Source organism: Vulpes lagopus, chromosome 2 (genome assembly GCF_018345385.1).
Source record: "Vulpes lagopus strain Blue_001 chromosome 2, ASM1834538v1, whole genome shotgun sequence".
Classification (NCBI taxonomy): Eukaryota; Metazoa; Chordata; class Mammalia; order Carnivora; family Canidae; genus Vulpes; species Vulpes lagopus.
This window is the reverse complement of record NC_054825.1, coordinates 7695731-7827839: the sequence shown is the minus strand read 5'-3', so window position 1 is coordinate 7827839 and position 132109 is coordinate 7695731. Positions and strand designations below refer to the sequence as shown.

Sequence of the window (132109 nt, the reverse complement as noted above, 5' to 3'; positions counted from 1 at the left end):
CCGGAAGCTCCAGTGTTCCAGAGACGGCGGCCCCAGCTGGCGAGGGAGAAGCCTCGGAGCCCCTGGGATTGTGTGAAAGCCCGAGAGCCCAGAGCCCGAGGAGCCACAGGGAAGCGTCTCAGCAGATGCGAGCAAACTGGGATCACTTCCTGTGCTGCTTTCACTGCTTCTCTGAAAGTCCTGGCGATGTGGGGCACGGGGGTTTCTCTGGGTTGTGATCTGCCCTTCAGAACCCGAGCTCAGCCCAGCCCAGCCGTGCCCAGTCCAGCCTAGCCATGCCCAGTCCAGCCCAGCCGTGCCCAGTCCAGCCCAGCCGTGCCCAGTCCAGCCCAGCCATGCCCAGTCCAGCCAGCCATGCCCAGTCCAGCCCAGCCATGCCCAGTCCAGCCCAGCCATGCCCAGTCCAGCCCAGCTGTACCCAGTCCAGCCCAGCCATTCCCAGTCTAGCCCAGCCATACCCAGTCCAGCTAGCCATGCCCAGTCCAGCCCAGCCATGCCCAGTCCAGCCCAGCCGTGCCCAGTCCAGCCCAGCCATGCCCAGTCCAGCCAGCCATACCCAGTCCAGCCCAGCCATGCCCAGTCCAGCCCAGCTGTACCCAGTCCAGCCCAGCCGTTCCCAGTCTAGCCCAGCCATACCCAGTCCAGCTAGCCATGCCCAGTCCAGCCCAGCCATGCCCAGTCCAGCCAGCTATGCCCAGTGAAGCCCAGCCATGCCCAGTCGCGCCCAATCCAGCTCAGCCTAGCCATGCCCAGTCCAGCTAGCCATGCCCAGTCCAGCCCAGCCATGCCCAGTCGTGCCCAGTCTAGCCCAGCCATGCCCAGTCCAGCCAGCTATGCCCAGTGCAGCCCAGCCGTGCCCAGTCCAGCCCAGCCATGCCCAGTCCAGCCCAGCTGTACCCAGTCCAGCCCAGCCATTCCCAGTCTAGCCCAGCTGTACCCAGTCCAGCTAGCCATGCCCAGTCCAGCCCAGCCATGCCCAGTCCAGCCCAGCCGTGCCCAGTCCAGCCCAGCCATGCCCAGTCCAGCCAGCCATACCCAGTCCAGCCCAGCCATGCCCAGTCCAGCCCAGCTGTACCCAGTCCAGCCCAGCCGTTCCCAGTCTAGCCCAGCCATACCCAGTCCAGCTAGCCATGCCCAGTCCAGCCCAGCCATGCCCAGTCCAGCCAGCTATGCCCAGTGAAGCCCAGCCATGCCCAGTCGTGCCCAATCCAGCTCAGCCTAGCCATGCCCAGTCCAGCTAGCCATGCCCAGTCCAGCCCAGCCATGCCCAGTCGTGCCCAGTCTAGCCCAGCCATGCCCAGTCCAGCCAGCTATGCCCAGTGCAGCCCAGCCGTGCCCAGTCCAGCCCAGCCATGCCCAGTCCAGCCCAGCTGTACCCAGTCCAGCCCAGCCGTTCCCAGTCTAGCCCAGCTGTACCCAGTCCAGCTAGCCATGCCCAGTCCAGCCCAGCCATGCCCAGTCCAGCCAGCTATGCCCAGTGCAGCCCAGCCATGCCCAGTCGTGCCCAGTCCAGCTCAGCCTAGCCATGCCCAGCTCAGCCTAGCCATGCCCAGTCCAGCCCAACCATGCCCAGTCCAGCCCAACCATGCCCAGTCCAGCAAACTCCTGCTGGAAGGATAGCAATTGAGGAGGGAGAAGAGAGGAAGTGGGAGGAAGGAGCAGAAAGTCAAAGGCAAAGGGGACAGAGGGAGGTCAGGTCTGTCCTGTTAGATGGGTCAAGCAGGATGAGTTCCCGCTGCCCGTGGAGGTCCCAGACCCCAGGGTGTCTAAACTAAGGCAGGACAGATGCTCCGTTAGCACAGGGAGGCCCCGGGAATGGAAGCCGGGGTGGGAGCCCAGCAGCCCCCGGGACCCCCGGAGCTCCTCCCTCCCCACCTAGGGAAGATTGGCCTGAGGCCAGGGGGACCCCAGAGGTCACAGACCAAGGCCCGCGGAGGTGGGGCCTGCAGCCAGGCAGGCCTTTTGCAGGGAGCAGAGAGCACAGCAGGGAGAGGATGCAGGGGAGGAGCGCGATGGTGGAAGCGGGACAAGGACGCGCAGGGAGGGAGTGCTGAGGTCTGCGGGCAGAGGCCACAAGCCAGGCCCTCCCACCACCCACAGCCCCACCTTGGAGGCCTGCTGGGTAGGTGATGGCTCCCTCAGGGGCCCTCCTTGGCCACCCACAGGCTGGCTCAGGACTGGGTGCTTGGAAGGGGGGGTTGGAAGTGAGGGTTGGGAAGGGGAGGCATCCCAGGTGGAAGGACCAAGGTGGGGAGGAGGTGTCTGTACCGCTGCCAGGTACAAAGAGGCTGGAGGAGCCTCAGCTCAGCCCATCGGGAGCCACATCCTGGAGGCGCCAGGTGGAGTGGAGGGAGCACTGGAGGGCGAGTCAGGCCAGTTCCCAAGGAGCCTCGGCTCTGCCCCTGGCCTTTGCCCAGCCTCCCTTTCCCTATGGACACTTTGGGTGTATCCATGCCTAGAGCCTGGAGGCCAAGAGGCAGGCAGGGTGCACCCCGGGAACACCCAGGACCATACTCCTCCTACATCCAGGAGCCTTCAGAGGGAGGCTCCGAACTGGCTGGAGGGAGACTTTGAGTCCTTCCGCCCTTGAACGCCCCGTGACTGGGCTTCCCCTTGGTTCCAGGGAGCTCCCTGGCCTAGGTGAGAGGCGGGTGGGGGGCCGCAGGGGTCCAGGTGGGTGATGGACGTCGATCATCCATCATTGATGGATCATCGATGCCCTGGTCGGCCTCCCGGCTGCAGGGCCCGCGCCGGCCACACGGGGGCAGCGCGGGGCTGTGTTTCCGTCCCTCCTGCTCCCCGTCAGCTGCCCCCCTGCACCCCAGAAGGCTGGGGACCCGGCTGCCAGTCCCCGCCTCGCCCCTTTCCCCACCCCCTCTCCACACCCCGCCTCTGCAAAAACGCCTTAGGAAGTCAAGAGTCATGGGGCGAGCGGCAGGTTTTTAAAATGCAACCCAGAGACCAGCAGATCTGAAGGGCCCCCTGAAATCCTCCAGGCCCTGAGCCTGGTCAGCAGCTAGGGAAACTGAGGCTCAGAGCAGTTACGCCGCTTGCCCAATATCATCCCGCTCCCTAGCTCCCCGTCCAGCCTTCTCTCCAGGCACCCACTGCCTCCCTCTCCCGGCTGCTGGTTATGGGGTGGGGGGTCCCCCAGGCTTCGCTGTCTGGATGGCCGGGGGGCACACAAACGACTGCGGAGCCAGGTAGAAAGCCATGAATGCCACACTGGGTGGGAGAGGGACTATGAGGGGGGCCTCCTCATGCAGGCGGGAGGGAGGGTGGAATCCGGAGGCCGTCATGGAGGAGGCGCCGCCCGAGCTTGTCCCTGGGGTGGAGCAAGAGGCTGACTCAGCTGAGCAGGGGGCAGGCGGGCAGTCTGACGGGGTAACCCCTTGGGCGCAGGCAGGGAGGCAGGACAGAGCATCGGTGGGGGGGACCCGGGCCTCGAGGGGGAGGAGGAGGTTAGAGGCCGGACAGGGACGTCACCGAGCCTGGCGTCCACGCGGGCTGCCTCGGTCTCTGTCTGTAGCACCCGGCTGGGGGGGCGGGGGGGGGGTGCTGGCTTGGCTTTGGGAATTTCCTGAATTCCATTATGTTGAAAGTACAGAAAATGGCAGTTCTCCAGATTATCTCATGTGGAGGTAGGAGTCAACAAATGGTCTCCGCGGCGACCGTGGGGCCTAAGAGGAGATGTCTGGCGCCCGCGAGCTCTGGAGGCCAGCCCCGAGGTGGGGGGGGCGGCCTCTCCCCATTCCTCAGTCGTGACTCGAACTCGCAGCGGAAGGAGCGGGAACTGGGACGCTGAGCTCCGCCAAGGCCTCGGGCCGGGCGTCAGGGCCCAGGGAGCGGGCAGGCCCGAGACGTCAGGGGCTCCTCTGGAGGCCCAGCAGCCCGCTCGGGACACAGGGGATGCAGGGAGCGGGGCAGGAGGCCAGGGTGGAGGCCAGGGTGGATTCTCGGCCTCAACGTCCCCGGCAAGGCTGGGCACCGGGGCCGGGGCGGGGGGCGGAGAGAGAAGGGGCGCTGTCGTCTGGATCCGTTCAGCTGTGTCCACAAGGCAATGCCCTTGAAGATGCCACCCGGGCCTGGCGGCAGCCCCAGGACCTTCATCAGCCTCCCCACCCAGGCGGGAAGGCAATGCGACCGCCCAGCCCCACCCACCTCTTTGCACACTCAGACTCCAGGGACCCAGACCTGAGGTGTGCAGGGTAAGACCCGGGTCCTGGAGACCAGCAGGCCTGACACCAAGGACCACCCCTGCCGCGTAGGAGCCGGTAGGGGCCCTGTCCTGCCTGTTCCCCATCCGTACCATGGTCGGCCCCAATAATGATAGGACCCCCCCTCTGGGCTGGAGGGGAGGATCCAGGGGACCGCGAAGGTGCGCTTGGCACAGCAGGTGCTCAGTAAACAGCTGGCGCCGTGATTACTGTCGCCACCGCCACTGACCCGGCCTCCCCGGTCGGCAGATGTCCCTGAGTCTCCTCCGCTCCTGGCTGATGCTCGGGGCCCGCTCGGTGCTCTTGGCCATTCTGCAAAGTGCCCTCCGGTGGATTCTGTTTCCCACGAGTCAGTCATGTCTGTTCCCAAATCCATCCTATGCCACTTGCGCCTGACCTTATAAACGCGCGATTTAATTAAACACACAAAGCCGCGGTTCTCAGACTGTTTCGGATTAAGACTCCTTTCTCTGCTTAAAAATTATCCAAGGTCTCAGAGATTCTGGTTATGTGGTTTCCATCCCTCAGCGCTCACCCGGTTGGAAGCGACCGCCCAGGGATTTGTGGAGCACCTGCACAGACCCCAACAGCTGGGCGACGTCGCTTCTACGCCCGAGAAGGACGGATGGGGACTGTGTGAGGGCAAACGACCTCTGGGTATGATCGTGAAACCAGTTTGGGTGGGGGCATCTCCCCAAAAGATTTCAGCACCCGGACCCCGTGGGAGCCACTGCTGTGGACTCACGACCCGGGAGGGCGAACAGGAACTGCTCGCTGCCAACCAGCCTGGAAGCTTTGAGGATGTCCTAGCACAGATGAGGGAGATGCGGTGGGAAAATGCCACAAAGGAGGAAGGACTCTGCCTTCAGACTGCGAGGCTGCTGCCTTGGGGTCCCCGTGCCCTACAGGGAGCCCAAACCAGAGCCCGGCACTGATTTATCAGGACGCTGCCTCTGCGAGTCACGGCCCAGGGCTCCTCTCTGCGCGCCCACCTACGGAGGAAAGGCTCTGGCCCTGATACTACAGGATGGACAAACTAATGCCCTTTAAATATTGTATGTAAAAATAAAATGTTAAAAACCATATATATGGTTCAGTAGGATTTCCCCTTAACCAAGTTCCTAGATGAATTCCAGAGTTCCAGAGGCCGCCAGCACAGTGACTACCCCCCTCCCCGCCCCAGCCAGCCCATCGCCTCCCACCACAAATTTCCAGAAGGTCAGGTCGCCAGCCTTGCCAAGGCCTGGGAGGGTGTGTCCGGGCTGGGGACAGCGAGGGCTGGGTGGGCACGAGGGATGGCTGCCAGGTCGGCGCTGGAGTCGAGGGGGGCCGGGTGAGTGGGTGGGGGGAGCTGGGGGTCAGGGGTCAGTCAGCAGGGCGAGTCAGGGAGGACCGGGCAGGGGCTCCGCATTTCATCCTGAGCGAGCTGGGGGGTTGAGGAGGGTTTCGGGGCACAGAGGGACGTGGTTTGAGGGATGTGATAACAGGTTGCCTTGGCTGCAGGTTGCAGGAAAGAGCTTGGGGGGTGGGGGGCAGGGGTGCTTGGCAGGGGTCCCACCATCGGGGGTCGGATGGTTTTACATGTAGGTGTTTTGTGTTTCTTTTAAGATTTATTTATTTATTTATTTGAGAGAGAGAGAGAGAGAGGGAGAGAGAGAGAGAGCAGGGAGGGGCAGAGGGAGAGGGAGGCAGAAACCTCAGCAGACTCTGGCCAGATCCCATGACCTTGAGATCATGACCTGAGCCGAAACCAGGAGTCGGATGTTGTGCCAGATGCGCCACCCGGGCGCCCCTACATGGAGGTTTTATTATTATTCAGGCCCAGTGAGGCCCACAGACCAGGAGACAAGTGCCACTGAAGACACAACGTGTCACTCACAGCTCCCAAGAGGAGGGGGCCCGCCAGGCCGCACGGGGCCACCCCGGGGGCCAACCAGGGTGGGCCAGCACGCAAGAGCCTCTACGGTGGTTTCCAGGGGAGAAGTGGGTGAAGAGGGTGGTCACGCTAAGCAGGGTTAGGACGGCCGGTGGGAGTGACTTGGAAAATCCCACCAGGAAATCCCGGGGGCAATGTGTTTTTCCTCCCGTTAAACAGGAGCCTGCGTATCTTCTATTTTGCTCGCTCCCAGGAGGATCCGGGCGCAGGGGCGCCGAGCAGGAGCCCCGGCCTGGTCTGAGGCATGCTGGCTCTGCTGCCCGGGCCATTTGGGGGAAGCCGGGCCGCCAATCCCTACTCGGTTTCTGCCACAGACGGGGAGGGGAGGTCGCACGTAGGATGCAGTGGCCTCGGGAGGGGTGGGGGTCAGAGCAGGAACGGGCCACTGCCCTCAGCCCCTCCCCAGGGCCACCCAGGGGTGCTGCAGTTCTGCACTGCTTGGGTGATGCTCCGGTCTGTATCTAAGTGCTGCACGAGATCCCAGGTCCACACGGACAGGGACCGGGTCTGCTCTCCCGGGAGCCTCCGGCGCCGGGCACCCAGGCAGCACTCCGAAAACACCTGGTGAAGGAAGCGGCGAGTGAGCAGATGAGCAGCGCCCACCCCGGCCCACCCCAACGTCTGGCCCACTGCCTCCTGCCAAGTAGATGTTCAGAAAATCTTTGCTAAGAAATTAAATTTTGAGTCTTTGTGCACTTTCTAGCTGCAGGGTGTCCCTTGGTGCCTCTGAGGTGGCGGGGTGGGGCTGGGCCCAGGGGTGGGCAGCCCACTTCTGAGGACACTGCTGGCCCCTATGGGGGGAGCCGGTAGGTGGGAGGCCCAGGGGATTCTACTGCCCGTTCCATTGGGCAGAACAGAGTTCATTTCCTTTTGTTTTCCCCTAGAAGCTCCAGTCACCACCCAGAGCCCTGGGACAGATGTCTGCGGAAACCGCTGCCCCATCCCCGAGGGCCTTCCAAATGGGGGTTGGTCGAGGGAGGAGGAGTTCTGGTACCTGAAAGGCTGGGGTACCGGCTGGGGAGCCCTGCAGGGGGCACGGTGCCTATACAGGGTGGCACAGCGGGTAAAAGCATCGGCTTTGAAATTAGTAAGTAGAAAACTAGTTGCCCTTCTGCTGCAGTCGACTGGGGATCAGGCCGTGCGACCTCAGGCAGGTGGGCAGCCTCTCTGATCCTGTTTGTCCTTTTGTAGGCCGTGGTCTTATTAACTGTCCCACTCGCTCGCGAGGCCCCCAGACCTGGGGATGTGGGAAAGGCCAATGGTGTTCTCAAGGTGATGGGGTGGGCGCCTCTCAGGCCTCCACTGGGGAACCTGGGCCTTGAACCCAGGCCTGGGGCTTATCTTCCTCCCATACCGTCCCTCTTTGGGCGCAGTTTGGTGGGTGCAAGTCAAACCATCCCTCTCGGTGGAAGAACGGTGAAGAATGGCTCTTGACTTGCGGGGAAGCTGGACACGGTCCCGTCAGGACTCCCCGGGCTCGGCCTTTCTCTGCTCCACTGGGTCCCTGCTCTTATGTCACCATGTGGCCTTGGGAAAGCCATGCAACTCCGGGAGGCCCAGGTGCCAGCCTTGCAGAGACCTCCCTGCTTCTAAATCCTACTGCGAAGGGGCTCTCGGGGCCGGCAGAGCCAGGGTGCATGCCGGAAACCCACGAGAGCCCCAGTGGCCTCCCTGGTCTCCCCATGCCGTGCCCCAAGTAAGGAATCCCCACCGTGGGAGGGGGGGGGCCCCTTTCTATACCCCCCGCACCCCACCCACAGGGCGGCCAGCAGATAATGGGCCCATCTGGCTCCTTGCCTAGTCCTCAGCGCAACAGTGAAGGGCGTGCGGGCAGCCTGCGTCCGGTCTCAGGAGCCCGTGGCAGGAGCATGGGCAGCCGCGCTCGGGAGGTCATGCTGTTGTCCCTCACAGGCCGGCTGCAGGTGCCCAGGGCGCCACCGTGTCCGCCCGGGCGTTCAGCCCCAGCCCGTGTCAGCTCTGGGGGAGCAGACCACGCAGCCCCGAGACACCCTGGGCTGCCTCCAGTCCTCCCCCCTTCTGCCCAAGACCTAGGCTGGAGCAAGTGAGCAGAGGGGGAGGCGGAGGGGGCCAGGGGATGGCCGGGCGGGAGGGCTGGGGACGTGGTCAGGCCTGCCAGGGCTCCAGGAGCAGGGACAGAATGGACTGCAGCCCAGCCGTCCCCAGGCCGCCCCCAGACGTGAGCCCGTGGAGGTCACGGCCCCGGGCCTCTCTCGGGGACCAGAAACCATGCGAACTATTTTGGTGGCTTTCAGAAGCTGCTCCCCTTGAAGCATGACTAACCCGGAAACAGCTGAACTTCAGAAACTCTCAACTGCCCTTGTGGCTGAGGCGGGTCTCCTGGGGAACCGAGAAAATGACTTTAAAGGAAAAAACAGAACTTCTAAGCACTCAGCAATCTATCTGGGGTGGGGGGCCCTTGGGCTCACCTGGAGAAACACCCAGAATGGCTTGCAAGGTGACTTTGGGAGAAAAGTGGGTCTGTGGCCCTGCCTGGCCTCCCCCCGTCCCGCTCACCCCAGCCACAGGACCTGCTGGACAGGAAGACGCACCACCTCGGGACGGATGGGTCGGGAGGGAAGCTTGGTCCTCTGCTAGGCAGCCGCCTGCCCCCTCAGATCTGCTTGGGCCCCACAGGGCGAAGATGCAAAGGCTGGGCCGGGGGCGTCCACTCCCTTGGCTGCCCGGCTGCCCCCCGGGGCTGCCCTCCTGGGGGTGGCTGAACAATGACCCCCAAAGACGTCCACATCCTAATCCCTGGAGCCTCTAAGTCACCTTATGTGGCAAAAGGGCCTTTACTCAGATGTGACCCTGAGACGGGGAGAGGACCCTGCATTACCTGGGGGGCCCAGAGTCATCCCTGGAGTCTTTCCGAGGGCAGGGAGGGGGGACAGTCAGAGAAGGCCGATGTGACCCCAGAACTAGTCAGAGATTCGAGGATGCTACACTGAGGACCAGGGCAGGGGCCACGAGCCATGGAAAGGGGAGGCTTCCAGAAGCTGGAGATGCCGAGGGAGCGGGTCCTCCCCCAGCATCTCCAGAAGGCACGGAGCCCACACCTTGGCCTTCGCCCCAGGAGACTGATTCTGGATTTCTCATCTCCGGAGCTGCCAGATAATCAACTCGTGTTGTTTTAAGTCTGGCATAATTAGCGCCAGCAGCCGAGGGATCCTGGTCCGGTTCCCCAGGGCCACCCGCCCACAGGCCTGCCCGCTCCCGGCTGCTCAGCGGGAGCCCTGGCCGGGGAGGTTCTGGGAAGGTGCCTCTTCCTGCAAGTCTTAACAGGATCTGCCTCGCCCACAAGGAGAGCGGCTCCCCCAGGGTGAGATTTCGGGAGCAACAGGGAAACACCCGCCCACACCCAAGGCCTCTCTCCCTCCCTGCTGGCTGAGGCCAGAAATTCCTCCAGAGCAGGCCTTTGCTTGTTCCCAAATAGGGGCAAGGGGAAGAGGTCATTCCAAAGGGAGGTCAACATTAAGATGTAGATGAGCGTTCCCTGTGAACTGGATCCCGAAGAGGGGGGCGCCCACACAGGGGAGAGGGTTTCCCAGGACAGGGAATCAAGGGACCTCAAGGCTCACCCGTCCATCCTGCCCCTCGTGTCCCACCCACCCCTCTCCTCTCAGGCTGTCTTTCTCTGCTGAGCCAAACTGGTCATCAGGAGATGGGGTCCTCCTCTTTCCGGGTCTGGACTTGCTGGCCCCCCTCCCACAATACACAACTAGGGGGGAGGGTGCTGGGGGAGAGACTCTCCCAAGGTGGTCTTTTCAGAAAAGGGGGAACCAACCCGTGGTCCACACTGGCCTCCTGAAAGCCTAGGCCTCTGGAACCCCAAATGTGGGTCAACCCCATCTCCTCCACCCGGCTGGCCCATCCCCCTGCAGCCAGAGGACCCTGAAGTGTCTAGTGACAGTGACACACACTCACTGCCCACGGGTATGAGGGAAGCAGCCATCCTGGGAGCAGCCCGTGGGCACAGCAGGGCCTGTGGTCAGTCACCCCACCTTCCAACCCACACGGCCAACGATCACGTGAGGCTGGTCTGTGGCACAGCGGGCCCTGGCACCCGCACACCCATGGCAGGCCACCCGTGGGTTGTCCCTGGTGATGTCAGAGCTCTTCCCTCTCCCGTCCCCATATGCAGGGGGTCCCCTCCCCCGGTGTGCGCAGAGAGCACACAGGTGAGACCCTGAACGATCTCGACGACTCATCTGTACGCAGCAGGTGCGGTGGAGGACCTACCCCGGGCGCGCAGGGGGGCGAGGCACCGCATGCACTCCCGGGCCGGGTCACGGGGGCCACATTTAATTATGTTAAATATTAATAAAAGTACAGAGTAACTGTGGTTCACTTAGCATACCTTCCACTACCGGGGGTGTACAACTGAATACAGTCCGATACGCGGCTTTGGGGACACAAAGTATCTTCAATACCAGGTCATGAGAAACGCTCCCATTCACTTTGGTTTTGGACGACAGGCTCTAGGACCGCCGTCCGGAACGACACCCGGGCCGTCAGCAAGAACCGGGCTGCCTGTGAGAAAGCAGGGGCGCCAGGGGCGCCCTCCGGAGAAAGGCCCCTCGAGAGGAACTGTCTGGATGGCACTGATGGGCACCGAAGGGCTGCGCCTGCGTCTATAAAAAGATTTGTATCATAAACCAAATAATATTGGAAATAATACCTCCGGGAATACTTCTGTAAGAAGCAGAATCACACTACATGTTATTCACATGCATCCGAGTGCGTAGGAAAAATCCTCTGTCGTAGTCGTGGGTGGGGCGGGAGAGCGAAATGTGTCCTCAAGTGACAAGTTCGTTGGCAGAGAAATCAATCCATGAAAAGGTGGTGTCCAGAGCGGAGGTGCCTCATCAGCAACAGAAGTGGAAGGTGCCCACGCACGCATGCGCGTGCACATCCGGGACTGTAAATAAACACACACGCACGCACGCTGCCGTGACATCTCCCTGCAGCCCCTGGTGCTCAGGCCAGATCCCCTGCTGGCTGCCTGTGAGGGACTTGGGGCCGGGGGACTGTCCCACAAAGCAGGTCTTCGGGACACACAGCTCCTTCAGTAGCAGGAACAGCTCGGCTATGGCCATACTGATGGCCCTTGCACGCCTTCACCCGGGCGGCGCATCCCACCTCTTGCCGGCAGAAAGATGAGGACGCCAGGGCTGGGCAGCTGAGCAAATCCTCACGTCTGCACACACGGCTGGACACAAAGGCATCCGCATGTTCTGACTTTGGCGTATGGGACTTGTCCAGAGAGCTCTGGTTCCCAGGAAGCTTCCCTTGGAAACACTCCAGTGCAAAACTCCATCGAGGTCCCACCTGGGGCTGCGTGCCAAGTGGGCTCCAGTGTTCTCTTCACTCTCTCCCCATCACCTCCAAGAAATGACGAGACCTTTAGCCCACCCACTGGTAAACCAAGCTGCCGGGCAGCCCAGTAAGTTCCATTAAGAATCCCAGCATACCATGCGCGGCCCATACATAGCTCACTCATTGTGTTTCTGAATCAGAACAAGCATCTTGTAGTCTGTGAACACAGGAAGGGCCTCTGGCCACGCGTGGTGGAGAATGTGCGTAATGAGCTCATGGGGGGGGGGGGAGGCAGAGCAACTGAGAGCGTCCTTGGCCGGAACTAAAACTTGAAACACCTTCCAGGCCTGGTGGTGACCTTGAGCGTGCAAGGAGAGTCCAAGAGGCCCAGATTTCCCAGGAAGAGTTCAACCCCTGGAAGGTGCTCAGTCTGGCATTAACTGCAACAACTTCCCTTCCAGTTAGAAACGGACTTTGTATTCTGATTATAAACGGAGTAAACTCTTGAGGAAACATCTAAAGAGGCAGAAAAGGGAGCTACGGCTAACGAGATACAGAAAGTGGTTTCAAACATTCATTTTCTAGTTAAACGTAAGTAATGCACAAGGACAGAATGGGAGATGGTCCGAGAAACGAATGTGCTACTAAAAATTGATGATTTTTTTCTTCTCTCTCATGAAAGTGAAGTTAAGAGGGTTTACATCTGAAGAGAAAAAGGGTGGACTTTGGAGTAAAAGGGAGAAAAGGAAAGAGGCTCCATTCTCTGCCCAAATGAAGGTATTGGCCTGAACAGTGCTTCCAAACTGAATGGAAGTGTAAGCTCTGCAATGCCATGGTGTGACCTCCGGCATGGTGGCGTGACCTCCAGTGTGGTGGTGTGACCTCTAGTGTGGTGACATGACCCCTAACATGGTGGCATAACCTCAGTGTGGTGGCATGACCTCCGGCGTGGTGACATGACCTCCAGCGTGGCGGCGTGACCTCTGGCGTGCTCAATTGGATCCCAGCATCATCAGCCCCCAGCTATGCCCATCCCCCAGCGTCCCCACCAGCACCGCCCGCCTCACTCCCGCAGCCTGGCCACGCTGCTGCAGGAGGGAACAGTTTCCCAAGTGGATTTCCAATGGCCTCGGCTGGAGAGGCCCTGCGAAGGGTCAGTTGCCAGATTATTTCACACCACAAATGGTTATGCTAAACACGTGCCTCGGGAGGGGAAGAATCTCAGGGTTTTCTCCACACTGTGAGTAAAAGGGCCCCCCCACAAAGAGAGACTTTTCAAATGTGGTACAGTGGAAACCACAGCGGGAACGCAGCCCTCAGGTCTTCCTCCAGGCAAACGCCTCGTCGGCGAGCACCTGCGCCAGCCTGGTGTTGAAAGGCCCGTAGAAGTCCTGCAGGATCCTCTGGGTGACAGGCCACATGGGCCCCAGGTTCCGGTCCTCAGGACGCCGCGCATTGGACGCGGGGCTCTTTGTCATCAGGGTCTCTTGTTTCTCACCTAAGGGCCCTGAACAGAGAGAAAAGGCTCCCATGAGGCCAGAGGCACGGCAGGATGGAACCCCACAAAGCTCCCAGCCATGCTTCGTGTCGAGACAGGAGTTCCCCCTTCAGTGTGCGGAGATTAAAATGCTTCAGCTGGACCCACTCTGGAGTCGTTGAGGGTGGAAAGCAGAAGTGTCATCATGAAATAGCAGGGACTCTCGGGCCTGGGGTTGCACACTTGCCCTCGGAAGTGTGGCTGGAACTGTGAGATGCAGCTCACCTGGGCCTCACCTCGGCCTCACCTCCTGGCTTCCTGGCCAGATACCCCTCAAGGGCAGGCACTCACGGCCGCCAGCCTGTCCTTCGATAACTGTCCAACCTGCACATCCATGTGCTTAGATCCTCCTGCTAACCAGCCTGCCAGAATTTTTGTCCCTGTTCTTTCCACTTCAGGCTGCTGATGCAAAGGGCCTGTGGCTGGGCCATACTTCACTCTGTGTGTTGTGCTATGCAGGGCCCACGGGGGCAGGGGGAGGCCACCTATGCCCAGAGACCCCATGAGCTGAACTTCCTCCTGCAGCAAGGTCAGTAGGGAGCGAGGCCCAGGAACAAGCCAGCCACCTCCACCCCCAGCCCTCTACACCACAGGCCTCTCACGGGCTTAACCAACCGGATCAACGCTCAGGCCCTCGGGATGGTGGCAAGGCCAAGGTCCTAAGCCTTTACACAGAAAACCCTATTCCAGTGTCCTTGGGTTGCATGTAATAGAAGGAACAGAGCTGCCTCACTGTCCGTCTCAGGGACTAAAGGCAAGCTCATCAAGGCAAGAGAATCTACCAGTGGCCAAATCAAAGAAAAATGGTTCTGGGCCTTCAAAGGGAAGAGTAATCACACTCCCTCATATCACCAGCTCACCTATGACAAAAGGGTCCCAAGGCCAGTGGTGGGCACACATACTTCAGGAAATATTCCCTCAACAAAATTCCCAGGCCGGATAATTAGACGGGGCTGCGGGAGACGAATGATGAGCTCTGCTCTAGACTTCAAGCAATCCTTGGGGGCACATCCACATGGGCAGCACGCCATGTCCACATGGCCACCCCTACCAGCCATCGCCATGGCCAGGAGCAGTGGGCCTTCCCAGACGTACCACCAGCCATGTGGCCCTGACGTCAGGGGTCACCAGAAATCTGGGACGAGGCAACGACCTGTCCATGCCCTCCTCCAAGCCTTGCGGCCTCTGCAACACTATTCCAGGCACACACTGACATCTCACCCATCCTCAGGGCTCAGCCCACTGACCATTCCTTCCATGAAGCCTTCCATTCTGTCCTTCAGAAGCTGGGACCCCAGGTCACATGTACAAACCTAAGGTTAGCGAGGACACTAACCTTCCCCATCGTTCTATCAGTGCCTTGGGTTCCTTGAGCTGAGGTTTTCCTTCTCCTCTCTGTCTGCTACCCTGAAAGCTTCCAGATGAGGGGCCATCCCCTCACTACCCCAGCACAAGGCTCGGCGCCTGACAAACAGCTACTGAACTAGCCACCCAGCTCGGCCCACCCCTGCCAGGTGCACGGAGTCCAGATGTGACTCAGCGAGCACCGCGGCCAGCCAGTGTCCACGGAGCTCATGCCAGCTCCACGGTCTCCAGCGGGACATTCATACCGAGGTTGAGGAACTGGAAGACCCTGTGCATGGTGTACTTGACGTTGGATGCGTGGTCTTCCAGGCGAAGAATGAGGAATTGGTCTTTGTTAAAAACAGTGAGCCAGTCCAGAAGGTACACGGCATACAGACCGACCTGGAGCCTCACCTAGAGCCAAAGAAGAAGGCAGGCGTTACCTCAGGAGTGATTCCCCCAACACTTTTCCCCAAGTATGATGGCATGCGTACAAGCCAACCCCAAAAGACTTATCCAAGCAAACAACTGCCTTCAAAGGATGGATTTTAAATGCCATGCATGCTCGAGGCCTCATGGAGGGTTCTGAGCTACCCACGCAAGGGGTTCCTACTTGGCGTCACGTTTAACCCTCACGATGACCCTCTAGGTAGCCCCGTGACACATTTAGTAATAAAGACTGTGGTGAAGGAAGTGCCCCAGACCGTTTGCATGAACAGTGTCGACATTCTTTGCACAACGTCCTGGCTGTTTCTGCTCCTACACCCAGCACATGACGACCATGAGAAACACCAGTCAACGCCTCAGAGACAAGCCAGGTGAGGGAACTGCCATGTGCCCGGTGCCACCCAAACACCCGTGACCAGACGGCTGTGTGTACGTCCCGGTACAGCAGTGTTACATGTAGCCACTGCACGTTCCGGGGTCCTCGTCCTTCTCTGCCTTCTCTCACGCCCAACTGCAAGCTTGCACAATGAATAACCTTGCCCAAGGGAAGTCTGACCCCTTGTCCCTGGATCCTAGGAGGTGACCTCTAGGTCACCTGGATGCCCTACCTCATAAGCATCTTTGCTCACCTGGGGCATCTGGCCACCGGAGAGTACAGAGCATGAGTCACCCCGGGAGCTTTGGGCCACACAGGCTCAGTCTGTCCTGCAGCAGGGGCTGGGCAGTAAGGCCAGCCACGCGGAGGTATGTGACTGAGCCCAGGCAAGAGCCTGGACACCAGGACTTCAGTGGGCTTCCCTGTAGGCAATGCTCGGCACGTACCGTCACGCGTGCTTCTTCCCCGCACAGGCTGATGGGTGATGGGTGTCCCTTCCCTGCTGTAAATCGTAACCACGAATACCACTGTCTTCAGTGCGCCCTGGGATTCCTTCCAATTACTGAGCCCCAAAACCACTTTTGGGGACTCCCGACTTACAAACACGTCACGACTCAGAGTGGTCCTGGCATGTTCCCATTAACCTCGCAGCTGCTATTAAGCTCCTCAAAGCTTCAGGAAAGAACAGTCCTCTCCCCTTCCACCAAGGCCCCTTGTCCTGCACTCCTACTCCTGCGCCCTGGCCTCCCCACGTCCTCGGGACCCCACTCCTCTTCCTGTCTGCTGCTCTGTCTCTGCCACCTTCCCAGATGTTTCCATCCGCTGCCCCTCCGGTCAGGCCCCACTGCACAGCCTCCTCACTGCTGCTCCTGTCTAGTCTCCAGCAGCCAGCCCTCGCCTGCCACTACCATAAACGGTCCCCACTCCCAACCCGCGCCCCCCCCCCACAGTGTCCAAGTGTGGAGAGCCCTTGGTCTGGTTTGTGCTCAGCCCCCAGGTGCCCCCTCCAAGCCTCGGCCCCTTTGGGCTCCTCCTGTCTTCCCCTAGCAGGGCTCTGGAGGCCCTGGCGGCCGTGCCCACTGCTGTGGGAGCAGACGACGATGGTGAGACAGTTGACCAGACGCACAACTTGTTTCCTCTCCCGCTATTCTTTTCTCATTCTGTTATTTTTCTTATCGTGTGGGAGGACACAAAGGAAGAAAAACAGGGAGGGGGATCAGCTGTCTCCAAAATTCATCAGCTGCCTCCAGCCCCCAGGTGGTTGCCTCTTTGTGTGCCAACCTGTACAGAAGACCCCAAGCTGGGCCAAAGCCACAGGGAAATGAGTATGTGCCAGCCTCAGAAATCACGTGTACGTCGCCTCTAACACAGACAAACCATTACAAGAACGTCTGCTTGAGTCATCAGCCTCACAGAACATTTCATTCTCTGTCAGGCTCACGGCTGGCCCCTCTCAGGGAGGCCCTGCCTCACAAGGGCCATATCTTCCAGAGAGCCTGCTTTTGGGACTGGGGAACTTTCTAGAATCAAAGAAGCTGGTGTTTGCAACGCAATGGGGCACTGTATAATAGCCGGGAACCCACTCCTGACCTGGCCACAGGTGACAGACTATTTCTGGGCAGCCCTGCTATGTCCATCATGGGCAGAGCCCCCACCACTGCTCCCAGGGGGACAGGACCTGCTGGCTGAGGTCCTGCTGCAGCCGGAAACAGACTCAGGAGTGCTCTGCAGAAGGGAGGCGGGCTGGCTCCCATAGCAGCAGGCTCCCTGGTCCCCTGAACACCCCTCTCCCAGCCCGCCGCCCCTGTACCACTCCAGGAAAGCTCTGGTCACCCCGACTGACACTTTCTCTGGTGAGAGCAGCATCGCTGCTACAACTATGCACCATTAAGACCAACCTAGGACAGGCCCACTCAGAATTCTTCACCTCTCCCCCGGCAGAGTTGGAGAATCAAAATGGAATGAAGATAAAAAGAGTATTCAGGGGAAGTGTCCGATTGATATAAAATTACAAAACATCAGAGCTGAGAGAAGCCTTTGAGGTGATCTGCCCCAGCCAACTCTTGATGGAAAAATAGAAGCCCAGGGAGGGGTGGGAGGGCCGGCTCAGGGTCAGCTGGGAGCACCCACCAGTTCTCAGTTCCCGATCGGGGCTTAGGTGGAACTCCCCACCCAGCCTATCTGCTGTCTGCTAGTGCCAAAAACTCCTTGTTCATTCATTCACTTGTTCTGCAAATAATCGAGGGCATGCTACACGCCAAGTGCCCCACTAGCCAGTGGAGATGTGCTGCTACGTAACAGACAGGGCCCCTGGCCTCCGGGAGCCTGGAACCTAGTGGGGGACCCAAGAAACCAACACCTGTAACCAGCAGCTGCAGTCCACGCTATTGGGACACACACAGGGTGGGGACAGGGAGCAGACGGTAGATGAAAGCAAGACCGGGAGAATGAGAAGCCCTCCAACACCCAGGAGAGGCCTGTCCCCCGGAAAGGAAAGTGGGAAAAGGCGCTGGAACCTGTCTCTTCAACTTCAGGGGACAACGCTCTGTCTGGAGGGCTGCTAGACGGATTCCCGGGCCCACCCCCAAGGCGCTCGATTCTGGGGTCTGGGGCTCAGCCCGGCAGTCTGCGTTTCTGACAAGTTCCCAGGGGGCATTGATGCTGCCGGTCCAGGGACCCGCTCTGCAAACCCCTGCTCCAAGGCAAGAGGCTGGCCTGAGGACTGAACAGGAGAGCGTGTGGCTGCAGAGCAGTGGACGAAGAGGGGGTGGCGGGGAGGAGGTGGGGGTGGCGGCCGGGCCGGCTCGCGCCTTCTGGTGCTGCAGGAGGGCAGTGAATGTCTTCAGAAGGGTCGTACCAAGGTCCACCCTGGGCTGTGGCTGAGCTGGGATTCAGCTGGAGGGAAATCTGCTTCCCTCATCCCAGAATTAAAGATTCAATCTCCTTTGCCTGGCTCTCCCTGCTGAGCAGGAGCTGGCCAGGGGCTGAAGAGTAACGGCCAATCTGCAATCTGTGACACCCGCCCCCGTCTGTCCTGTGTACAGATGCTGCCCCTGGGCTTCTCTCTCTGACCAGAGGTGTCTGCTAAGCCACCGCCTTGTGGTGGCTTCTTCTCCCACCACCTCATCCTCATCCAACCCATCTGCACTTCTCTCCCACTATGCCTCCTAATTGTTTCTAGAAACCTCCATCCCCTCCTACCCTGACTCAGCCACCAGTTCTCTTACAGAAATCTCATCTCACCCCCACCCCCACTGGCTTCCCTGTCTCTGGGATACGGCCCACCCTCCCACCTGAGGGCCCTGTACACTGGGCACCTTTCTGAAATGCACAACTGCTACAACTATCCTCCCCTCAAGCCCTCCCTGGGGTCCCAGCACCCTCAGGATGAAGTCCAGACTTCCAAGGCTCACCAGAGCTCCTCAGTGATGCAGGCTCACACCTTCCTCTTACCATCACCCCACACCCACACGACTATGTGCTGTGCTGACTGTAGTAAACACGGTCTGTGCCCACCTCTCATCTTTTGCACATTCTGCTCCCCTCACCTGGACATGTCACCAACTCCACATCCCCGGATGACTCATCCTTTCAGCTTCAACACAAACATTACCTCTCTGAGAGAGTCCCTCTGATGCCCCATGTCCGGGTAGCCTCTACTGGGAGCCACAGCTCCTGTCCCAGCCTGTCACTCTCCCTGCTAGGGCTGGGGCTGCACTGGGCAGTCTGTCGTGCCATGGCTGCCATCCCAGCCCGCGGGCCACTCACACACATAGTGAAGTGGTGAATGCACGTGAAGGGAAGAATACGCAGCCCTGAAATATACCACTTGGCGTAAGGATTATTTTGAAGGCAACTGAGAAGAAACAATTAAGAAAAGCGCTCTGCCCTCACTCTGCCTAAAAGCAGTATGTAAATTTGTGAGGGTGCCCTCCTCCCCTCTCGGCCATGATGGACCAAAGTTAATCACTGGAGAAACTCTAAACCTCTGTCGGCCTGAAGACAGCACCAAAGATTTGACACAACAAACCTTGCTAAAACTAGCCCTTATCACCCCCATCCGTTTATTTGCCTTCCCACAGTTTCCTGCCCTAGAAACTCAAAGTCTTTTTCCTTTGTCTGGTCACCTCTCTACAAACGCATTGTTCTCTTACCACGTCACATGAGCCTGAGTTCTAACCACCCCTCTGAGTTACTCATCAAGGATGCGTGTATCTGCAACACAGACATTAATAAGCTGGTGGTTCTTTCCCCTCTTGTTAATGTGTCTTTTGTCATCTAATTTATGGGGCCCCAACCAATGACTCTAAGATGGCCAGAGCCAAGGGATGATTTATTTCTCCCCTCCATGTGAATGAATATCACTCTGATCCTTCCAACAGCCCGGTAAAGCAGTAGTATTACTCCATTTTATGGGAAGCAACAGAGTCTCAGAGAAGCTCAAACAATTGCTCAGAGTCACACAGCTGGTAAATCCCCAGGCTGGGAACTGCACCCACGCCACCATCTGACTCCACAGGCCACTCCTCTACCCTACACCCCTGGCCAGATTCTGTGCAGATCTGTGGCCCTGGTCTGAAGCATCCTTGACAAACTAAAAACTCCAGCAAGAGAGCCTCAATCCAGCCCACTGCCCAATGCACCCTGCCTTCCAGATGACACACCCTCTGATAATGAGAGAGTGAAACCCCTTGAGAGGTTTGTGAAGCTCCCCATGCCCAGGGGGTTCCCAGCCTCCACCTCCAGCACATCTGTCGGTGGTTTACCACATGATGCACTCTGCAGAGCAGCACTTGTGAACCACACCCCGGGACAGGGGCAGCGCTGGCTTCACTGTGAAAGGCTTTCCTACCGCACAAATCTACTACAAAGGTACGCCCACAACCCAAAAGTGGTGCAGCAGAAATCCACCCTTAGCTAAAGTGTGTGGAATTCACCACCAGCAGTTTCTTTTGCATAAAAAAAAAAAAAGCAAGATGCATATGGCTATATTCCTGAAGGCAAATAAGAGAAAAGAAAAGAGAGATCAAGGAAAAAAACATTTTTCCATTTAGGGCCTGCCAAAGAAACACTGAAAGTCACCGGTGGGCAATTTTTTTTAACCACCATTACAATCCACCACTGGAGAACATGCTTAAGACAGTTTGAGAGCTGGGTCCCCGTGTCTGCCAATCCTAATTGCAGGGTGCATTTTCGGAGCCTCGATACATGGTAATCTTCCTAAATGCGCCCTCATTCCCTGCGGAGGGAGGAGAGAATTGTACTGGGAGATCAGCAGGGAAGAAAGCCTGGTGCCAGCTGAAAGGGCCCATCCCTCTTACAGTTTTTATGTCCGTGCATATTTGTGTGTGCATTAGCCGCCGCGCAGAGGCCTGGGGAGAGGCATCTGCACATTCAAATGCTTCTCTGTGTTTATATGCTCCCATCCCATCCACCATGCCGCCTGCATAATAAGCACCACAGAGCCTGTTCTGAGGGGGGCCGGGCTTCCAGGATACGCACAGGCATGGCATTGTTGAGCGTGTTGTTGTAGACACAGGCACGCAAGGAATAATCGAGCATGCAATTTTCAAACAGCTGCAGAGCTTCCGTCACTTTTTCATGAAAGTCGTCGGCAGATTTATTTGAACTTGCGAAGTAGAGATAGTCGGAGTACAACCTGTGAATAAAATAAATGGATATTTTTACCGCCCAGGAATGTGAAATCATGCTTCTTGGGTGACAATGACAATCAACGTGCAATCACAGATCTCGTCTCATTCATTAGGACCCTGGCATTTCTTTGTTCCCTTGCACATGGGCCACTTCCCTACCTTCTCTCACACCTCCCCACCCTTGCCAGGGCCACCCACACTCGCCTGGACTCAGACTCATCTACACTGGCCCCAGACAAGCCACCAGCACTTTCTTTGTTCTTTCCAGCCACTTGAGCGTGCAGCCCTGCTTTCCCTGTCCTAGTGAGCTCAGAAATGAGAGCAAAGTCAGGCCATGAAAATGTTATCCTCCTTCCGGTCTGTCTTCTCTCCTCCATCCGAGGCAACAAGAACATCTGTCGCTCTTATAACATTACAGTTCCTTGGGAAATTCCTGCCCATTCCACAGACATTCCAAATGTTTTTTTTTTTTTTAATACCACTTGATGGGATGAGCACTGGATGTTATACTACATGTTGGCAAATTGAATTTAAATTTTTTTAAATGTAAAAAAATAAGTAAAAAGATTTTTTAAAAAATACATGAAATTTATCTTCCTAGATTGGTAGGGAACCTATTTTTCAACACAGTATAAAAACACGCCCAGATATGCATGCAGTCACCTCTAAATCTGTTTGCTTGTCCACGTCCATGGGTCCATTCATGCGGATCCCACCACATGGACGTGCCAGGTTTTCCTACGGGAACTGGTGGTGTGGGCTCCTTGGCTGAACTTTACTGAGGCTCCTCTAAACCTTCTTCCCAACTTGTAAACGGCCACGTCATCTCCGAATTGCCCAATTTCAGCAAGAATTCTGATGGGTCAGTTTAGCCAGAATCCCCCACCTTCTGATATCTGATCATCCTGGATGTGTGGTGGGTTCTTCATCCCCCCAACCCTTGGGGCATGTCTCATCCCCTCAGCCTGCCTTCAGTGGGAATCCTGCTACGTCGGGTTGGCCAGAGCCCTGACTCGCTTACCCTGATGTGTCCTCTCAGTAATTTCCAACCCACCGATCCCCACCCTTCCTTGGCTATAAGTCCCCACTTTTCCCTGCTGTACCTTGAATGGAGGCCAATATCTGTCCCCTACAGGAAACCCCACACCATGTCCTGACCTCCCTGCAACGGTCCTCAATGAAGCCTGCCTTCAGTCTTGAACAAGCACCAGAAGGACCTGCTTGCTTGCTTTCTCGTTCCTTCTATCTTTCCTTCCTTCAGTAGATCTTCTGCAAATATATTTTACTGAACTCTCTGCATTACAGACAGATTTTTTTTAAGCATGGGATATTTCTTTTCTTACATCACATAAATAAGTGGTAAGACAAGATGAGTTCTAACAACATAATAAATCCATCTCTCTTGGAAAGTCTTCCTGCCCAGGTTCTCTGGTGGTCCTAACTGGGAGTCTTGCTCCCCAAAGATGAGCTTCATTATCAGTTGCTGAAACAGCCTTCGAGAAATTTTCTTTGCCTACTCAGGCATCTATCTGCATATGTTGTATTTTTGAAAACGCAGATGGCATCAGATTACATTGGATGGAGTCAGGCTGCAGACCTACCACTGTGGCACTCTCCTAATCACCTGGTTTGGAGGATTCTGAGCATCCATGAGAGCAGCTAACATGGTACACTGCAGCCTGACAGACACCTGATTCTCTTGTCGCCAAATAACCTTTTTCTTTAACAGAACTGAGCTGTGAGTTCCCACACCTCTTCCTCTTTCTGCTTGCAGAGAGGCTAAGTCTTCGTGCCTTTTCGATGCCCATCCCCACGTGACCTGACCTCCCTGCTGCACCCTTGCCTCATACACCATCCTCGGCCTGCCTATGGGAACACGGAGCTGACGAGGGGCGGCCCCCTGGCTCCAAGGACCCACATTCTCTCTCCTGCTAACACCATATTAACCCCCCCCAACTTCTCCAAAGTGGCTTCACTCATTCCAGTGAAGGCAATTCAGTGAACCTTACTATGTACCGTATGTCTAAGGAGTACACATCTGTCCTGCCAATGGTGCTCCAGCCCCTCCCTGGGACTCAGCCACACCCACTGGAGCAGAAACCACAGGGCCCCCACTGCACAGGTCAGCTGCAAATGCTCCTCCCACACCTCTCCCCTGTAACTACTGTCATGGGAGGATATGCAGATGTACTGGTACCTCGAGCATGGCTTGTCAGGGACAAGAGCTTCTTCACCTCTGGCACAGTGCCTTTGACATGACCCTGAGAATTCATCCACAGCCAGTATTCACAGAGAACACCTGTGAGAAGTCTGAAGATGCCTGGGATCTGCCCAGAGATCGCCTAGAGTCTACATACACCCTGGCATGGGAGTTTTGTAGACCTCAACCTGTTCCATTAAACACTTCAAAAGGCTGTTTCCAGACTTGTCCTCAGTGATGCTCAGTGACTGGCGAGTTCACACCCCCCAGATCCGTGCCCACCCGAGCATATTACCCAGGATGATACCACATCTGCCCGTTACAGTGTCCCCCAACATCAGCTGTCCATCATGGCATCCATCGCTGCAGGCTAGTCATAATATAATCTAGAAGCTGATGGTTAAATGCCAAAATCAGATTTGCATGGACCTCACAGAGCAATTCAGTTGTATGTGCCAAGGCGTACCATGTGGCCATGAGTCCGATGGGGTACCATTCCCAGCTCACGTGTTTCTTATCAGTCCAACTGATATTATGGCCCAGGCCAAGAAAGTATGTCCAGGAAAAGTAACAGACACCTCTGAAACTGTCATCAAAATCTATTATTTAATAGGAAATTCAAAACCAATGACTCCTATAGGACTATCCACATTCTTTGGTGGTACTGGAATTCTATCCCATAAATTACCATCTAAAAACCCAACCACCAAGTCAAGTTTTCCATACTGAGAGTTGATTTTGTAGCAACATTTCTTGTGGACGTTAGGCTCATAAGTAAAACAAGAGCCCCTAAAGCTGCCTCAATTTTATGTACAAAGTAACTTCATGAAGAATCTGCTGATTCTATACAATTGTTTAGAGATTAGGAAGTAATTCCAGGGCACACACTGGAACATGTCTGATGTTCCAACCAGGTCAACCCAGCTCCGCCGGAAGGCAGGAGGGTGGATTTTCATCTTTTGGAGGTGACGTGAAATGAACACAGGATCCCACCTTCTGTGAGTCAGACCCACTTCCTCAGGAGAGTGGAGGGGGGATGTCCCTGGCCTCTCAGACCCCCCCCAGGAACCCTGGATCTGTCCACAGAGCATACAGCAGGCCTCGGAGTTCCCTGGAGCCCACATGCATGCCCAGATTTATATCTGCAAAAATACATCCTTCACGCTCCACTTTGTCAAAAACATCTGAGCAGAGTCTTTGTTCATCACAACAAATGGCCACCCTTCCCATCCAGATTCTATAGATCCCCTCAAAATATGTACCCAGTACCTGTGAATAGGATCTAATTTGGAAATAGGGCTCTTTGCAGATGAAATTATGTGGAAGATCTTGAAATGAGATCATCCTGGATACAGGGTGGGTTGTAAGTCCAATGATGCTGTCCTTACAAAGGAGAGATAGACACAGGGGAGAAGGCCCCATGAAGACAGAGGGAGAGGATGGGTGATACCACCATAAGCCAGGGAACGCCAAGAGCTGTGAGACACCAGCAGCAGCTGGACACAAGTCTGGGATAGTCCCTTCCTCAGAAGCCCCAGAAGGAACCCACCCTCCTGATACCTGGACTTTAGACTTCTAACCGTCAGAACTGCCAGAGAAGAAATTTCTGTTGCTTTAAGCCACCAGGTTTATGGAAATCTGTTGCAATGGCCCCAGGAAATACATGCAGGTTCTAACCCCCAAATGCCAGGAAGACTGGGGAGTCATTTCTGCCAGCACCTCTCTCCTACCCTGAAACCTCAGCAGAGTCCTGAGTGTGCAGCTCTACGGGGCCAGGTGGTTGGCTTTCCCAGAGACACAAGAAGGAAGGCGAAGGAAAAACACTGTTTGGGTCCCCTGAAGAATGAGGCTCATGCTTCACAAGAATGTTGGCAATAATCAATGCTGTGATTTCCCCACAGCTACCCTCTGGGAGGAACGGACCAGGTAGTGGCCATGGATGACTAAAAGCCACCTGCATGGTTTAAAGCCATTCAGAAAATGTTGAGAAGGGCAGCAAATATATCAAGAATAAGTGTCCAAAAGCTGGAGTAGGCACACTCACGTAACAAGAGCTAAATCTAAACATCCACATTTTGGTCTTTAAAATCAACTGTACGATGATGAAACGGGGGAGAGAAGCCAAAAGGGAAAATACACAATAGGTTTAGCTGACATAAGCTCGTAATGAATCACCACAGAACTGCCTGGACACTTAAGCAGATCTCAGGATGCATTCACAAAGGTATGGCATTGAGGACATGGGAGGGTGTCACCTTGCTCCACCCTGGCAGGTGGGGACCCCAAAGGAGGCTTGCCTACTTCAGTGCTAGGTACCAAATGGTGGGAGGAATGAGCTGCTGCATCTGAAGAAGCAAGCCTTAGCAGGAAGGACAACTGTTTCAATGACTAAAAGGCTGTCCTGTGCTGGAAGGAGACCTGAACCATCCTCCTGAAGGACCGACTAGTGAGTAGAAGGTTCTGGAATTAGTTTGATGTGAGGGAAAAAATCTCCAGCTGGGCCAGTCCAGTAGGAAACAAGTGCCCCAGGGCAGGAGCAATCAAGGCTGGGGGCGTTGCTGAGGGAGAGCTGGCTGACACCGACACCCAGCAGGCCCCCTTACAGCGTAGGGGCTGCCAAGGCCCCTTCTGCTGAACCACCTAATTTTCTTCTTCTTCAACCATCCCAAACAGATGGGTGTTACATTTGGCCAGGACTGTTTCCAACAGCAATTCCAAATATAAGTCCGAATACATTCCAGGCCTTCTGTGCTGTGGTTATTTTAGAAGGCTGCTGGGCGGCCCCATGCCGGGGGTCGGCCCTTGTGGAGGTGCACTCAGCTCCTGCCTGTGCTGTGGCGGGGGGGGGGGGGGGGGGGGGGGGGGTCCTGGGTCCCAGCACTGCCACGAGGGGGAGTGGGAGAGAACATGTGTGCCCGGGGTGGGGGGGGGGGGCGGTGGCTCCCTCCAGAAGGGACCACAGCTCTCCCGTGGAGACAGAGGAACGGCCGTCAGGACCATCACAAAGACCCCACAATGTAAAATCGGGCTGGTTATGCCAAGGCCAGTGCTGATCTCTGCAATGACACAGCCGGGGTGCTGCTCCGAACCTACGTGAGCAGAGGTGGGGGCACTGATTGCCCCAACACTGGAGGCAGCCACTACTCCACGGGCCGCCCCCGTAGGCCAGGCTCACACAAGTGGGCTGTGGGCTTCCATCCCCGATGCGGCTGCCCCTCACCGGGTCCTGTGCTGGGTTCCGCATGCCTGTCCTTACTCCCTGTTCAAGACCTGCCGTCTGACCCAAGATGCAAGCTGAGTATCGCCACCCTGTCTTAGGAGGGGAAGACTGGCCTTTGGAGAGATTAGGGGACTTCCCAAGGTTACGCAGCCCAGGCGACTTTGCGGCTGGGGTCCAAACAAACCCAGGTTTGCCTGAGTCCCGAGTCCCCTGAGCCAACAGGTCTGGCCCCAGGCCTCAGGGCTTAGGGACAGAGAAGCAGCAGCTGATGAGAGCAGGGTGCTGGCCAGCTGAGCCAACGGGCTTGGGTTTTGATGTTTTGATTGTTTTAGGTGCACAGTGATTTGGAAGCAGAAGTCAATGCTGTTAGAGAACTGGTTAATAAGGTACAGGAGACAGAAAAGCAATCACGACGTGTAATAGAGCAAACACACGTTCAGAATAAACACGGGGAGCTTCACTGCCACAATCAGGGAAAGCCAGTATTTATGGAGAACCACACCGGACATCCAGAAAATGACAGCAACAACAAACAGGTGTTCAGGTAAGAGCTCCCGGAGTGACCTCTGAGCACGTGCGTAAGCTGACAGTCATTGGCTGTTGCAACAACTCATTTGCTTTGAATGGTTTTAGTTCTTAAATGGTGACGTGCTCACCAGTCAGCCTTGCTGCTATAAGGAGACCCACGCAAGTTCCAGCTCAAATGTCCCTAGTTCGGGGAGGCTGGTTTCTCCTCCTTTTAATGGTCTTGTTCGTATCATTTTTAAGTTGGGATGTAATCCACATAGCGACAATTCAGTAGTTCTTAGCAGACACGCAAAGCTGTGCAAGCACCACCACCATCCAATTCCAGAAGGTTTTCATCACCCCGGAAAGTCGCTCTAGGTTTTAACTCCTCCGTTCCCAGGGAGGCTCACATGAGAAGTCAAAGTCACAGAGATTCCCACGCCCGCAGGGCCACACGTAAGGTTCACCTTCACCAGCTCCGTCTCGAGAGCCTGAGCAGTGCCACTGCTCCCAGTTACTGCTCCACACATCAGACATCGGGGAGGGCCAGGCTCTGAGAAAAGATCGGGGGGCAGACGCTGAGGTGGTGGGTGGTGGGGAGCAGCCGACGGCTCCTGGGCTGGCTCACTGCAGGCTGCGCCGGCCCTGACTTCACTGTGCGTCCACAGCGCCCGCCAGCTGCCTTCTCAACGACATACATGTGATGGTCCTATTTCCACCACCAGAAGCCCCCAAGAAGTGGGCATGCTCTCGTCTCACGCGTCACTCTCCTCCCACCAATGACATCACCAAGGTTCTGCAGCCACCCAGAGGGTGATTACAAAAATGAAACCCAGAAAGCCCCCTCATCACTCTCCATTTGCCAGCATCCAGATTCAAATCACCGATCAATAACTTCCTGACCTCTGATATGGTGCCATCAATAATGATTTATGTGTATTTTTCCTACAAGGAAATAAAGACCATTTAATATGGCCGGGAGGCCCTTCTGTCTCACTGAATCGTAAGCTGTGACTCTCTCACCAAGAGGAACGATGAAGCAGGACTGGCCGGGCCAGCTCATTTGGGGGGAAAAGCCAAGAGTCATCCAAGGCCGTCCACATGGGTGACACTGATGAGGCTCATTTTCTGCCACAGAAGAACATCCAGGTTTGGGTCTAAACACATCCACATGGATGCAACATCTCCAGCTCACTGAGGTCATTTGGGCTGCATTTTCTCCTCCTTTGGTGCAGCAGTGGAGTTCTGGGTTCACCTTTGTTTCTTCTAGAGCATCCGATCATGGGTCTTTAGTCAACATTCATGGAACAAAGAGTAGAACCTCTCAGAGGCAATACCAAACATCCCTTTGATCTATGAGCCTGGCATGGCTTACAGGCACTTTGACAGTTTGCCGGTGATCCTGATAGCAAGTGTCTGCTAGCAGGAAAGAAAAGGCAGGGCACAGGATCACCGGGCTACCCCTGGTTAGCAGCAATGAAGCCAGGCCTGGATCCCAGGATCCCAGGATGTGGGACCTCATCACAGAGTGTGGCCATTGCCCCCTTCAGCTGGGGTGTGGCATGTGCTATCCCTCCCCCCCCCAAAAAAAAACAGCTCTAACTCAACAACTTCACTAATCCGAGGTCCCTGAAGTGACCTTGGATTCAGAGTGGGCTGAGTGTCCTCCCCCATCCTGGCCTGGTGGGCACACAGCTCACAGCCTCTGCAGACTGAGCGATGGGGGCCCCTCTCCCCCGTGTTTCTTGCCTTGCGCAAACAACCCGTGTTGGAATCATCAGGACTGCCGAAGACTCTGTAAATGTTTCCCAAAAAACTAAATAGTGTCAGACACATGGGAATTTTCAGCTTGACCATTCTTCTCTCCCCAATAACAAGATGCGGTCCCTCACCAGGTGGTTACCCCAGAACGGAGTCACGAAGGCCCACATTGTCCTGGCCAGGACGTGGCCAGCTCACCCTCCCTGCTCTGATGTCTGAGGTCCCCCGGGCCCCTGGCCCTTGGGTGGCTCACAGTTCAGCCCAATGACAGTGACCTCATGCCATCTTTAGGGCTCATTAAAGGCATACCAGACAGACAGCTCATTCTGAGAAGCAAAATGCCTCAATTGGCCAGAAAACTAATAGGCCGCTGAGAGCCTCACTACGGTCTCCTCCAGACTGCTGCTCATCCTTCATCCTCCAGGGTTTTAAAGACAAGGGCAAGGGTGGGAGCCAGAGGGAGGGAGGCAGGGCGTGGAATTGATCTGCGGCTGCTGTCACCACCTCGACACTCCAAGAGCCTCTCCCCCCTCCAGCCCTTGCCCACAGAGGAGCTCTCTGAATTTCCCTTTAAGATAATTGACCTTAATAATTGATCCATCAGTGCTGAGGAACAGCGTGCTTTCTGATCCTCATGCGAATGTGTGATAGAGGAAATGTCACATGACCCCGGAGCACCAGCTCTCTTCTCCTGCCTGAGACGTGTCTGTGGCACTAAATCAGTGCTTCCAGGGACCGAGAGTTGAGCTATTCAGAGATCTTCAGCACAGGCCAAGCGGCGAGAGAAATCCTGGTTTCAGGTCAGAGGTCTACAGCAATTCCAAAGCATGGATTGGCACGGCTTCCAGCCATCTGAGCTCGAGGCCGCCCTGGGATCACCATCCTGCTCACTAATGTGGAGTCCGTGCTTGGGCGCCATGAAGACAGGGGTCCTTACTGCTTACAGCGCTTTGCAAAAGCAGGGAGTCATCCTGCTGCTGGCTCACACTCCAGTCCCACCCAGCATCTGCCCTCAGCTGAGACGATCTGATCCACCCACAGTTAAGCCTCCCCAGGGCAGACCACGTACAGTGGCCCATGGGCGAGAGAGGCCTCATAGGTGACAGCTCTGAAGGGCTATCCCAGCCACACAAGTCCTGATGGCATCAAGGAGCCATCCATGTGACTGCATCATGGCCCAACTCTCCACCCCATCACCCCCCCCACCCAAGCTTGTCCCACAATGGGTCCCATAAACATCCTGCACACACACTGCTCTCTCCACATCCGCATCCTGAGGACCAGCCTATGATAGCGAGGACAGCTTGACTCTTCCATCAAACCAACACGGGCTCCAATCCAGCCTAGCCACTACTAACCAGGTACTGTGGGTAGGGGACGTAGCCACACGGAGCCCGCACACCTCCTTGCCAAGTTCAAATGAGGCAATGCCTGAACCAGGCTTAGCACAGAGGGTGCCTGGAGTTAACGCTGAGGTCACTTAATTGAGGGCTGTCCCCACTCCTTCCATGAGACACAGGTTCCAGGAGGGCAGACAAGGATTTTGCTCTCCAATGTACGTACGTCTAACACATCAAAGGTGTCCAGTGATTGTTTAGCGAGCAAAGGAGGGCTCAGTCTGGCTACTGCAATTATTTACTACTACTGTAACCTAGTAATAATAGCTAATGATCACACAGTATTTTGCATTTGTCCAGCACTGATTAAATACATTACATACATTAAGTTATTCTCACAACCCTAAAAGCCGGACTATTTTCTCCCATTTCACCAATAAGTAAATGGGGCACAGAGTGGTCAAGTAGCTTGCCCAAGGTCACAGAACCAGTGAGTTACAGAGCTGGGGTTCCAACGTGGGCCATTTGGTCCCCCAAGGCTATGACTCTATCAAGGTGACCCTGGTTTGCCGCTTGCCACCCACACGCCCTACTCACCCCTGCTTTGCAGATGGAGTAAAATCCATAAAACTAGGATTCCTGTCTAAAGGCTTAACATCACTCATTACTCTGTCTGAATGACCAAACTACATGCAAATGGATGCATTTCATTAAGTGCTTCATTCCCTCCCTTCCTAGTGCATCATCAGAAATAGATTAATTATTGATCCAGTCTCGTGGATTGTTGAAAAGTCCCTTTCTACAAGCAGATGAAGAAAACAACGCTCCAGGTGCCAAGGCTCAAGGAGTCAGGGTTAAAATCAAGTTCTCACTCGTAACTGAGTGGAGTTTTCCTTTCTGTTTTCTTTTCCATTTGACCCGTCATCATGGAACATGAGCACCCAGCGTCCTGTGTGGGTCACTGCTGTACCTTGCATTAAGACTACATGCAGGGGCAGCCCCGGTGGCTCAGTGGTTTAGTGCCACCTTCAGCCAGGGGTGTGATCCTGGTGACCCAGGATCGAGTCCCACGTCAGGCTCCCTGCAGGAAGCCTGCTTCTCCCTCTGTCTGTGTCTCTGCCTCTCTCTCTCTGTCTCTCTCATGAATAAATTTTTTAAAATCTTTAAAAAAAAAAAAAAAAGACTACACACGGAATTAAACCCAAAAAACGGATACGGTAAAATCCTTAACAGATGGCGTGTGACCCTACTCCAAGCATCCCCTGAATGAACTACATCAGAGAGCTCAGCACCTCCCAGCCATTTGTCACAGTTAATGGAGGCGGCCTCCAAATTACAAGGCAAACTCTGTCAATCGCTCACAAATGAAGAGGCAGGAGGCTAACGGGAGATGTGTTGAAAAGAACAGTTTTTCTTACTATAGAGTCGAATTAAAGTAAGAAAAAAATCTGCTTCTTAATTAACTAGGCCAATTTGGCCTACAAATGCTTCACTTTTTAAAACTGTCATTATCCCTTACATAGAGAAACTTGCAGCGTGAAATTTGGCTTGCCCTTCTGGCCATAAGAACCAGCCTATCCACGTCCCACTATTCTTCTGTTCTCCTCCAGGGTGTGGGGGTGGGGGACTGGAGGCGAACTTACCATTTATATCTTTCTCTGAAAACTTAAAAGTGATTGATTTGATTCTTTTTGCAACTCCAACATTTTTAAAATCCTCTACCTCAGATCAATTCTAGAAATAAAGGCTAAATGTGAATCTGGAACTTGAAATAAAATCTACCCCCACCCCGCCAATTTGTAGATAGAAAGAACAGTTTAGCCTAATCCCACTGGCAGCAAGCAACCCCCGGAACCTTTCCTTGCAGAAGAGCAAGGTCGCAGAACGACCCATGTGGGCTGATGGCCTGGGACCCAGTTAGACCAATGGGAACAGGAGTTCCAAGTGTTTGTTTCTTCAAAAAATCTAAACATTGAGTATCTATCATCCTTTCCGGCAGGGATGGCAAATAAGCCAGACATTTAAGATAGGCCATGAGTCACGGGTTCCAAAAAAGAAATTCCTATTGTTGTATACTTTTCATCAATGTTTAAAAAGCAAATGGAACAGCTGTTGCTGTCAGTAACCCACACAGAATATGTGCATATGAACACACACTCCACCGTGCATGTGGAGGTTCTGCCTCCGGACACGGTGCCGCACTGGCAGCTTCCCTGCTCCAGGCTGCAGGGCTGGCACCCAGGTTCCTGGAGGGACAGACAGGGAAATGGAGCGCAGGTGTGGTAGGCAATAACCCCTGTTCCTTGGCATGCACACCCTGTAATCTCATCCCCTTGGGTGTGGCCTGGCCCTTGTAGCTTGGTTCTAACCAACACAATGTGGTCAAGGTGATGGGCTGACACTCTAATGATCAGATTAGAAAAGTTTATGACTTCTGACCTGCTAGATTCTCCCAATGCTGGTTGTGATGAAGCAAGCAGCCATGCTGGCAAGACCCAGAAGCAAGGCACTGAGGGTAGCCCCTAGCCAACAGTCAGCAAAGAAAGGAGGCCCTCCTTCCAACGGCCATTGAGAAACTGAATTTCGCAAATAAGCATGTGAGCTTGGAAGCAGAGCCTTCCCCAGTCAAGCCTTTGGATGAGACCTCACCCTGGTAAAGCCTTGATGGCAGCCTTGGGAGACATCCTGAAGGAGAAGACATAGTAAATTGTGCCAGATTCTGACCCACAGACACTGCAATAGTAAGTGTGTGGTGTTTTAATCTGCGAAGTTTTCGGGTGATTTGTTATGCAGTAGATGACTAATGTAACACACCGGGCAACCCAACGAGTGGGGTAGCCTCCTAACAAAGGCTGCCACCATGGCATCCCACCACTCCCCTCCTCAGCACCATGGCATCCACCGTGAGACAGTCAAGGCCTCACTTCTTTGAAAAATTGCCAGCTCCCAGAGAGTAGGCAATGGGTGGGCCTTCATCCTTCATGGATATGTATATGCTCAGCACCCAGCACAGTGCCCAACATGTTGTCAGGGCTCAATAAATCTGTGAACTGATGAACTATCTCTGTTGAGGACCAGAATAGCAAGAAACCTTCACTTTCAGCTCCTACAATAAACAGTGTTTATTCCAGAAAGCGAGCAAGCAAACAAACAAAACAAAACATGGTGACTACTTGGAATGGCCATCTTGTGGCCCTTGAGCCTTCTAAAGGAAGGCAGACTTTTGGCTAGGTCTGAGAGGCAAGTTGGGCAGGTCTTGCTTCTGGCTCACTGTCTGACCCTGGGTGGCACCAGGACCCGTCCCTATTCAAAGGCTCGCCTTATGGCACTTGCGTCCTCAGGGGTAGAATCAGATCTGCAGGGAATGAGAGACACACGTAGGGAGGCTGACTCCTCTCTCCAACAAGAAAACCCATGGTCTTTACTTTTGTCCACACTGATTCCCTGCTCAGAAAGCTTCTTCCTCAAGCATGTTCCTTCTTTGTTGGCTCGGCAAATTCTTACTCATTCTCCAAAACCCAGCCTGGCTTCAGCTCCTCCGGAATAACTTTTCTAGGCCTCCCCACCTGGAGCTCATTCCCGCTTCTGTACACTTCTCACCCTCCCTCTTGCTCTGGCTGACTCCACAGGCCATAACCACCACAGCCATTCCTGGCTTACGACCAGCCGTGAGCTCCCCAAGCCCAGGGCCTAGAACAGGGTGGACACACACCGAACAGGCCCAGATGCAGACTGGTTCCCACTGCTCTATGCCCAGGGAGTGACAAAATGTCACAGTCTTGGCCCTCTGAGGTAGAGGCAAGGCGTGACCTTCCTCAGGAGAAACTCAGGAGATGTGACAGGAAGATATTCAGTGAGCAGAAAGCGCACTCTTGAGAGAATGTTCCGACCTTGTGAACTGCTGCTTGGGGCTGTCTGGGGGAGGGAGGCAGAGCAGCTGTGAAAACACCTCAGTGGGCGGCGAGGGGTCACTTAGTCACTGAGCCTCTCCTTTCAAGGCTGACAGTTACATAATCGTGTCTACACGAGAGCACCACTGGTTTGTGTCAACTGTTCTCAGGCCGAGGGGGACTGGCCCACTCCATGAGCAGAAGGGCCAAACTCCCTGCTTCCCAAGTGTGGGAACTGGCAGGTAGGATGAGGGAGCTGCTCTGAGGTCAGTGGCTGCCTCAGAACCGGACCAGATAGATTCCTGAGGCTGAAAGGACAGAGCCAGAGTGGAACCATCTGGGCCATACAGATGTGCCTTACGGCGTAGCACCAGGAGGGCTGCCAGAGTGGAGACGGCGGGGAATAATCCAGTTCTCCTCTGACTAGATCACATTCGGAGCCGCAGGGCCCATTTCAAGAACTCCACCTGAAGGACGGAGATAAATTCAGGGAGGAGAGAAGAGGGCAGGACTTTAAGGCATATCTTTCTGGGGGCAACAATGTGAAACAAAGTGAGACAGGAAACCGCATGTGCATACAGTTGTGTGCACGCACACACACACACCACTTATCTGCACAGATAAGCAGTCTGGAAGAAAATATATCAAATATAAATACCAGCTATTGGGTGGGAGATTATAGGTTCTTTTTATAATAGTTTTCCTTGACACAGCTTTCCTGTGTACCTCCTAAAATTTCCACAGCAAACACGTCTTATTAGCATCACTGGCAAGGATGGTGAGGCCAGGAATGTGTGCCATCCAAGGAAGGCATTAGGGGTGTATTAGATTCCTAGGGCTGCTACCACAGTCTCGTGGCTTGTAACTGCAGGAATTCATTCTCTGGCATTTCTGAAAGCTAAAAGTCTGAAATCCTGGTGTCGGCAGGATGGGTTCCTAGTGAGGGTTCTGAGGGTCTGTTCCAGGCTCATCTCTAGCTGCTGGTGCTGGCTGGCAATCCTAGGTGTTCCTTGGCGTGCAGACACATCACTCCGATCTCTGCCTCCATCACCACCTGGTGCTCTCCCCGTCTGTGTGTCCCCGGTCCAAACTTCCTCTTTCATAAGGACACCAACCACCCAATCAGGGGCCACCTTAACCCAATATGACTTCATCTTGAGTCCATCTGCAAAGACCCGTTTTCAAACAAGATCACATTCACACGTATGGGGTGGGGGTAGAACTACAACACATCCTTGTGAAGGGCATAATTCAACCCGTAACAAGAGGCAGGTCACCCAGTGAAAAGGGACACAGAGGGCTGGGTCGGCTTCAACACCTGGCTGGCCCTCCCATTTAGGGAGAGTGACACTTGGGTCTAGATGGTTCTACGTGAATAAACAGATCCAGCGTGGATGCTCCTAAAAGACAGATGTGGTTTCAAAACAGGAGGGGTATTCTCACAGATTTGGAGTGGTCATCTTGGGTGGGGGGACTCCCGCCCAAGGGTCCAGCCTGAGGGCCCCTTATCTCTGATGTGGCAGTAGTGGCAGTACCACATGGATCACTGCAAAGTGACCGTCAGGTCCTGAAGCCTTCAGTTTCTGCCACGCACACTGGCTTTGTCGTGACTCAAGCATCGCCAGCATTGGCCCAGCCACCCCCACATCGCCCAGTCCCACACTGGCTGTGTCTTGGCTGTACTGGGCAACCCCAGCTTTTTTACAACAAAGCAGCTCTGCCTGTCATTTTTGAAGACTGAACACAGTTTCTTTGAGACTAAACGCTGAGAGCTGATGCAGATAAAGGCATCACACAAGGAATCATGGGAACCAAACCCCTTGCCAAACCCTGACGTCCCCTGAGTCCAAGGGGGTTTCACATGCCCTGACGGTACCCAAGGTGGGGGTCCCACGTCCCCAGGTCAAACAGGCCAGAGGGTGAGGCCCACAGCCAGACCGTGGGCAGGATGTCTAAGAAAACAATCCACAATTTGTTTAGACCCAGTGAAGATTGCACCAACAATAACATTTACATAAGAAATAGCAGTAACATTGCAAGTTAAGCTTGTTTATTTAAAAAAAAAAGAGAGAGAGAGAGCAGATCTTATTTATGATAAGTCAGGCTGTTGCTTCAAAATTGCCTTTTCGCCCCAGATACGAGAACTCCAGAGTGCTCACCTCTCTACGGGGTCCCTGAGCATGACAATCAGTTTTGCGTCCGGCTGGAAGGCGTGGATGAAGTCCTGGGTGAGGAAGGGCGGCTCTCCGTCCGTGCTGTTATCGTAGAAGAACGTCCACGCATTGTTGTCCCACATGGTGGAGGCGCTGGCCTCCCCTAGAAACAGAGAACACTGTGGATGAGCAGGGTTGAGTTCCGGGCCCCCGCAGGGCAGCCTGTGCTGGGGGGCCAGACCTGGCTCCACCACCAGCATGCAGGCCTCCAGGAAGATGAGGCCAACAAGCAGCCTCTGCCACAGTGACCTCCCCTGCATCCACCCAGCGGTCTCTGGAAAGCAAGGTGATCCAGGCAACACTGAGCATCTGCTTCCTCCCAGCTCCTCTCCAGGATGTGTTTTAAAAAAAAACCTTCTAGCAGCATCTGGGTCCCAATTTCACGACACTTGACTTTGCTCACGGTGCACAGCTCTGTGGCGTTTTAAGGGCCCACTGAGAATGTACTAGATGGTTTCCTTCAAAGAGCACCAAGGATGAAGGAGTAGTTTGGGTAAGCTGACCCTCATTAGGAAATCAGATGCAATCTGCATCGGATTTTCCCTGAAATCACAACCAATGGCTGGGTCTGGGCACGCTCTGAGACCAAATGAGACCAAGAATTTGCGGGAAGGCTCACGGGACCTCAGTCTTGGGTGCCCTGTCCTGTGTGCCCACCCACCCCATCACCCTGCACACAGCTGGCATTCATTCCATGCTGACTAGATGGACAGGAAGCTGGTCCTGCCCTTGTTTTATCATAGTCTGCATGAATAAGGGATAAAATGTTAAGTACACATTCTAGGACAGCGATGAGGCCAAGACATACACATTTCAACATCTCTCACTCAGATACTTGAGCCAATTCCCTGACTTTTTTTTTTTTTCCTTAGGAGAGTCTTCAGAGATTTAGAAAGAAAGGCAAATCGATCAATTACATACAAATTCAATTTCCCGACATTTTACATGGGTATTTGATACATCTCAAAATCACTTATTCAGGGAAAATGTAAGCCAAAAGCCTAGGGTCTTTGATCAGTGATGAGTGCATCACAGTAATGCAGGGAGTTGGCAGGGTCCTATCTATTCTGTTGGATGTGTAATCACATCCAGGTGAGCACTTCTGTTCTAGTCTTTTTTTTTTAAGAGAATACCACAAAATGCAGGAAACACAAGTCAACCAGAAGTCTTTTGAAAATTCTACTCACACTGAAACAAGAATATTAGAACAGAAGAAGTATCTAAAACCAAGTTAGCATAACTCTGTCAAATCTCATAAACTACTTCTCTAACCACAGAAATATTGGTCCATCCACGGTCCATCTATACATCCATCCACCCATTCATTCATCCTCCATTCATTTCATATCCATCTATCCCAAAAGCATTCATCTGGTGTCTACTAGGTGCCTGGCACTGTTTGGCATCAGGATAGAGAAGGGAAATAAGACAGACAACGCCCTCTCCTCTCTGACCTTATGACCCAGGGGAAGGCTGACAACTCTATAAATAATCAGATCCTCAGGTGAGCACTTGGACAGGGCAGAGAGGGTGCCGTGAGAGTAGAGGCAGTGGCCTTTCATTGTGCCTAGAGCCTGTCCCACCCCTGAGAACCCGGCCACTTGAATCCTTCATGACTCCAGCCATTAGCCCAGACCACTGAAGAAAGGCTCTCTCTGATCCCTGAGCCAAGATGAAGACCGACCCTTACGCTCTACCAAAGACCTAACCAGAGGAAGCTGAAGCAGAGCTGAATCACATTCCAGGGCCTGGAGGAGCCAGAATGAAGGCTGCTCCAACAAGCCCATTGTACGGATGTGCAGGCTGAGCTCAGGAACATGGAGACTGACTCATCATGTGGCACGTGGCTGGTGGCATGGGCGGGCTCACTGCCAGCTTTCCCCACGCCTCTCCACTACCAGAAAACTCCCCAAACTCTGCTTTAGGTAAATACCAGAGCAGAGAATTTTTTCTTTAATCTTCCTTTTTAAATCTGGAAATAAGTAAAATTAGAAAACCAAACTAAGGCTTTCCTTTTTCATTCATTATCTTAGTCTCTATTTCCTAGCCCTAGGATGTATATTTTTAGCTCTTTCATAAGAACATGAGACTCTCCCAGAGGCATACAGTGTGGGAGTCACAGTCAAATATTAATTAGACTTGTGATCTGAGGTGTGTGGACCCAAGGCAGCCAGAAAATAGCTAGTAGTCAACTCACACCAGGGTGGGGGTGGTATATGATCTCATCAGGCTCTCAGAACTCGATTTAAAAAATAAAACAATAAATAAATCAGGGCTTAGGCATGTAAGCCTCTCTCCTTGGACAGGAGAGTCAAAAGCAGAGACAGCTTTCACACAGCTGATCACAATCCCTCTCAGTCACTAACAGATTCATTCAATTTGGAGAATCAAAATATAACAAATTTAGGAAAATACAAAAACAGATTCCTGTCTCAGGTAACCAATTTAAGTAAACTACGTGGCCAGATTTCTCTCTTTCAGAAAGTATAAGTGGGTAAATGTCTTCTCCTAAGCTGAATCCAATACAAAAAGCAAATAGGGCTCTTTACAAAACTTTGAGAATTAAAAAAAATATTAATCAAACCACTTCACTTTGAACGTCTGAGGACATTAAGTTGATGAGGGGTAGGCTTTTTCAACAGCAATTCATCACCAACTATGAGTTAAGGCTGCATCTTGTTTCTGGAGAGATTGCTTCTGTCTTCACTGCATCCTGGGGCCAGGGATTCCAATAGCCACAATATTCAATCAATGACTAATTGGCTAATTACGTTTATGATTCCCCATCCAAACTTAGATCAGTATGTCATAAAAAGAAACCAAGCATGTGTACTTAATTTAAATAAAAACAAAGAAATGTCAACTTTTATAAAAAGCCATTTCAGGTATACTGGAGCCTCCACAGAACTAAAAAGTCTGCTAAATATTTCTGCTTTAGACAAATTGTGTCAGTGATATGAACATTTTACACAGGAGTAAGAGTGATGGCCAGGTCAGGAAGCGCACCCTCCACAGAGGTGGCAGGCATCACACATTTGTTCTGCAGGCAGAACAAAAGCTGGGCCAGCCCCAGAGCAGAAGGGGCCTGGCAGGAGTGGGGGGCCACCCTAGGGCAGGGATGGCCCTGAAGGGAGCCACACAGAAGCCGTACCGATGATGATTCTGGTCATCCTGCTCTGCTCCTTTGCAGAGCTGGCCTGCAATCCTTGATGAATCTGGTGTGCAGCCAGGTCAAAGAGGTCCAGGTAATCTTCCACGGGGTAGCGGTCCCGAAGCCCATCTCTCAGGCGCACAATTCCTATGAGAACCAAGAGGCAGGAGTTACTGAGCACGAAGCTGCCAATGCTGGGTGGCAGCCTCCTTGTGAGTGACTAGAGAGAGATGTGAAGGCCAGGGGCTCAGCTGCAGCAGCCTAGGCTCCATCCAAGTAAACTGAAGGAGGCGGCTCCCAGGGAGAATGTTTCACCGATGCTCACCTCAAGGGGTGGAAAACCACCATTCGGCTGCAAGCGGCAGCCTCAAGCATGGCACACCTATTCAAGAACTCTAAATGCATCTGCTTAGAGGGCCAGCCTTTGGGGCTGGCTGAGATACGTACCAGGTGGGGCCCCAAAGTGGCTGAGCAGCAACAGCATTCAGAATGCACACACTTTATTAAACAGAAAAGGGAGTTGGGTTTTGTGAGCTTTTTTGAAGATTTTGAGAGAGAGAGAGAGAGAGAGAGAGAGAAAGAACCAGTAGGACAGGGACAGAGACAGAAGCAGGCTCCATGCTGAGCAGGGAGCCCAACATGGGGCTTAATCCCAGGACCCTGGGATCATGACCTGAGCGGAAGGCAGATGCTTAACCCACTAGACCACCCAGGCGCCCCAGAGAAGGTGGTTTTTATCTAGCTTCTATCTCTAGTCTCTTTGATCAGGCAACTTGTCTGTCCAAACAAGGGGAATTGTCCCAGAACCCAGGGACAAACAGTTGAAGTCACTAGTTATTCTGGCACTGGCCAATGCAGCCTAAACTTACCCCCTTGCCTTAAAAATGGGTGAATTTTGGGGATCCCTGGGTGGCTCAGTGGTTTGGTGTGTGCCTTTGGCTCAGGGCGTGATCCTGGAGTCCAAGTCCTGGGATTCTCCCTGCATGGAACCTGCTTCTCCCTCTGCCTGTGTCTCTGCCCGCCTCCCCCCCCCCCCCAACCGTGTGTCTCCCATGAATAAATAAATATATTTTTTTAAATGGGTGATTTTCACGTGCAACAACATTAACAACACACTGCCTGAAACCACAGCTGCCAAGGTCAATGGAAAGGGGAGAGAAAACGTCCATGAGCACAGGAGCAAGAGGTTCCAGGAGACTCTGAGTCCCGGGACCCTGAAGCACGCCCCTGCGCTTCCCTCATCCCTGCCAGCAGGAGGCTGGTTCTCATTAGGGCTAATGGTGAGCGCCACAGGGAGAGCGCCTGCCCACGGGAAACCCTGAAGCCGGGGCTCCCACAGCTGCCTCCGCCAAACCACAAAAGACACATTTACACTTCTGTCCGCTAGCTCCAGGAAGAACATCAAAAGGATTAAGCCAATTTGTCAGGAAACAAACAGGACTTGGGCTCCACTTGGGCCCTACAAAGGAAAAACACGTTAAGATTCCCTTCTAAGCAACCTGGTCCTGGACATCGAAACACGCCCTGGAATCCCTCCCCGCCTCTGACATTTGTCAAAGTGACCAAACGTCTCCTGGCAGAAGGGAAAAGGTTAAGAAGAGGAAACAGTGACCCGCGGGCTGCAGAGTGGCTCAGGCTGGGCGGGGGCCGTGTCCACAGTCTCCCCTGCGGGGAAGGGGTGCTGGAGGCGAGGCCCCCCAGGATCCCATCCGTGTGGTTTTCCTTCAGAGCAGCTCAGGGAAATGAGCCCCGAGGCAGCTGGAGGAGTGTTCGCCGCCCTGGAGGAGCCAGGCAGCAGCTCAAACCTCACCCAGAGAGGCAGCCTTCCCTCCTACAGTGTCCCCCCAGGGAGGGGTGGGGGGTGGAGGGTGGGGGGGCTCCAGGGACAGTGGCGCTGCAGAGCTGGGGATGGGTGCCCCCAGAGAAACACCCACCTGGCACCTGGCACTCACCGACGGCAGGTGTCCCAAAGCTCTTAAGAACGGCTGCCATTCTGCACCTTCCCCTTGCCCTGCATACAGCTGGCACTCAATAAATGTCCTTGGGGCGCGTGGGAGCGGAGTCCAGCCCCGCGGATGTTTGTGGAGCGGGCCCTGGACTAGCGAACTGTGCGCTCTCTGCGTCTCAGGTGACGGGTCCTCCCCTCCTGCTGCGCTGCCTCCCTGGCGGCGCTCAGCACCGCACCTGGCGCCCGCCCCACCGACCCCCGGGCCCCCCGGGGCGGGACAGACGGGACCCTCGTGGGCCAAGTTGCGCAAGAGGCAGGAGGCGGGGACACGGAAGAGGCGCATGCGCACGCAGGCCCCACCCCTTGCGGCAAGCTCCGCCCCTCGCGGGGGGGGGCTCGTGCGCATGCGCTCACCAAAGCGCTTCCGGGTCCACCAGTGGGGCTCCTTGATGGCGGAGAACTTGACTTCCGGGTGCAGCCGGAGGCGGTCGTAGAGGTCGGTGGTGCCGCACTTGGGCTGCCCGATGATGTAGAAGCGCGGCAGGCAGCGCAGGCGGAAGTGCTTCCCGCTGGCGTGGGACAGGTGGCCCCAGAAGGCCTTGCGCAGGGCGTCGAAGGTGGAGCGGAAGCGCTTGGAGTAGAGCACGTAGGAGTTGGTCAGGTACGGGTCCGTGGTGTTCCTGCCCGTGAACTCCTCGTACCAACACGGGCTCTTGCTATTTGGAAGAAATTTATTGGGGATTACTGAAAACATCTGCAGCGGGAGAGAGAGAGGGGGAGAGAGACACCCGGAGGCGGCGAATTAGCGAAAAACACGTTCTAAGCACGATGCGGTCACGCCCGATGCTCGCTACGTGTGTTCTCGCGAGAAGTCTCCTTGGACAATAGCTAAACCCGAAAATAAAGCAGACCTGGGTAAGTGGCCACGTTTTCCCTTGGCCCAAAATTAAACGAAAACTTGGGAGAGAATGAAGATAAAAGCGGGCTCAAAATCCATTCTGCGGTGCTGGGCCCGACAATCTTAATTAAATTTCACAGTTGGAATCTTTTTTTTTTTTTTTTTTTTTTTACTAGGTGTGTATTTAAATGACCCCATTCGAGGAAAAAATACTAATGAGGACACAATAGGAACAGGACGACAGTGATCTACAAAAACAACGGCAACCACCCCAGCCACCTTTCAAGTCCTGCGATGGCATTACGAGAAGGGGTGGCCCTGTGCCCCTGGTACCCTGGACTTCCCTCCTGGGGGCGAACATCGTCAACAGAGAGCCCTGGCACAGTGCCCTCTGATCCATGAGGCTGTCAAGTCCCCCTTGTTACACCTGAGACATTTTTGGGTCACGTTTCTTTACTGTGTTCCCAAAGATGGTGATGGAAAAGGAAGCATCTGTTTAAAAAAAAAAAATCAGCAAATGGAGATTAGCACAAGGCTACTCACGTGCAATTCCTGCTTCTTGAGATCTTCTATGTCTGGGAGCTGCCTAGTGGTGAACTCTATCCTGGCTGTGATGCTGTTGATAATTAATTTAATGCTTGGGTAGTCTTTGACATATGAAATATTATTTACAGAGGGTTGGTGATGGTGCTCTTTCCCGTCACTCGGGTTTTCACCGTCCATCAAGCTGGGATTGCTGGGGAAGGCTCCGTAATGGAAAGGCGAGGAGATGAGAAGCTCTTGGTGGGCCCCAGAAAGGATGTAAGACGCCATCACCAAGGTCATTATCATCAATCCAAAAACGAGGCTGCATCGCTTCCCCTTCTTGAAGCGCAGAAACCTGCCCCAGCTCTCGTTCCCCTCAGCCCTCACCTCGAGAACAGCAAGCAAGTTCATCTGCTTACCGTCCACACGAAGCACAATTTTGTTCTCGCCTTTGCACGCGGGGCACTCCGGGTGACTGTGAAGAGGGCCTCCTCCGCAGCCCACCTGCTGTTTGCGCTCGTTGTTGGGCAACAACTGTATGCAGCAATTAATGCAGTGCCTCATGGTAATGCCCTTGGACTGCTGGCGCACAGAGCCATGGGCGAGCCCCTGAGGAGCCCAGATATATGCAAGGTGTGCTGGAAAACGTTAAAGGAGGTCTTTTGATTATACAAGATGGTTTTAAGGCACCAGCAACGGAAACAAATATAATGTAAAAATGAGTAGGCACCAACGCACTAGAGAACGAGGAAGGGCCTTCTTTGGTTCAAGTTTGAAAGACAACAAAAAGAAGTGATCTCCAATTGTCATGTTCTGTAAGAGCCACTACAATCTTAGAAAAATCCCCAAGTTTGGGAGCAACGCTGCCTGTTTCAGGTTTTTCCCATGGCACAAAACAAAGTAGAAGAATTCTCGCTGGAGAACATGGAAACATCCAAGAGATTAGAAGAGATCATGGTCTCAGTGAGGGATGGGTCGGCATGCCATCCTTGGAGAGGCCTGTGAAGATTTCTTCTTCTACATCCCGTGTTCTTTAAAATGTTTCCTCTTCAGGGGGAGCAAAATCTTTAAGATGTCGGATTACCTAAACAACAAAGAGGTTTTATTACATTACATGATGATAGCAATATCCCTGGGATCACCTTCCAAGGAGACAAGTTCTCTTTTCTACTCCCGGTAGTTTTCGTTAATCTGCTCAGTCACAAGCAAGTCATAGAAAATCACATAGGATAAAAGGAGAGGTTTGAGGTCCTTGGTGGTTGGCTCTGGGGCTCAATCTCTGCCACCAAATGTGGCTGCAGCACCAGCACTGCCAACCTCATATCAAACACCTCAGATTTTGTACCGCCCATATATCCTTTAACGTCCCAGCCATGCCACAGCTAAATACTGAATCCCCAAATCTCAGAACGTCACAGTCCTTCTCAGATGTATGCCCAGTCAGTGACTATAAAAGTTGAGAGATTAACTGAAGTACCTGTGCTTTTAAATCAACAAAATATCCAAAAAAGCAGCCTGGTAGGGTAGGAGCATGCAGAGAAAATGTTTTTTTCCTCTCCCAATAGCACCAATAGTCTCTTACCGAGAACTAACCTTTATTATCAGTTTAGGAGGCAAAAGTTAATGAAAATTTAGAAACACTGCAATGATTCTCTCCTTCAGCAGAGTGTATCATATAAAAAACCATTTGACTTTAAGTTATTAAGCAATTAAACCCAACGTGCAGTATTCCCCTGACTAACATAACACTCAGACCCTGAAATCATTTTTCACTTTCATCATCCTGGGGAAAACATGATTCTTAAAAATCCATTAACAGAATTCTGTGGTTATAAAATGTATTGTTGCCCACATAACACTTCTTTGTAGGTGTTGTAAAAAAAGCAAAAAAAGACTTCGTTTCCAATAATGGTAAACCACCACTAATTAGCTGTGTGACTTCGAGTGGGCCATATAACCTCTCTGAGCTTTGCCTCCCTCCCTAGTAAAATTAGGGTAAGAGTACCTCCCTTATAAGCATATAGGAAGTACTAAATTAGTTAGGACATGTGGAGAGTTTGCATAATGCCTACACGTAGTTATTAGCAGCCCCTAAAAGGTAGGCAATTTTAATAATAGCATCATCAATGACCATTACTATTATGATTTTTAATTGTCATTGAATGCCAAGAACATTCAAAGTGGAATCAAAGAGGGGAGATCCTATCATGTTAATTTTCCTACTCAGCTTGAGGGTTACCCAAGAGCAGTAGACTCACCCCTCCAGCTCGGCCCACATGCACAGCCCTCAAACAGTCCTGCTTGTCCCCAGAGAAAGTGGGATTAACTAAGCCTGCATTAAGGCCTCCTCGTATTAGCTAGAAGGCTGAACAATGAGGACTCACCAGCAGGAACCTTCCCTTCCCTTCCCTTGGACAGAAAACCCATGCTTTATCAAAATACGTTGACTAAGAAATAGCCAAGCAGTGCTTCCTAAAATGTCTTCCACTCAGTGTTCTGCACGTTGTTGATATGTGTTCTGTGCCTAAATTACTTGGTGAAAAGGTAAGAAGGCCAAAAATCAAACAGACTTCTTTACAACAGGACTTTTTGGGGAACCTTTAATATGCCAGCGAGGCCTGTGGCTCCGCAGGGGAGGAATATAATACGCAAACCTTCCAAAACATAATTGGCCATGGAATTCTCACGAATGTCGCAAGGAACAAGCTTGAGAAATGCTCGTTAGTAAAGGCTGAGATTGGGGTCAGGGCAGTTCCAGGAAGGGCAGAGGAGCGGGGGTGTGCAGGGAGCAAACTGCTCTGGAGCCAGGCCAACATCCGGGGCTCTGCCCCTCATTTCTGAGAGAGGTTGGAGGGACGTGACAGGAGCCTCAAGGCTCGAATCTCTGCCTCCCACTCGCTCCACCACCCTTGACCCATCACTTGGTACAAACAATTCTTCCAAACCAAAGAAACAAAAGGGCAAGATCCCCTACTTGGAAATCCTATCACTAAGCCAAGAAAACATTTTTTTACATTTTGAAGACAAGGCCAAGCAGGGCTAAAAGGAGGCTCCAACCAGGATCTCAGTGGGGAACGTGTTCGCACCCTTCTGTGTCTCTGGCTGCAGAAAGTCTAATTAGATTTTTTTTCAAAACAGTCTTTGAAGCCCCAAGACAACAATGTACAAAAAAAAAAAAAATCTGGACCCAACAGAATGGGCAAAATATTCCTAAACAAAAACAAAGGTTTGTCTTACAAGCCAAGGAAGTGAACAGATCTGGGTAGTTGGGGAAGCTGACAGTCTTAACGGGAGGCTCCGGGATTTGGCGAGCCCAAGCATTTGTACCCTTGGGGTGGCTGCACACTCCAGCTAGGCCTCTTCCAGTCTTGCTTCTTAAACATAAATTGGGGAGCAGAGAACTGGGGTGATGACACATTCGTTTGTTCTTGTGCTCAGCAGATCTTTTCTGAAGAGCAAGTGCAGACCAGCCAGTGCTGCAGATGCAGTGGACCTGAGGGCCCTAAACCAATAGAAGATGGGGAGTAACAGAATAAAAAATAAACATGTGGTCTCTGTCCCCAGTTGCTGGCAAATAGCTCCTAAAACCCTTGGAATCTCCTAAGTGAAAGGGTGAGAGGAACATCTTTTTTGTTATTCATAACAAGCCCCCATTCGACCACAGTGGAATTTATGCTGTGACTCTGGGCAGCACCCCTGAGAGCTTCAGCTTGGGGCTGGTGGCCAGAAAGCACAAACCTTGGTTAGACAGAGGTTGGGACTTACAGCCCCACATACCCAACCTCCAGGGAGGCAAGTGAGTTCATCACCAAGGGCCAATGATTTATTCATCACGCCTATGTCATGGAACCGCCACAAAAACCCCAAAATGACAGGATTCCGAGAGCTTTCTAGTTGGTGAACATGTGGAGGTGCTGGGAGGTGGCTCGCCCAGAGAGGAAGGCATGGAAGCTCCACGCCCATCCCCCCATATCTTGCCCCACGCACGTCTTCCTTCTGGCTATTCCTGAGCAGTAAGTATCCTTTACAACAAACTGGTAATAGTAAAGAAGGCATTTTCCTGAATTTTCTGCCTTGTTCTAGCTGAATTATCAGACCTAAGGAGAGAATTTGTAGCCAAATTGTTAGAAGTTGCATAGCCTAGGGACCCAGTACTTGCAACTGGCGTCTAAAGTGGGGGCAGTCTTGGGGGCCCGAGCCCTTAACTTATGGGGTCTGTGCGAGCTCCAGGTAGTTACTATGAACTGAACTGAATTGTTGGACACCCAGCTGGTGTCTGGAGAGTTGGAGTTTGCTGGCATGAGGAAACATCAGGGGGACCCTCTTTGAGAAAAAACATAAAACTATCTTACATTTACAAGTTTTACCAAAACATACGACTGGTTTTTAGTATATAAGATACCCCTTGATGTCAATGAAAAAAAAAAGTCCTATGACTATATACCACTCGTGGCTGGGGCCCTGTAAGTGCAGAGCCTGGAGCTTTGAGGCTCCCAGCCCAAACCTTGTCTGACTGGACGGGAGTGGTACAGAAGTGACCAGGACAGGGAGGCTTTTCCCCACCTGGAGCTTACATCCCACCAGGAGTGAGGGGCTACAGGGCAACAGACAATAAACATGACAAAGGTGTAAGATCATCCCAGACAACGATAAAGGGTACGAAGAAAATACAAAGAATACAATGAAACCATGACAACAGGCATTCTCCAAGGCAGCACTAGGGCCAGATAACTCTTTGCATCAGGGGCTGTTCTGTGCACTGAACTCCACCCCCAGGTGAGACTTGCAGTCCAGAAGAAAAGGGGTCCAGCAGCAGGATGTCCAGGGAAGACTAGTTGGGAGGGGCCACCTGAATGACAAGAAGGAAGCCATCCATGTGGGGATCGGGAGAAACAAAGACCCCATGAAGGGGAGAAGCTGGGGATCAAAGCCATGGGGGACCACCAGGAAGGTAGAACCCTGGGCTTTGGGGCAGGTGAGGGGTAGGAACCAGATGAGAGAGGAAGCAGGAGCCAGATCCTGTAGGGCCCGGGAGGCAAGAGTCAGGGCTGAGATTTGTTCAAGTGCAAAAAAGGATGCTTGCCACGTGTTCTCTCGAAAGGATCTTTACAATACGTATTACTATTAACTAACATAACCCAGTGAAGAAAAATCGAATTACTGTGACTGTATTGAAGGAAAAGGGACTGCCGTTATACTCGTGAATTGGCCTTTTCCATCCGCCACAAATCACCCTGAGAACAGTCATGCAGAAACCTAACACTTAGGTGGTTCTTCCTTAAAATATAAAGTGACGCATGTCCCTTGCACTTTACCTGTCTGGAATGTCCACATTTTGGTGCCAGTCCTCAGATAAGCGAGGACCCTTGGCGCTCCCATGCAGCTACTAAACCAAAGTACTCAGGTATACATTTCAGTGAGATCGCTTCCCAGCCTGGGCTCAGTGCTGCGCCCTATGGAGGCAGACAGTGAGTGTGGGAACCCGTACCCCCCTGCGAGATCAGATGACTGGTCCCAAAATAGAAAGCGTTCAATTACCCAGCCCTGGCTAGGATGCCCCCTATTAACCTATGCACCCCAAGCATCATTAGCAAGCCATTTATAACAAAATTGTAATTGAGAGACCCAGAAATACCACTTTAGAGTAAGTAATTGAATGCCCCCTCAGTGTAAGATCGATAAAGGGCATCCAATTTCACCCTAGGAGAAACTTATTAAATTATTGTAGCTATGAGCTGATAGAGCAAAAGAAAGATGTACAAAACTTCAAAAGAAATCTGGACGGATTTAAATAAATAGCTTCATTTAGGTAGACCATTTACATCTGCCCTCTGGGAGGAGAGAGGGAAAAAATAGCTAATTACATTATTTTACTTGCATGTTTTAAGGGAAAAAAATTTGATGGGTCTTAAGTAACCTTTACTAAAACACAAGGCTTTCTTCTGATTAGCATGTCTCACTGCTGACATTTCTCTTTGGGCTATGTATATGGAAATACATTTCTTCAAGGAATATTCATCAACAACTACAAGAAGGAACATTTTTCATATTTAGCTCAAAGACATCATAAGATTGTCTCTGAGACTGAGAAGCAGCAAGCCTGGAGAGTCCCGTACAAACAACAGATTATCAGCTTCAACCTCGTACCTGGAGTTTTACGCTTTTGATCACAATGCAGTCAGTCAACAGAACAAAGCCAAGACCCCCCATTATCCCTCACTGGCCACAGCACAGTAGAAGGAAGCCAGTCAGCGGTCCTGCGGGCCAGGATACCAATGCGATGTCCATCTGGTGACTTCAGGCAAGTCACTCAAGTGATCTGGGCCTCTGTGTTCTCAAAAGAAATCCTTGATGGTAATAAATCACATATAGCATTGGAGCTTGGGTGCCAAAGCCAGAACCTGGCTTTGACATTGGCCAAGTCATTATAGTCCTCTCCTGTTTTCCCTGGATGTAAATGGGGAATGCTCACAGGACCCATGCTGTGAGCACGAAGTGGTCAATTCACATAAAGTCCTTCAAAGAGCCGCCCATAGGAAGTGCCAAACAAATGTTAGCTCTTTTAAATATGGATATAGTCCCGGCCCACAAGAGGTGTTTGGTAAGCAAGCAGTTAATTACTATTTTCGGTAGAGATCTCACTATTGGTTCCAGTTTATTACCTTGCCCCATATTCTACTTTTGGTCACATGAATAACTTTGCAGCTTCTCCCTTTGGCTTGAGTGAGAGACTTGCTTTGGCCAACAGAATGAGGGAGAAGTGACCACGTGCCAGTCCCAAGCCTAGGCCTTCAGACCCGTCCACATACTCACCTACCCTCTGCACCTTTGCCGTCACCATGGGAAGAACATGGTGGCCTGGCAGTGCTTGGGGTGGTTGGGTATGTGATAAAAGCTTATGGATACACTCTTCTGCAAGTTATAAACACTAGATGTTACTAAGTTAAACTGGTATAATTTTACAAGTTCCAAAAAATGGGTTTACAGGAGTAAAGTGAATCATGAGCGATTCAGGCCAAAGCAATTCATCCAAAGACCCAGTAAATCAACTGAATCAATGCTTTTGCCTAATAGAACCCATTGGCTAATGCCACAAGCAGATATGCCAAAACAGTGCTAGAAACCCAGATGGCAGCTGCTCTCGAACAAGACATAACTGCCCAAATGTCACGCACTAGGTTACTTTCTGGCAAAATGCATGTTTATGACAACCGCAGCTGTTATGCTTTGTTATCTGGACAACTGACCCCATTCTCCCCACTTCCTGTTAAAGACCCCTTCCTCCCTGCCTCGCTCTGGAGCCACTATGCGTTCTGTGCTTCCTTGAGCAAGCCCGTCCTATAGCCTAGTCCTTAGGACGTCCTTGACAGATTTTACCTTTCCTGATAACGGAGACACCTCATCCGTGCTTTCTCTAAAACAGGGGTTTTCACACTGCAACCTGCAGGGTCTTCCTGATGGGCCCAAAGCGTGTGTCATCTGAAACACAGGCAGTTCGTAAAAAATTATTTTTAAAGCATATTTGACTGTATAGTAAGTTCATCATCAACACAGCTGTTAATAACAAGGACTACTTCCCATGCCTTAGGGTATAGAAAATATATTCCAAACTATTCTTTCGTCCTATAAAATACATCCATAAGAAACAGGTATTTCCTCTGTGATCAGACCTCCACATGATGCAGCTCCTCCTTTGTATCTTGTGTAAGAGGCCCGATGCTCTGCAACTGCAACTCTGCACAAAGTTGGGATGTAGCAAAAAATGTCTTCTGAGCAATCCAAACCAAGCATTACAGGCTTTGGAGTCAGGCAGACCTGCATTTCGATCCAAGTGCACTCTCTCCCAGCTTTATGATCTCAGACAACTAACTAACCTGACCATTCTGTGATTTTATTTCTCATCTGTAAAATGGGAATAAAACCATCTGTGTTGCCTAGAATGGATGTGAGGAAGAAATAAGATAACATACATAAAATGCTTCCTCCGGCATCTGGCACCTAGCGAGCCTCAATATATGACAGGTGTCCTTTGCATTCTTATAGAAGCCCTCAGGCCCTCACTCCAGGCCTACTTGCTTTCAAGGTATACATACTTCTAGGCACAGGTGTCCAATTTTCCTGTCTGCAGCTGATTTGAAGTAATGAATGAGAAGAGACAGGTGGTGGTGAGAGGCAGGCACACAGAAGAAAGAAGAGCCAAGTTTTACAGCAGAAATAAGATGCCAGTGAGCATTGCTGACTGTGATCACTCAGTGCCCCGATAACCAGGGTGGGGAGCCCTGGAAAGCCTGAGACAGCAGTGGGTGCAACTTGGGAAAAGCCCAGCACCTTCAGAATAATCATCCATCCATAATCTGCTTCAGTGCTTAACATGGAGCGTCAGTGCTCCAGATATGAGCCCATCCGCAGAGGTCTAAAGGTCTGGGCTAAGCAAGCCGCCTCTTTGCAAATGGGAGGTTTAAGAGCAGAAAGGAACTCATGGAAGATTCCTGGGGACTTCTACCATAAAGTCCTTCATGCTATGACAAACCTGGAACACCTCAAAAATGATGGTGAGGAGTCAGGGTGCAGGTCAACAACGGGACAGGCTCCAGGGAATCAAACCTGCGGGTACCCATTCTACTAGGCCCACATTTCACAGACGAGGAAACTGAGGCCCAATATGGGCCTGAGTTGGGGGGCCTGAGTTGGGGGTCCTGTACACCCCCAAGGGTTAGCATCTCATTACAGAGATCCAACACCCTGATCCCTATCCACCTGCCCAGGCCCACACCTCCTCAACCCAACCTGAGGAGCCCATCCTCACCCACCCACCCCCCATCACCCTGGCCTGGCTCTCAGAACAGTCTGGAAGTTCCTTCTAGCCCCTTGCCTCCCTTCGGAAATTCTCTTCTAAAGAACAGATTTGCACAGAGATACAGGATAGGGGGTCCTGGATATGTGGGAGGCAGACGTGGGGCGAAAGGCAGGTACCTCCTCCAATCACTTTGTCAGCCCAGGGCACTGAGTCTTAAACTGTCTCAATACAGACTCATCATGCAGGTGCATCTGCCCCAGCTGCAAAGTGTGACGGGCACCAGGACAGTGACAAAGTTGACAGAGGCTGGCCTGGTGCCAAGTGTGGGGCAGGGGACAGAGATGGGGACTGGTCCGTTAACAGAAGGCTGGAGCTAAGAGAGCAGGGAGGAATGGATAGGACCCCATGTGGGGGAGGCAGAAGAAGCCCCCTGCACCTTCTTATGCATCAAAGAGAAAACCCTGGAACCTATACGACTGAGGTGGTGGCTTCTCAGACTGTGCTTTTAAACTTTGTAGCCTCAAAAGCAGCACCTTCCCAACGAGGCAGCAAACTATTGCACATGGCCCCTGAGCTGATATTTCCCAGTGGGAACCTGGCTGGTCACCCAGGGCAAGTCACGGCACCTCTGGGCCTGTTTCCTTGTAGGTAAAACCTGGAGCTGGCACTACCTCCTTCAGCCTGAACGCTCACAGGAGTCTGATTTGAAGTGAATGTTTCCCTGATACCAACCCACTGTCTTCACTTGCTATGTCTTCTAAGGCTGCTAAGAAGCCAGCGGTCTTGCAGCAAGCGCTGAAAGGCTGGTGCATACCTCCTTCACGCTAGGCAAAAAAAAAAAAAAAAGCTGCACAATTAGCCCCAAAGACACAAAAGTGTCTTCTCCTTAGCTCACAACACCTTTAAAGCACATGTTTATCAAGCACCCACTGCATTTGCTGAAGCTACAAATATGAAAGCCCAGGCCTTCTGGAATATTCCATCTTAACTCCAGAACAAAGTCTCCAGAGGCTCCAGAAAAATGTCCACCGTCAGAATTACACAGACTTACACATAGCCCCCAAAGCGCACCAGGCCCTGACTCTGCAGACCCCGGAAGAGCCAGCACCGGCTCGCAGAGCTGAGAGGCGTCCTCACAACAGGGACCCTGATCCCACCAGGGATCTCTGGTGGTTGAAGGTGGCGGGGGTGGCGGGGACACTCCGAGCCCCCTCTGAGCTGGTGGCTCTCCAAGAGGGTTAATGTGCCCCAGCAACCTGTGCAACTGCCCAATACATGCAGGGAACAGAGCCAGACACCGTCTCTGCGCCAGGTGCAGCACGATGAGGTGTCCCCAGCAGGAGGGAAGGGTGGACAGGAGGCTTCAGGATGCTCCTGCCACAGCTGGCACACGATGACATCTATGTGCACAAGACACTAAAGGTCTTTTTCTGAAACCAATTGGGGGGAAAACTCTTTCTTATCGCTCATTTTATTACTCCCAGGGGTAATGCAAATCCATCCTAGATTGAGGTACTAGATTTTCCACTCAAGCTTCCAGATCTACTGATGGTGGTTTTCTATTAAGGTAGAACCTACCAGAGACGAGCTTTCACAATCTGCTGCGAAGCCTGCCCACCTAATGGCTCTTGGCAAGAAGCAACAGCCGTCACATAAAGGGAAAGCATTTCAAGGAAGCAACGTTCAGTCTGTTTTAAGGCATTCAAAATTCAATATCACCCTTTGTGCAGACTGGGATGTATACCTCAAAATGTGGTTTTCAGGGACCCCAGAGGACAAGAGTACCATGTGAGGTCCCTTTTTCTTGTTTTTCTGAAGGGGGATGTGGGGAGGAGCAGAAGCAGGAGAAAATTTCAGGCAGATTCTGTGCTGAGAGCAGAACCCAATATGGAACTCGATCTCAAAACCCTGAGATCATGACCTGAACCAAAATCACAAGTCAGACCTCAACCAGCTGAGCCACCCAGGTGCCCCAATGTGAGTTCCCCTCTGGATGGCAACTTTCTGGGGTCAGCACTGGGACCCCCGTGTTACATGTGGGAGACTGAGGCACAGCTGGGGTGAACACATACCCAGAGAACCAAAATGCAACTGCAGGCCTGTTTGGCTGCAAAGCCGTGAGCTCTGTCCCGTAGCACACCACCATGGAAGACAGCGGCTCGGGGAGAAACCCACTCAGAAGTTGAGGCTCCCGGGGCAGCAAGAGGTGCTGCTGCAGTTCCGTGACTCTCCCTGTAAGCTCTACAATGGCAGGGTTGGTGACACTCAGCCCTGAATTCAAATCAGTGCAGGCACTAGATCTCCCACACAAGCTTCAATATCTACTGTGCCTGGCACCAGGTGGTACTCACTACATCTTTTTTTTTTTTTAATTACTGAGTAAAGAGGTAAACTTCCAGCAGATAATCCAGAACGGGGCTTTGGCCACTTATGACAACGATAAAAGTGACAAAAGCTAAAATTTATTAGGGCTTCCTTATGCCCAGACACCAGGCTGGGACTTTGGGGATTATCTTGTTTACGCATCATGACAATCTAAAGAGGACAGCACAATTAGCATTTCCACTTCAGATGGGAAAATTGTGGCTCAGAGAATTTGATGTCCTACCCATCCTCCTCCTTATGACTCAGAGAGTCATAGAGTCTCTCTATGAGAGAGAGCTGGGGATCCTGGGAATCAGTAGGCCTGGGCGGAGCACCTGCCATGCCCCTTAACCAGCTGCATGACTGGATGCAAACCCCAGCGCCATTCAGACCCCTCAACATCTTCTTCCTGAAGCAGACACATCACAACAATCCAGTGATCTCAGGAACCCAGGTACGTGATATATTCTGTTACGATTCTTTTTGCACGCTTTCAGGGTTTCCAACACCTGCCACGACAAACCTTAACTGCCAGGAAAAAGGGACACGATGTGGGTCGATGGGGTTATTATAGCTCTTGTGCAGTGAAACTGCGAAGAAAAGAGGCAGATTCTAGTTGCCTTTCAACGATGTTCCCCTAACACAAACAGGAAAATGAATACAAAGCAGCAGCAGCTCCCAGGATAAGGCACAGAGATGACATCTCAGGGCCATAAGGAGCAGGGTGGCTCTCCCCACGCAGAGTCCCCAGAACCCTCCCACCTGCTTGGACAGGAATTCAGGAAGAGTGGAAGGCCGTGGAAGAGCAGAGGAAGCCCAACCCAGATGTCCTTCAGTTCGGGAGAAGAAGAGAGGTCTTGCATAGACACATAGCTCACATGCTCAGAACCAAGTGCGAATAATGATCTTGCAGATGTACAGCGGCACCCTTCAATGAATAAATTAAGGGCAGCACAATTGAATGGGGAGCAGCTGCGTACTCCCCACCAGATGGCTTTGCTGATCTGAATAGTTTTAAACATTGTTTTATTTCCAAAGATAAGCAAAATAAGAATCTGGTTAACCCTTGAATAAGAAGAACCTCCTGAAAACACTTCTTCAGAATTTATTTCTTTTTGATGGCAAGAGTGAACAATATGACTGAATCTCAACGTTCGCAGGAGAGTTTTAGAACAAGGTGAAGTGAGATTTCTCCAGGTTGCTGTCTGCAGGCAAAGGACATTCACTGTCTGCCCACAGGCCTGGCCTTTACTAGGTGTGGCAAGAGGCAAGGACCACTCCAGCACCAACCCAGCTTGGGTGTAGAGACCCCAGGGGCGTGGGCAGGTGCACCAGCCCCCAGGAATATCGGGACCTATGCCAACGCCCCCCAGGGGAGTGGGCAGGTGCACCAGCCCCCAAGAATATCGGAGGCTATGTTGGCCCCCCAGGGGCATGGGCAGGTGCACCAGCCCCCAGGAATATCGGGGGCTATGCCAACCCCCCCTGGGGCATGGGGAGATGCACCAGCCCCCAGGAATATTGGGGGCTATGCCAGCCCCCCAAGGGTGTGGGCAGGTGCACCAGCTGCCAGGAACATCAGGGGCTATGCCAACCCCCCTAGGGGTATGGGCAGGTGCACCAGCCCCCAGGAACATCAGGGGCTATGCCAACCCCCCTAGGGGTATGGGGAGATGCACCAGCCTCCAGGAATATCGGGGGCCATGCCGGCCCCCCAGTGGCATGGGGAGGTGCTCCAGCCCCCAGGTATGTGGGTAGGTATGCCAGTGCTCCAGGGGCGCGGGAAGTGCGCCAAGGGCTGCAGGAAGCTACAAGACAATTTGAAGCTTCCATGTTCAAATATTCAAACATTTCAAACATTACCAACATTGTTCTTAAGTGAAGTTAAGCTCAGATCTGTCACTAAATGACACAAAATGTGCCCATCAGAATTGCAGCTTGCCCCAGTGGGTGCTGGAGGTGAATTTGCTGTAGGGCAGCGGGTGGAGAACCCACAGGAACCCAGCACCTGTTCTGTGCCAGGCACCGGGCTGCCTCCCGTCCACCTCGAAGATGAGGTCAAGCTAAAGGTACTGTCTCATTCTGCAATTGCCCCCTTCTGCAGGTAAGAAAACAGACACTCTGAGCAGTGGAGCCTCTTGTCCTAAATCACACAGCTCGTAAGACGCAGAGCTGGATTTAAACACAAGCTGAAGCCCAAACTGCCCATGTAGGGCAGGGGAGGGGGGGCCCACGGGCGCACACGCCAGCCGTGGAGGTGGCAGCTGGAGGGATATGCTCTCCACTTACACTTCTCCATCTGACTTCCGAGTCCACTTACACAGGGCAAGTATCCCTTTCATCACCACAAAGACAGTAAAGGTGAAGTAGCAGTAATAGATATTGAATAAAACAGCATAAGTGGGCAGTGGACAGGGTCAAGGCCCCCGGGACAGGAGCGCTCATCTCTGAGCCTCAGTTTCCCCTTCTGTGAGAAATGAGTGCACTCTTGTCCCAGTCCCCGGCTCAGGTGGCTGGGGCTGAGGGGGTGGCACCGAGGCCACAGCACCCCTCAAGACAGGGTTTGGCGGCACTAAAGGGCTTTGTGCAAAGTACAAACATGACATGGAAGCCTCACTTCATCCCCTTAGTTCTCAAGTTGCTTTTGCATTGATAGCATCTTCCCACCGGACGTACTGTAACATTCAACTATCATTTAAAAAAAATCCCATTCCCGTTTCACTAGGAATGCTGTGCCTGGGAGTGCGCCCTGCCTTCCCTGCCACTGCTACGGAAACCCTGGAGGGCGTGCTCATTGATAACCACATGCACCCACTGCCCAAAAGGGCACCAAGGGGCCCTGAGCACAAGAGGCCCCTGGAGGACACCTTGTGCTGTTCACTGATGCCAAATGAGGCTCTGACGCTGACGATCCGGGATCAAGCATCAGATGGGTACACGGGCACAGAACAGGCATGTTGCTCTCGTGGAAGGAGGAATGTGGTGGCAGAGAAAAAAGACAGAAAACCAAAGTGAGAAGTATGTGAACGCACACACATGCCCATCTGGTCACTGTGTGCCCATCTGCTCATCTGCAAAATGGAGACCAGGCTACACCTGCCGCAGAGCCACAGGCATCAAGTGGGATGATCCACTCGAGATGCTTGGATGCTGGCCGCTGGCGCCGAGCACTGAGAACCGGCAAGTGGACCTCCATCCTCACGTCTCCTCCTTCTCCCCCTCCCACCACTGCTGCGAGGGTCTCAGCTCTGCAGGAGGGCTGCCCACCCGCTGTATGAAGACCCAGCCAAGTCTGGCTGCGAGGCAGGAAGGAGGAAAGCCGCAGAGGCTTCAAATGGGCCAGGTCTGGAGAAACGGAAATAGGCCAGTGGAGGAAGCCCTCGGTGGTGAGGACGTGGGGACGAAGACGCCAATGCCACCAGGACACCCAGAGCCAAGCGCTGCTTCGTGGATGGAAGGAGAGACCCACCAGAGGAATGAAGTTACACGGTGGTGGTTTCGAAGCCTCCTTTACACATTTTAGAAAACAGGCTCAGTGTCTGATAACCTCACTCAACTCTGGCATCCACAGTCACAACTCTGTAAAAGAAACAGGTCAAGCAAGTGTTATTTATAGACGAGACGATCCCAGACACTGACCGTGGATATGCCCAGGCGACGGCAAAGGAGTTCCCTTCTCCATTAAGTGGAGACACTCGAAGTGTTTAGTGGCCCATACTTCCCAAAAAGCCTGAGTTTCCATACTTGAAGCCGGAGAGGTGAACATTTGGTAAGTTTTATAGGAAAGGTTACGTTCTCCAAGAATACCTCCGTTTCTCTCAAGCCACATCTCTGCCCGTCTCGAGGATGAAGGGGGGGGGTGGGGGGTGCAAGCCCAGGAGACAAAGCCTCTTTCTCAGCGCAGGTAGGGATAGCAGAGTGGAGGACTAGGAGCAGCTACAGAGCACATGAAATCAGACAGCTGAGCTGCAAGATCCTCCGTTCTGCGTAAACAAAGCAACCTCTTCAAATTAACCACAGAAGAGTGGAATCTTTTTCATAAAGATCTGGAAAGCCTTCAGGCATCATTATGAAGGTCGGGACTTATGTGCACAGAGCTCAAAAAAAAAAAAGGTCTCAACTCTTAAAAAAAAATTTTTTTTTTTGGATTTTTAAAAAAGTCCTTGCGGCTGACTTTCTATCAAGAACTGCTCTGGTCTCTGTTTCTGCAAAATAAATATTTGGCTAGAGTGTACAGTTGTTGAGACCCAAAGTCGGCTCACAGGCAGTAAGAATTTCTCTCGACATAACCCGAGTGCATACGTGCTGCCTCCCTCATCCCTCCAAAGGCCCGGCAGAGGCTGTGGGAGCAAAAACCGAGCACTGGACTTAGACAGGAGTGTGTGGTGAGCGGAGCAGGAACACGGAAGCTTGGGGGCACCTGCAGCCCAGAGTCCCCAGCAGATCCCGAAGCACTGCACCCACCGTCTGACTTTGGGTGGGCCACCTCATCTCTGAGCCGCCGGGCTGAGGACATCTACTCTCCCGCCGTACTCCAGGAAGGTTAAAGGAGAAACAGAGGCCCTGGATGCCCCCTCTGCCTCACTACCAACCATCCCACTGCCCCCCCCATTCCCTGGCCATCTGCCATCTTCTCCAACACCACCGGCCTGCTTGGCCCATGAACTCCTGTCACCCTTCTGATGTCAGCCAAGGCCCCCCAACCCCAAGCCCCAGACCAAGTCGGACCCCACACTCATCTGTCCAACCCTTCCCATCTCTGTGTGTGTTTCCTGGACTGGCCCCCGCCCTGACCACTGTCCTGTGAGCTCCACGGCAGCAAGAGTATCTCTTCTATTCACACTTACCACCTCTTCGTAAAGGGAGAAAATCAGAAGGGCAGGCAGGAGGCAGGCAACAACACATATAAAAATACAGCACGTTGCAAACAGAGAATTCCCAATAAATGCGGGGGGGGGGTGGTATTTAAAGAGAACTTAAAATCCTGCCATCCTGAAATCCTGCGTCTCTAGGATTAATCCTTCCGTCACCGAAAACCCACTTCCTGGTGTCTCCAGGGCCTGCACCAGCTTCCAGCATGGGGCCATGTGCTGGCCCCGGGGTCCCGACCCCTGCGAGGGCCCCCCCACCGCCCCAGGTGTGCAGGGGCCTGTGACAGCACCTCATTCCCGCCAATGTCACCCCTCTTCTAAATTAGCTTTTGTACTTAAGAAGACACAAAATGCTATGTCTTCATAAATTATAGGATTCTTATCTGCGGCCAGAGGTTTGCTTCTTCCGTTCTGTGTTTACCCATCTTCAGCTCTGATGACACCCCCTGCCCCGTCTCAAGCATGTTTCCGAACCCACTGGGACGCCCCCACTTCTCGGCACTCGATGCCACAAACCCCAGGACTGAGTCCCAAACAAAAGGGAAATGAAAACCCCTCCGCCCTTCGGATCGTTTTCCTTTCCTTCCTGTAAAGGCTCTGGAAACATTTCAAAGACGCCAAGTTCGGAGAGTGCACCAAAAACCCAAATTGCCTCTCCCTGCCCTCCTTGCTCTCTCTCTCTTCTCCTTCTGCGGCCCACCTGCTCCTGTCCCCACTTCTCTACTTCAGGAGGGAGAAAACACCAATTCCCCCTATAATCCAATGCGTGCCTCGATTTAATTAATTCGAGGGATTTCCTGGGGTCCACGTGTGGGGGGAGTCCGCCGCAGGGCTCGGGGCTGGGGCGGGCAGGGTGGCCAGCGTGGCCCAGTCGCTTCCCGGCCCCCCCCAGTTCACACAAACCGGGGCTCGAACCCCGGGCACTCTTGCACCACTGCCGCCAGGACACGTCTGGCCCGGCTTCTGCGTCTGTTCCCAGGCCCTCCCCACGCTCCCCTCCCACGCCGGCCGGAAGAAACGCCTTGACGCTGTCACACGGCGATGGGGGCTCATCTTTTTTCTAAATGTTCCTCCACCGGGATGACTTTCACTTTCTGATGACAGTTATGACCCGGCTGGACTGTCCGTGGCCGACTCAGTGTTTCTGAGGTTTTCACACCCTTTCTGCAGTCGTAAAACCTGAAGCAGAAGTGAACGATTGGGAACAAATCCCCAAGATGCTAGAAGTGGCCAAAAGCATTCACTGAACACAATCTGGAAAAGAGATGGAGCCGTTTCGGCTTGGTCAGGGCGGCACCCCTGCCTGGACGGCTGGCCACCTCCCTGGGGACCCTGCGGGGCCTTCTGGCCACAGAACCTGCGTCGGTACACACCTCGGCTTCGGGCTCCTGCTCTGGTCCCATCAGCCCCCACCCTTCCTGGGGTCTGACCAGCCCCCCCGCCACAAACGGGCTTTGCAGATGGAGCAGAGGAGCTGTCTGCAAATCCCAGAGTAACCGGCTGGCCTCAGAGCATCGCCGGGCATGCAGGCCCGCAGCCTGGGCGACGCGACAGCAGCCTCCAGACGGCACATTCTGCACTCATGCCGGAGGATGCGGTAATGCGCCAGGACTCCTGCGAGCAGCATGCTTCCATCCTCCTTAAAATCCTCTCAGGGGATTTCAAAGAAGAAAATAAGAACATTGTTCAAAGGTAGCATGAAGCTCTTACATACCTATCTTTCATGGATATTTTCTGGCCAGTAATTTCCATTCACATCAATGAAACTGTGGCATCTCGTTCAGACCCACCTGCTTCGTTACCAGGGTTAGGCCTTGAGGAGAGAGGCAGAAGAGAGCCGGCGTCTGTCCTGCCCTCCTAACCCCTGCCATCCCGTTGGGTATGGAAGCCTCCAGAACAGAACCACACACCTGGGAGATCACCCAGTTTCAAGCTCTCATTTCACAAGGAGACGTCAATCTGCCCAAAACCTGAACTGACTTTCAAGTCTGATGAGCAGGGGAGTTGGAGGATGTTATGTTGGGGGCAATTAAGCTCTTAACTGGAAGCCTAAGGAGTCAGGAATTTGAGGAAACAAAGTTAGAGATAGGTAAATATCCAAATTCCCCAAGTAGAGCTGGATTTTCAAATTGCATGAAAAGTTGAGTCTAAACACCTAAAATAGAAGCAGCGATCCAGATACTTCGTGTCAAAGCTCCCCCAACATTTGCCTGAGTTATTGAAACAATGGAAACAAAAAATGAGCATCCGGCTCACTCCGGAGTCACTGTCTCCAGGTCTCACCTGCTTGTGGGGTCACAGGCAGAGCCGGGGTGCGGGGAGAGAGGGGTCTCCATGGGGGAGGGGTTCCACATGCCAACCGCTCAGGAGTGGGGTGGTGGCTACAAACACGGGGGTCATCCCACCAGCTGGGGCTCTTATTCTGGCTCCAAGGCCTGACCCCAAGCCCACCTGAGTTCCCCATCTGAGAACTGGGGATAATGATGAGGACGTCTAGTCTAAGCAAACTGCAGGGAGGATGGATAATCCACGAACAGTGATGGGGAAGGAGCCTGGCACCCCCTAAGTGCTTGAATAGACAGCAGCCACCCCAATCACGCTTACCCTCACCATTACTATTACTCCCATTCCTGTTATTATTCCTGCTCTTTGGGTCTGTGTTTTGCTGATACGTCAGGTAGGTCTCTGGTCTGGTCTGTCTCCCTCGGCTCCGTGTTTCATTCTGGCCTCTTCTAGGAGGCTGGTTTGCCAAAATGCATCAGAAATGAATTACTTTGCTTACTGTCTGTTGCAACAACTGATCCTTCGTATTCTAATCCAGAGAAAGAAGATCAAAACACATACATTTTCATGTCTTCTAAGTCAGTTTAAAAAGAACTGCTGTGCTCTTATAAAAAAAAAAATTTCTTATCAATGCTTTGATAGCCTTAAACACACACAAGCGCACGTGCACGCACACACACACACACACACACACACACACACACAGCCAGAAAGACCAAGGAAACAGTTCTTTTAAAAATAATGGGCAGCCCGGGTGGCTCCACCGTTTAGCGCCGTTTTCAGCTCAGGGCCTGATCCTGGGGACCCGGGATTGAGTCCCACATCAGGCTTCCTGCATGAGGTCTGCTTCTCCTTCTGCCTGTGTCTCTGTCTCTCTCTCTGTCTCTGTCTCTCTCTGTGTGTGCGTGTGTGTCTCACAAATAAATAAATACAATCTTTAAAAAATAAATAAATAAAATAAAATAAAAATAAGACCTTGTGAATAACTGCAAAGTGTTCTATTTTGATTAAAAGAAAAAAAAACAAATACAAGTGATTAAAACAGGATCATTTTTATCCTAGAATGGTAGGTTTGATTTTGGGCCTCAAGCCCACAAAGAAAGCATTAGCAGGGAGATAATCCAAGCTAGGAAGAAAGTATCCAAACAGGTTCGAGCAAGCCCCTTTTTGGGCTAAGCTGCAGTCAGGCATAAGTGGGACACGACCAGTCAGGGTGGGGACTCTGCCTCTCAGAGGTGGGGAGGCGGCCTGTCCCTGCACAGACATCCAGCTTAGCATCGTGCCCCAGAGGCCTCTCCCTCGAGGGCTCCCAGGCTGAGTTTCACCCCACAAACTCCCCACAAGCCGAAATCTCATGTGACTGCCCACATCCCTTAAAACTCCCAAATGCAGGAAGAACTGGGGTCACAACCAAATCCCACCAGCTCGGCAGCCATACAAATCAATGCCACACAGACCATACGTACAACCAGGTGACGCAGGAGTCTAGTAAGGTTCAATCTCGTCCCTGGAATGGATGACAAAGGGCGGAGACTGTGTGAACCATGTAACATGGCACAAGTTACTGGGTCTAGGCCTCAGGAAGCTGCTGCCAGGGGGACCCAAGGTCCCCTGGCAAGTCACCTGGTGCCCGACGCCTCATGCTGTGATGTCACTGTCAAAGTCAACCAGTACAGAAGGAGAAACTCAAACACGCAGTGGGCAGGGCCTATGGCCTGGTAACAGCTGAAGAGGGCGGGGTATTTACCGGAAAGTTTATAATTTCAGGTGTAAAAATTCGAGTCACTAACTTTAAACGGCCAAGCAGAGGACCGATGAGCCAGGCTCCATGTCATCCGTGAGTTCCCACTGGGGGACACCTGAGACAGAGGCCAGCCAGCCTGTCCCTGCTGAACCAGACCCCGACCCTTCCCTCAGAGAGGCACGGATTTCCCTCACTCTGCTTCCCCACTTACATGGGACTCTTCCAACTTTGGACACAGGGTCCCACCTGTTTCCTGGGGCGAAAAGAGAACACTGATGTGGCCTAGGGTGCTGTCAGGAGCAAACGGCAGAGGAAGGTCAAGGGGACAAAGAGAACTCTGCACAGGTGGGAAGTTTTCTCTTTCAATGTGTAATGTTTTGGTGGCGTCCAAGGAACAGTTTTTGGAAGGAAACAGAATCCCCTACACTTAAGAGTTTTAGAATAAGGTGCAATGTTGGTCTGAGTCTCCTACCCACTCACAAACCAGGGCCCCCAAGCCCACACACTGGGGTTTAACTTCAAGGAGGCCAGTCCCTCACCCCCAAGGGCCATAATCTGTCTTCAGACAGCATGTCCCCAATTTTTTAAATTTATTTTTTAATATATTTTACTTAAATTCAATTTGCCGGGATCCCTGGGTGGCGCAGCGGTTTGGCGCCTGCCTTTGGCCCAGGGCGTGATCCTGGAGACCTGGGATCGAATCCCACGTCAGGCTCCCGGTGCATGGAGCCTGCTTCTCCCTCTGCCTCTCTCTCTCTCTCTCTCTCTATCATGAATAAATAAATAAAAATCTTTAAAAATAAATAAATAAATAAATAAATTCAATTTGCCAACATATAACACCCAATACTCATCCCATCAGGTGCTCTCCTTAATGCCCGTCACCCAGTCAACCCATCCCCCGTCCACCTCCCCTTCCACAACCTTTGATTGTTTCCCAGAGTTAGGAGTCGTTCATGGTTTGTCTCCCTCCCTAATTTTTCCCGCACTCAGTTTCCCCCTTTCCCTTATGGCCCCTTATATTCTTATATTCCCCGTATGAGTGAAAGCATGTGATGATTGTCTTTCTCCGATTGACTTTTCTCACTCAGCATCATACCCTCCAGTTCCATCCACGTTGACGTAAATTGTAGATATTCATCCTTTCTGATGGCTGGGTAATATTCCATTGTATATATTGACTACATCTCCTTTATCCATTTATCTGTCGAAGGACATCTTGGTTCCTTCCACAGTTTGGCTATTGAGGGCATTTAGCATGACCCAAATTAACCCATTCAACAAAGTCCACAAAACCACACTGTGGTGTCAAGCCAAGGGCACAGCAGTGAACCAAACAAGGCCTGTGCAGTGGGCTCGCAGGCCCGGTGGCGGAGGCATCCAGAACCTCACAGATGGACTAAGTGTGGGGGTGAGCGAGAGCTGCTGCACCACAGTATCTGCTGGCACACAGGTGAGCTCCTCTGAGCGCCACAGACCGCCACACCTGCACGGGACTCATCCAGGGGGCTCCAACTCCCCTCCAGAAACACAGGGGCCAAGGCCAGGCAGAAACGAAATCTGCTTCACTTTCTGGGATACGTTTCTGCAGCTTCGCGTTCTATCTCCCTGGAGTGGGGCATCCGAGCAAAGCTCATTTCCAAAGGGAGCCCCAGGAGAGACATGGGAAGGGCAGGCAGGGCAGGGCACTGGGGCGGCGCACCGATGGCGTTCCCCTCCTCTGGATGAGGTACCCTTGAGGCCAGGTGTAGGGCCGGATGTGTGATCAGCCCCAAACCCCGCTTCTAGGTGAGCAAAACAACAGGAGACAGCAGGCAGCCGTCACCTCCTCCCGTTACCTGGCACAACTCCCAGCACGGAAGGAGAAGCCTCAGAGCAGCACGCCCCACAGAGAGAGAGCATGGGCCCCACAGCCAAGCTAAACGTTCCAGATCAAGTTCATTCTCACCTCTATTAGTCACCCGGACCTATCCACAATAGAATCCTTTCAGCACGTATCAGCACCAGAGTAATCAGTGGAATTGCTTGCGTTCATCCAGGAAGAAAGTTAGAGCGCGTGGCGCTAAGTTTCTGCCCCATAAGAAAGCAAGAGAGAGGCAAAGGGCACGCAGGCAGTTTGACACGGCGCGGACGCCCCAGCGCCACCCAGCCCTGTCGCCTCGATGAAGGCGGACGTCCTCCCATCGGATGGACACCTGTTTCCTTCCAGAGGCGCCAAACCAAAGCCGCCTCTGCTTGTGCATCTCAGAGTGACTAACAGAGCTCGTAACCTCTTTGGGCTTATTTTCTGACCCAGCTCGCAGTCAGACGGCTAATGACCTCCAGCTGCCAGGTCCTAAGGGCTCCTCCGGGGTGGACATGGCCAGGAGGCCACACCGGGGCCTGCTCAGCTCGGCGGCCCGGCCAGGCACGCGGCAGGGGTGAGGTGTGCGGGGCGGGCTGGCTCACGTGTTCTTTCAGCCTCCTCCCGTAGGAGACTTTCTGGGGCAGAGGCTGCATCAACAGCAGGCCCAAGGCTCCCTGCCCCACCGCCAGGAAAGGGAACTCACCGCTGGGTCCCTGGTCTCCCACTGCACGGCCAAGAGGACCCGCAGCCCCAGGGAGGGAGACACGGAGTCCTCACGTGGGCCTTAGACGGTTCCTCTCTGCAAGCTGCTTCCAGAGAATTTCTCAATCTCCCAATGGAGAAAGAGGATGGAGGTCCCAGGAACCCTGTCCCTGGAGGAAGCCCAGGTCCCCTGAAGGCAGAAGGCAGGAGGTGCTAGGCAGTGTGGGCCACCCTGACCACAGGGACGCAATGCTGGGGGTCGGGGCGGCCGTGCCTAGAGTGGTGGCTCTCTCCAGGAACCCAGTCTCCAAGAACAAAGACTCCACACTCTCTGAACGTCACAGAGAGAACCACAGGTCCCAGCACCTCACTGGGGTTTGTGACCAGGACACTGGGGTTTGTGACCAGGACCCTCCTGTCGCTTAGCCAGCAGCTGCAGACTACCCCTCCAGAGGCCTGCTGGGGCCTTTCCCTCCCTCCACCCTGGGCCCAGAGCTTCCTTCTGCCCACCCTCTGCCAGCCTTGTCCATCATGACCTGAGAGTCCCCGACAGCCCCTGTACCCCGGGCTAGAAGGCTCGATGCATCAGCCAGCATGCTTGTGCACCACTCCCACCCCTAAGGTCTCCCCTGCGACACACTCATCACCACTGCAATTAAACGACCATTTGACTAAGTGTTTATGTCTAGTCTGTCCACTAGACTCTAAGCTCCGAGTCACAGGGCCCGGACATGTCCTACCCACTGATTCCCCAGCAGCCAGCGTTTACTTCCTTGCCTGTGCCCTTCCGTGGGTTAGGGCTCACGGACTGGGAACACCAAGGCATCCCCAACACCTGGCTGTCCATAAATGTTATTTCTCTCCCACCCTCACATCTCCTACAGCACAGCTGTGGAGCAAGTCCTAGAACCAAATCTCAGCCCAGCCACTCCCAGCTGGTTGACCCCAGGCAAGTGACTGACCTCCTCTGTGCTTGATCTGCCCGTCTGCGAAACAAATATCACATCATCTACCTCTCGGGGCCAAAGGGGAGATTAACTGAGTTACATGAGGTACTAACCATGAGGTCTCCAACAAGACAGTAGGATTTTCTTCTATCTTTATCATTTCCTTCTATTTAGGGCCACTGTCCAAGAATGCTGGCTCACAGGCCCAATGGGAACCTAGTATCTGGTTCATTGGTCCATTAACAGGTCCTACTAAGTGTGGCTGTGCTAAGTGTGGCACCGGGCACAGTAGGTAGACCAGACGAACAAGGTCCCTGACCCTGTGGAGGTTCTGGGGTTTGCAGAGAAGAGAGATTATTCTAGCACATTCATCTTCTCATGTCTCTCTCTCTCTGTCTGTTTCTCTCTCTCTCATTTTTCACTTGTGCATTGATATTTTCTTCCCCAATAGCTTTAAACCAGAAGTTATTTAAGTTACCTCAGACTCCCACACCAGGTAATAAAAATATTGTGGGCTTTTCTCCTATTATTTTTCTTTTCAAAATAAAAAACCATGACCATGGATGTCTTACCAGGGAAAAGAAAGAAAACCAGCTTCTGCTTGCAAACGAAGATGCTAATCCCGTTATTTACTGAAAAAGTTATGCACTGGCCAAGTGCTCCCTTGAAAGGGAGGAGCTGAACCTAGACCAGCAGGTGCAACACAGGGTGTCGGGCCCGAGGGCGGGATTCCCGCCTTGCTACCTCTCCCCAGCCAGGAGGCAGAGAAGACCCTTCCTTCTTCTCTCCTGGAGCTCACAGGCCCATTCAGACCCATCACCTTGTAACAACGGACAGCATAGCTCCTGCTGCTCCGAGCTCACGTCTCCAATGACTTCTGCCCAAACTGAGGACAAAAGGAAGAAAACCCAGCACACAGTAACTCCCCTGAGACAAAGCTCCGAAGAGCTGACCTGGGCAGCTGTCCACGAGTGTTCTGAGCCGAGCCCCGACCCCTACACTCCTTCCCCATTAAAAAAAAAAAAAACTTTCATCCTCATCCTAGGGCCCCAGTTCCGATTCAAAACCTGCAAAGGCCAGGCTCTCCTTTGCTGGAGCCTCCCTTCTCTTTGGTAGCCGGCCCCGATGCTACTTTCTGCTTCTCCACTGGCTCCTAAGAGAAAAAGGCACCCACTGAGCTCATGCAAGTCCTGGCTGGCGATGCTGGGCAAGAACAAAGGCTTCACACAAAGGAGAGCTGGGCCTTCCAAGGCCTGCGGCCACTCGCTCCAGAAGAGGATGCTCCAGGGCCAGAGTCTCCTAGCTGAGGTGCACTGCGCCGCCCCCTCCTTCGTACCCCGGGAACTGACCAGAGTGACCTACAGTGGCCCCAAAAGCCTGGACTCTCTTGGGGGGCCTTCTACTCAGCTGGGAGGGCAGGGCCCACACGGTGAATGCCAGAGATGAAAAGCCGGGAGGGGATAGGCTGCCGCCCCTCTAGGGACTGAGACACAGGATCCATTAAGGGGCACTGGATAATCACTGTTTGTCAGCCTTTTATACCGTGCAGTGAAAAATCACCAGGATTTTAGCTTTAGACTCACACACACGCGCGCGCACACATACGCACACATACACACACACACACACAATCTAGAAGGGTTTCACATTCAGGGTTTCTCTTCTGTAAGCTGAGCTCTCTGACCACGAGTTTCCTTGGAGGATTTGTGCCCTGGGTTTGTCCATTCTGAAGAGCACAGTGGTAGATTTTTCCAGATTCCTAACACTTGGCACCCAAGAAAAAACACAGGAAATCCCACCAGCAGACCAGGACAATCGCTCCACGAACCAACTCAGCTCAGCAAATCTCGCCGGAGTGTGCCCAGGAGTCGGGCACCCCTGCCAGGCCCCACAGAGTCCACGGGGGTGATGCATCTGCCGCCCTGCCCTCCGGCTGCTCACGACTGACCCTTCACGCAAGTGAAATTCTCTGTAATCTTTCAGGAAGGGGCTCCTATTTGCATGTTGCATGGGGCCCTGTAAATTATACAGCCACTTGCAGAGATATCTTAAGAGTTATGCAATTAGGATTAAAAGGAAAGAGAAATCATGCCCAAAGAGCTTGTCTTATTCCTGGTACATGTACCCTCGAAAGAGCAAGTACCTAGAAACGGCGTTACACCTCATCATGGGTCTGAGTAGGGACCTTTCCCAGGGCACTTGGGAATCAGCATCCTGCATTCTATAAACCAGCAGCGAGGTTACCACGAGGCGTTTCCATGAGGCCATTTATCATCACTCTGATCTATAGCAGCATCTCCTCTAATGCAGCTTTGCCTGACAATTTAAACAATATGGGCCCTTTAATTTATCACACTAATGCGATTACACACTCATCCCAGAGCCCAGCACCGCGCACTCAACTGGAGGCCCCTTCTGTGAAACTTACGGTGGAAGCTTACACTCTTCTGGCCCCTTTAAATGGGGAAATCTTTACCTTAGTTGAGCGATGGGCTCATTCCACCACCTGCAAAGAAAATGAAGCCCTTGGACAAGGGCCCTGCTCCATCAGTTTCTACAACCATCACCCAGACTGCGAGGTTTAAACGCCATTTACAAACAAGCTTAATTTTAACCTTCCTTTGTGGAGAATGCAAAATCAATTAAGTATCTGCTGATAATGCCCTCGTATCTCGTTTTGGTGGCATCTCACAATTAATGCTGCCCATGAGGCTGATGGCGAGCAGCCTCACACATGCCTTCTGGTTATTATGAGCATCACTCTGACCCACAGCTGAGCACAGGGGGTTCAGACACAGCATGCTGCATGGGGAGTTTGCATTTTTAAGAAATCGGCTTGTAGATGGTTTAATTAAAATACACTAGAGCATAATTCAATTGGAATTGAGGCTTCCATCAAACTAAATCAGGCAGCAGAGATCTTCCCAACCTTAAAAGTAGCTACTGGTTTTTCACCAGTAAAACCAACTGTACTCAGAAACTAAAGGAAACATGGAAGGAAGGAAGGAAGGAAGGAAGGAAGGAAGGAAGGAAGGAAGGAAGGAAGGATTGAAAGGACAAGACAGATCCTCCACCAAGCCCCATTATGTTGCAGTTGAGGAAAGAGGTTCAGAGAGGTCAAGCAAGCAGCCCCAAGACACACAGCCGTCAGTGAGAACTGAGACCAGAAGGGTCAGCGCCTGAACAAGGCAGGCAGCCCTACAAGGTGAAAGCATGCAACCTCTGAAGTCAGACCGCCCGGATTCAAGTCCCACTCCACCTTTCACCAGCTGCCAGAACATGGGCACGGTGAACCTCTCTGGCCTCAGTTTTCCCATCTGTAAGTGGGGGTGTGAAGCGTGTCTATATCAAGAGGTGCCGAGAGTAAACACAGTGTAGATAAAGACCAGCACAACCACTCAAAGCCTGGACTCAAGCTTCCCGATTCCCTGTTCTGGGCTCTATCACACACTGTTCCTTAGGGCCTTAGATCTGAGAATCCCTCAAATCAGAGGATGCAGGCTGCCTATGTGCAGGCACCAAAGGTGATGCGCCCCGGGAGCACTGTGTAGGCGCAGAGAGGATGTAACACACACACATCACGGATCTTCTAGTATCAGCTGACCAATAGAAACCAATTTTAACTGATGGCCAACTGGAAGAGATCCAAAGACAATCTAAAAGATAAACGACAACATTGAAGTTTATGAAATTCTAAAGTGCTGCAGATCCCTAGATTTAATAAAATCAAGTGGCAACAGAATAGGATCTTTGGCGTAGTGACGGTATTTTACCAATGTCAATCTCCTGGTTTTGATAGTGTTCGATGGTCACACAAGAGGTTATTGTTGCAGGAAGCTGACTGAAGAGCACGCAGGAACTTGGTACTATTTTTTGCAACTTCATGTGAGTTCAAGATTCCTTCAAAATAAAAAGCTACCATAAAATTATGAGGCAGCATCTAGGAATGCCAAAAGATTAGGGGTATTCTCGGCAAGTTTTCAACACGTCAATACAGTCACAGTTTCCAGGCGGGATAGCCCCGTGTGGATTTGGGAAAGGATGCTGGGTGAACATCTGGAATGATTCTAAATCAGGCTTTTGGGGGGGGGGAACCTCTTTCGGTTATTTTTCCATTTACTCAAACTCAGGGAAATTTATGTTTTGTCCAGAGTTTAAAAACCCATCACAAACAATAAAAAATGGAGCTATACATCTACTACAGCTACTGATAAACATCTATAGGAAAACTTTGCAATGTTACTTTACAGCCTTAAGAAGGACCAGAGAGAGATTTAAAGTCTGAAAATAATCGATAGAGGGCAGCCCGGATGGCTCAGCGGTTTAGCGCCTGCCTTCGGTCCAGGGCATGATCCTGGAGACCCGGGATCAAGTCCCACATCGGGCTCCCTGCATGGAGCCTGCTTCTCCCTCTGCCTGTGTCTCTCTCTCTCTCTCTCTCTCTTTTTCTGTGTCTCTCATGAATAAATTTTAAAAAATAAAATGTTAAAAAATAAAAAGAATTGATAGAAACAATCTGTTGAGGCCCTATGATGTGTCAGGTTGACCAGTGGGCCCTTGGACCTGATTCCCCACCAAAAAAGCTGTCATTAACCTGTCCTGGCATGAACCGACTACATGTTGCATGGAGCAGTCTAGGTGTGCACAAGGCTCAGAGTATCCTGCAAGAGAGGAAGTAGAAGATCTAGAGGCCGGAAGACCAAATCAGCTGATCCCATGGAGCTCACGGGTGATGGCAGGACCTGGGTTGGGAAGGGAGATGATTCCAAGAAAGGGACAATGAATGGCAGGGCCCTCAAGGAGCTGTCACAAATTCAGGTCATCAGCCATGCACTCACCTTGGGGACCTCCTGGCACTATTTCAGTCTTGTGTTGATGAACAGTTTCAGCTGCCCACCTTAGGACTTCGCCTTATGTAAAGCACATGTTTACATAAAAATAACCTCTGCTCACAAGCCAAACCCTAAGTGAGAGGACAAGGAGGATGGAATTTCTCCTGGTTTCCTGCTAGCCCTATTTCTGCAACTGCAGCAGCTGTGAGCCAGCCAGCATCAGACAAGTGTTCTTCACCCAGAGATGTACAGCGAGTGAGAAGGCCGGGCTGTAGATGATAATATGGAGGAAGACAAAAGAATGGATGTCAACCCCAGTGTGCTAGAAACCAGGTCCTCTGACCAGCTCTCCTGTCAACTGGTCCCCTCTTGGGGTCTTGGCACTTGCTGTTCCCACTGCCTGGGACTCCGTTTCAGAGCTTCAGGTGGCAATGCCTTCTTATTCAAGGGTCAGCATTGATGTCCCCTTCTTGGAAAGGCCTTCCCTGATCATCAGAGAACATTCTGTTCTCTGATATTTGTGAAACTGTCCACTGTCTGTCTGTCCCCAGGAGAATATATGTTCCATGACCACAGGGACCGGTCTGTCTAGGTGCTGCTGCATACCCAGCTCAGGTGCTCACTCATTCCCAGTGTCAGACACAGAGCAATTCCTCAATAGGGAGAGTGACTCTTAAGGGAAGGTAGAAAGACTGAATCAAAAGAGCTGGTTGAAGGGTCAGGCTCCCAAATGATTCTTCATGTTAACGAGGCTGAAGGATCAGGGGTAGGTCCCTTCACCTCCACAGGTCGTGGCTTCCCCAGGTATAAAGGGGCTGTGGGCAGGACAGGAAAATGAACCAGGGCACCTGTAAGACCTTTGCTGTCCCCACACTGGGGGGCTAAGATTTTCAATTACCCAGTGTACTCTTGCCTTTCTTCCCTTCACCCGTGTGTCTATCCGTCTGTCCATCCATCCATCTAATCATTCTTTCCTATGGGCTAGACCCTGGAAATGTAGCCTTGAGTAGGACACACTTCCTGTCTTAGAGGGTAAGTAACATGTCTTTAGTGGTACATGTTAAGGAAGCAACCCCTGCAGTACCAGCTAAGTGCCACGGGAGACCCCTGGGTCTCTGGCTGGGCCGCTGTGGAGATGGTGGCAGGGCAGCTCACAGGGAAGGAAAACAGACCTACAACCCCACAGAGGCAGCAGAGTGATGGAAAAGATATGATGGTCACATCCAAGGAGTCTGGTCAAGAAACCCAAAGAGAGTAACCATCCAAGTCCCAACAGAGACAAGAAAGCTCGTTCCTTAGGATCACTGTGGAGACGATCTGTTCCCCCGTTTGCCATGCAAGAACTCGAAATTCTCCTTAGAATAATTATAAACACTGCTAAGTCCCACCAATGGTTCTCAGCTAAAGAGCTTAACACGATGCCCGCACACGCGTCCCCACGCACACACACAGATGCCCAGGGCCCACTCCCCCAGGCCTGAGGAATGACTGGAGCACATGTATTTCCTTTGAAAAGCTCCACGGGGGTTTCTGAATTCAGCACCCAACCTTAGAGCCAGTGGGTTTCCTGCAAAGTTACCTTCTCACCACAGTGTAGAGGTGCATGACGATGTCCCTGACGACGACGTGAAAGGTATCCCTGAGGATCTTGAAGATGGACTTTCTGAAGCATCCAGAACATTCAGGCCCTAAAACACTTCTATCTACTGCATCAGAACTTCAACGGGACCTGGAACCGAGTGCGAGAAAACCTAGTCTGGTAACACAGCTCGACACTCCAGGGTGAACCCCTAGCCACGCCAGCTGCCCGCGCCCCCGGAGGGGCCCCCGCTGGCCCGCGCGGGTCTGTCAATGCTCTGGCCCAGTGTAATGCTTTAAGAACAACTTCATAATGTACCCTGAAGTCACAGCCACAGCCCCTTGTTTATGGGCTCAGCCAGATCAGATAAAATTTCATTCTCTGAATTGGTTCCTAATTTAATTATTCCCCGGATAAGCGTTGGCCTCCTGTTGCCGCAGGGAAAAAGAATGAGAAGGCACTGGCGCCGCACGCTCCAGTTCTGGTTTGGCAGCTGGGGGCGGATGAGCCATTCCCGGGCCTCTGTCGGGTCGGGGCGGTGGAGGGGGGGGACAACAGCGGGCTTGGCAAGGTGGTCACCCATGGTCCACCCCACGCCAGGCAAGAGGATGAGCTGGGGTTTAACTAAGGGTTCAGGAAGAAGGATCAGGGCAAGTGGACAGACTCTGAAAACCAGGATCCAGTCCTGCCTCTGTGTGGTCTCTGAGGGCCTCAGTTTCCCCAGCTACAACATGGGGCTACTCTATGATTCCCCGAAGGCCCATCCAAGCTCTAAAAGTCAGACAATCCAGAAGGGGCACAGAAACCCATCTGAAGATTACGCCTTCCCTAGGGCCAGGGAAAAAAGTAAAAAAAGCAAATGACTCTTATTAGAGCAAGTAAAGGGGCGCCTGGGTGGCTCAGTCAGTTGAGCAGCTGCCTTCTGCTCAGTCGTGATCTCAGGGTCCTGGAATCGAACCCCGCGTTTGGCTCCCTGCTCTGTGGGGGGGAGTCTGCTTCCCCCTCTCCCTCTGTCCCTTCCCCTGCTCTCTCCCTCTCTTCCTGTATCAAATAAAAAATCTTTCAAAAAAAGAGCAAGTAAAAATGTAAACTATAACCCTAGAAATGGACGTGTCCACACAAAAACTTGTACATGAATGTTTACAGCAACCTTATTCATAAGACATTAAAGATGGAGAAAATGCAAACGTTTATAAAAACATAGTCTTGGAGCACCCAGGTGGCTCAGTGGTTGAGCATCTGCCTTTGGCTCAGGGCGTGATCCTGGGGTCCCGGGATCGAGTCCCACATCGGGGTCCCAGCATGGAGCCTGCTTATCCCTCTGTCTATGTCTCTGCCTCTCTCTGTGTCTCTCATGAGTAAATAAATAAAATATTTTTTAAAAAATGGTCTAACCATACAACGGAATATGATCTGCCATCAAAAGGACTTCAGTCCTGAACATGCTACAACATGGTGAACTGAAACTATGGCAAGTGCAAGAAGGCAGTCACAAAAGACACGTGTTCCACGATTCCCGTCCTACAAAAGTCCAGAACAGAGAAACCGACAGAGATGGAAAAGTAGATTCCTCACTGCTCAGGGCTGGGGGGCGGGGGGCCGACAGCTAATGGGTACAGGCCTTCTTTCTGAGATGATGAAATGTTCTAAAATTGAACGTGGTGCTGGTTGCACATGTATCTGTAAATATACTCAAAACTACTGAGTTCTATACTTTAAATGGGTGGATTTAATTTAAACGTGTGGTATGCGAACTACATCTCAATAGAGCTGTTTTTAAAAAAAGAATAGGTTGAATGGACCAAAAAAAAAAAAGTCTATTGCATAATTGTTAAAAATAAACCAGATGAGAACTTTGTAAGATAAATACACACACACACACACACACACACACACAGGCACATGCACACGCATACACACACCCCTCCCTCAACAGTTCTGCAGCTTCACGGCTGGTCCAAAAGGTACAGAGCTGATTTTCAGTGGGTAAATCTGCTTCTTCCATAAACCAAAAACACTGCTGACTCAAACGTGGGCAGGCCTGCATTTTTGTCTACCAATTTGTTTCAGTTTTAACAGCTGAAAGCAAATTTCCTTTCTACCACCCAAACGGCAACCAAGCTTTTAATACATCATTTTTATTCTCTGAGTCAAGTTTTTCCAATGTAAAGGATCCATGGATTTGCAACCATCAACCTGTGGGCAGGTGGGTTTTTTGGGGTTTTGTTTTTGTTTTTGTTTTTTGGGGTTTGGGTTTTTTTGGCCCGGGAGGTGCTCCTGAGGAGGCCACATTTAGTGCCCACTCTTCTCTCCTGTACATCCTTCCACGTCTAGTTTCTCACAGTTGCGGCAATAGCGGGTATAAATAGCTTTTCAGCTAGGACGTCACAAAGGTCAGGCTGCTCCCACTCTCATTAATCGGAGCGTCCCTTCATCCTCTTATTTATTCCGACTGATAACACGCTAAGGCAAGTTCAGCATGCCCTAAAAGCAACTATTTCCTCTGACTTTTGGAACAGCACACTTGGGTTACTGGCCCACTGTGGGGCTGCACACCCAGGCCTTCCAGGATCATGCGATCTTTATTAAGAACATGACAGAGAATATGGGGGGGGGGGGCTTACATCACTGTGGGTCAGGCTAAAGAGGACCACAGAAAAGGCAACTGTGAGTTTCCCGCAGATCAAGAACACCCAGGCACACAGGAAGTAGTCCTTCCAAAGGGCTCACTATTTCTAAGGCTGGACAAAAAGGACTAGGATAAGGAATAAGGAATGTTCACTGATGGGTCAAAGTTAGAACCAACCAGAGGAACTTCCATGCCTAACACTGGATGGCCCAGGGCAGCGTGGGGGTTTGAGCCCTGGTTTTGCAAGCCTCTCCCCTCAGACTACCTCTGTCCCTCACTTCCTCTCCCATGTCGGACTCAGCATCTGGGGAGCCCAAGAAGGAAAAGTTCCCAAGCACAGGGAAGCCTGAACTCCTATAATGAGGACGCTATGCCCTTTGCAAGATGGAGATGGGGAAGGCAAGATGAAGGACTCCTGCTACCTCAACTAAGTCCGGTGCTAAGGTAACAGGTGCAGCATATGAAGAGGAGTTGGCCCCACCCAAGGTAAAGAGCCTGGATGGCTGAGAAGCAGGGACAAATGGGCCCTGGTACTAGGCAACCAGGGGCCACGCCCCCTTCCCCTCTGCCCTCCACCCTGTGATGATGGAGAGCTTGCCAGGTGTGGGTCAAGCCTAGATTTGGAGCTGGCCTATCACCCAGGTTGGTTGTCTCCCAACAGGGCAGCGGACCTCTACCTCTCCATTTGTTGAGACTTTGGGACGCAGGGTTTCTAACCAGGGCTGCCACAGAGGGTTTTGAGAACAACTCCCTCCACCCTCCAACACACACACACACATACACACATATTCACAAAACATCAGGAAACATCATCCTGGCCTGGCCCAACTGCAGCCCCCAGCCTCTCACTTAGGAGAAGAGGGCAGAGACCAGCGAAGTGGTAATATTCCATCTCCAGCAAGTGTCTGACAAAGCAGGGCTGTTCTTCACACTCGGATAAAAAGCCAAACTGTCCCCAAGAATCTAATGGAGGATGACATCCAACAGAGGCCTTCAGAGTTCAGCCATGAACCAGAAATGAGAACTTCTTGCTCTCTTCACCAGACCACAGGATGGCCACCAAGCCCTCCTTCTTCTCCACATCATCCTAAAGCAACAGCAATGCTAAAATCAAGCGTCTGGTTACATGACCCAGAGATGAGCCAGCTGCAGCCAACCCCCTGCCTGGATGTCCAGGAAACTGAGGACAGAGCAGCCAGCCGATCCCATGGGACCTGGGCCAAAACTTGGCCATCCTCAGAGTGGCTGCAACTGAACAGACAGCGTGATCAGAAATGCATGCTGGGAAGCACAAGCGGCCCAGATTCCCCAGGGCAGCCCTGCTCTCCAATAACCCTGGAATCCCTCACGTGCACAAGCAAATATGGTTCTGTGTGTGTACGTCTGGAAGGCTCTTTATATAAACAGGTTCACAAATCAGAGGAAATAATCCTCTGCAGACCAATAGTCTGATTTTAGGTTTGGAAATTATGGTCCCAATAAATACACGCCAGGATATACTTTATATTTTTAATGCAAATATTTACATTCCAAACAAAGGCGCGTGGAACTTCAAGACAAGCTATTTATGCCAGCTATAAGAAACACTAACAGCCCCCACATTTCTTCCCTGAGTGGATGGCTCCTGTTTATATTTCTGAAAAGCCAACCAAATGTCCATAACAGTTCTCCCCAAGACTCTCAAGACACACAAAAAAACTAATTAATGGCCCAAAAACCTAATGCCAGGAAATCCATGGTTATTACATTAGGCTCTTGACTCTTTCAGAAATTTAGTGGCAAGCTAACTCCCATACTGTGCTACCAAATTGGGGATTCTTTTATGTCCTCTGGGTCACACCCAAGGGCCCATGTAAAATCCAGGAAGAGTCCAGGGAAAATGGGCTTTTGAAAGAATCATTTGCAGTGGATGCATTAGTTCAATCATTGCCAATCCCTCCAGACTCCGTAGGGGCCTACCCATGAGCGGGCCTCCCAGACACCGTCCGCACCCTCGAGAGGCTCACCGGGCTGGGGCGGGCAGGTGGCACCCAGGAGACTAGTGCGCTGGGCTCAAGGTGGAGCTGGACGGAGTAGAATGCAGCTCAGAGGAGAGCAGCGCTTGGATAAGGGACGGAGGGCCAAAGGGAAGAGGCGCCAGACGTGGTGTGACTTCCTGGCAAAGGTTTCCTGAAGGCGATGGGGCCTGTGGGGCCTGGTGGGGAGCCAAGAGGAGGTGGATGAGGTTCTCCTGGCCAGGCTCTGGGTGAGCCTGCACCTCCCCTGGGGAGACCCCCCTCGCAGTTAGAGTGCATCCTGGGGGTGCCCAGTGAATCATCGTCTCACCGCGGCGATCACTCCCACGTGCTGCAGGTGACAACATGTCACTGACAGGTCTTGCCGCCTCACCTCGATGCCCCCCTGTCCTCATGAGCCCCATCTGTCAACCCCCACCAAGGACCAGGCCCGGGGCTCGGCATTACTACTCGCTGTCCGCAAGGGACTCTTCTAGCCCATGCCCGATGTTTCCTCCTGCACAGAGGGCGCTCCGCCTGCATGTCTGCACCTGGGGGTGTCTACACTGTCCTCTACACTGTCCCAGCAGCCTGGGGAGAGGAGCTGGGCATGAGGAGCCCGGTCTTGCCTTCTCCCACCCGGAGAACGCATCTGGCCCTGCCAGCTGCCCCCGGAGGAGGGGGCTGCCCCGGGGGGAGCTGCAGCTTTCCCACTCTGCCTATGACCTGGGGGCGGGGAGCACGGGGGCAATAGTCGGCCCCCCTGCCCAATGCCCTCTGTTCAGGGCCACAAGGCCCGCCTGCCCACCAGTTCAGGCACATTTCTCTGACGTCAGCTTCAAGCAGGGACAGGTGGCCAGGAAGAGGGGTTTGACATGGGGAGACCCCTTGAGCCCTAAGTTCTGTGTCCTCTAATACTCAAAACACAATACAAAGTAGAAATTATTAACCCCCTCCTTACCGATGAGCAAACTGAGGCTCATCGGGGAAGGTCAAGCCACTTGCCCAAGGTCATGGGTAAAAGAACAAAGAAACAGAGGAGGGACTTGGCCAGGCTCACCCACCACCCACGCTGCGCTCCCGGGGCCTCCAAGGGAGTCACCACCTGGGGTAAAAGAAGGTCTGCGCGGAGGCACCGAACACTTGGTTCACCGCACACATGAAGGTGCAGGCTGAGCTTCACTTGCATCAGCGTAAGGAAACGGGTGTCACGAGGGGCAGACAGAGCTACCCAGCCCCTTTCAGCAAGAGGATGACACGACATCCCACCTTCCCAGAGTCTGGGACGCAGCTTCCAAGCTCACAGCAAAGGTGCGCCAGGCCCAGGCCCTTGGGGCGGGTCCCTATGAGGCCACAGCAGAGCAGGACAGAACCGTCCCTTGACCCAGGGCTGCCCCGGGAGGGACACAATCACCAGCCCCCGTGGTCTTGCCTCCCGCACCGAGCCCACCACTGACATGTTTGCCACAGGGAGCAAACGGATCAGTAGTAGGAGCATATTCCCTTTCAAGAAAAAACGTGAAACCACCAGGTCCCAGCACACTGCAGGAAAAAATAATTGCGGCCGGTCTGTATCTAATTATTTGCCCATGTTGGGGTATTTCCCAGGCACCTGGGTGACTAGGCTGCCTGCTTCAATATTTTCATCACAAACACAATTCTGGAGAGTGTCCAAGTTTCCATTATAATGACACCCTCTGCTTCTGAGGATCTGCCAACCTCACTTTCTTCTGAGACCCAAAAGCCCTGGACCAGGACGAGCTCTAGAGACGTGGCATAGGTGTCAGGGAGAGAGAGCCCGCCCCAGCCAGAGGGCCCTACCCCCACGAGCCTGCTCAGGACCCTTTTAAGCTTACAGTGGGGCTCAAGACGTCACATTCAAAAGCAAGCCACCCAGCACATTTCCGGGGAGACCTGCCCCATCTGCCCCCTGCTTAATTCTGACCGGTGGGAACACAACCCCACGGATCCACAGCCTGCCCACAGTGTGAGCTGAAAGGGTCAGAAAGAGGCTGTTCATCCAGCCGCTCCTCGCACACACGAAGAAACAGCCCCGAGAGGGGGAAGCAACCAGCCGAAGAAAACCCGAATAGGATCTAGGTGTCCTGGGGCTCCTGGCCTTATGAGGTGTCAGAGAAGCCCTCTGGGGTAGAATTTGCTAGAAATCATGCCTCCTAACCCCAAAGTACACGCATCTACCATCTGCATCAAAAGTTGTACGTGCAATTTCAGGGAGTTCAGAGACATCCTCTGCCCCTGGTTACGAGCTCTAGAGCTCAAGAAATACCACAAGGGCCGACGTTTATGAGTGCCTACTGTATGCCAGGCACTCCTCCAAGCACCTGGCAGGTGTCAATGCATGTATAGGACAGCAGCTGTCAGGCCAGGGCATGAAGTCACCCCAGGCCTCTCCAACCCCAGGGCTGCTAACCATGCCCTGCCACGCTCTCAGCAGCCTTATGTAACTGCCTTGTGCAAGCTCTGCCTCGCCCACTAATTGGGTGCTGCCCTGATGCCCAGTGCTGCCCCTAGGCCCCTGCGCACCTGGCCTAAGGTCCACACCTGGGGCCACCTAAATGCTGCACATCGCTGCCAGGGATGAAAGAGACGCCGCTCGAGGCCTCACATCCCTTTTGAAACCAGCAGAGACCGAGAACCCCCTTTCCGTGGCCACCTCCCCCTAACTTAACCACTTGCTGATTCACGCTCGCCTTCCCCTTCTGGGGAGGCCACGATTGTTATTCTCTACCCTCTCTCCTTTCTGTCCTCCTTCTGCTGTCATTTCTTCATCCCTCCTCCTGTACATCTGGAAGGCTGAAAACTTGGTCTGGGTGATCTCAAACAGCCTCCCCACCCTCTAATTGAAACAAAAGAGGTGGGGGGGGGGGGACAGCGATCTGACCTGCCTGGCTCAGGGCCAGGTGGGAACTAGTAGGGACCCAGCAAATGACAGCTGTCATGACTGTCTACCTCCCCAACCCCCATAGGTCAAAAAAAAATTTTTTTTTTAATCTGTATTGGCCCAAATCAACACAAAACCTTCACTCTTCTTCTCAGCTCTCTAGATGGGATAGACTAACTAGGTACCTGCCACCTTTATGCTTTGTTTTGTGCTGTGAAAACACGGGTCATCGTCTCCCAGGGCTTTACAGTAAAGAAGGGGCGCCTCAGTAAGGAAATCAGATCTCAGCACTTGAGAACAATAAAGAAATACATTGTGCATGTCCAAACATTCAGCCTCCCGATACCTGGTCGGCTAAGTGAGAACACAATCTCCCGATTCACACGACAGAAACGAAATCACCCATGGAAGGAAGTGAATATCCCTCTCGAGCCTCCCAACATACAGACTGGGGTGGCAGGGTGGGGGGAAGACAGGCTGCATTATTCTCCACGATCACTGGGAAGGATCACTTCTAAATGACACGCCGCTAAAGGGTGACCGCCGCTTGACTGCTCCCAGAAATGACCCTCCCGTGCCAGCCACTACGTTTAAACAAACATAGCTTCTGCTTTTAGAATTTAAGGAAAGTCCTCTCTCTCTTTCTCTCTCTGACACATGGTTCCAAATGGCATCTCTGCAATCCTGGACCTACTGAGGCCCCCGTAAGGGGAGGGATTCCAAAGAAGCAGACAGGAAAAGTGAGAGCTGCCAACCACAGAGGGTGTGGATTCACCTGGGAGCGTCCAAGAGGCCCCCGCACAGCATGGTGGGGGAGAAAAAGCAGGCCCAGGAGCTAGGCATCAGAGACCTAGACTGACTCTCCACTTTCTGGCTCTTGGGCAAGTCACCCAACTGCTCTGAGCCCGGATTTCCACATCTGTAAAAGGAGACTCCTCCCCAACAACCCACCCCTTCCAGCACCGTTCTTGCCATACTCTCCCTCCTGACTCGAGGTTTATTTGTCCATCTGGCACAGGTACTTCTGGTACCCCCCGTCCTGCAGGGGCGGGGCTGGGCCTGTCCTATCACCGTACCATCCCCAGATGTTCCACCATGGGATCTATTTGGTAAATGAAATTATATGAAAAGTTTTGGCACGTCACTTGACGGGAGCTCATCAAGTAGCCACTCACTGAGTACATGATACACAAACACATGAAGAAGCCCGGCTTGGGCCACAGCCACGTGGACACCCGTCAACTCTTAGTCTCTGAGCCCTTGGGGCTCTGAGCCCATTTCTATCATGTGTCACATCTCCCACGGTGGGACACTCCTCCCATTACACATACACAGGGCCAGATGTCAAGCTTCAAACCCCCTGGCACTGGACCCACCCCAACCTTTTTGTCCAATTCTAGAACTTGAGCACACACTTGAATATTCACGCTTGAAAATTCTCTTGAAAATTAACAAGACCTGCAAGTCCATTCTTCCCCAAGTGGCCAAGCCTGAGTCAAAGCTGCCCCCTATGGAGCTCACCTACTCAGGTAGCTCCAGAATCTCCCTCCCCTCACGCTCCTCCTACACTTTCAAGAGCAATTTCCAGCTGGGCCCTAGGTGGCCTTGGACAACCTCAGTCTAATCACGACCTGGTACGAGTCTAAAGCTTCTCACAGTGCAGATTCAAAGCCTTCTGGGGTTCCTGTGGCCCAGCTGGCTAACTTGGGAGATTCTTTTACGCTCTCCTCCAAACACCAAATAAGCACAATCCACCTCCTAACCTCTCCCGCAAACACTGCCTCTTCCAGATGCAGAGATTCATCCTCTCTCTTTCTGGCAGGTGGAAAACCAAATGCCTCTCCTGGCCAGGGCCAGCAGAGACAGAAGAGAGAAAGGTGCAGAAAGAGCAGCCCTCACAGAAGCCACTGTGACAGTGCTGGGATCCCCGGCCAAGACAGTGGTTCAGGCATCACAAGCTCTAGTCATCAGAGAAAAGCAAGGCACAGTGGGGGCAAACGTGCCTCCACTCTCCCACCACTCCCTCCTCCCATGTCCTGGATAAATTAATGCTGGCTGCTTGCTTCCACCACGAGCCAGCTCACTACAGTCATGCAATGATCCGAAGAGAAAAGACAATGTTGAATTTCCTTCCCGGGGCCCTAGAGACGGTTCTCCTGGGGAGCCAGACCTTGAAGGGAAGGCCAGACCTGCAGCTCCACTTCTGGCTCAAACAGACACCGAGAGGGAGACCACGGCAAGCGGCCTCACCTGGCTGGCTCACGCTCCCCATCCAGGAAGAGGCAGGAAGACCATTTTCCTGCCAGTCTTCCGGGAGTATCGTAGACAAAAACTTACCTGATTAAAAACTACCTAATTAAAAGGTATTTTTATTCGCTCGCTATTTTAAGCAAAATCCTATAGGACTCCTAGGTATTTAGGTACCAATTAAACCATCCTGATTCAACATGCAGTTTGTCAAATTAATAAGTGCCATCTTCTGTAAGGGAGGATTCCTGATTTTGCAAAAGCGGGGGGGGGGGGGGGGTCGTGGGCAGGAAAGCCAGGGTGAGGAGCCCAGTGGTAAGGTGCTAGAGAGGAACTTGGGGCAAATCTCCAGACCTCAGTTTCCTGCGGGGTGGGGGTGGGGGTGGGGGTGGGGTTGCCGCAGGGGGCGCAGATGCCCTCAAGGTGGCTTTCTGCTCCGTCGCCGTCGCCGGGGTGGCTGCGCTCAGAGCAACCGCAGCTGATAAAGGGGCTGGGGACACTGCGAAGAGCCTGGAGCCTGAGCTCGCTGCTCAGTGTCACCGATGGGCGCGCCAAGTCCCTCCACGGGGCGTCCTGGGGCTTCCCGAGAGCACAACTTCATGCCCCAAACTCCGTGCCACTAACTCACCCGGTGCACGCGGGGAATGGGGGAACGGGGGTCCCCTCCACAGGAGCTAGTCTCAGCCTTGCCGCCTGCTTCTCCAACCTCCCCAGCGCGGCGCAGGCATCCAGCCGCCAGCAGCCGGCACCCGAGCCCAGCCTTGGGTGCCGCCGGGCCCTGCAGCCGCGAGGGGGCCGGGCCGGGCCGGGGCGCGGGGCGCGGGGCGCGGGGCCGCGACGGGGCGCCCCGCCCAGGACCCGGGCGGCTCCGGCCCTGAACACACGCGCGCGCCCGCGCCGGCCCGTGCATTCGCCCCGAGGAGTCGCCAGGCGCCGTCACGGCTCTTCATTCATTCCCCAGAGGCGACGTCCGTGCCCCGGCGCCTCCCTCCCGCCACCCGCGGGCCCCGAGGGGACCAGGTGCGCCACGCGGCGTCCCCCGCGCACACTCACCGCGCCCCGCGCCCCGCGCCCCGCACGATCGCCGGCGTCGCCCCCGCTCCGGGGCCGCCCCCGCCCGGCAGCGCCGGCCACCCCCGAGCCCCGGCGCCTCCGGAGCCACGGCCGGCCGCGGGGGGAGCGCGGGGGGAGCGCGGGGCGGAGGGCCCGAGGACGGGGGAGGGGGCGGGGGCGGCAGCAAAAGTTCAGGCCGCTCGGCCCGGCCGCGCCCCCGTCTCCTCCCACGGCCGCCCCCGCCCCGGAGCCGGTCCCACCCGCGGCCTCCTCCGCCCGGAGCGGCCGCGGGACCGGAGCGGGAGCTCGGGAGGCGGCTCCCGCCGGAGCCGGGCGCACCGCGGCGGATGCCCCGCTCACCTGCCCGGGGCTGCGCCTGGAAACTTCCCCGAAGTGCGCGGGCGGGGGGAGCGAGCCGCCGGCTGGGGAGATCCCGCCCCCTCCGCCGCCCCGGCGCGCGCTCGCCGCGGAGAGCCCCGGGGTGTCCGTGCGTCCGGCGTCCGGCCTCCGGCTGTGCGCAGCGCCCCCGCCCCCGCCCCCGCCCCGGCCCCCGAGCTCCGGCCGCACCGCACCGCACCGCACCGCACGCTCCCGAGCCAGGCAGGAGCCCTCCCCGCGGGGTCCGCGGCGCGCGGGGCGCCCGGAGGCTCCAACCTGCCTGGGCTCGGCGCGCTCGCAAGTTCATTGTCTGCCTGGGCCGCCGCCGCCGCGCCGGGAGCGCCGGGGAGGGAGGCTGCGCGCAGCTCCGCCGGCCCGGACTCCCCACGCCCAGCCCCGCCGCCGCCCGGCCGGGTCGCCGAGGGGCGCCGCAGCCCCGAGCCGGAGCCCCCGCCCCGCCCCGCCCCGCCCCGCCCCGCGCCAACTTGTACCTGCGAAGCCCGAGCGCAGCCCCGGAGCCTGTGCGGCTCGGGCCCCGCGGGAGCGCGCCCAGCCCCGCGCCTCGAGCCCCGCATCCGGGGCGCGTCAACCTGACTCCCCGAGCGCAGGGAGGAAAAGTTTGGGAGTGACGTGCGGATGGCGAATGAAACCTCCGGAGAGAGCCCTCCCCCCGCCCCATGTCGCGCTGACACAGCGGCTCGAGCCCGGAATGTGAGATCGAGGCGTGTGCGCCGCGCGGTGGGTCTGGTCCCCGCCCCCCGCCCCTTCCGAGTCAACACGGCCTGTGTGATGCGGTGGTTCCAAGCAGAAGGCAAACCGAAACCCCTCGGGTCTGCCAGGGACGATTTTAAGGGACTTGGCGGTCCGCAGCCAGCCCGTGCATTGGTATGCAAGGCCACGGCGCCGGTGGGTCCTGCGCCCTCTGTTGTATTTTTGCAGCCCGCGAAGGCGAAGGCCCTGCCGGGCTCCTTGGCCCAGCCCGCTTGCTCCTGCCGGGAGGGGCAGGCTCGGCGGGCCCCGGAGCCCTGCCGCAGTGGCCCGGACGCGCCCGCTCCAGAAAACCCCCTGGGCTGGCCGAGGCCGAGGAAGCCGCCCCAGGGATCCACTCCCCGACTCTTGACCCAAGATGCCATCGCTTAGAAAAATAAAAAAGGACCCTGGATTTGGGAAGACCCAACTCCAGGGGCGCTCGGGGCACCGAGCCCAGCATCTCAGGAAACCGGTCCAAGGGACTGGGAAGAAAGAAAAAATAAAAATCTTTGTCTTCAGTCACACAGCCTTTTGCCTGCCCATGTCCCCGTGGCCACGGTCCAGCATCCTCGTGCTCAGAGGAGCCAGAAGTGAAGCTGAAAGTGTTTCCCAAGTGCTGCAGAGCGCTGGCCCTCGGCCGAAGGGGGCTTCCTGGGCCTGCCTTCCCAGCCCGCCTCTCCTCTGCTTCTGAAAATCTGATCTCTATTTCAGGAGGCTTCATCTCACTTCCCCTATCCACCCCCCCCCCAAACACCCTAGCCTGCCTTGGGGTCCTAAAATTGATGCTCAGCATCCCCCCCCCCCAACTAACGCGGAGGTCACAATCAGAGGATTATAACTGCAGATGGGGAGCTGGATGAGAGGGGAGTTCTTCAAAACCGTGTCTTGTTTTCCTGCAAATAAATGCCCCTTACATAAAATCTGCGAAGAAAGATTGATGCAAGAGGCCAGCCTCCGAATGGCAGACGGCATTGCTTTCTCCATGTAGACTCCACTTGGTGACTTTTGTTCATTATTATTTTTTTAAACAAAAACCGTTTTCTGAAAATACAATGAGCTGCTTTTTGCACGGTTCACAATTCCCAATAGATGATGATGCCATTTTTCAAGGTCTTATACACGTTGTGGCTTTAGGGCTTATTTATTAGCTCCCAAGAAAAGCCTGCCTTTCAGTGAAGTTTATATACTCAAGTAATTGCATCGAGGGACACAGTGCAGGGCGCTGTTAAAGAGGGCTAGTTGTACGGGGAGGCCCTGGGCCAGGCAGCTGTCAGACCAGAGTGTGCAATGGGTTTAAACAAACACAGGGAAGGTTCTATGGAAACACGCAGGAGGAAATCCCCTCCTGTAAGGCTGTGTGGAACATTATTCCATGGCCACACATACCTCCATCTTTCCTCTCCTCCCTCCAAGTAAACACATGACCCCGTTATGGAGATGGCGCTGGGCCCACCCGGATCACTTTCAAATTCAGGTGTCAGAAATCACGGTTGACATGGAGCAAATTGTTTTTAAGTAAAATCTCGGTACCACTTTGATACGAATTCCACTAGGGACTTTCCAAAAGTATTTATGCACGTGCCTGAGATTAACTGGAGGGCAATTTTTTGCCCTCCGCATTCATTTCACGAAATTATGCAAGAATTGCACTTTGTTATTCTGGAGAGTTGAGAGAACCCCCAAATGCCAGATGTGTGTCCGTGAGCGGATGGATTGACAGTGAGATGCGTAACTGTGAGGGAGGTTGGTGCCAGTGTGACACTGGCAATTAATAATGGGTGGAAAAATGAAGATGATAAGAAAACAAATATCCCCTCCCCCATGTGCACGCCCTTCCATAATTCTGGAGTTAAATTGCCCAGTTTCAAGCCATATCTCTGACACCTACTAGTTGGGTATATGTGACTTTCTGTACCTCAGTTGGGATAAATAATAGCATCTACTGGTGGTCAATCGAATTAAACTGATCCCATGGGGTATTACACTGCTACACCCTAGTTGGGGCCTCAAAGAGCATGAAATATATTTCTCCATTCCTTGATTTTGGACTTGGCCATATGACTTGCTTTAGACAATGAGATCTTAGGGAATGTTACTGAATAAGAAGACTGAGATGTGTTGCAGGGCTAGGCTTGCTGTCTTGTACTCTGGTGGCTTATAATGAGAAGGTGTCACAAGAAGCTGCTGCCTCTTCCATCACAGAAGGAACACACATGGAGCAGACCTGAACTCAGCTGGTAGCCCAGAACCAAGTCACCCCACCTACAGCTGGCCACAGAACTGCCTCAGCCAACCTACAGACCCATGAGCAAGGGGGGAAATGCTTGCTGTAAGCCACTGAATGCCAGAGGTTGTTACGCAGCATTATCACGACAGTAGCTGACTGATGCATTCCCTTGGTGGGCTCGTGTGAAGATTCATGACAAAATGCTTGAAAAATACTAAGCACAATTCTTGGGACATAGTAAGAGCTCAGAAATATTTGTTGTGATTAGCAATCAACATTATTGAAAGTAATTCCATCCATAACAGTCACATAATAAATTTTTTGATCAAGGTTGTGAATAGGCCCTTGCACACTTGTGAACAAGTGAACCAGTATTGCTCAAATAAAGACTATACAAGACACTACTAGGACATCAGGGACTGAAAAGCCAGGGACCTGCCATGGTGACCGAGTGACATTCATTCAGCAGCCATTCCCCAAACACCTGCTCCATGCCACATACTGGAGTAAATGTTGGAGCCACTAAGATGTCTGTGTCTCCATCCCCTCCTAAACATGAGGACCTCTGGAGCCCCACCATGTGAGAAGCGCTCTGCTAAGCACTTTTGCATGCTACATCACTTGACCTTCACCACAGCCTTGTAAGCCAAATATGAGCCAGTATGACTGATCCTCATTTCTCAGGCAAGAACAAAGGCTTTGAAACCAAACCACATAGGGGAAGGGCCCAAATCTGTAGATTCGTGTGAGCTGATGCCAGTGAATTCAATTTAATGGCAGGCACGCCTGATGGGATAGTGTAGTGAGAACCAAGTAAAGGAGTGAACGCAGCTTGGGCCCCTCTCCATGCCAGCTATGTGCTAACTACTGGGGAAATACTGAGGCTCAGAAGACCCAGGTTCTGCTCCAGCCACCAGCTGTCTCCCTCTCTGGACTTTGTGTCTCCAATTGGAGGGGGAAAGACTTGAAAGCTACAGTCTGGCATTTTACAGAGCTACAAATTCAAGAGGAATTGCTGTAGAAAGTCCCTTTTTTGGGGATATTAAGGGATGTGAATCATGATTCTGGGAACTGGGGCCATCATTTGAAAGTGGGGACCGCAGACCACTAGGGAGGAAAGGAAACAAGGCCAGGCCTTGAGCACTACTCATTATAGGCCCCAGCTCAACCAACAGCAACCTTGTCATTGGTCATTCCACCGTTAAAGTATTGAGGCTTGAGCATTTGGGGTCTTCCAGGCACCCCCTACTAAAATGTAAAAGCCCCCATGTTAGATGCCTAAAGGCCCTAGCTATCAGCTAACACCTTCATATTCAATTAGCACGTTAGCAGACACTGGGATGGAGTTTCAGTTCACTTTCACCTTGTTCCCACAGCTGAGGTGGTTTCCAAAGGGACTGCATGGGGGTGGAGGGCTGCGGGGAGTTGCCTATGTGTGGAGGGCCTGCACCTGGGTGCGAGGGGCCCATGGGGACCAGCGCACAGGCTCTCGAATGCAATTCAGCGGACCTGGCTTCGGATCTCCACCACCAGCAACGACGACCTGCCTCCAGCCCTGTGACTTTGACAAATTTAGACTGCTCGGTAACCTGAAGTGCATTTCAATTTCATAAATTTAGAAATGCTCTGGTTAGACAGATCCCTTCTGCAGTAATGCATCCATTAAGTGCACTTTACGCCAATTTTGGTATGCTAATCCATCACAAATCGACGTGAAATTTAGGTTCTTGTGAAAATTTCCTACACCCGATCCAAAACCTCTACCGGATTTAGGGTAATAACAAATTGTGGTTCCTTAAAGCTGCAGACTTCAGCTCTGCATCGAAACTCCCACGAAGAAAGGAACGGGGCCAGTTTGAGACCGTCATCGGAACCTGTGTGTGCACCCTGAGCTCGGCCTCCTCCCCCAGGGGCAGCTCCCTTATGCCTTAGGTGCTGCTGCAGCCTGAAAGCATCACCTGAGAAGTCTGAACTGAGTGGCTGGAAGTCCTGGAAGGGAGCGCAGAGCAAGGTCCTGTGAGTGTCAGCATTCCCGGCCCCAGCTCAAAGCCTGGCCTTGCAGGCACACCCGCTAAATGCCTGGTCGATGACCCAGCTGGAATCTCCTGGCTTGATTGGTGCCTTGCCCATCAGACTTAGCTTCCTACGATTCTCACAATTTCCTAGAATCAGATGTCTTCCCCACCAATGAAGATCGGAGAGCCCAAAAGCCGGGGCAGAAACCTGAAGGCAAATCAGTTGAGGACCCCAGCTGATCTGAGCCACGACAGCACCATGGGAAGAGCCTCTTTATCCTGCAGCGTCTGAGGCCAGGAGTGAATGAAGGGCCAGTAATTGGCGATACAAAGAACGTGCGGGTGATGAAAGAGACATAATGTCATTGCTGTCACCGCCAGAGACTCTGCTGCTACCAATTGTGGAAGGGCAGCGCCGATTAACTAGGTGTTCCTAGCTGCATAATAGACATTTTGCCAATAAGGTGAAAGTTTATAGCCGGTAGCATTTTCACTTGCTTCTGTCCTAAGATCTACAATCTACCCAACAGCAAAAATGAGCTGTTGACTTGGTAAATTTAGAGCAGCATTGCCTGCCCTAGATGTGAAATACCTGAGCCTTCTAAATACATTTCATTCTCCTGGCTGAGCATTTAATGCAGTCAAATGTTACAAAGCAGTGCCGGGGAGGGTAATGGGAATGACACCCACACGCAGAGGCTCTGAGCGGCTGTTCACGATTTGCGCTCCCTCCCTGCCCGGCTTCGCTGCTGAGTCCAATCCAGACCCACTTCAGGCTCTGCAACAGCCCTTTCTGTGCAGGTCCCCACCACACACCTGCCCAGGTGCCTGATGCCTAAAGCCCCAGTGTCTTCTTTAGCACTTTGGCCTCCAGTACCCACTGTCCTCTTCCCAAAGCCTGGCTCACCTTAGAAGCCTGGGAGGTTTTAAAAATTCGGATTCTGGGACACCTGGGTGGCTCAGTCGGTTGTGGATCCAACTTGTGATTTTGGCTCAGGTCATGATCTCAGAGTCATGAGATCAAGCCTCTCCCTCATCAGGCTCCACGCTCAGTGGGGAGTCAGCTGGGGATTTTCTCTCTCTCCTTCTCCCTCTGCCCCTCCCCACTCCCAACCCCTCACATTCTGTCTAAAATTAAAAAAAAAAAATGAGTCTTTAAAAAAGAGAGAGAGGGGATCCCTGGGTGGCGCAGCGGTTTGGCACCTGCCTTTGGCCCAGGGCGCGATCCTGGAGACCCGGGATCGAATCCCACATCGGGCTCCCGGTGCATGGAGCCTGCTTCTCTCTCTGCCTCTCTCTCTGTGACTATCATAAATAAATAAAGATTTAAAAAAAAAAGATCTTATTTTAAAAAAATAATAAAAAAATAAAAAATATAAAAAAGAGAGAGAGAAGATGTCATACAGGCTTGGTTGGTCAGACTCAGATATTTTTGCAAGAAAGCTTGGTGGATGGTGGTGTGTGGAACACATGACCTCTGGTTGTCTCTCTTCTTGTGATGTTAATAGCTAACAATGTTTCTAAATCCAAAATTCTAATATTCAAAATCCATTATTCTTTCTTCATTTATCAGATGGAATACTTGTATAAAAGTGAAGTTTTCCTTGTCCACTGCTGTTTTACCTTGTGGTACAGTTGGTAAAGAGAAGGCAAGGTAAATGCTTAATTTTAAAGGTAAAAAATTCTTTCATTTACTGTTTTCAAAAGCATGGTTTGGTTCTCCAGCATCCTCCAGTGGTGACCAATCAGATTTACTTCTGTTGTTGCTTTAATCCTATAGGGTTGGTGGCCCTATGAGAAAAGGGAGAGAGAGATGTGTCTCCCAAGCATGCACAAAGATGTCATGGAAGCACACAGTGGGAAGGCAGCCACCTGCAAGCCACGAGAAGCATCAGGCTGGGATCCACCTGGGAGGCACCTTGATCTTTGACTTCCCAGCCTCCAGAACTGGGGGAAAACAAATTTCCTTTTTTTTTTTTTTAAGATTTTATTTATCTATTCATGAGACACAGAGAGAGAGAGGCAGAGACACAGGCAGAGGGAGAAGCAGGCTCCTTGCAGGGAGCCCAATGTGGGACTCGATTCCAGGACTCCAGGATCACACCCTGAGCCGGAGGCAGACGCTCAACCACTGAACCACCCGGGCATCCCAGAAAACAAATTTCTGTTGTCTAAGCAAAAAACAAAGACCCTGAACAAAGCCCAGTGAGTGTGGTTGTGGCTATGGTGCAATGTGGGGTGCTAGGAGGAAGTGAGCACCTGGTCCAGGGGGCACCCGGTCCCTCCAACCTGGCTGAACCTTGCTCGGTGCACTCGGGTACTTGGTGAATGGGCTTCCAATCCCCAGGCTCAGGTTCTGCAATTGGATGACCCCGTGGTTTGCTCTGAGACCCTGGGGGCGGGGGGGCTTCCCTTCTCTGGACCTCACTTCCCTGCTCCTGACATGAAGGGGGGAACTGGATTATCTCTTGGGACTATGCTCTCGCCAAAGGGGGTCATTCGGATCTTTATTATGCCATCAATGAGAAGCGGCAGAAAGCGTTCCCTATCCGTTATCAGCCTTCTACTGCTGTGAAACAAATTACCCCAAACTTAGCAGCTGAAGACAACATCCATCTGTCACCTTGGAGCTCTGTAGGTCAGAAGTCTGGCGGGCTCTCTGCTCCAGGTCTCAGGAGAATGAAGTCACGGTGCCAGCGAGGCTGGGCTCTCATGCACGGGTCCTGGGGAAGGAACCACCTCCAAGCTCATTCAGGTTGTTGGCAGTATTCGTTTCCTTGCAGTCACTGAGGTGCCCATTTCCTCGGTGGTTATCAAGGGGGGTGCTCTCTCTCCTCCTAGGGGCCCCCGTGGGTCTTTGCATGCGCTCTCCCCTGCCTTTCTCTTCTGCTTGCTTTTGGGGCTCCTGTGGTTACACTGAGTCCACCAAGGAGAATTTGGGATGTTAGTAATGCACGGTGACCTCCCTCTCTGAAGGTTGACTTCAACTACCTGCAAGGTCCTTTTTGCCATGTAACCAGCACATTCACAAGCAGGACACTGGGGGCAAAGGTGATGGGGGTCAGTTAAAGTTCACCCGACCACCCATCTGTGTTAGGAAGTCCAATAGGGGGGCACCTGGGTGGCTCAGTGGTTGAGCATCTGCCTTTGGCTCAGGTCATGATCCTGGGGTCCTGGGATCGAGTCCCACATCGGGCTCCCCTCAGGGAGCCTGCTTCTCCCCCTTCCTATATCTCTGCCTCTGTGTGTGTGTGTGTGTGTGTCTCGTGAATGAATAAATAAAATCTTAAAAAAAAAAAAAAAAAAGGAAGTCCAATAGGCTGGTCTCTCCTGCGGACCATTCCTTCAGCAAACATTTCCTGAGTGTGTGGGGGATGCTCCCCGCCGAGCCTCCGAGATGGCACTCCTGCCCTCTGGAAGCCCCCCCCCCCATCGGAAAGGACAGAGACAGAAAGAACCAGGTACCATGCCCAGGCCTGTCCTGGGGCCCCGGGCCCATGGGGAGCAGGTGTCTCACGCATAGGAAGCTGGCCCAGGCAAGGGTCCCAACTCCCAGGCATTCTGGCCACTCTCAGCTTTCGCTCCTTCTGGATCTCCCTGTGCGATGATTTACTTTACTGCGCTCTTTCAACAACTCACGGGGAAGCGATTTACATCCTGAAACACACCGACAAAGTGGGGAGTTGCTTCCATAATGAAGTGTGCGCAGAGTCAGGGGAATAGAGGAACGACATTGGCCACAGGCTGACGATGATGGTTGACGCTGGAGGGTGGGCTGACAGGCACCCATCTCCGTTTTGGGTCTGAGCTTGGAAACGTCCACAGTAAAAAGAGTTTTTCAAATGCATTTTGAAGGGATGATTTCTTTTCCTCATCAATGGAAAAGCCACTCTCAACTCTCATTTTCTGTAAGAGATGATCAAAAAGTAAATATAATTAAAAGAAAACAAAGTGATTAAACCCCAGCCAGGTACTGATGGGTATTTTCTCCTTGTTAACAAGGAGATTAGCAAGTATCAGAGTTTAAGGAAAGGGCTTGGTGGACTTTCTCATTGGTGTAAGGTTTTTTTTTTTTTTTTTGAGATTTTTATTTATTTATTTGAGAGGAAGAGAGAGGGAGAGAGAGCACGCATGGGGGGAGGAGGGGCAGAGGGAGAGGGAGAAACAGACTCCCTGCTGAGCCGGGAGCCCCTCACAGGGCTCAATCCCATGACCCCGAGATCAGGATCTGAGCCCAAGGCAGATATTTAACCAGCTGAGCCACCCAGGTGCCCCTCACTGGCATACATTTTTGAGAAGACTTATCAATTTTCTTTAAATCTTTCTCAGTAAGCACAAAGCTGTAAGCAACTCAGTAAGTTGTATTTAACACCGGATCCATGCATCCCTAATAGCCTCTGTGGTCGGAGGAGCTCTGAGTCACCTTCCGACCCTGCAGTGGCCCCGCCTGGAACAGTGGTGTGCTGTCTGGGGGCGTCAGGGAGGGGCCGGGGGTGAAGAGGGACCAGCTGGGAGAGCTGCTTTAGGCAAGAAAAGCTTGAGTTCTAAGCCTACCTTTGACTCCTCTCCCCTTGCCTGGGCACCTGACCTCCTCTAAATTGTCCTCCTGCCACCCCTCAAGACTCAAGACCCCAAGCACCACTCACACCTCCACCCTCGGCTGCAAGCCCGCCCTGGGAAAGAGCCTAGGCCACCACCTTCACTGAATGAGTAACTAAGGCGTTTTGCCTCCTGGCCCACCACCTCCCTCCCAGATATAAAAAGAAGAGACTGCAGGTGGCTTTGTCAGATACTTTTTTTTTTTTTTTAAGATTTTCTTTCTTTCTTTCTTTCTTTCTTTCTTTCTTTCTTTCTTTCTTTCTTTCTTTCCTTCCTTCCTTCCTTCCTTCTTTCCTTCCTTTCTTTTAGAGAAAGAGCACATGTGTGTGCAAACATGGGGAGGAACAGAGGGAGGGATAAGCAAACTCCATGCCAAGCACAGAGCCCAATGCAGGGCTCGATCCCACGACCCCAAGATCACAACCTGAGCTGAAATCCAGAGTTGGCTGCTTAACGGTGCCCTGCTTTGTCACCTTCTAAATCTTAGGCATCCTGAGCACTGAAGAGGCTGAGACAGGAGGCTGGCTTCACAGCTGGGCCATCGATCCAGAATTGAGCTGTGTGCCCTTCTGATCAGTGGTGGGGTTAGGCCTCCTGACCTCCTGGCATCTCTCAGAGGCCTGGTCTCCAGCCTGTCCCAGCCTCTCAAGGATATAGACAGAGTGAAAAGATGGGCCAATTGCCTGGCAGGATGGAGGCCACAGGGAAAAGGAGCAAAAGGAGAACCAGTCCCTCCCCAGGAGTACCAGGTGCTCTCCCAGCCTCACTACTACAAAGAGACAGAGGAAGACATGCACCCAGGCACTGTGCTGGGGCCTGGCCCATCACCTTAGGCTGAGACACTGCCAAAGGGGACCAAGGTATCCAATAGGGAATGGTGGGGTCTGAGGCACCACGGAGCTCACACACCATCCCAGGAGGCAGCTGGCTCTCAGTTCCTGCTAGATGAAGCATGGGAGCCAGAAATCTGAGTATTATTGTGAAATAGCCCAATTTGCAAAACAATCTTGAATTGGCAACTAAATCTAGGGGGGAAATGTTCAACACATTAGGAGCCAACCCAGCCAGATTGCAGGAGACAGGAAAGATGTCCATGGATCACCACCTCTGTAGCTTTAAACCAGTGACTTCCAGACACCAGCTAAGCTGTGATGGCCTGGGTGAGGGTAAGAGGATATTGCCCCATTTTACACGTTAGCAAACTGAGGCTCATGTAGTTGGCCAGAGGCACACAGCTTTACCAGTGGCACAGCAGGAGACAGGGTAGGGCCCATTGCCCCTTGATTCAGTGCTCTGTTCGAGGCCCCCCTCACCCCAGAAATGGGCCAGGTGTCCTACCCTAGCAGGTTAGCACCAAAAGGGTGGAGCACTCAGTCAGGAGTCTCTTTCAAGAGCCTGAAAGAGCCACCAGTCACCTCACTCCTGATTCACATATTTATTCACCAGGAGCACATGCCAACAAGGACTGTGAGCCATTTTCAGATGACGATGTTACGATTAAGTCCTCTGAGCCATTCGTCATCTCTTGTTTACTCCTTTTATTGCCTGGCCCACGCCAGGCTGTATCACGGTAAATGTGATGTATCTGGCCTCTGGTTGGCCCCTCGGGAGGGAGAATTCTGGGAGGGAGGAGCCCAGGACCCAAGAAGCCAAGAAGTAAGAAGGACCTCTCCTGGGCGGAGAGGCCTCTGGGCCTGGCGTCCCCCTTCCCAGAGCCAGGAAGACCCATCGTCCTTACACCAAGAGGATGGGGATGTATGCCACCTGAGTCCTGGTCCTTGCCTGCCTCCCACAGGCACCCACTCAGGGGAGCTGCACTGGACATGAAGCCTAGAGTCACCCTCTCCCATCCTCGGGGGGCCGGGCCTCCGGGAGCTGTGGGTGCAGCCTTCACACGGGGTTTTCCTCCTGCCTCTCAGGGGCTCAGGGCTGAGGAGCCGGTGCCTTCAAACGTCTGCCTCCAAGGAGCTGAGTGGCATTTCTCTCTCTCACCAGGAGCCACTGACACCGACGCATACATCACACATCTCAGCGACCAAACTGAGTCATTAGTTTTCAGGCTGTGACCAGGACCTAGAGCTGCCTTCCTGGCTCGGGTTGTTGTAAAAACAATGATTTCTTCTTTCACTGCAGCCCGAGAGCTGAGCTGATATTTGAAGATTCAAGGAATCAAATATTCATAGAAACGACTGTATGATTCTTATTTGGAATATCAATTATGGGGAGGGATGGACAGAACCAACCCTTTTCTGTTAAGCCCCAACCAAGGAGCTGTCCCTAGTATCGGCTAAAAGCCCAACATAAATAAACAAGGTCTCACCTGCAGCTGGACACGCCGTCAGGACCTGCTCCGGGCGAAGTGCCACCAACAAATCCCACGTTGGGCATGCCTGGGGCTTCACAATTTACAAACTTTCATATTTGTCCAGTCTTTTGAGCCCCCAACTCCAGCTTTTAAAGATCTATACAAGAGGGGTGCCCGGGTGGCTCAGTCGGTTAAACATCTCTGTCTTGGCTCAGGTCATGATCCAGGGCCCTGGGATCGAGCCCCACATGGGGCGCCCTGCTCAGTGAGGAGTCTGCTTCTCCTTCTCCATCTGCCCCTCCTCCCGCCACCCCCACCCCACTCCTGCACACACTCTCTTCTCTCTCTCAAGTAAATAAAGTCTTTAAAAAAAAATAAAATAAAGATCCAGATGGGAAATACTAATGCACCATTTTTATAAATGAAGCAGTAGCTCTGAAAGGGGGCAGTTCTTGCTCAGACTCCACTAAGAAGTGTAACTGGAAGGATTAAACCCCAGGCTAATGCTCTCCCCGCCAAAAACCCTCTTTACTTCGCAGAAAATCTCAACCTCCCTCCAGCCCTGAGAGTAGATGTTCTTCGACCCATTTCATAGATAAGAAACTGAGGTTGGGAAGCTCTGTCTTGGACGCCTTTCAAATCCCTTGTAACGTTCATGCACCCAGCTTTCCACCCACAGGACGTTCCCGGCACCCGTCAGGATCCTGACCCGCTTTTCCCCGGGATTAGGAACCCACAGAGATGGTGGCATTCACGTGTGTTTTTCAGTCGTTGTTGCTTTCCAGCCCGGTATTTAAAAAATAACACACCGAGACCACAGAACACAAGGTTTTCTGCACCTTGGCTAATTTCCTGCTGACTCAGGCAGGCTGGGCAGGAGCCAACCGTGGTAACTTCTCCGGCCCTGTGTGAGAAATATTTATTGTTGAATAGTCCTCTGTTTAATAAAAGGCAGCCGGGCCTGTCTACGGGGCAGAGAGGCTCAGGCAAGTGTGGCTGTATTTCCCCACGCCTGCCACCTCTGGGCCAAGTCATTCGGGAGGACCCCTCGGCTTTTGTAGCAGGGCTTGGGTCTTCCCTCTGCAGAGGGCCTGCAGCCATGACTTACATAAGCCAGAGGGGCACTTCTGTCCCCAGCTTCACTCTCCTAGTGAGCCAAGCAGAGGACTTAACGCCTCTGCACCTCCATTTACCCGTCTGCAAAATGGCCAGAATCAAATGCAAGTATTGATGGCCTTGTGAAAGGGCCACCTCTGATTCATCCTCACATAGTCTCCCTGTTGGGGATGGGGGGACTCCTCCCTGGAGGTCGACCCGTGGGTCTATGTGGACTTGAAAGGAGCCTTTGAAATGCCGGAACAAGTGAAATAAGTCAATCGGAGAAGGACAAACATTATATGGTCTCATTCATTTGGGGAATATAAATAATAGTGAAAGGGAATAAAGGGGAAAGGAGAAAAAATAAGTGGGAAATATCAGAAAGGGAGACAGAACACGGAAGACTCCTAACTCTGGGAAACGAACCAGGGGTGGTGGAAGGGGAGGAGGGCGGGGGGGCGGGTGACTGGGTGGCGGGCACTGAGGGGGGCACTTGACGGGATGAGCACTGGGTGTTATTCTGTATGTTGGCAAATTGAACACCAATAAAAAATAAATTTATTATTAAAAAAAAAGAAATGCCGGAACGCAGGCTGGAAAAACAGAAAAGGACTTGGGGCACTCGGATAGTACCTCTGCTACTTAATAATGCACGAGGCTTTTTATGATGCTTATGGGAACAGCTCCTGTCTGCGGAGGGGCTCGCTGAGAGAGCCACTTTCAGGAGGGAGCCCTTCAGCACAGATTGGAATCCCAATCCCAGAGCCCAGGGGGTCAATCACGTCTCAATTACCTCCACAATTACAAAGCAGGATATTGAAGGGTGGGCCCCCACCCCAGCCGGGTGGCTTGTCCCCTGCCTTAAGGGTGTACTTCTGCTGGCGGCAATTAGCACCTCAATTTTTTGTCCTACCTCTGCCCCACTCCCCCCGCCCATTGGAAACTCGCAGACTGAAAATTGATCAGAACTTCAGGGGCTGAGATAACAGATGGTGCTTTTTAATCTGTCAGCCTCCCTCTTGTTCTTGCAGGACTGGCTGGCGGCTGCCTCCTCCTCCTCCGAGCAGGGCCTAGCATGGCTCTGCCAGGGACGGCTGCGGTCTCTCTTGAAAGCCCTAGAATATTGCATCCCACTGGATGCACCACTGAGCCCCCCCCATTTCCCCCCAAAGCCGCCTCCCTGATGCCCATCTCAGGGAAAGGCAATCACCCAAGTGCAGAGGTTGGAATTGCCCTGAACTCCTGCCCTCTCCCTCCCCTAAGTTTTAGCTGGTCTCTTGATCCCACTTGTTGATAGCTCAAGGACACATCCCCTCCTCTCTTGTCCTGTTGCCCTGGCCCCAACTGAGGCCTCTACTGGCCTCCTGCAGATTCCAGCTCTGGCCTCCAAGGGGGCCTCTTGCCTCCAGCCTACCCCCCACCCCCCATCCACTGCAGCCAGCACTCTCTAGCCTGACCCACTGTCACATCCTTACCACCACTCGGCTCCCAACCCCTCCTTCCTTTCTTGCTCTCAGTGCTGCAGGAACCCCGAGCAGCTCACAGTTTCCCAGATACCCTCCTCCCTCTGGGCCCTGGGCCTTTGAATATATTGCTCCTCCAGTCTGGGAGGCCCTCCCCACCCCCGTCTGGGCGGCACACATTTATTGCTGACTGAGGATCCATGTGCTCCCCTGGATTTACCAGCACCCCTTTCAGTTAGATTGGCCACATGATGAGTTCTGGCCAATGTGCTGGCAGGAGGATGACATTTCTGGGTGAAGCCTAGAGGAGCGGTGGGAGCTCCGTGTGCTTGCTGGCGATGTAGTGGACCCCAGGCGATGGCAGCCTCAGTCACTGAGCCATTACAAGGAGGACGGATGGATCTTGAGTCTCTGGACATACAAGGCTTGTGTGTGAACAAGAAAAAAATCACACACGTCAAACCCCCAAGGTTTGAGGGTTGTGGTGATGACAGCAGAGGCCCAGTCCATCCAAACTGACTGCCTGCCTGGTGGGCTCCCTTCCCTTCACACAACCAAGAGCTGCCTCCTCCAGAAGCCTGCTATCCAGGCCCCCCAGGGAATCTCAGGGCCCCACTCTGGGCTTCCGGAGTGTCCTAGGGCTTCCCCAAGGGGAAGAACTTTGTCTTCATCTGCACCGTGGTCACCATCACCATCAGCAGCATCTATCATTTCTTGACTACCGTCTAAATGCTCTACGCACATTCCACATCTCATCTCGTCTCAATAATCATCCTCTTAGTCCATAGTATTTATTGTTCCCATTTTGCAGACCAGGAGACCGAAGATCAGAAAGGTTATGAGGTTTGTTTGGGGGCCCGGCTGCTGAGGGGCCATCTGTGCAAGCCCAGGTACCCACCCCTGCTGGACCCCTCCTTTAGCCACTTTCATATCCCCAGCACTTAGCACAGCTTCTAGCACACAGTAGATGCTCAGTGAAGTTCGTTGAATCAATACACAACTGGCACTTGCTTTCTGACCTTCCTTTTATGCAGTAGAGGCTCAGGGGGAAAGGCGGGCCTACCCAAGGGGTGCTAGGGACAAGTGGAAGGTTATGCCCAGATAGATGCTCAGCAGGCCCTTTCCCTCCAGGGTAGAGGGCTATAGACATTCCTCTCAATTCATTTTGCAGATTTTTGTGATGAACCTTTTTTTTTTTCTTTTTAAAGAAAACTAAAGAGGATGGGATGATCACAGTCCTCATCGGATGCTTCTACCTTGACACTAGAATTCCAAGGCTTTGGTCCCCTCAGTCCTAGAAGAGTTTCCTGCCCTCCTCTGTGTGCAAAGCACATTTCAAGTGTCTTACCTTATTTGATTCTGAGATACGGGTTATCCTCCTCCTAGATGAGAACATCCAGGGCCAGAGATGTTGGGCGATTACCCCTGTTTGGCAAACTCGTAAGAGGCCAAGCTGCAGACTCACTGCCATCGGAGCCCACGTGGCCTTCCCCACTCCATGCTGCCTCTGTTCTAGGGGGGGCAGAGGAGGCAAGCTGGGCCAGTCCTGAGGCTGCTGGTCACGGATGCCAGGATTGAGAGCAAAAGGGGAGCTTGCAAGCCGCTCTGGTAACCTCTTTCTGGCGTTATATTCAGCACAAGGGAGCCATTATGCTGATTATCTTCCTTCCTGGGCAAAAAAGAAAAGCAAACCCAAAGTAACAAGTGGGAAGACTGTTTGGAAGACTTGGGGAGGCCAGCTCCAGGAGGGGCATGGAGGAGAGGTGCCAGGTGAGCAGACAGTTTGGATTATGTCCTTTAATGGCTGGCTGTGATGGTGTGATGCAAGGCTCTGGGGAGAAGAGAGAAAGACAGTGCCATCCACTGTGCTGTGATGACTGCTCTCACAGCCTCCAGGAATCAGCTGAAGGTAGTATTTGTCTTTTTCCACCAGCCTGGCCTGATTTGAGATCCCCTGAGACAGCCAGTTGGGTTTGATTCACTTTTCATGATTGGCTCATGGCTCCCATCTAGGGATTGGAAAATCCACAACCAAAGGCTATCAAAAGAGACAGAGAGGTGGGTCCCTCTTCTTCCTTGGTACAGTGACTTGTCTGTATCTTCCCAGAGCTGGAGGCAGTGGGGAACAGATAGAAAATGTGCTGGTGGATGGATGGATGGATGGATGGATAGTTGGATGGGTGGATGGATGGGTAGATGGGTGGATAGATGGATGGATGGTGAGACAGAGAGGCACTGTTGGGTCAAAAAGCACGAGGTTGCTCCAAAGGCTCTTCTGAGGGGGTCTTCGGGAATCAGGAGCAGGTAGGACTGGAGTCTGGGAGGAGCTGAGGACCCTCTAGTCCAGGCCGCCCCTCACCCTTTCCAAGAATCTTCACCAGGTGTGGGAAACCACACATGGAGCAGTCTGTCCATCCAGCCACTGAGGGCATGCCATGGTCTAGAAGGACATCAGACATATAATGAAATAGGGCATCACCAGAGGCACAGTGCCCATCCTCTCTCGGCCCCAGAGACAGCACCACACCTAACTTGTCAACATCGGAGAGCTTGCTTAATTGGAAACAGGGCCATGTAATCACAGCCATTCCTTCCTTATTCCCTTTACCAATAAACAACAGTGGAGAGCTCAGAAACCTGAAGCCCAGGAAGGACCAGTGTGGGAACTTCAGAGAATAGAACAGATCACAAAATGAGGACATTTGATGTCATATTGCTGCTCAGATGAGCCACACAGCCTGAGGCAAACACCTACCATCCTCTGAATGCTCATTAAATGTTGGGTAAATGGACCACGGGATGTTCTGGGCCCTCAAGGGACATTTGTGGGGCGTCATCTCAAAATCTCATGGGTGCCTCTTCTGGGTGAAGCACGTGGAATCACAGGTACCTGAGTTGAGACTGTGGCTCTTCCATCTTCTGACTGGATAACCATGAAGGAGTCACCTCAGGTCTCTGTACCTCAGTTTCCCCAACTGTCACACGGTAGGGGGGATGTGAGACCATGTCAGGCAGAGGAGAGGAGCATGGCTCTTTGGAGGAATTGGAAGCAGACCATTAACACGGGTTGGCAGCGCAGGGCTGGAAGATGGCCCTCGGGTCTGTAATTAGAAATGAGCATTCGCTCACTGTCACTCGTACCTTCCTAGCATCATATTCTCTTCCGCAGATTCACTAATACACCTTTGGGTTCATCTCAGATGGGCTGTTTCTCCAAGGCTTTCTGTGTTGGCTCAGCTAAGCTGCAGCCCTCCTGAATCCACCCTCATGTTCAGCTGGTCTTAGAGACACCCTTGCCTTTTGCCCTTGACTTCAAACCTTTAAGGATCCTAGGTCCCTCTTCTCCTTCCTGAGAGGTACCTGTGTGGTGGTGTTTCCATCTACTTTCAAAACTCCCACAGTGTCCCCAAGACAGCAGCTGGCTGTCCTACGCAGCCAGCATTGCAAATGAACCCAAGGTATGAGACATTCACACTGTCTCTGGTGGTAGAGGCTGGAAGTGTAGAGATTACATTGGTTCCAGGGAAAATGGGATCCTCATATCCAAGAATCAATGCAAAGAATGTCTTTGATCTAGAACATTTTCTGCATTTGCCCCCTGACCTCATTTCCCTAGAGTCTTCCTAACCCTGTTACGTGTAAATGGAGGTCTGAGATCGGCTGTTCCTATTAGCATATGAAAAATCTTCCCGTTCTATTGATTGCCATTACTTGAGTCCCCTCTGTAATTCCTGCAGACTTAGGAGCAGAACATGGCGTGAACACAGAAAAATGGTGAGGGGAAAGGAGAGAGGGAGCAGGAACCAACAATAAACCTTTGCTCCTAGTGCCTGTACTTACAGCTCCCACCCTGGGGATGAGCCCAGCAAGAGCTGGATAGGATGTCAGGGACCTTGCCAAGCAGGCCAAACACAAGTCCTTGTGACAGCAGGGAAACTGAGGCAGGGACCAGCCCTGGAACTGGGCCTGCTTGGCAGAGGGAAGGAAAGACCCCAACAACTACTCCACAGGTGCTCCTGAGAGGGTTCCAGGTTCACGGGCCCTGGGGAACCTGCAGGGCATGTCACCTAGTGGCTTGGTTAAGGGTCTCATATTCCCAGCACGGACCCCAGAAAATCTGGTCAGAGGCAGTTGGGACCTAGTGCTCCTAATAACGTGACCATCACCCACTGTCCCACTGGGCAGAACACTCTGCCCAGCACCCTGGAGATGGGCAGTAAGGAAAAGCCGTATAGATTTCTGCCTCTTTTTAAAGACTGTATGTAAAGGATGCGGGCAGGGGCTTCTGATGAAGATGGAAATAGAACATTCCCCTCTGGCTTTAAAAGTAGAAATGAACAGCCTCCCGAAGAAAGAAGAATGCTCTGCTGGGTAATATTGATTATCTTTGGGGTCAGAAATTGTTTTGCAGTTGTTCCTGATTGAAAGGTTTTCTATTAATTCCTACCGGCAGGCACAATAAGAAATATTGAATACCTAATTGCCTTTGAAATAATTACACCCCCCAAATGTAATATCTTAACCAAAGCATCGCACAATCGATGCTGAGCTGAACTAGGGAGATGGGAGAGACAACGGAAGGTCAGCCCCGGATGGGCCGGGGGAGGGGACTGCTAGCGCCCCGGGCTTTGGGGTTAGAGCAGTGGTCTGCTGCTCCCTGAGTCCTGGCTTCCTTCTCCCTGGCTCTGGCCCAGTTGCGAGGCGGGTGCACAGCAAGCCCTCCCACCAGGACCCGGCATGGGGAGAAGGATAGAGCACTGAACTAGCAGAGCCATCGTCCTGACCCAGGGACCGTGGGGGAGCTAATCAGCCTCCTATGTTTCTGTCTCTCTCTTCTGCAGAAGGAAGCTGACGGAGAGCGGCCCTGGGGGCCGGGGGTTGGGGAAAACAACTCACTGATGGAGGTGGAAGCATTTTGTCATCGCTGAATTCATCCGTTCACTCATTTAAAAAATATTTATTTAGCCCCTGCTCTCCACCAGCACGGACCTAGGACCTCAAGTGACAGCTGGATAAATAAAGAAGACCGAATCCCTACCCTCAGAGAGATTAATTCTAGGGGTCTGCAGGCGACAAGCAGAGAGGAACGCTGGTGACAAGTGTGAGAAGGAAAAACAGATCAGGGACGGGTGAAGTAAAAGGTTGGGGAGGGAGCAACGGGTACAGGTACAGGTGTAGGTATAGATGTAGAGGAAGAGCGAGATTGCGATTACGAGGAACTGGCTCATCACGGAGGCCGAGAAGCCCCACGATCTGCCGTCTGCAAGCTGGGGACCCCAGAGATCCAGGGGTGTAAATTCCAGTCCAAGTCCAAAGGCCTGAGAACCAGGGATGCCAAGGCTGTACGTCCTAGTCCAAGGGCAGGAGATTAATTTCCCAGCTCAGTAGGCAGACAGAGAAATAAAATTCGGCCTTTCTCCACATTTTTGTTCTATTCGGCCCCTCAACGGATGGGCCAATGCCTGCCAACCTTGGGGTGGGTAATCCGCTCTGCTTTGGTCTACAGATTCAAATGCTAATCTCTTCTAGAAACGCCTCACGGACACCCCCGGAAATCATGTCTAACCAGGTATCTGGGCACCCTGTGGCCCACTGGTATTGCCACAGAAAATTAACCATCCAGCTAAGATTTCATAAAGTCCAATCAGCAACGCAGAGAACATATGGGCCACCCACCCTCCACGCATCGGTAGTCCCTCTAGAAGAAATCTTGGGCCATTTTTTTCAAATCCACTCATGTCCCTGGAGATTCTGAGCAGTGCTTGGGGATTATGCCCCTATTTGCATATGGCAGGCACTGGTCTAAATCCCGTGCATAGATGCCACTTCTCAATTTTAGCAATCAGAGAGAGAGAGAGGAAGGGAGGGAGAGGGAGAGAGGGAGGGAGAGAGGGAGGGAGGGAGGGGATAATCCTTTAAAGATTCCCATTCCACAGATATGATACAATGGCTTGGGGAGGTTAAGCAATCTGCCCCCTACCAGCATAGAAGGGGCTTCAGAGCTGGATTTGTGGCCAGAGAGTGTGACTCCAGTGCCAGAGTCTTTCCCACATCCCAATCCCGCTTCCACACCTGGGGACCCCTGCCCAGCTCTGAGGCAATGATCCATGTCGACAAACCACTCATCTGTCCCAACAAACCCAGTTGCCAGCTAGGAAAAGAGTCTCAAAGAGGACGAAGGCTTCCCAAAGAACAACTTCGTATGTCAAAGGGGAACCCCGTGTGATTTGGAGCGAGAAATCCGGGTTCAAATCCTAGTTCCACCCCAAGGAGCTAAGCCACAAGTGGCTGCAAAGCCACAAGTGCCTTCCCCTGGGGAAGTGGGCGCTCTGACCCTCTGTCACACGCCAGCATTTGGGACTGTTGTCCTAAGGACAGAGAGGGCTTGCTTCTCAGAGAGCCCCCGTGACTGCCTGCCCACCGACCTCTAGGGATGTAACGGGGGGAGTCGACACATCTTGTGACATCGCCACCGTGTCCCCGGGGCGGGGGTGCCTTCCTGCCACCATGAGATCTTTAGAGCCAACTTGCAGACCAGAGCGCAGCACCAAGAAGCTGTGCCCTCCTCTCTCCTTCCAGCATAGACGCCGCTCACACCCATAGTGCCATCAGCACACCACTTTCAGGGCCCTGGGGTAGAACTGGAATAGTTCAAGTGACTGTTCTAATTGGGCTCCCTTTCCTCTGCTCCCCCTCCACATGCTTTTTAAAGGATTTCTCCTGCAGCCCCTTCTGTGCCTGCTCTGATCTTCATTTATTCAGTCAACAAACGCTTGAGCCCCCAGTGTGTGCCAGGAGTTGGCAGAGGTGACCAGACACTGAGCGCTGCACTTTAGGAGGCGAAGCAGAAAGAAATTATGTGGATCTGTGAAACTTCAGTCCCAAAAGCCTAACTGCTTTCTCCAGTTGTCTTCAAGGGGAGGAGCCGGCCCAGAATGTCAGGACCCCGGGGGCCCCACCTCCCTCAGCTCTGCGACCATGAGAAAGCCACCGAGCCTCAGTGGGCCTCAAGTTCCTCATCTATAAAATGATGAGGTTGGACCAAAGTCTTGTCTCCCGATCAGCACCGTCCAAGAAGAACTTTCTGCGATGATGGACACTTCCTCTACCCAAGCCGTCCAACGCAGCCGTCACCGGTCACATGTGGGTGTTGAACACTTGAGGAATGGAATTTTTGATTTTAGATAATGTTTATCAGTTTAACTTAAATCAGCCCACATGGCTGGTGGCTACCACATGGGACGGGGCAAGCCTCTCTGCCCTCCTTCCATGCCAGACGCCCTGATTATACGGAAGCAAGAGCCACCACCAGCTCCGTCAGGTACCTACACATTCTCTGCGCTGATCGTCGAAATAAAGAGAAAGATGTTCAGAAGTGAAAACAATTCTGATTTTCAAACAGGCTGGTTTCTCCTCCCAGAGGCAAAGACCTCGTGCCCCTACATGAGACCCGGAGGCCAGTCCGAGTGCCCTCTGGTCCCAGGCAGGGCCTGGGAAAGTGCTGGGGGAGATTTTTAGAAGCACCGGCCACCGGGTCCCCACTTGCAACAAATTAAGTTGGAGTCTCAGGGCCTGGAGCTCCGTGATTCTAGCCGGCAGCCACTGTCTCAGCCACGGCCCCCTGACCTACAGGGAAGTAGGATCTGTCCTACCCACATAGCAGCCCATCTCAGAGCCTGAGCTGGACCCCAGGTCCCCAAACTCCTGGGCCAGGCAGGCTTTGCTGCACGGCTGGTGGGACCAGCTGCAGGGCCCGTGGAGACGGCCTTCCTCCTGACTCCTCCCCACGTCTGAGCTGTGGCCCAAGCTGGAATTCCAGCCACCTGAGACCTTTTAACTTCCCAACAGCGGGTGCATCCATCAGGCATGCAGACACCCTCAAGGATGGTGTAAAGCCATGACCCTTCCCCATTGGGGTATATTATTCAGGGCCCCACAAATCTGAGAAAGAGTTATTTGTAAAAGATGCAGTTCTCTGCTCCTAGGAAACAGATTCACCTACGAGGTCATTCCAGACATGGGAAGACCCAGCATCAGGAGGGTGAGGCTAGGGGTGGGGAGGGTTGGGGAGAGGCAGCAGGGTGTGTTGGGTCAAGGCCACCTTAAAGCCACAGAAATGGCCACCAAATCAAGGCTGGGTCTGCTCAGCGTCCCCATCCCCTGTTCAGGGACCTCTTTCTGGAAGCCACTTGGTGGGGATGGGCGTCCCCACCCAGACACCGCTCTGCCTGGGAGCCCTGTCCTCACTCTTGGCTACTCCCTGAATCCTTCCACGCACCTGCAGGTCCAGCGGCTGGCTCACTCCCAGCTCACATCTGGTGGGCAGGGATGGTTTCTTTTGCCGGTTTTATTTATTTCTGAAGCCAGTCTGGTCTGGTGACATAGCCATGGCAGACCTGGACTCAAATGTGAGCTTCCCCGCTTAACATCTATGTCATGTTCTAACAGAGCTTCGATGCCTTCATCTATAAAATGGAACCTGCCTTCCGGGTGGCGTGGAGGAAGGGGCTTCCTTGGGGCGGTCCCTCACCTGCAACAAAGGCTCCACAAGTGTTGGCTGCTTTTTCCTCCCTCTGCCCCACACCTGCAAGTTGTCAGCTGCCCCCAAACTTGGGTCCAGGTCTCATTTTCTTTTGTTGTCTCTTGAGCATTTCTCAGTGCCCGGTAAAGGGCTGAGTACAATGGGCCTTTGGCAAATACGTGCTCAGTGTTACCAATGCCAGAAGGAGAGGACACGGGATTGCCTCCCCTCCATGCTTCTTCCCCAGGAATTAGAATTGAAAATTACCTTCCTCTCACTGGTGAACCTGACAAACAGAGCATCTTGCAGGCATTTCCTCAGTTACGCACATACACACACACGTACACACACTCGGCATCAAATGCATTCCCTTCAAACAATAGGAGGAAATGAGGGCAACTGGGAACACTGCCTGACTATTGCAGAATTGTCCAGAAGCCTCCCACTGAAGATGGTAGCAGTATGAAGAGGAGACCCAGCAGCCAGTAGGCTCAGTAGTGAGAAAAACAGGAAATGGGAGGGGGGTGTGTGTGCTGGTGTACTGCCCGTGGAATGCACTCCGTTCACAAATGCGGATGGACCCAAGGCCACTGCAGCCTGGGGTGCTTTCTGACACCCAAGAGTTGTCCAGACAGAAGGTGCAGCCCCCAAGGATGGGAAGATGGATCCAGGGGAGATGTAGGGGGTTAGGAGCTCTCTAGAAGACTCGGAGGGCCCAGGACTCAGTAATCCTCTCTAGAAAAGCCCACTCTCTCTTTCTCTCCTGGAGGAGCCTGGGTTTTCAGTAGGATTTGTTTTTTTTTAAGATTTTTTTTTATTATTTATTTATTCATTCTTGAGAGATAGAAGGAGAGACAGAGCCAGAGACACAGGCAGAGACAGAGCCAGAGACACAGGCAGAGGGAGAAGCAGGCTCCATGCACCGGGAGCCCGACATGGGATTCGATCCTGGGTCTCCAGGATCGCGCCCTGGGCCAAAGGCAGGCGCCAAACCGCTGCGCCACCCAGGGATCCCTTCAGTAGGATTTGTGATGGAAAAAAGGGGGTTAGGGACTGTTGATTAATCAGTACAAGTCCTGGGACAGCTCAGGAGGCCTGAATCCTAATCCTGGCCACACCAGTGCCTTGTTCATAGCAGAAACCCACACGGAGGGCTCAGAAGGGGAGTTGACTTAAGGGTGAGCAGGATTCAGGTGGGGCTGGCAAGTCATGAGGACTCAGAGTCTCTGTCTTTCTCTGTCTCAGTCTCTGGCTCTCTTTCCCTCTTCCCTGGACCACGTGGTCTCTCCATTCCCCCTTTCTCTCTCTCTCTCTCTCTCTCTCTCTCTCTCTCTCTCTCTCTCTCTCTCTCTCTCGATCTGCTACGAGTATGTGTGATGTTGCTGCTTCAATGCCCACCACACACTGACCAGCCTCCTGGTCGCTTGGTCTAGCACTTCATTTCAGAAATTTCTATAAAGTGCCCACCGTTTGTTTGCCAGACACTGTGTGGCACCAGGACACAGGCTGAGCAAGGCTGAGTGACCCTCATGGGCTCACCCTGTCATTCCATCGCTCTGGGGAAATAATTGGATTGGTCACTGGTCTTGGATGACTGTCGTCCGGTGCAATCGGCTACAGCAAGAAGAGTCACATGATGCCAAATTGATGACTAAGCTTGAAGCTGCTGGGGAGCTCCAGGCCGGCCAGGTCCAGCCGGCCACCTGTCTTGGAAATAAGGTTTCACTGGATCGTGACCATCTGCATATTGTCTGTGGCTGCTTTCACACCAAGCTGGCAAAGTGAGTAGTTAGGCCAGAGGTTATATGGTCTATATAAGCCTACACTTCCTATCTGGCACTTTACAGAGAAAGTTGGCTGAACCCTGGGCGAAGACCCACAGGTGTCAAAAACCAATGAGTGCCACAAAGTACTATGTGAATGTAAGGAATTATATAGCGAAATTATGCTGCCAGGACTCAAGAGTCAGCAGGACCGCCTGTGTAACGTATTGAACATTCTAGGTATTATTTTCCATGGTGCCAAACTTCTAGGCCATTTGCATAGGCAAGCAGAGCCAATCTGTCCGGGTCCCGCTTGCCTGTGGATGTGACCTCCGCAGAGCGTGGTTCAGGGTGGCACGAACCCACGCAGAGATGAGAGGAGGTACAATTGTTCGCCCAGACCCGTGCTCAGCATCTCGTGAGCACTCCCTCATTCATCCTCACCACGGCTTTATGAGGCCGGTACGGTTATTGGCCAATATTCCTGACACCAAGGCTTGGGCAGGGGCCACAGTTCAGTAAAAGAGAGAACTGGGATGGAATCTGGGTCTGCAGATCCCAGGGCTCCTGCCTCTGCCCCCCACGGCTAACGGGTTTGTTAGAAATCACATATATAAGCCACTCAGCTAACATTTGAGTGTATAAACTTTGCAAAATAGTGAGCTGGGTGCTTTGGGGGGCAGCATGCGTGATGAATATGGTGGAGCACCTGCTGCAGGGAGCACGGTGTCTGGGGGGAGACACTGATGCAGGCAAACTGGAGGAGGACTGAACCCGTTTTGCAGGGAGGTCCCGCCCAGTGATGGTGGCAGCAAAAGGGGCGACCATGCGGGAGCTGTGCTGCTGGCGAGAACCTCAGCAATCATGACCCCTGGGACAGACCCTGCCGCCCCCTGCCAGAGCCGGGTCCCCGGCTGCCTGCAGGAGGTGCCTGTGCCCGGGCGGCCTGCAGAAGGTGGGGCCGCGTGGCTGCCGTGGAGGGATCCACGCTCCACAGATCCTCCATGCTCACCGGGATGGAGACGACACGCCCCTGAGCCCGAAGATGACAGTGACGATGGCAGAGGCACGAGCTCGAGTCTGCGGGGCCAAATCACCCCTGGAGGGTTGCTGTGGGTGCATGTGCTCGGAGGGTCGCGTGATCGAGAACAAACGAGGATCACGTTGACCCAGTGAGACTTGGGGGTGTGTTTGTTGCAGGAGCTGGACCGATCTAAGCAGCTGGTCCCCGCCTGCGTCTTGTGGCTAAAATCACTCGTGGAGCTTCCTTGACGCCCGGGCCCGGCTCCCCCCTGGGAGCTGATTCAGTAGATCGATCGGCCGAGTGACTGGCCAGGCGCGTTAGGAGAAAGCCTTCTAGGCGGTTCTCGTGCAGGCTCGGCTTCAGATCCGAGAGGCTGGGGTCTCCAGAGGCTCCCTCATCTTGCAGATTCTGCCGAAAATGAAAACCGGTGAGGTCGTGGCAGCAGGTCACCCAGCGAGGGAGGGCGGGGCCGGCGGAGAATCCAGCCTCCTGATGCCCAGTCGGGTCTATGACCCCTATGACCGCTCTTGCTGCCAGGCCCGGGTGGCGCTCGGCCTCCGACGCCGCCGCTGGGTCTTTGCCAAGGACTCGGCTCTTTGTCGAGAGAGTTTAAGCGCAACCAAGTTGTACGAAAATATTTGGAGAAAACTGTTTACTGATTTGGGGGGAGTCGAAACAGCACGTTCAATCGCTTCTGCCTTTCCCGCTCCCAGGGCCTTGCCCCCCTGCCCCCGCCCCGAGGTCAGCAACCACACGCAGGCCCCGCCCCACACACCACAGTCACACCACGTACACACCTCGCACACCACACACGCCTGACACCACACACACGCACTACACACAGCACACGCACCTCACACACACCACACGCACCTCAGACACCACACACACACAATATGCACACCTCACACACCACATACACGTACATCACGCACACCCACACACTTGTCATACATTCCACACACACCACAAACACTACACACACACACCACACGCATCTCATATGTACCACACACGTGCCACACACACACATTGCACGCTCACCTCCCACGCACACTACGCACATACCAGACACAGACCTCGCACACGCCACACATACCACACGGTCGCACTCACCAGCATGCTTAGAGGATGGTGCATGAAATCAAATCAAATACTCCAGGTCAATGATATTCGTCCTTAGGACATGAGTTTTTAGAATTTCAACCACTTTGGTCAAAAGCCTCGATGAAACCTTTGTGTGCTTCTTGGATTCTTCCGCAGTGACAACTAGTTTTCTTGATTTAAGATCATCACGAGTCCGCGTCCACACGGCCGTGTCTGCTCCATCTCACGTCTGAGGCGGTCTGGTGGGCTCTGAACGACCCGACTGCGGGTCCCTCCGGGGCTCTTGCTTCTGGCTCTTCCGAAGGCTGCCAGCTGACGGCAGACGTGCTCCGGCTCTCGCCCGGCCTCATGAGGCGTGCAGACGTGGAGGAAGAACCAGGGGAAAGCGCCCGGCTGGGCAGATCCCACTTCGCCTACAAGCTCCGGTCTCAAGTCTGTTCTGGACTCAGGTTTGCTCCAAGTCCGACTTCTGGGTGGGGGTAGCAGAACATTTACCTCGACCACTAGCGTGCCCTCGTCCACACCGACTTGAGCTGGTTCCACACCGACTTCCCTGGTCGGACACCACGTCAGCCTGCTCACGCACTAGCCTTCCTCGCCGGAGACTAGCTGTCCCGGTTGACCTAACTGGCCTAGTTAGGCCGCAGCTTTGTCAAACGGTCTCTGTCTCTCAAACCAGCTGTGAGCTCCGGGATGTGGGCACCCCTCAGCCGCCTGCGGGCCGCCCTGGCCTGCCTGCCTTCCCCTTGGCCCTGGCTCCGCAGGTGCTGGGTCCCGGCGCCTAGTAGGTGTCCTTAACGCTCACGAGCACAGATGTCAGCTCTGGCCCAGGGCAAACGTTGTCAGATATTTTATTTTATTTTATTTTTTTTTTTTTTAAATTTTTATTTATTTATGATAGTCACAGAGAGAGAGAGAGAGGCAGAGACATAGGCAGAGGGAGAAGCAGGCTCCATGCACCGGGAGCCTGATGTGGGATTCGATCCCGGGTCTCCAGGATCGCGCCCTGGGCCAAAGACAAGCGCCAAACCGCTGCGCCACCCAGGGATCCCCGTTGTCAGATATTTTAAAAGATTTTATTTATTTATTCATGAGAGGCACACAGAGAGAGGCAGAGACACAGGCAGAGGGGGAAGCAGGCTCCCAGCAGGGAGTCGATGTGGGACTTGATCCCATGACCCCGGGGTCATGCCCTGAGCTAAAGGCAGACGCTCAACCACTGAGCCACCCGGGCGTCCCACACGTTGTCAGATATTATGTTAACATTTCCGAAAACATCAACCTAGCTGCAGGTCAGAGGATGGGGAAGGAGTGGGAGCCACCTCTGGGAACATTATCCTCAACGAGGAGATTTAGATTCATTCCATTTCTGCATTTACAGAAAAATATATATATATATACACCTAGGAGCCCGGAATAAAATTCCATTCCATATTTTAAAGCCACAGCCTAGATTTTTAATTTCCTAATGGATTTATAACAGGAGAAAAATGGCCCCTTAATTTGGTATTCTTGCCAGACACCAAATCTAGCCCCTGTGGGCTGTGCGACCTCCCAGCTGCAGAGCCCCTGGCTTCCCCCAGTGAGCTGAGCGCGGTCCCTACGGCCTCTTCCCCGGAGAGAGCTCAGCGGACACGGCAAGCCCTCCCAGGCCTCCCGCCAAGGTCCATGAGGGGACCTCCTCCCTCTGCCCTGCGCTCTGGGATGGCCCAGGGTGCCAGCCTCCTGGGGCTGGAGCCCCCGGAAGGAGCCAAAGAGAACTCCTGTTCACGCTCAGGTGAAGGATGAGCACCCGGAGGCCCAGAGGCGGGCTTGGAGGGGGACCTGGAAGCAAAGCCCAGACTGGACATCAGAGCTATTCCCCACCACCTTCCACCCGCCTGTCAGGGCCACCTGAGCAGCGTACGTGCAGCGGCCCACCCCAGCTGCTCCAGCCCTGGAATGATCACCTGCCCCAAGGCCCCCAGTCCTGTGTGACCCCCAAAAGATTCCAGCCAGCCTGCCCCCCAGCCTCTCCCACTCCTAGCACCGACCAGCCATCAGCCCATGCCCTCTTCTCATCCTCCTCCCCAAACCACACTGGCCTCGTGGAAGACACTGAGGAAGCCCCGCAGAGCCAGCCTCAGTACCAGGGCAGTGGGACAGGCACTGGGGGCCCTCAGGCTCCTCCTGAGCGGGGTGCTCCTTTGCTGGGCTCCGTCCCTCCGCCAGCAAGCTGCAGAGTACTGGGCTGGGCCAGAAAGGAGAAGAGAGGCAGGCAGAGGCGCTGAGCCAGTGGGGCCGGGGTGGTGTGTGCACCCATGGGCTCCAGCAGCCAGGGAGGCCCTGAGGGCAGCCCCCAGTCCACACTGTGACTCGATACGAGGTTCCCAGGGACGAGGAGAAGTATAGACTTTCTGAAGGTTTCAGGCAAGACAGTGATTGTTCGGGTGGTCACCAGGCCTGTGCCCAGCTTCCTATCACGGGGCCTCCATGGCCCAGCAATAGGACAGCTGGCCTTGCCCACCCTGTGAGTCCCGGGGCGCTGCAGGAGCCCTGGGCCTAGAACAGGGAGGCAGCTGGCAGCACTGAGAGCCATCGGTGGTGACAAGATTGAGGACAGTGACCGAATTCTGTAGCCAGAGGCTCCCTTGTCGGGCAGAGGGAAAGCCTTGGGACCCAAGGATCCAGGCGGCAGTCCCAGCCCTGCCCCCCCCCCCCACTGCCCTGTGACTGGGCCTTGGTTTCCCCTTCTGGGGAAGAAGATGACAAAGCAAGCCTTGCAGGAGTCTGAAGAGGCAGCAGGGTGCATAGCCTGCTGGTGCCCCCCCATCCCCACCGCCCTGGGGTATTTGCCACAGCGCAGGGTGCTCAACTCTTCCTGTTACCTGAAGATCAAAAACATATTCGGAAAATTTATAAACAGTGTGTGTTCAAAACTGAGGCCAACCAGGGGGCGCCTGGGTTGAGCATCTGCCTTTGGCTCTGGTCGTGATCTTGGGGCCTGGGACCAAGTCCTGCATCGGACTCCCTGCTCAGCAGGGAGCCTGCTTCTCCCTCTACCGCTCCCCCTGCTTGTGCTCTCTCTCTCTCTCTTTCAAATAAATAAATTATTTTTAAAAACAGAAATAAATAAATAAATAAAACTGAGGCCAATCCCCAGAGTGGACAGAAAGCCCATCACCATTCTGCCCCTGGCCTAGAGAGCTGATGCAGGGTGCCCTCCACTCCACTTGGGGGCAGGGGCCCTGAGACTGGGGACTGGGCCAGGACTGAGCTCCCTAGTCTCCAGGGGCAGGGGTGGGACCAGAGAGGTGACTGAGAACCATCTGGAACCCACCAGAGAGAACAGAATCAGTGACTATCTGCCTGGGAGAAGTCTGAGATGCCAGGGAGTCCAGACACCCTTCATTGCAGGAATGGGAAGCACAGCCCAGAGAGGGGGAAATGGTCCGCAACCCCTTGCTGATGGTGCGAGGCCCAATCTGCCGAGCCCTGCCCCGTCACGTCCCCTTGTCCTCTGCTCCCTGCTGCCCTCAACCTGTCTGCTTCCTTCCTCACTCCTCTGCTTCCTCTTTCCTTCTCCAAACCCTCAAGGGAGGCTGGGGGTGTGTGGAGAGGGGTACACAGGAGGCAAGGCTTGGGGGGGGCTCCTCCTGCCCTTAACTGGCTGGCAGGGAGTGAGCAGCAGGCCTCCAGGCCCCTGGAGCTGTGATGCCACAAAATGTGGAGGAGCAAGTGTTTTCTTTCCCCACCCAACCTCCTGGGCTCTCCCCAAATAGCTGCTCTGTGCACCCCCTCTGTTCCACCATGTTTTACCCTTCCATGCACCCACTGTGCGACCTTGGTGGGTGGGTCACTGTCCCCTTCTCTGCGCCCTCACCCACAAATTGGCAGCACGGAGTAGACACTGCCTGGTTTGTCCAGCACACAGCTGTGGGCATCCAGGCCCAGGGGCCAGCGCGCGCAGGCTGGGCGCCCAGCGACATGAGAAACCAGCTCCTGGGGCTCCACCTTCATACCTTAACCAGCCCCGTTATGCACACATCTCCCAACCATCGTTTTCCCGTTTAACCTTCAGCCACTCCAGTGATTTCTTTTTCACCCCGGGTCCCTCCCGAGGGGAGGCGCAGCCTAGGGGGGAGAAGCCTGGAGACACCTCCCCTCCCCTCTCCCAGGGGATCATGGGCCGAGGCTCAGCCGCCAGTCCCGACCACTCAGGGCCCGGCTGACGCCCTGGCCTCGCTCGCCCGGCCCATGTATAATTGACGAGCCTCGTTCTCCCCGGGCGCAGCCCTGGGTCTCTGGGACCATGATGTTAAAAGCTTCCTGGGAAGCACTGCTCGCATCTCCGAGTGGGGTAATTAATGTAATACAGGGGTTTCCAAGTCCGATCCTGGCTGCGACTTTGACTCGCTACAACTCCTCCCTAGATGTTTCCAGAAGCACCCAGGCCTTTAGTATCTGTCAACTGGAAGGAGCTCCATCCCCTTGCACCTGCTTCCTTTTGTCATTGAGGAAGAGGCCCACGTCACCAGGTTCCAGGCCTGGCGCAGGGCATGAAGGTGCGGGAGACAGCCGCCGCCTGGCAGTACACCCGGCTTGCGCATGGGCCTGGCCTCCATCTCGGAGTCCCGGCCACCAATCCTCAGCTTCCACTCACTGTTTAGAAACAGCTACTCTGACTTGCCACAGGAGAGGCTGCTGGAAACGAGATTGCCTGATCCCGAGGGCAGAGGGGCAGCGGGCTGGCTCTTGGTGTCTGAGCTCCGTCTACTAGGCAAACACTGGCCCAGGGCTGGTCGAGGCTCACAGAAGCTTTGAGAAGCAGGTTGTCAGCAGTGCTGTGGTTTTACAAGTGTGCCCTCTGAGTCCCAGACTGGTTAGGTACCGTGCACACACACACAGAGACATGCACACACACGCACACACACACACACACACACATGCACACGCACATGCACACACACATGCACACGCACAGAAAGACCAGGATTCCGATTCTCCAGAAGCCATCCTCTTCCCCCTGCCCCAACAAGCACCAGGTCACTGTGACAAACCCATCCCCCGTGGGCACCTCTTTGCCCTGCAAGATGCTTGAAAGAACGTAGCTCCTCCCTCCTTGTGCACTGGGAAGAAGCTGGAAGGCATTGCTTCTTCCCTGGAAATAGAAGGATGGAGAAAAGGACACCTGACAGCCTGGTGCACACGCCCACACACACCCCCACACGCGCGCGCACACACACACACAGTGGGCCGCGGTTGGAGATGCACAGGGGCCTCAGAAATCTAGGCTAGGCTGCAGGGGTCAGAAGTGCATTTAAAGGGACTTGGAGCAAGAACCCTGCTATGCGGGAAGCTGCTCTGTCTGGGCTGGCCAGGGAGAACCTAAACGATGCCAAGTCACCCATCAGGGTTCCAGCAGCTCAGGACGGGTTTCAGGAGTGGCCTAAGACCTGGAGTGCTGAGCAGGGAAACTGAGGCAGCCACCCAGGAATGCAGCACGCACCTTAGGGTGTGGGAAGGCTGCGTGACTCTGGGCGTGGCTACCCAGGGCTCAGGGCCAGGACATCAGATGCCAGGCGAGTAACATCCTCCCAGCTACTGCCCCAGTCTCCAGTGGGACTGAAGCTGCTGTGGGGAGAGACACCGCGACCAGGGTGGTGGGGTGGGGGCATGTGGGGCAGGTAAAAAGTGCCCCTCCCTGTTCTCCTTCCCTCTGTGGCTTTCCGGTTTCCCAGTCTCTCCTCTCTCAACCTCCCTGGGTTCCAGGTGCCAGCTGGAGATGCACTGTTCGGTTTGGTCCCTGGAGACTGAAATGAACCCGGGATATAGGAAATACTGAGAGGTGATGGGAGCCGGAAGTCGCCAGCAGCAGCATGACAAGATAAAAAAAGGAAACAAAATGGCACAAATAATTAAATAAGGAAAAAAAGTCTTGTGAAATAAGACTTCGCTGATAGCATTTCACGAAGCATCTCGGGCTTTCCCTGCAGACCCTCAGGCAGAAGCCATTCTTATCCTTTTTCTGCTGTCACTTCAACAAATCTCCCCAGAGTCACTGAGATTTCTCGTTAGCCTCGGGCTGGAACGTGGAGGTTCCTAGATATTAAACATTAGCGTTGGCACATGCACTTTTCTCAAAGCAAGAAAAAAGCTAAAATAGAGAATTCAAAATTCAGTTGTCGTGTGATCATTTTTCCTGCCTATGGTTCAAGGATTTGACATTTTCATTCATACGCTGCATAAATGTTTATGGAGCGCCCACTGCACTCCTGGCTTGGTTTTGAAGGTAATGGCACCATTTAAACCTGTTTGAGTATTTTTGACATATTTTTAACATCCTTAGACTTCCCAAACCAGCAGTCCGCTTAATCCCGCCATTTGCCATCTCAGAAGAAGAAACAGAAAAGTTGCCTGGAAAGGTTAGGGGCTTTGGTCACCTGCGGTTAGGGCTGTTGGATCCCAAGGCGACGGGACGGGAGCTGCAATGCCGGGAGTACAATCTGGTGGCCCCCAAAGCACGCAGCACCCCGTGCCTGCAGAGACTGCAGCATCAGGCCAGCCCAGGGCCAGAGGGAGGGGTGTCCCAGGGACGGCCTGGCTTCTAGGGCAGGTGGGACCCGAGTGCATGACCCTCCCGAAGCTGCATGAGAGCTTCTCTGCAAGGGGAGAGTCCTCCCCTTGCCACACACACCGGGGCATCTCCCAGTTGCAAGTAAAAGCAAGGTCTGAGGTGGCCACTTGATGAGCTTTTCCCTCCACCCAGAACACCATGATCTCACCACCCTTAAACACCCTTCTGTATATTGATGGTTATAAAAAAAAAATATTTTATTTTATTTTATTTTTAAAGATTTTATTTATTCATGAGAGATACCGAGAGAGAGGCAGAGACACAGGCAGAAGGACTCCGGGATCACACCCCGGGCCAAAGGCAGACACTCAACTGCTGAGCCTCCCAGGCGTCCCAAGAATTTTTTTAAAATATAATTCCACCTGAGGGTTTTAAAAGCAAAATGAAGAAAGCACGTATCTGACCCATCCTCTTTCACACAAAGTAAAGCCAGATGACAGAAGGCAGCCGGAAGGGAGCTCGAAGATGGGACACAACAGCCTGGGAGGGACCCTAACCCACGAGCCAGGGGCCTGGCCTCTCTCTTCCGCTCTGTTCCCAACCAACCAACCAAATACACTTGAGACCCTCATTCCATTTTTAGAATTTTTCTTCTGTATTTGCTTACACATGAGTTCAAAGCCACTTGCTGAGCCCCTCCCTCCAAGTCAGCTGATGCAGACAACCGAGACCCGGTCCCTGCCCTCCTGTGGCCCTGGGTGATTAGGGCACGTACCCCCGCTGCTGCCATGACAGTAACCTCAAGGACAGCATCTCAGCAGTCCAGGGCTGCAGAGGAACTGGGACAGATAAAGCTAGAAGCCCAGAAGGAATGGATCGCTGTGGACTCCAAGTGTGGTGACAGCCTGGTGACATCTGGTCCCTGGCAACAGCAATGAGGATGAAGGAGGGAGCAGGACTAGATGAGTCATCACGGGCCCTAGTTTCCCCTTGAAAGCTATAGAGTAACCCTGTCTGACAAGCCCGGACTGGGACACCTAGCAGAAGAAGAGTGACAAGCACAGGCCGATTTGCAAAATAGCCAGTGCACCGCATCAGCAAGCCCAGTGAAGGGGTGGAGGGGAAATTCTGATTGCAGAGAAGAACAGATTTTGCTTAGTTTTCGTGCAGAAGTTCTCGTGCATAAAGCCACTGAAGGAGGGAAAAGCTCTAGCTAAGTTTAGGGAGAAGAAAAGGTGGGTTGCAAGTCTCCTGAAGAAATCCGTTGGTAGTGGTTACATGGCAAAAAGGAGAAAAGTGGGGGAAAACAGGAAAAGCAACTGCCCTAGATTCTCTCTGGAAAGTTTTTATGAAGACTGCCTCTTATCTGAACTTGTTCAATTGCTGCTCTATCAATCAAGCCAGGAGAGGGCTAGACACAGGGGGTTGGGGGGGGGACCCTGAGAGCCAGTTCGGACAGCTACAGTAGCCCACAGTAAGGTGGGCTGTGAGAGTCCCTCCTGCAGGAGGATCCCGGGTGGGTGCATGCCGCAGGCGAGGGCTCTCCCCCCAGCATTCTGGGGCATCCTCGTGGCCACCAGTGGGTCCTGCAGGAATCAGGAAATGGTTCGCGTGCCAACATTGGGTTTGACCCACAGTGCCGGTTGATAACGGGAGCGTTTTCAGAAGGTACCTGCTTGACCCTGCACATTTGTAGGTCTACAGATTCTGTCCCGAATTGTCCATGACTTTCTTTACTAATAGCAGTTGGAGATTTCTTTTTAATTTTTGCATTAGTCGAGGAGAGTTCTGCAATTTCCAATATATATAATGCCCACTGAATAGCAAGTGGAAGGAATTAGCACGTTCTAAGTTCTCAGAAACCCCTGCTTACAAAGCAGAAGTAAATATTGAAACAAGACATTGTTATTATTTGTGTGAATTTTAAAAACCTGCTTTTCGGACTCCGCCTAATGTCCACTTCCCTCACAAGGCCTTAGCCAAATGATGCAGATGCCCAGGCACGTAAACACATCTCTGACCCATCCGAGGACAGCTGCGTGAAGCAAATTCGCAGAAATGCCTCTTGGACGCTGCTACCAAACGAGGAAACATGGAGCTGCCCCCATTAATTCCTGCTGTTGTCACAGTTTTAGTGGCGCATCTCAGAGGAGGGGATTTTTCTTCCTCTTGGAGTGTGAATCAACCCATTAGTCCTACCAAGCTTCCTGAGACAAGGAAGCAAGTGCTTAGGTGGCTTAAACAGAGGCAACTGGATGGCCCTTGGGACATCCCAGTGACTTTGAAGGTGGAGGTTTGGGTGCCCAGGCAACGTCTACAGTGCTATCTTCTCAACAGGGTTGGCTCATGCCCCACCATTGACAAGAAACCCAGCCCATGCACCCTGTGGGCTCACCTTCCAGTGGCCTGCTCACTGCTCAGACCCATCTCCAAGTGTCTGGGCTGAGAATGACCCGGACCAGCTCTAACGCCATGTCCACCCTTCCGTTCCACGGGCCTGACTCACCCGGACAGTGTGACACTGGCTGTGTAGGGACATAGCTGCCACTCCACTCACTGGCCTCACAGTGCTGGGGCGGCATGAGGCCCATTGTCTGTCTTGAATAAGAAAACCCCAGTCCATCCTCCTTGTGGATTGTGATACCTAGAGGGGAGGTCCCCCTCACAACTTGTAACACCGTATTAGCATTTGTTAAGTAGAAGATAGCTATCTTCTTTATAAATGGATTCTTCTAGCTGGTTCATATAAATTTTCAAGTACTTACCTTTGACTTCCTGTACCCAACAGTTCAGCACACATTTGTTGGACATCAACAATGTCCTAGGCTAGGTCGGAGATACCACATGAGTAATTCACAGCTTCCCTCAAGGAGCTCATAGTCCAATGGAAAAGACAGGAGGCGACCAGCTCATTTGAGGATGGCACTCTGCACAACTGCCTGCTACTCTCCGTCAGATGCCAGCTTCATGGCCACCCCCTCAAAGGGTCTTCCCTAAACACCCCCATCCAATGCAAGTTTGTCAGAGCACCTGCTAATCTCCTTCATCAATTGCTATAATTTTGATTTGATTTTTATTTATTTGTGACTTGTCTCCCACTGATAGACAAACACAAAAGCAAGAACTAAATTTCTCTATTTAGTCTTCTACTAGAATCCCAGTACCTAGCACCCATAAATAAAGATCTCTTATAAGAAGGAGTGTGTACGATGATGTTTCTGACTATGTATTACAACTTGCGGCACTTCCTGCCTTGACACCCTTTGGTTTTGGGTTTTTCTCTCCAGGATATCACATAATTCATTCACTTATTTTGTTTATTGCCTGCTCAACCCTACTAGGATATACATCTTGTGCAAACAAGGATTTTTGCCCTTTTGGTTCAGTGCTGTTTCCGCAGGATATAGAAAAGTATGCATAGTACAGCCTCAATAAACATTTTTTGAATGAATGAATGTCAATGCTATGTAGGAGTGAACAGGAGAATAATTTAATCCATTTAGGCAAGGGGTGATCACAGGCTTTCTGCAGGACACGGCCCTCGAGCTTCGTCTTAAGTCCTCATGAATTAATTCACCAAAAGTGATCTGAGAAGAAAGAGAAAATCTGAGTATCTCTATGATCACTAAGTAAGGTAGATTGATACTCACTTAAAAACCATCTGCTAAGCCCAGATTGCTTTACAGAATTCTATCAAACTTCTATTTCTGATCATTTTTTTAAAAATGTTTTTTTGTTTATTTGAGACAGAAAGAGAGAACAAGCTAGGGGTAGGGGCAGAGGGAGAGGGAGAAGCAGACTCCCTGCTGAGCCTGATGCAGGGCTCAATACCAGGACCCTGGGATCATGACCTGAGCTGAAAGCAGGCACTTAACCTACTAAGCCACCCAGGTGCCCCTCTATTTCTGATCTTATACTTCCAGAAGATAGAAAAAGAGAAATCATTTTGTGAGGTGACTATAACCTTGATAATAAAACCAGGGAAGGACAATGTGAGAAAGACAATCACTAGCTAACATTGTTCACGAGTTTCACGCGGAAATCATAAGAGAATATCAGCAATCCAAACCTATCAACGACTACAGAATAATCATGCATCAAGTTAGGTTTATCCTAGGAAGGTGAAGATGATTTACTAGCAAATTATTGGTATTTCCATTACATTAAAAGATTAAAGAGAAACTATATTGGCATCTCATTAACAGCAGAAAAAGGCATCAAACAAAATTGAACATTTATGATAAAAATCTTAGCAATCTCAAATAAGATAGCAATTTATTTAACCTAATAGAGAGAATAAATTAAAAATCTATATAAGCATCACATTTGATGGCGAAGCATTTAAAAGCATTCCTTTCAAAATGATGAATGATGCAAGGTTGTCTAAGATTGCTGCTTTCATTCAACTGGAAGAGCTGACATAAAGTAAAGGATCAACTGATAGATAAATAGCACCGGGGAATTGGTTATCCAAACAGAAAGAAATGTGATCCTTGCCTCAGATTATATGGAGGAAAAAAGACATAAGCACAAACACTAAGAGAAAAAAAAATGGAATAATTTGACAGAACTTAAAACACTAATCAAAGATGCGTTCATAAATGGAAAAAGACAGATTACAAACAGGGGAAAGATGTTAGCAACATATATAACCGAAACCAGATTATTATTCAAAATGTATTTTGGAATCTTTTCAAATCATTTTTAAAAACCATTAGGAGAGTAGGGGATCCCTGGGTGGCTCAGAGGTTTAGCGCCTGCCTTCGGCCCAGGGCGTGATCCTGGAGTTTTGGGATTGAGTCCCCCATCGGGCTCCCTGCATGGATGGAGCCTGCTTCTCCCTCTGCCTGTGTCTCTGTCTCTCTGTCTCTCGCTGTGTCTCTCATGAATAAATAAATAAAATCTTAAAAAAATAAAATAAATAAAACTTATTAGCAGAGTAAAGGAAATATGAGCAGAAGTAACCAATAGGCATATCACAGAATGGGAAACGTGACAGGGTACCTATAATCGGGGAACGTCAAATCAAAAGTACAATGAGATTCCATTTCACACACATCTGTTGTCCAGAATCTTTTAAATGTGTTAGACAGTGGAGGCAACCATGTAGACTGAAGGGAATGTTCTTTTTTTTTTTTTAATATTTTATTTATTTATTCGTGAGAGTCACAGAGAGAGAAAGGCAGAGACACAGTCAGAGGGAGAAGCAGGCTCCATGCAGGGAGTCCGACATGGAACTCGATCCCGGGATCCCAGCATCATGCCCTGGGCTGAAGGCAGGCACTAAACTGCTGAACCACCCAGGGATCCCCTGAAGGGATGTGCCACTGGTGAGCCATATAAACTACTCCAGCCATTTTGGCAAATAATTTGGTAATATCTAGGAAAATTAAAATCTTTACTTGCCCCATGATTTGTAATTCCGTTTCTGCATGAGACCCTTGAAGAGCTGTTGCCCATGTTCACAAGGAGATGTGTTGATAGTGCTCACAGCAGTATGGTTTGTGGTAGAAGGAAGGAAGGAAGGAAGGGAGGGAGGAAGGAAAGAAAGAGAAAGAAAGAAAGAAAGAAAGAAAGAAAGAAAGAAAGAAAAAAGAAAGAAGAAAGAAAGAAAGAAAAAGAAAGAAAGAAAGAAAGAAAGAAAGAAAGAAAGAAAGAAAGAAAGAAAGAAAGAAAGAAAGAAAGAGGGACATCTGGGTGGCTCAGTGGCTGAGTGTCTGCTTTTAGCTTAGGGCATGATCCCAGGGTCCTGGGTTGGAGGGAAGGGGAAGGAAGGAAGGGGAAAGAGAAATTGGAAGTAACCAAAATACTCTCAACAAGAGAACCAATGTAAACACAGACATGTGCACACACACTGAAATATTGTACAATATTAAAAACAAATTAACTAAAGCTGCAACAAGGAACGTCTCAAAAACATGTTATTAGGCAAACATCGCACGCTGTAGGAGGATACATAGAATATGATACCATTTATATAAGATTTTAGAACATTCTAAGCAGCAGTGAGTATTGCTTAGGGACTCATACATACAGAAACGTATGTAGATCTTAAAAAAAAAATGAGGGGATCCCTGGGTGGCTCAGCGGTTGGGCGCCTGCCTTTGGCCCAGGGTGTGATCCTGGAGTCCCGGGATTGAGTCCCACATCGGGCTTTCTGCATGGAGCCTGCCTCTCTCTCTCTCTCTCTCTCTCTCTCTCTCATAAATAAATAAAATCTTTTGTTTAAAAAAAAAAATGATAAGACACTGAATTCAAAATGGTGGTTACCTGGCGGAAGTTCTGGAGGAAGAGACATGAGCTCCGGAAGTCCAGAGAGGTTTGACTGCGTTGGGATACTTTGCTTCTTAAGCTTGGCGGGATATTCCTTATCTCCCTTAGATGTCAAATATTTTATTTTAAAATTGAGGGGGGGGAAAGCCATGAGTTCTCATCAGAAGAAAAAAAGGAGGGAAGGGTTGTCTACGGGGGAGGAAGAGCTGGAGCAAAGGTCTCGAGGGGTAGATGAGCAGGGGTGGAACCATGAGAAATGCTGTGCTCAAAGACCACGTCAGGAGGGCATGGTTGAGGTTGTAGTCAGGGGCAGACCATGCAGTAATCTCGAGCCCGACGCTGAGGAGCCAGGAAATTATTCTCCGAGGGATGGGGAGTTATTTAAGGGCATTAGGTGGGTGAGTGATTCAGTGCTCTCAGCATTTTGGACAGGCTTCATGACGCTGCGGGGGGCGGCTTGGACAGATGGGCCAGGGGACGGGGCTTCTGGCAGCAGGAGACCAGGTAGGAAGCTGGGAGTGGTCCAGACCAGAAGTGAGGGGCCCCAAGGCCGAGGCAGTGGTAATGGGGGGAAGCTGCCGAAATATTAGGTTATCCAGGCCATATTTCAAAACAACTCTAATGCTTGTGGCACATCCACATGGAAATGACTGCTCAGCATGTGGCAGCCTTGAAGTTCAAAGCGCAAAGGCTCCAGCCTTCCCATGTGTTCCTAGAGGCAGCTTAGGACTGCAGGTTCCAACCAAGTTGGCTGCGTTCTGCTGGCCTCTGACGCCATGATTACGTGTTTATCGGTATCTAGAACAGGTTGTGCGCACTGCCCGTGTTGTCAGGTCATTGCTGAATCTGAGTGATGGCCTCTCTGTTCCATTTCTTTCTGATGAGGACACACATTTGAGCACTTAATAGAGAGCAGTGGCCGCCCGGGACAGATGGCCTGCGAGCAGAACAAAGCACTCTAAGGAATCCGCGCTTTCTGACCTTTATTAACCGGTCTGATGACTCTGGACGAGGAAATTCAAAATGTTATTTCCAAACTGGCCGAATTACAATAGTAATTGCAAAGCCAAGTCACAGGATCCCAGGTATTTAACACTAGATATTTAACAGCGAGCCCATCGAGAAAGCAGATTCCGCATCAGATAGTCCAAGGGAAGGATTTTATTATAGAAAACGAGTTACAAAGGTGCTGGGTAGGCAGGAAGGACAGACAGGATGGTGAGGGTAACCAGACACGAGCAGTAACAGGCAGCTACTACCAACCCTAGTGGAGACAAAGAGAAGTGATGTCCCAGAGCCCGGGAATGGACACCATATGGGGAACGGCTGCCCAGTAGATTCTGGGCTACAGGGAGCTAAAGCAGCCACTGGAGATGGTCCCTGAAGCAGAACGAAGGGACAAGGGCTAGAACCACTCTGACTCCTCCCTTTCTCCTGCCCTCCAGTCTGTTGCCAGCACCTCCCAATGGCTGAACCTAACCCCAAGCCAGTGGGCAAGCAGGACTGGAAAATTCATTTCCCCCAGGCCCTGTGATACATAGCAGGATAGGAAAAGGAAAGGGCTGGATCTTAGGACAAATAGGCAAATGGCCAGGAGAGGAGGTAACATTGAGTCAAGACCCATATGTTGAAAGGACCAAACCATATAAAAGTCTGGGAAGAGAATTCTAGCAAAAAGTATCCAGAGCAAGCCGGGCAGGGATGGGCATACCATCCTCCTCATCACAGTCCAGGCTTATCACTGGCACTGGTCATCTGGTTGACCCCCCACCTCATGATTCCCTTTTGCCAGAGTCTTCCCTTCCCGTTCAAGCCTGGCTCTTTGGTACCTCCCAGCAGTGCAGAGCGCTGCCCTTCAGAGAGCTGGGGGCTGCGAGGCAGGCAGATCACGCTCCTATGTCTGAGCCAATCCTCTGACTCATAATTATACCTCCCTCCATTTATTGACTCTTCACCCTGTGCCAGGAATGGCACCAGAACTTCAAGTACATTACATCATTTGTTTCTTCCCACAGCCCTGTGAGGGGGGCTTTGTTCTCCCCATTTGACAGATTAGGAAGGGGAAGTTTGGATTAGGGAAATAACTTGCCCAGAGATACCAGTGGATGGCAGGCCTGGAGTTCCTCTCACTAATTCCATTTGCAAATATGTGATGAACATCTACCCAGGGTCAGAGTGAGGGGATAAACAAGCATAGAATATATATAGTGTCACAGGGAAGGCAGGTATTAAACAAATAACCATGCAATTGTTAGTGTGTATGATACAGTTAGTGCGGAAATTATTAATGGCAATTAAAAAATTGTAATAAAGTCCAGAGCCCTGCTCATGTATTTCTCAAGTACAACAATTGAACATTTTGTTCACTAGTTCTATTAACTTCTGCTCTTCCATGTGTCATTCCCTTCTTCCTTTATATAGGTTTACTTCAAAGTTCTTTCTAGATACTTGAGTATCTAATTTATAGCTAAGGCTATAAATTTTCCTCTGAGTGCTGCCTTTGCTACACCCCACAGGTTGTGATGTATCATTCTTCATTTTTGTTCCGTTCTAAACACATGCAGAAGTGAAGCTGTCAGGGTACTGGGACAGAATCTTACTGCACCATCTTGACCCAAAGTTCTTTTCTTTTGTTAAGCATACAAAATACAATAATAATAATAATAATAACAATCAATTCCTATCAATGAGGGAGGGTGACCCCAGTGTATGAAAGGGTTTGCCAACAAGGTGAGGCTCCCTTTCACCCTGGGTACCCCCATTCCCTTTCTGCAGAGGTAATACCCATCATGTCTTATGTCCCTCTAGAGACATCACCCACACCCAGATGCACCCCTTCTTGAACAGGTCTTCCCTTTTGCAGACTCCAATCTAGAGTTTCTCTGAGAGTGAAGAGACCATTGGGGCCATGCAAAACCAACTACAAGATCCCAGTTCTTGCAAAGGAGCTTCTAGAAAAATGCATCTTGAGCTTACTTCTAGTTTGAAGTTTAAATACAGAACAACAGGACCTTGGAGAGGATTGCTCAACAGGAGGGCTTTGAGAATTTGGCTTTTGTAACCTTGAATTACAGCAAAAGGCAGAGACCCCAGCTCCAACTTGGGCAGAAATTCATTTTCCTGCTTTTCTCAGCTCAGAGCTCTCAAACAGTTCCTGGATCCTATGCAGGACATGCTTGGCAACTCCAGGGGGGGTCCTCAGGGTGCCACGCCCTGCCCTGGGTATTTTCATATGCCATCTCATTTAATCACCAAGGGCATGTGCCATCTTAGGGAAGAGTGATAAAAACTCAGAATGGGTAGGTATTGGAGCTCAGGGCCACATGGTCAGTAAGTGATGTAGCAGGAATTTAAAATCAAGGCTGTCAGTAACAACATCCATGCCCTCCCGTTCCACCATGTTGCTCTGACCATGTAAGGCCAAATTTACCTTGGAGCCCAGTGAGGGCACTCTGGGTCTCTGCCATCCATACAGACACAGTGATGGGCCATTCTGGCCTCTTAGCGGAAGGGTCCTCTGTGCTCATCCATGTGTGCAGAGCTGGAGGGCACTGGTCCAGAGGCCCAGGTCCACTATGACCTGTGGGTCAGCTCTGGTAAAGAAGCCACAGAGAGGCAAGGATGATGCACAGGGGAAGGGGCACGTCATGCAAATGTTGCCTCTTTGACTACCAAACTGGCTAAGAAATGCCAAAGAGAGAAAACAAAGTAGCCAAATTTGTCCATTCTTCATAGATGCAATTTTTGGTTTATTTTCTCTCAGTATAAACAGTGCTGCGGTGAACATCCTCACATATGTTCTCTTGACATGTCTTTGACAGTTTCTCTAGGGTTTATGTATTGCAAAGCAGATGTGTCAATTTATTCTTCAATCAATCATGTGCGTATCCACAATGTTCCAGCATTCTTGTTTATGCGAAACTATCAGACTTCAACAATGTTTGCCCATCTTATGGGTGAGAACAGCATCATGTTTTAATTTGCATGTCCCCAATTATTAAATGAGAGTGTCATTTTTTTTTACTGTACTACCCAAGGTAGTGAATTTTATTTTATTTTTATTTACTTATCTATCTTCTTATTTATTTATTTATTTATTTATTCATTTATTTATTCATTCATTCATTCACTCATTCATTTTGAAGAGCAAGAGAGAGCACACAAACAGCAGTGGGGCAGGGGAGAGGGAGAGAGAGAATCTTAAGCAGGTTCCCCACTCAGCACAGAGCCCAATACAGGGCTCCGTCTAATGACCCCGAGATCATGACCTGAGCCGAGTTGGATCAAGAGTTGGATGCTTATCCAACTGAGCCACCCAGGTGCCCCTAAATGAGAGTATCTTTTAATATGTTTTTTGATCATTTTTATTTCTTCTAGAATACTCTATTCATCTTTTGCCTGCTTTTTTCTACTTTTCTCGGCCTTTTAGGATTTCTTCAAATAATCTGAATTGCATTCTGTTTAAACTTTTGAAAATATTTTCTTCCCAGCTGGCAACTTGGTTTTTAACCTTGTTGCTGGTGGCTTTGGCCATGCAAAAATGTTTATTTTAATGTAACCAAACTTTTAAATCTTTTTCACTTATGGTTTATATCCAAGTAATCATTTCCTAACCCAAGAGTACAACATTATTCTTAAGAGCTCTGTCTTCAGAAGGTTGCTAGTGTATTCTAGAAACTTAGTAATTCCAGTAGCTAGAGAGAGATGTTAACAAACTTTTTCTGTAAAGGGCCAAATGGTAAATATTTTAGGCTTTGCTACCATCTCTTGCAAATTCTCAACTCTGCCATTGCAGCATGAAAGCAGCCGTAGACGATATGGAAGTGAATGGTGTGGTTATGTTTCGATAAAACTTTATTTACAAAAACAGGTGGCAAGCCAGATTTGGCCCACAGGCCATAGTTTACTCACCCCAATCTAGATTATCTACATTGATCTACATCTACAATCTTCCAATTGTTGGAAGGTCAGCACTTTCCTGTGTGGTCTTTACAGGTGCCTCACCAGGTTTGTATACATTTGAGCGATTGTATTTGGAATTACATATGAGAACAATTTTATGTGAAATAGATCTGACTTTATTTCTCTGACCCAAAGGACCTATCCTTCCTTTGTGTTTGGACACTGATTCTGGACAGATCAATTGGCTAAGTCATGTGTGAATAAGACAAAAGTTGCACATTTAGTTCTGAAAGCTAAATGGATGTGGACCAGAAATGAGCACACTGCCACCAGTTCAGTGTCGGCCTAGGGAAAGTGTGCTGGGGTTCAGACAGGCTGTGTGATTTGCATTTTCAAAATGAAAACGCTGAGCCGCTTGTTCAAAAATTACTAAGACTTTTAAGACAGTACAGTGAGACATCAAACCAAGCCTGGGACCCTGGTACGCATGGGACCCTTTGCTACCCGTGGGGGGTCCTGCTTGGGGGATAAAGGCTGCATTAGGGGATAGATGTCAACTTTCATCATGAGCTTTAGAGAAATTGTGCAAAGGTTATGCTGACTGACTGGTGGGTTACTGGCATCGATTTAATCCAAGGATCGAGAGGGCTGAGAACCACTGAATCATAAAGTTTGTTGCATGCTCGTGGTAAATTTTGAAATCCAATTTCTGAAACTTTTAATTTTCCCATTTGCTTTTTGGCTGTTTGTGGATTTTGCCTTATTTGAAATCTGAGGCCCTAAGGATATCTATTTAAAGCTACTGTCCAGGATTTGCAGCAGAAAAAAATGGTGCGTCATGCCTGGACTTCTACAGAGCAGAGTTTAAAGACAACTCTCAGTTCTGATGCCTCTGTCTTTGGTTAGCGCATATCATCCTGGGAGAGAAACCTCTGGGAGCCGAGAAGTGGTTTCTGCTTCTGGGGTTTTGTTCTGAAACCCAGAAAGGAATAAATAGTATCACTCCAAAAAACACCCCTGTCTAGATGTTTGATCTCAGCCCAAGCAGCTGCTGTGGGGCGGGCCGGCCCACCCACCCCTGTGGGTGCCTGTCCTGGGCTCAGTAAGTACAGGGTTACTTGCAGTCCTCCGGGGCTGGCGTGGCCATAAAATCAAGCAGTGCAACTTCCCCAGATTATAGCAGAGGCCCAGAAAGGGCAAGTGACTTTGCCTAAAGACACAGCGGTAAGCTGCAAAGCGGAAGCATAAAAGTAGTCTTCCTGCCTCCCGGTCCGTGGTCCGCGCTCTTTCTCCTTCTCTGCTGTGCACCTTGGGCCCTCCCATCCTGAAATGATCACCTGCTGAAGCGTGTTGGACCTCGCACTACTTCTTTTTTCTTTTAAGATTTTTTAAAAGACTTTATTCATTCATGAGACACACACACACACACACACACACACACAGAGGCAGAGACACAGGCAGAGGAAGAAGCAGGCTCCATGCAGGGAGCCCGATGTGGGACTCGATCTCATGACTCTGGGACCACTACCTGAGCCAAATGCAGATGCTCAACCACTGAGCCACCCAGGCGCATCCCCCTTCCTATTTTCTTTCTTTCTTTCTTTCTTTCTTTCTTTCTTTCTTTCTTTCTTTCTTTCTTTCTTTCTTTCTTTCTCTTTCTTTCTTTCTCTTTCTTCTCCTCCCTCCCTCCCTTCCTTCCTTCCTCCCTCCCTTCCTTCCCCCCTCCCTCCCTCCCTTCCTTCCCTGCCCCTCCTGTTTCGGCAATGGTCACCTGGGCTGCCGGACCATCTTAATTCCCTGCCACGGACCCCAGAGGTGTGCTCAGCTAAGACCACCCAAAGAGGACCGGGGACAAGGGGCGGGGGAAGTGATGAAGTCCCCTACTTCTTCTTGCTGGTCTCTTTCCTGTGGCAACTGCCCAGTGTGAAGCATAGACCAGTGGTGGCCTCTGGGTCTGGATAAGCACAATGTGGGTCTCGAGGCCCCGAGGCCCCGGGCCAGCATCGCCGCCAACAGGTGCTCTGCTCCCGCTTGGCCGCAGGCGGTGACACGCACACAGGCCGCCGGCTCCCTTGCCCTCTCTGACCCCGTCTCCAGGAGCTGAGAAGCCGGGCACCAGGTCGGCCCTCCCCGCTTGGTCCCCACGCCTGGCCCAGGGTGGGCGCTCAGGTAGACTTGATCCACAAATAATTCTGCTCCTTTTTGAGGCAAAATCTGCCCCCTAGGATGCCGCCCACGCCCCCAGTCCTCATGCTGTGGCTCTTCGGGCCTCACCGATCACCCCTCTTCCACGGGAAAGCCCATGGATGGTTTATTTGAAGAACCCTGAGGCCCCTGTGAGTTTTCTCTTTCCCGAGACCCACATCCCAGGCTCCTCCCTGGTTTCCCCAGGGACACAGGGGCCGCCCCCCCGCCCCGCGCTCTGTGCTTGTGCCCCAGGCTGCTTGCACTTCTTCATGTGTGACAGTCAAGAACCAGCCCACACCCCAGGTCATGTCCACGGGCATGGACTGGGCTCCCATGCCATTGTGGGAGTGTCTGTGTGAGTGTGTGTGAGCGTGTGTGATCGTGTGAGAGCATCTATGTGAGTGTGTGAGAATGACTGTGTGAGTGTTGTGTGTGTGTGATTGTGTGAGAGTGTGTGTGTGTGTGTTCCTTGGGTGCATCTATGTGTGTGTGAGTCTGTGTATGTTGTGACAGTGTCTATGTGTGAACACTGTATGGGTGTGTCTATGTGAGTATGTGAGAATGACTACATATGAGTGTGTGTGTTGTGTGTGTCTGTGTGTGAGAACATGTGTGTGTTGTGTGGGTGTGCCTGTCTGAATGTATGTGTCTCTGTGTGTTGTGTTTATGTGTGAGTGTGTGAGAGTGTTGGTGTGTGTGTTGTGTAAGTGTGTCCACATGCCTGAGAATGTCCGTGTGTGTGTGTGTGTGTGTGTGTGTTGCGTGCACACACATGTCTGTGTGGGAGTCTTCTCCCCGACGTCCTTCGGGGGAGATCTGGCTGTGGCCTCCATGGTGACAGCCACATGCCTGTAGGGACTTTGTCCGGGAAGTACTGAGCACAGGGCCTGGCGCCCAGGAAGTGCTCAGCATACTCAGCCACTGTGGCTGTCACAGGCAGCGTATCGTGTGGCACTGCCTAGTAACAAAGTCCCCCTGTTGGGTTATCCATTTCCTGAGGAAGGGAAATTGCAAAGAGGGGACTTGGTGGGTCCCTGCTATGGGCTAAATGTTCGTGTCCCCCCCAAATTCATGTGTAGACATTCTAACCCCCAGAGGTGATGTTCTTAGGAGGTGCGCCTTTGGGAGGTGAGTAGGGCCTTGGGTGGAGCTCTCATGACAGGATCAGCGCTCTCATAAAAAAGACCCCACCCCTCACCCCTCACCCCTTCCTCCACCCAAGAACACAGCAAGAAGGCGCAGTTATGAGCAGGAAGGGAGCACTCACCCAACCCCGGGGGGGGCACCGTGACCCCGACTTCCAGCCTCCAGAACAGTGAGCAGTAAAGTTCTGCTGGTTGTAAGCTCCCCGGTGGGTGGTATTTTGCTCCAGCAGCCCCAGTGAACCAGCGGCCTTCACAGCCGGCAGGGATTCCTGTGAAGTGTGTGACCCAGAGCTCTGTTCAGAGAGAACCCCATCGGCCCAGGGGACGTGGTGGCCACAGTCTGCTCAGCGCGGTGAAAAACAATCACGTCGTACAGCAGGGGAGAGGAAATGGGATCACAGCACCCACAGTGTAGGCACGAATAAACACTTCTCGTCCGCATGTCACAACTCAGGGGGTGAAGGGGCATCCTTTCCAATCCCTCAGATCACCATGTGCCTAGCAGAGA

At 52.5% G+C, this 132109-nt stretch overlaps 1 protein-coding gene across 9 annotated transcripts; it reads right to left on the bottom strand.

Moving 5' to 3' along the window:
- Positions 1 to 10460: 10460 nt before the first annotated feature.
- CHST15 (carbohydrate sulfotransferase 15) lies at positions 10461 to 84430 on the bottom strand. 9 transcript variants are annotated; one of them, XM_041743897.1, is made up of 11 exons: positions 84158 to 84430; positions 72464 to 72613; positions 57129 to 57238; positions 49876 to 49977; positions 42517 to 43582; positions 41490 to 41829; positions 39128 to 39274; positions 35923 to 36079; positions 20697 to 20853; positions 14638 to 14785; positions 10461 to 12997 (listed from the first exon to the last, which is right to left on the bottom strand). In XM_041743897.1, exons 5-11 carry the CDS (start codon positions 43060 to 43062, stop codon positions 12807 to 12809), a joined length of 1686 nt encoding a protein of 561 aa, XP_041599831.1. In that variant the 5' UTR covers positions 43063 to 43582; positions 49876 to 49977; positions 57129 to 57238; positions 72464 to 72613; positions 84158 to 84430; the 3' UTR covers positions 10461 to 12806. The 9 variants fall into 9 exon arrangements, with proteins under 9 accessions (XP_041599831.1, XP_041599830.1, XP_041599833.1 ...); XM_041743896.1 differs by lacking the exon at positions 57129 to 57238; XM_041743899.1 differs by lacking the exons at positions 57129 to 57238; positions 84158 to 84430 and adding an exon at positions 83649 to 83876.
- Between the last annotated feature and the right edge of the window lie 47679 nt (positions 84431 to 132109).

Excerpts from the sequence above, each read along its gene's own strand:
- CHST15 (XM_041743897.1), bottom strand. The coding sequence starts at position 43,062 with ATGAGGCACTGCATTAATTGCTGCATACAGTTGTTGCCCAACAACGAG. Across the intron at positions 36,080-39,127 it reads GATGACCAGAATCATCATCG|GGGAGGCCAGCGCCTCCACC; the intron begins GTACGGCTTCTG and ends CTCTGTTTCTAG. Across the intron at positions 12,998-14,637 it reads CTTCCAGTTCCTCAACCTCG|GGCCCTTAGGTGAGAAACAA; the intron begins GTATGAATGTCC and ends CTCTCTGTTCAG.